General features: G+C 36.1%; 18 protein-coding genes and 1 non-coding gene across 39 annotated transcripts in view; 10 read left to right on the forward strand and 9 right to left on the reverse strand.

Moving 5' to 3' along the window:
* Positions 1 to 956: 956 nt before the first annotated feature.
* LOC138935398 (glycosylated lysosomal membrane protein B) lies at positions 957 to 8493 on the reverse strand. Its single transcript, XM_070299936.1, has 6 exons — positions 8350 to 8493; positions 6475 to 6732; positions 5018 to 5221; positions 4538 to 4768; positions 4134 to 4426; positions 957 to 4000 (listed from the first exon to the last, which is right to left on the reverse strand). The coding sequence occupies exons 1-6, from the start codon at positions 8452 to 8454 to the stop codon at positions 3829 to 3831; spliced, it is 1263 nt and encodes a 420-aa protein (XP_070156037.1). The 5' UTR covers positions 8455 to 8493; the 3' UTR covers positions 957 to 3828.
* A 2300-nt stretch (positions 8494 to 10793) lies between these two features.
* On the forward strand, positions 10794 to 24259 carry LOC138935317 (uncharacterized). Its single transcript, XM_070299768.1, has 7 exons — positions 10794 to 10988; positions 13783 to 14058; positions 17460 to 17551; positions 17733 to 17886; positions 21563 to 21732; positions 22740 to 23253; positions 23739 to 24259. The coding sequence occupies exons 1-7, from the start codon at positions 10794 to 10796 to the stop codon at positions 24066 to 24068; spliced, it is 1731 nt and encodes a 576-aa protein (XP_070155869.1). The 3' UTR covers positions 24069 to 24259.
* Positions 24260 to 24629: 370 nt separating this feature from the next.
* On the reverse strand, positions 24630 to 32810 carry LOC138935764 (CKLF-like MARVEL transmembrane domain-containing protein 4). 5 transcript variants are annotated; one of them, XM_070300597.1, is made up of 5 exons: positions 32705 to 32810; positions 27999 to 28153; positions 27281 to 27454; positions 26609 to 26707; positions 24630 to 26302 (listed from the first exon to the last, which is right to left on the reverse strand). In XM_070300597.1, the coding sequence occupies exons 2-5, from the start codon at positions 28131 to 28133 to the stop codon at positions 26168 to 26170; spliced, it is 543 nt and encodes a 180-aa protein (XP_070156698.1). In that variant the 5' UTR covers positions 28134 to 28153; positions 32705 to 32810; the 3' UTR covers positions 24630 to 26167. The 5 variants fall into 5 exon arrangements, with proteins under 5 accessions (XP_070156698.1, XP_070156696.1, XP_070156697.1 ...); XM_070300595.1 differs by lacking the exon at positions 32705 to 32810 and adding an exon at positions 31939 to 32356; XM_070300596.1 differs by lacking the exon at positions 32705 to 32810 and adding an exon at positions 31490 to 31899.
* On the forward strand, positions 32506 to 35152 carry Fitm (acyl-coenzyme A diphosphatase Fitm). The gene is made up of 2 exons (XM_070300594.1): positions 32506 to 32786; positions 32838 to 35152. Exon 2 carries the CDS (start codon positions 32895 to 32897, stop codon positions 34047 to 34049), a length of 1155 nt encoding a protein of 384 aa, XP_070156695.1. The 5' UTR covers positions 32506 to 32786; positions 32838 to 32894; the 3' UTR covers positions 34050 to 35152.
* On the reverse strand, positions 34428 to 42814 carry LOC138935762 (zinc finger CCCH domain-containing protein 18). Of its 7 annotated transcripts, none has more exons than XM_070300591.1 (8): positions 42472 to 42814; positions 41255 to 41555; positions 39907 to 41053; positions 39243 to 39736; positions 38819 to 39078; positions 38298 to 38681; positions 37052 to 37438; positions 34428 to 36857 (listed from the first exon to the last, which is right to left on the reverse strand). In XM_070300591.1, the coding sequence occupies exons 3-8, from the start codon at positions 41030 to 41032 to the stop codon at positions 36410 to 36412; spliced, it is 3099 nt and encodes a 1032-aa protein (XP_070156692.1). In that variant the 5' UTR covers positions 41033 to 41053; positions 41255 to 41555; positions 42472 to 42814; the 3' UTR covers positions 34428 to 36409. The 7 variants fall into 7 exon arrangements, with proteins under 7 accessions (XP_070156692.1, XP_070156688.1, XP_070156690.1 ...); XM_070300587.1 differs by having other exon boundaries at positions 41255 to 41577; XM_070300589.1 differs by having other exon boundaries at positions 41255 to 41589.
* An 857-nt stretch (positions 42815 to 43671) lies between these two features.
* On the forward strand, positions 43672 to 48199 carry LOC138935581 (uncharacterized). The gene is made up of 3 exons (XM_070300257.1): positions 43672 to 43958; positions 44413 to 45527; positions 45959 to 48199. The coding sequence occupies exons 2-3, from the start codon at positions 44595 to 44597 to the stop codon at positions 47963 to 47965; spliced, it is 2940 nt and encodes a 979-aa protein (XP_070156358.1). The 5' UTR covers positions 43672 to 43958; positions 44413 to 44594; the 3' UTR covers positions 47966 to 48199.
* A 2256-nt stretch (positions 48200 to 50455) lies between these two features.
* Positions 50456 to 51896, forward strand: Rplp2 (ribosomal protein LP2). Its single transcript, XM_070300258.1, has 4 exons — positions 50456 to 50564; positions 51171 to 51343; positions 51446 to 51541; positions 51671 to 51896. The coding sequence occupies exons 2-4, from the start codon at positions 51172 to 51174 to the stop codon at positions 51739 to 51741; spliced, it is 339 nt and encodes a 112-aa protein (XP_070156359.1). The 5' UTR covers positions 50456 to 50564; position 51171; the 3' UTR covers positions 51742 to 51896.
* LOC138935936 (small nucleolar RNA Me28S-Am982) lies at positions 51036 to 51108 on the forward strand. Its single transcript, XR_011447312.1, has one exon. It is a non-coding gene; the product is annotated as a small nucleolar RNA Me28S-Am982 (small nucleolar RNA).
* A 295-nt stretch (positions 51897 to 52191) lies between the features above and the next one.
* Positions 52192 to 61904, forward strand: Chc (clathrin heavy chain). Its single transcript, XM_070300519.1, has 9 exons — positions 52192 to 52680; positions 53772 to 53979; positions 54223 to 57274; positions 57361 to 57658; positions 57746 to 58186; positions 58267 to 58829; positions 58903 to 59125; positions 59216 to 59291; positions 59400 to 61904. Exons 1-9 carry the CDS (start codon positions 52639 to 52641, stop codon positions 59525 to 59527), a joined length of 5031 nt encoding a protein of 1676 aa, XP_070156620.1. The 5' UTR covers positions 52192 to 52638; the 3' UTR covers positions 59528 to 61904.
* Positions 61905 to 62000: 96 nt separating this feature from the next.
* On the reverse strand, positions 62001 to 63792 carry Pop4 (ribonuclease P/MRP subunit POP4). Its single transcript, XM_070300522.1, has 4 exons — positions 63170 to 63792; positions 62944 to 63080; positions 62469 to 62859; positions 62001 to 62292 (listed from the first exon to the last, which is right to left on the reverse strand). The coding sequence occupies exons 1-4, from the start codon at positions 63183 to 63185 to the stop codon at positions 62153 to 62155; spliced, it is 684 nt and encodes a 227-aa protein (XP_070156623.1). The 5' UTR covers positions 63186 to 63792; the 3' UTR covers positions 62001 to 62152.
* Positions 63588 to 65499, forward strand: LOC138935727 (haloacid dehalogenase-like hydrolase domain-containing protein 2). Its single transcript, XM_070300523.1, has 4 exons — positions 63588 to 63710; positions 64321 to 64617; positions 64698 to 64908; positions 64986 to 65499. The coding sequence occupies exons 1-4, from the start codon at positions 63616 to 63618 to the stop codon at positions 65151 to 65153; spliced, it is 771 nt and encodes a 256-aa protein (XP_070156624.1). The 5' UTR covers positions 63588 to 63615; the 3' UTR covers positions 65154 to 65499.
* Positions 65500 to 67755: 2256 nt separating this feature from the next.
* LOC138935724 (WD repeat-containing protein 48) lies at positions 67756 to 71987 on the reverse strand. The gene is made up of 12 exons (XM_070300520.1): positions 71551 to 71987; positions 70882 to 71098; positions 70581 to 70793; positions 70207 to 70502; positions 69919 to 70104; positions 69519 to 69836; positions 69342 to 69444; positions 69099 to 69264; positions 68841 to 69032; positions 68516 to 68762; positions 68325 to 68441; positions 67756 to 68244 (listed from the first exon to the last, which is right to left on the reverse strand). The coding sequence occupies exons 1-11, from the start codon at positions 71596 to 71598 to the stop codon at positions 68379 to 68381; spliced, it is 2049 nt and encodes a 682-aa protein (XP_070156621.1). The 5' UTR covers positions 71599 to 71987; the 3' UTR covers positions 67756 to 68244; positions 68325 to 68378.
* A 754-nt stretch (positions 71988 to 72741) lies between these two features.
* On the forward strand, positions 72742 to 78007 carry Ago (F-box and WD-40 domain protein 7). Its single transcript, XM_070300521.1, has 9 exons — positions 72742 to 73171; positions 73638 to 73894; positions 74256 to 74482; positions 74550 to 74652; positions 74784 to 75299; positions 75416 to 75823; positions 75920 to 76235; positions 76318 to 76472; positions 76995 to 78007. Exons 2-9 carry the CDS (start codon positions 73685 to 73687, stop codon positions 77046 to 77048), a joined length of 1989 nt encoding a protein of 662 aa, XP_070156622.1. The 5' UTR covers positions 72742 to 73171; positions 73638 to 73684; the 3' UTR covers positions 77049 to 78007.
* A 408-nt stretch (positions 78008 to 78415) lies between these two features.
* Positions 78416 to 78832, reverse strand: LOC138935318 (chaperone protein DnaJ). The gene has a single exon (XM_070299769.1). The coding sequence runs from the start codon at positions 78830 to 78832 to the stop codon at positions 78416 to 78418; it is 417 nt and encodes a 138-aa protein (XP_070155870.1).
* Positions 78833 to 79569: 737 nt separating this feature from the next.
* On the reverse strand, positions 79570 to 85388 carry LOC138935524 (ecto-NOX disulfide-thiol exchanger 2). The gene is made up of 10 exons (XM_070300170.1): positions 85173 to 85388; positions 84572 to 84839; positions 83858 to 84444; positions 83556 to 83773; positions 83234 to 83428; positions 82914 to 83097; positions 81481 to 81587; positions 80473 to 80667; positions 80081 to 80390; positions 79570 to 79941 (listed from the first exon to the last, which is right to left on the reverse strand). The coding sequence occupies exons 1-10, from the start codon at positions 85219 to 85221 to the stop codon at positions 79724 to 79726; spliced, it is 2331 nt and encodes a 776-aa protein (XP_070156271.1). The 5' UTR covers positions 85222 to 85388; the 3' UTR covers positions 79570 to 79723.
* A 1033-nt stretch (positions 85389 to 86421) lies between these two features.
* On the forward strand, positions 86422 to 101695 carry LOC138935482 (protein fantom). Of its 4 annotated transcripts, XM_070300097.1 has the most exons (18): positions 86422 to 86614; positions 93787 to 93941; positions 94139 to 94377; positions 94727 to 94836; positions 94916 to 95021; positions 95315 to 95544; positions 95787 to 96171; positions 96253 to 96683; positions 97512 to 97801; positions 97925 to 98133; positions 98213 to 98458; positions 98839 to 99448; positions 99530 to 99650; positions 99809 to 99911; positions 100705 to 100903; positions 100980 to 101127; positions 101331 to 101433; positions 101515 to 101693. In XM_070300097.1, the coding sequence occupies exons 2-18, from the start codon at positions 93866 to 93868 to the stop codon at positions 101581 to 101583; spliced, it is 3675 nt and encodes a 1224-aa protein (XP_070156198.1). In that variant the 5' UTR covers positions 86422 to 86614; positions 93787 to 93865; the 3' UTR covers positions 101584 to 101693. The 4 variants fall into 4 exon arrangements, with proteins under 4 accessions (XP_070156198.1, XP_070156197.1, XP_070156200.1 ...); XM_070300096.1 differs by having other exon boundaries at positions 97512 to 98133; positions 101515 to 101694; XM_070300099.1 differs by lacking the exons at positions 100705 to 100903; positions 100980 to 101127; positions 101331 to 101433; positions 101515 to 101693 and having other exon boundaries at positions 86423 to 86614; positions 97512 to 98133; positions 99814 to 99910.
* On the reverse strand, positions 89852 to 91676 carry Cpa (F-actin-capping protein subunit alpha). Its single transcript, XM_070300288.1, has 3 exons — positions 91432 to 91676; positions 90375 to 90624; positions 89852 to 90301 (listed from the first exon to the last, which is right to left on the reverse strand). Exons 1-3 carry the CDS (start codon positions 91630 to 91632, stop codon positions 89883 to 89885), a joined length of 870 nt encoding a protein of 289 aa, XP_070156389.1. The 5' UTR covers positions 91633 to 91676; the 3' UTR covers positions 89852 to 89882.
* Positions 101696 to 102001: 306 nt separating the features above from the next.
* LOC138935319 (uncharacterized) lies at positions 102002 to 111810 on the reverse strand. Its single transcript, XM_070299770.1, has 5 exons — positions 111707 to 111810; positions 104742 to 105261; positions 102967 to 104281; positions 102384 to 102620; positions 102002 to 102288 (listed from the first exon to the last, which is right to left on the reverse strand). Exons 1-5 carry the CDS (start codon positions 111808 to 111810, stop codon positions 102002 to 102004), a joined length of 2463 nt encoding a protein of 820 aa, XP_070155871.1.
* A 5286-nt stretch (positions 111811 to 117096) lies between these two features.
* Positions 117097 to 141901, forward strand: part of Obsc (Obscurin) — a 36211-nt gene continuing 11406 nt past the window's right edge. The window contains exons 1-21 of one of the 8 annotated variants that reach the window (XM_070300087.1): positions 117097 to 121741; positions 122280 to 122389; positions 123684 to 123839; positions 125833 to 125955; positions 126206 to 126376; positions 127440 to 127521; positions 128393 to 128488; positions 130961 to 131053; positions 132554 to 132718; positions 132920 to 133057; positions 133141 to 133639; positions 134003 to 134260; positions 134824 to 134859; positions 135697 to 135942; positions 136122 to 136263; positions 136589 to 136986; positions 137163 to 138067; positions 138216 to 138795; positions 139679 to 139831; positions 140602 to 140706; positions 141064 to 141867. In XM_070300087.1, coding sequence (XP_070156188.1) covers positions 117131 to 121741; positions 122280 to 122389; positions 123684 to 123839; positions 125833 to 125955; positions 126206 to 126376; positions 127440 to 127521; positions 128393 to 128488; positions 130961 to 131053; positions 132554 to 132718; positions 132920 to 133057; positions 133141 to 133639; positions 134003 to 134260; positions 134824 to 134859; positions 135697 to 135942; positions 136122 to 136263; positions 136589 to 136986; positions 137163 to 138067; positions 138216 to 138795; positions 139679 to 139831; positions 140602 to 140706; positions 141064 to 141867 — 9871 coding nt within the window. In that variant the 5' untranslated portion in view covers positions 117097 to 117130. The remainder of the gene's footprint in view (positions 121742 to 122279; positions 122390 to 123683; positions 123840 to 125832; positions 125956 to 126205; positions 126377 to 127439; positions 127522 to 128392; positions 128489 to 130960; positions 131054 to 132553; positions 132719 to 132919; positions 133058 to 133140; positions 133640 to 134002; positions 134261 to 134823; positions 134860 to 135696; positions 135943 to 136121; positions 136264 to 136588; positions 136987 to 137162; positions 138068 to 138215; positions 138796 to 139678; positions 139832 to 140601; positions 140707 to 141063; positions 141868 to 141901) is intronic. The other 7 variants (XM_070300088.1, XM_070300089.1, XM_070300090.1 and 4 more) reach the window with 7 other exon arrangements.

A 141901-nucleotide genomic window follows, 5' to 3' on the forward strand; every position in this document is an offset into this window, starting at 1 on the left:
TGCTTGTGCTATATTTAAAGTAGCTACGCCCCTGGTTCTACCATGAATGTCAAACAGTCTATCATGTTACATTGTAACCGATATATACGCATCTTATATTTTTAAAATATATTAAATCAAAATTCCTAATAATAGGAATTTTGCGCGAAACAATTGCTACAACGATCGAACGAAATGGAAATGTTGATATATAGCATTTTTATATAAAAATTGCAGTATATAAATGATCTTCTAAATGATCGTCTAAAATACCAGAGTTTATATGCAATTCCTCGCGTATCTCAGCATAATTCTGCATCGCAAATTTCCTCACATCTTTGCGTCGAGAGCCACCTCTCTCTAACTCTATCACGCGTCAAAAAATCAGACATTGTATGTACAATACTTTGAGGCGAGCAACTCGTATGATTTGATTTGAGAAAGTCGGCGAGTCTTCTCAAAACGTGTGGAATATTTTCATATGAAAATATGAATCGAGTTTCTCCCGCATATTATCCTTAACAAATTTGTTTTTTAAACTAGCGCCAGACTATGCGCGTATTCGCGATTCGTTTATAATTCGTAAATAGTGTTGGATGGAAGATTCGTCAAATTCAACCAAACAGATTTCTATGTACGGTTCACGAATCGCGAATTACGAATACGCGCATAATCTGGCGCTAGCTTTACAAATGACGAGAGATACGTGAAACGTAGAAGCGAAAATTAACCGTTTAAATAACTTGAAAACTTTCAGAGAACACCCGGAAAGAATTTTCGACGATTTTTTTCCTGTGTCGTCTGAGTAAAAGACGCACGTAACATTACACGAGTGACACTTACGGTTGAGGAGGTCGAACGCTCTCCAACGTAGATAGTCACCGCTGCGAACGTAAAAGAGAAGCGTGACGTAGCGATATGGAGAGAAGAGAGGCACTGCGACGTCGAGGGGAGAGAGGGGGGGGGCGGGTTCTGGGATACCTCCGCGGGCCTTGCTCGTTCAGCCTCGAGATAAGGGTAGCACAATCGAGCACCGTGCGACAACACACTGACAATGAGATACACTTTTCACATCGACGATGCGGAAGAAGAACGACCGACAGCGATTGGCAGCGATTCTACTCGGATTTCGCGTCGCGCGATGGTCTTTTCCCCTGCATAAATATACAGCACGTATCTGCGTGTGTGTACCGGCCCGTATCTGTTTCTTCCACTTGGAATCCCGCTTTTTTTTCGCCTGCTTCGAACGTCGATGGCAGCTACGCGGTTGTACGAGGCGCCTTTCGCGTTCGGATCTTGGAATCTTTGTCTTTCTGTCTCTTCCTTCCGTTCTCTCTAGTCTCCTTCGCTATCCTCTTCCACCTTCTTCTCCTCCTACGCCTCCTCTTTCGCTATTCTTCACCGCAGCGGCAAGGACCCGCCCCGTGTCGCGCTACACGAAAGTGTAGTGGATAAAGAGAGCGTAAAACTTGCTCTGCGACAACATTATCCGGCCGGTTATCGGTACCTCGGTTGTCTCGTCATTTCGTCTCGCGTCCGTCCTACGGTCCTACTAGCCGCCCGCGCGCCGCAACGAAAATTGATCGCGTTGCGCGCGACGGTCCCTTCCACGGGGACAGGCCCGTCGACGCGTTCGTGTCCGACCGCCGCGTCGCCCGTGTTGACGCGGGGCTACTCTCCTTGCGATCCGATTAAGGGGATACCACTTCGCGCTACCACTTGTCGCCGTTCTCGCGCCCTTAACTGCTTACGAGGGTCCGGCGGATCCTTCTTTTCCACTCCCTTTGTTCTTTCGTCGACTCTCACCGCTGTACGCACATACACACACACACGCGCGCGCGCGCGAGCATACACTCATATACACGCGTACGGTCGGACACAGTCGATCACGCGCGCGCGCGCGCGAACGATCCGTTCTTCTTGTCCCTCTCGCTCCAATCCTCCCTTAACGGCCTCTCTCTCTTTCTCTCTCGAATGCTGTGTCCTCCTTCGCTACCTCTCCCACCTACCACCACCACTCTTTAGCCCACTCCCTCGCTTTCTCGTTCAACCCTCCTTCGCTCTTTTCCCTCCTCGGCGTCCCGACGTCTCTTCCTCGGAGCAACGCGGCCGGCACAAAGGGTCGCTCGTTGGTAAAAGCCAAGCCTAGATCTCTGTTCACGCGCGAGTATCTCTCGTCGACACTCTCGGCGAATCCACCTCTTACGCGTACTTTTTACTTTTCCCTTGAGGTGTTCCTTCTTCCTCGGCGATGCGTCTTCAGGGTACCGCGAAAGCGACTCTCTCCTCGATACCGACTGTCGTGGAACCAACGCGAACCTTACTGCATTGCCACGCGCCAGTCTTTCGCGCAGCGGATTCCGCGGCAACTAGTCACAGGGCGCCCCGTTTTACACTCTCTATATCCCATTCGCGATCCGCTACGGGAGCTACCCCCGCCGCACCGTCGACCGTCCCGTAAAGCCGTCGTCGTTTGTAGCCGACAGCGCGACACAGCCCGATTCGTACGCTGTGGGGCGCGAAACGCGATTTCTCTGTCTCGGGCGAACGCGAGCCTTCGCCTTCGTGGCGAAGCGACGCCAAGTATCACCGAGACGGGGCGAGATCAATGCTCCGTTCAGGGCTTGTAAATGCTTGCGTGGTGCGGTTCCGTAGCACGGGGTGGATCAATGAAAACGTACCCCTCCACCACGGTGTCGTGGATGTGCCGCCGCGCCGCCCCCGCGACAGCAATGGGACCACGGTACCATACCGCGCCATTTTTTACTACCACTGCCTGAAAACATTCGCTCGCACTCTTTCTCTACGATATTCTCCGACCATATCCATGGGTTTCAGTAAACTCGTCCACGAGGATCATTACCGTGTCGCGCCCTGACACACACGTGTCTTTGTCCATCCCTCGCTTTCGAATCCTTTTTCATACGTGACTAGCTTTCCCTTTTCCTGGATTGAAAATACTTGGAGCGTAGAATTCTCTTCTTGAGGTTTTCGCTCTAAGATTCGTAAACGAGACGTCATGTACCTTTTACGTATGATACTAATAAAAAAGTATACATCTACATATATAAGAAAAAATATAAAAATAAAAGATCGTATGAATAAGAGAGCGCGTAAAGTTGTATGTAAATTAAGAGGGAAATGTATACGAGTTTTCATAAATGTTTCGCGTATGGAAATATAAAAACATGCGGATACATGAAATGAAATATATATAGCGAGATATTATCATATTTCATTTTGATGATGATAAAGATAGGGAAGTCATAAAGGGACCACATAAAATGTAGTATTCTTATTGCAAGATATATATTTCATAGATCATGCACGCACGCGCGCGTACACACACATACAAACAAACACACGCACGCACGCGCGCACGCACACACACACACACACACACACACACACACACACACACACACACACACACGGCATTCAATTACAAATTATCTAGAAAAATTCAACATTTTGTTGCACAAATTAATATGCTGTTCTCTCATAGCATATTCAAAGAAATGTGATTGATTCTAACTATGTTCGCATCAAATGTCAACGCGCACGGTATTTATATCTCTCACATACATATTATCCTAAGATATTAAAATAAAAAAGCAACCACATTAATGCCTCGCTCAATGTTAAATAAGTTGTGAGAGAACAGATTATCACTCATGCTTATCACACCGATATCACACATCCAAGATAACAGTTCGTGTAAAAATATACATATATGTGTCGCATATAAATATAGGAATATCTCTTTGCGTAGATAGTGATACATATGAGATATAACGATATAGCTAAATGCGCAACGTACGCAAAAACTATATGGCACGTGCGTCGAGCTCATCGGCTTAAATAAACGTTGCCATGTCGCTTCGGCATTCTACGAATGCAAAGATACAGACCAGTAATGACCATAATGAGCAAAGGTAGGCCGAGGCCAATCGAGATAATCATAATGACTAGAGAAGAGAATCTCTCCTCGGGTGGTGTACCGTAACCGATTATGAAAGTCCTGCAATATAAGATTAAAACGTAATATTTCATCTTTCAAAGAGGTTGTATAAACTCCCTCATTTTTTAGGACTCGCTATAGAATTTTCAAAATAAAAATCGAGAATTGATAAAAAATGCAATTAACAACTCACCATGTCAAATAATTTGTCTTCTTGTAGAAACCGTCCCCTTTCGAACCCAAAGAAATCATTAACTTTTGTAGGAGAATATTCGTCACATTCCTCCCATAATAACAATAGAGCATCGAATTTTCAACAGCGCTCGTATAATTGGATATAATCTTCTTTGGTGGATATTGCATTGTCTCTGTAGAACCGGTTACATCGCGTGATGCGCTATCGTACGACACCGGTCGCCATTGCAAATATGCTCCGCTATTTAATGTGTCCAGTTCTCTGTAGGGTGGCGTTCTGACTTCGACAATCTGAAGAAAATTATAATAAAAAAATAAGCGTTATAATAAAACTTTCAATTATACAAAAAATACGAAAAAGCAATGAATCAATTGAAATGGTAAACGCCTGTAATTCATTACCTCGAATATACCTGGTGTATGCTCGTCATCCAGACTCTTTTTCGGATCAACGAACATTAGTACTTGAGGATCACCACCACCAACCACGAGCAATTCAATAGCGAATCTACTGTTGGAAAACGTTTCGTTGGTCTGCATGTGATCCAGGATGATGTCTATTTGCGTAGAATTCTCCGTGTGCAACATATGAGGCACTGTATTCGAGTGATCGAGAGTGCAAAATCCTCGAAGCTGAAAAACAATGGAAAAAAATATTAGCGCTTTGAAGAAAAGTACAAACATTTATAGCGTTTAAGATAAAGATACAAGCGCTTTGAATTACAAGGAAAAGATAAGGAAATCGGATATTTGTTAGTTCAATCTCAAAATGGGACTTGTTCTCACTTGACTGTTATAATTGAGAAATAGATGACATTTTTTTGCATGCTTTTTGACTACACACTATCAATATTTTCTCTTCAATACTGCAAAATACTTTACCGAAAGCTTTATACTCCCAAATCTGCTGATATGTTTAGCTGTATCGTTATAATTGTTACCCTCCATGTCCAGGTAGATGTAGTCGCTGTCTTGCGTTAAGGACACGCGCTGCCAGTTGAAATGTTCGAGATGCAAAATGTTCGTATTAGCGACGTCGGCAGTGTCAATCAGTGCCGTATCATTTACATCGTTGAATTCGATAATCTGCAACACAATGTAATGCAATTCAGTGTAGCATTATTTAACAATTTATGTATAAACACCATCTCATTACTGATGTAAAAATCGTAATAAGTAGTTACTTAGCGAAATATCGGATTATTCGACAGTGAGCACAATTAAATCTACATAATTATAATCTCTCAGACGCGCGAGACTGCACATTAAAGCCAATAAAATAAACTGAATTAAATCACAATCTCGTTGATATATTGATGTATCGCGATCAAAATTTTCGACAAATGCAGTTGATCGATCGTGCAGAAATTTGTTTGCTTATTGTTATGGACATCCTGCTTTGTACGCGGACATTAATCCCATCAACCGAATAACGCAAAACAATTTTCAATCGTCGATTATGTATTTTGCAATGCGAAGGATTAATCTCGCGCATTCTAAATCTGTTTCATATGCTAATAATACAGAATTAATTCACACTAAATTTTATTAAAAATTTAAATTAATTTAATTTAAATTTATACAGCATTCAAATTTTGTGCTTTGCTACATGAAAACGTTAAAACATATATTTCAACGTAACAAAATCGTACAGAGAGATACGTGTGTGTATTCTCAGAAAGAGATATAGAGAGAGAAGGCACTCGACTTAAGGAGGTTTCTACAAAGTGGAGACATTGAAGTACTAAGGTTTAATTAAGAAACCGCAGATGTACCCTCCGCATTCGGCGAAGGAGACTGCGATGAGTGGATTTATGTCACTCACAAGGATTTATGCTCTAATTTGAGGGAAAAATAAATCATAGTAACAAGTATTGTTAATGTACTATTTTTACATATTCTCATACACATCATGTATGTCTCAGTATAATTAAGTAACAAATTTCTATATTTCTATATTTAATTCGTGCATTCTATCAAACTCTACCAATCACAACTGTCAAAAATTTTGTCAACATATTCATGAACTTTTCTTTTTTGCATATATCTTGTCGCTTATTTAAATTTTATCGAATGGGATCAATGTTTCACACTCACTCAGCTTCTCGGGGAAACTCAGAATTAATTAAACACGTTTTGGCAAAAACAATTATTTCGATTGACGACTTGGCAAAATAAAAAATTATTTTCGCGTTCTTTAATTTCTTCTATTTCCTAATGGATTTTGTAATTTGTCACATTAACGTGACAACGTATTTCGCACACTAGACACATCAACTTACCTGATCGAGTGTGCGATCAATCGTCAGACATCGAGAAGTATTTAGAAAAAGAAATACCTTATTTATTATCACGCCGAATGTGTAGATGGGTACCTCCGAAAAATGTAACGAGTTCTCTCGCCTCGCGAGATAATCTTCCCAGCTGATGTTAAGCGAGGTGGACGGAGGCGTAAGCGCCAGCAATACGGACGGAGTGCCGATGAAATCCCATAAGTAATGCAACGTGTCATTCGGTCCATCGGCACTCAGGTGGAGCGTCGTCCCGTTTCGTTCTCGGCAGATATCGTCGCAATCTGGATTCAGCTTCAATCGTAACTGATACAGAATAAATCGAGCGCTTTATAAATCGATTATAGACGACGCTTAACGGATGGATGACCTAGATCAAAGCCGGATTGCGTGGTCGACGGCCTTGCAACGTTCCTACGAGACCCCCACGGAGCTTACACAATGACCGTATGTAATTTATTACACGATGTTACGATAATCTATGATTGATCCGTTAGACTCTTATTCATGCCCGTGCGAAACAAGAAATAAATTGCATCTTATCTTTCCATTTGGAAACAAAAAAAGTCGAGAAGAGCGTTTGGTGTGAAATTCAGTTACATTTTATCGATAAAATTTTATTTCACAATAAAATAATTATGTATTATTAATTATAATAATTATAGATTATTATTTTTACATATATCACTCGTGCACGTGTGCGAAAGTGACGTATGTGCAAATTTCATTTCTGCTCGTTTTAGAATTTACGAATGATATCTTTCGACGTGTTACACAGACAATGAATATATTTCGCATGCGATAAATTTTCTTATTCCGTTTTCAAGAAAGCCTTAACACGGTTATATCGCGCGTCCCGCGCGCCTTGCGTTGGTCTATATTTATTTATTAATTCACTCTTGGAATCGATATTCAAGTTTATTATAAATTTAAGACGTTAGGCAAGGTGTAGCATCGAAACGAATATCTTAAAACGCAACGAATATTTAAAAAACTTATAAGTATAATTAATAAGAATTTACAGATCAATCTCATTATTTGCAATTAATGAGAAATTAATTATTTCACGCTTTCAATATTTTTCTTTTAATATTATTATTTTGATATTGATGTTTTTTTAATTTTTTGATATTTATATAAAAATATTGATAATGTAATTATCGTATAAGTAATAAATAATCTGTTGCAAAAGTTATGCGAAAGACAAAGTCAATAAACACAAAGAGAAATAAAACATTGGATAAGATTACCAAAACTCCAAACTAAGTCTCATGTATCAAAATATTACGTTACGCGTTTATATATCGAGTTTATGCAGACAGTTTACATTTGCAATGTAAAATTCGTTAAAAACGGAAATCAAACCGAGAATATCGCTTTAATTCGCATTATCATTAATAATTTTAATTTAACGTCCCCATACTTCCTACGCCGCGCATTATAATTTACGATCGACCGTGCCCTTAGATCTCGAGCGATTTAGGTCGCACTTTGTCAGCACTTATCCGATCAGCCATTATGCGAGAGCAGCCAATTTATCAATGAGTCCACCTGTTTATTAATGAACGAAATCATAATAAGCATCTATGCGTGACGATATAGGAACGCACACTCCCTCGAACGATCGAAATCTCGAAGCTACCTTGATCGAAAAAGAGCGTAGAGGTTAATATACGAGTTATTCATAAACAAAGCGGGCCTTTCTCTCGAATCGCTGTCAATAAGACGAGCATACAAAGACCGTACAGAAAACCCAAGGTCTCAAATGCGCTTCGAAAGAGTCCAAAGTCGCGCGATGAATCACGCACACGCGATCATGTTTCTTTGTATTATGTTCGATTGTGTCGCTCGCCGAAGCGACCGATCGTTTTTCGTTTTTCTTTTTTTTTTTTTTACAGCCCAATAAAATAAATTCGTACTCACCGTGCGTCGCATGGAATAACCCAAATCTGCCAGTACGACGACGAGCAACAGGGTAACCGTCAAGGCGCTGGACATACCTGCCGCCGTCGCGTATGACAACGACATCCAAAACACTACACCTCTCGCACGCGTCAACGACGCTACTTCGTGAACATCCGCGAACTGCGCATTGCGCAATCGCGGTGGGGTGGGAACCGAGTAGCGCGCCCTCGCGGAAAGCCAAGGAACTAAGTCGCGAGTTGTCGGAGGTAATCCGTCGCGGATCCACTCGGTCGATACATATCAACGATCGATATTGCAGAGATTTTGTTTATCGTTAATTTTCGACCGCTGCTTTCTGAACTGACGTAATGTATACGCAAAGTTATTTAAATATATAAGCGTAACGTAAATTTAAAACTGAAGTATATATAAACATTAAATAATATATCATAACAGAAAAGAATTTTTTTTTTATTTGGAAATAAATAGGTTGATGACGAATTAATAGAAAAAAACAACGAGATCATTTCTATATTTTCTAAACACACGTGTCACGATCTGCCAATACATTTTATTTAGCCATCGATTGACGACTCTGCGCGATATATGTATATAAATAGATATTAATTGAATTATTGAATAAAATAAAGAAAATAAACATTATTAAAAATAACAAATGAAATATTATCTAACTTTTTTTATACTAGAGATGGATATAAAAGGTATTTATATATATGCTCTCTCCATTATTTCATTTCTTTCATTCTGTCAACCAGCGTTGGATATTTTTACTCTATCAGTTTTCCTCCCTCAAGCTCGCACCTAGTATGCGATGTCGAAAAATTCGCCATACTCAAGAATCGTACTTAACCGCGGTAGCGATACTTGATAAGGTACTCACATCCTATCGCGCGATAGCGATATATATATATATATATATATATATATATATATTGTATATACATGCTCTTGAAAGATTTTAAAACGTCGGTGCATTGTAAATATGTAATATGAGCTGTGCCTCTCGCGCCGAGAGAAGGAAACTCGTACCCCATTGGCCGTCGAATTCCGCCAACGGTGGTGGAGTTACCAAGCCTCGACACAGTATCCTGTATATATGTATATATATATATATATATATTATATATACATATATATAGAGTCTCGTATAATCCTGCTTCATATACGCTTTATATACACGTACCTTCGTCGAAAGGCCTTGAGACGCGTATTAAAATTCATTGTACTCGTGAAAAAAAAAATTTCCCATATCGCCGCCGTAATAAAATCGAAGCGCCTTAGAAGCGTGACCGCTTTGGTGCATCGGAAATCGCGGGTCACATATCGAGAAATTCGCTGGAAAATTTTCGCTATATAAATATTATAGAAATATAAATTCTAAACGCATATACCCAAGGGATTTTTTTACAGTAATATTTGATACTACTTTCGTGGCGGACGAATATTTCCAAACTCACAATCTCATCTGTGTATCGAACTATCCGTAAGTCTGCTGCTACGGTGAAATAACTATCTTGAATAATTAAAATTATAAAAATTTAATCACACACACATATATATATTTTCTTGGTGAACGTTGCGTAGAAAGACTTTTGAAAAGGAACAAAAGAGATGGCGAGTATTGAAGGGAAAACTTGCTTGAAAAATTAATAATAGCGCGAAAAGAGAGTGATGATCTGTATGAAAAGCGTTGTCCAAGATATCGCCGCATTAATTACAAATACTGTTGAACCCATACTTTCGTGTCGATCCATTCGCAAACCGACATCGATCGCTTTCGCTCGGAACACCGGGTACAAGCCGGGAAAGAGAACGTGCAAAAAGAACGTTAAGCGCGCAGACTGCGACCTTGACCGAAGCGGTGTCCGCGCGTGAGGCGAGACGAGGCGAGGCGAGGCGAGGCGAGGCGAATATACGCGCGTCCCGTCTAGAGGGGTTCCATTCCCTCGGCCGGTCTCGAGCCGATTTCCTTTTCGATACGGACGACTTTTTCGATCGCGTAACGTAAAACGCAAACTTATATTATAGCGAGATTGATGATCGTTCGAGTCATTCGCGGACGCGAGAGGTTCTCGCTTCGCGTGAAAATTGATGAGACAAAAACCTGGAATGATTTAATTTTTTTTTTTTTTTAATCACGCAATAAACGCGAAAATTAATTCGTAGCTTGTCATCACGCATATAAATGTCAGATTTACATCGAAGAATAATTAGCGTATAAGTTAACTATAATTTGAAAACTTTCGGAGATATCTTTGCGGGAGAAATTCTATGAGAGAAGGAGACGAAGTGTATCCTGCGTATAACACCTGTGTATATTGCATAGTAAAGCACGTACGTTATTTAGGGAAGCTTAATTACGGGAAGTAATTAATATCGAGGAAGGATATAATTATAAATCGACTCGAAAATAGAAACGATAAGGACCTTGTGCATACTTGATGAATCGTGAGAATAAAAAAATTCCGATTCAGATAGAGGACTTACCAATTACTATTCTCGTAATTACGACTTATCGTTCTGGGGGACGTTCCCATTATAAAGTAAAGTCGCGAAATGAGAAGACGACGAATTCCAAGATTCGTAATCTATCGCGAACCATAAGAGCCAGAATAGCGAGTATACTCAAGGTCAAGGTTTGTCTGGGCACTCCCTTTCGCGTCTATTTTTTTCCTCGACAGTCGCTTAACGACCGCCCCTTTCGAACCGAGTCTGGCTTCCGATTTTTCCGAAATGCACACGAAGAGCGAAGTAAAAGCCGGGTACTCGCGATCACAGGACAATGCTCTTCGGCGGCTTCGCGATACGGCGCTCAAGGTCGTCGCAAGAAGTCGAGATCCTCGGGAGAATAGAACCGTCTCGCGTATACCGGGTGATGGAAAAATAAATTCCACCATCGATATGCGCCTTCTACGATCTTCATTCTGTCATCTGCGCAATCAAGACTTACCGATAAACGTTTCTCCTCGCTTAATTAATCCTCCAAAATATTTGAATAATGAAAATACATCACACACATACGCGTATAAAATCGATAACATCGATATAAATAATTTTATATGACTTCGTGTAAAATTATTGAGACAACTTTTTTTATCCTTTTCATTATTTTCCTCCTGTAAATGAGTTATTGATTTTGTTATTGATGACTAAAGTACAATAAACTGTCTATCTAATTTCTTGACTCGATCGCTTTTATCCTGCAGCTTGTGTATCAAGCGTCGTATTTGTCTTTCGTCCTTGGGCGATATCGTTAAATGCTTTCTCGTATATATATATAAATATAATAAATATTTGCGTCGATTAATTTCAAGCGACAATATAGCACATCCAAAATATAGAAATCGTGAAATATATATTCTGGATAATTTATATGAACGATACAATTTAAAACGCATGCACTATTGTTTAAAATACATGTATAAAATATTATAAAGTTAAAGAAAAGTTAAGAAAGAAAGCTTTACACGAGAAATTTATCACATTAAAAAATTTCTCAATAATTTTAAAATATCTTAATTATTGCAAAAAAAAAAAAAGAAAAACAAAGGTCATAGAAATATTTATATTTTCTCAAAAAAAAAAAAAAAAAAAAAAAAAAGATTCTCACTATAACACTGTATCTCCATAGGAGCAGTCGTAAAAAACGGATATATTCACATTTTGCAATTATTACATGCTCCGATACCTTCGATCGAATAGATTACATTCTAATCGTAATCTGAACCGATCACTAAGAGAGAAAACAAGAACTATATATGTGTTCGCTAAACGTACCTGCTCTTATCAATGGTTATACCAATTACCTCGTAGCTACAGCGGCTAATCTCATTTTGCGATTGGAGACGAAAAAAAGATACCTCTCACTCTTCACCTGGACATATGAAACGATACTCTCGTCCCTTCCAAAAGATCATGTATGCGCGAAACCTGACGCTATACAGATTAATAATTGCCGCCGATGACAAACGGGGGATGGGTGCGCTTATTCTTAGCGCTAAATGCGAACTCGCGCGAGCTGTCGCGAATATATATCGAGGACAACGAGAGCACGCACGCGCGCGCGCACGCACGCACGCACGCACGGATCGGGACGATCGAATTGGAAAGCGAGACCCGCGATAATCGCACCCGGCACGACGACCGAAGGATCCTCGACTGCACTCTCGTATAACTCGCGCCGCCCGTCTCGTCTCGTCGCGTCGCTCGTCGGGACGAACGAAAAACGGACAAAGAGTCTTGTCGCGGGTAGCAAGCCGGTAGAACCGCCGGTTCTTGGCCAATGAGAGGAGGAATCGGCACGATCGCCGGCCGGCTAAGAGGCTCCAAGACCGGCCGCCGAAGCGCCATGCGATCCTTCGCGAAAAGGAGACCGGATGCGCGAATCCTTCCCGCGAAAATGGAGGAGACCGGTGGAAAATCCTTTGCGAAAAGGAGCGAAGAAATAATTTATTTATTTATTTATTTTTTTTTTATCTTTATTAGAGACGCAGAAATTTTCGCGCGAAAAAGGAAGATGGGAGGGGGACAGGATCCCCTTTGCAAAGAATAGCGAGAGTATAAGCTTTCCATGAAAGAAGGAAATTTCGCGAAAGACGCGAAAATTCTTCGCGATAGAGGTACCGGAAAATGATTAAGAATATTCCTTTTTTTATTTATGATTCTTTCGATTCGGATTTAATCGCCCTTTTTTATATAAATAGCAGCATATTTTCAATTTATATTAGCGATTGAGAGATATATAAATATTCTTTCGACTTGAGATATATCAGAAAAGTCTCGAATGTGAAAATTACTCTTGAAGGCATAAAGTACGAAAAGACCGCGGAATGTTGCGATATCGAAAGTGACGGAGACTCGCGATGCCATTCCTGCAAAATTGCAGGACACGCTTCACTGCGTCCCCTTCTATCGCGCGATATACACGACCATAAGAAGGAGACGACAACGTACCCACGACAGGTGCGTCACTGGACGGAGAGTGATTGATGCGATGCGATTCATATGCGGTATTTGTTATTAATTTAGTTTTTTTTTTTTATCCTTTTATAACATATTATCGAGCGCACGTGAAGCGTAATGCGAATGTAAATTTTGCCACACGCCACCTTGAATATTGAAACGTAAGGTGAATGCTAATTGCAAGAGCATTAGCGTGACAACAGTTGTTGAAGTACGAGCGAATTCAATTACACGTAGATAGTTAAAAATATCATAATTAAAAAATTATGAATTGATGAAGGAAAACATATAGTCGCATTCGATCTAAGTCACTTTCTACGCTCGTGAATAAAATCAATAAGAGGGGGTGACTTTAGAGCTTGATTTTTCGGGGGATTAAATTATTTTTTGGCACTAATTTAGATAAGAATCTTTCATAATAAATAGCTTTCTATATAAATGAATGCAAAAGAAAATTTAACATTTTAGTATAATTTCTCTATCGATCGCCTATTTAGTTTTTCCAGAATATCAAGTTTTGAGAAACATTTCACACCCTGGGGAAATCCTGACTCAATCGTCGTCGATCTCTCCCAGGCTACGATACCTACAAGTCGCTATCTGCACGAACTCGATGTCACTCCGAGACCCGGCAAGGGCAACGCATCGGCCGCGGGAAATCGAATCGGCACAGAAAACGATTGCGATGTGACAGATGAGATGAGACGAGACGAGATGAGACGAGACGAGATGAGACGGCAACAGGTGAGACGCGTTACTACACTCGCGAAACCTCGACCGCGACCGCGAACTCCCTCCGCGAGCGGAGGAGCCCTTCGCCGCCGTCTGCGGATGCCGAAGAGCGCGCGCCATGAGAGCTCCAACATTCGCTTCTGCATCCCATTGCCGGCAGGAAGCACAGGCAATTAATCATAAAAGGTATACACGCACACACACACGTGCGAGAGTGCGTTTTTAAAACGCGATTGCCGCGTATCGCTCGCAGTGGTAGCAGTCGACGCCTGTGCGACGTCGACCGCGCGACACGAATGGGGAAGAAAAAAAGAGACCTCGGGGGCGGGAAGGAAGGGGAGAAGAAGAACGCGGAGAACCGGTTCTGCAGGGGTTTCGAGCCTCGACGATCCGTCTGGGCTCGCTCGTCGCCGCTCAGGTTCGGTTTGCTTCCAGCGAGAGAATGCCTGCTCCGGTGCACCACCTATCTACCTATCTATCTACCTACCTACCTACCTGTCTACCTATCTACCTACCTACCTATCTACCCACCTACCTGCTTGTGCCTATATCCGTCTACCAACCTGCCTGCAGTAGAACGAAGGGGACTCTCTGAGGAATTCTTGACTGGGAGATTCTCTGACCGCTTCTCTCGAAGGGGATACAGACGAGACGACGCTTTCGCTCTCGGATACAAGGATGCAGTCGCGTACGAATCCGACGACTTTGGATTTATAGCGTTGTGTTCACGTACGCATATGCTTAGCTTCTGTCTCTGAAATTTAGTTTTATAAATTTAGATATTAATAATAATCGTACAATATTCTTATTTCATTCTCATTTAGATCTTCATTAAGGACGCATGTTTGTCTTGAATTTTTCAATTAAAAAAAAAAAAAAGAGACAAACACATCCGAGACAAAGAAATGACACATCATGATGCATTCATATTCAATCTATATCGCGCCTCGGTAATGTCTCGCAAGCTATATAATCTGAGCGTATACCGCCCTGACATTTTGAAGAATCCCGACGAAGGCTCGACGAGGCGAGTCGCATACTTTTGTGTAGCGCGTGACAACGCGCGAACGAACTTCGATACAAAACGGTTAAATCGGCTAAAAAGTCATCGTGAATAACGAAAAGCACGCGTTTTTCACCAACGATAAAATAAAATCGCTCTCTTCCGTTTCGTCGAATATATCGTAACGTTAACGTCACTTGTATACGCGAATCGGAGCACTCGCGACTTGCCAACGTTCCCTTCCAATTGCATTCCCGCATCGGCAGGATTACCGTCGCGTTACAGCCAAGGATCGGTACATGTGAAGCCGATCGGCTGCTTCGTCGGCCACGGCACTGACCTTGGGCGAACGAGCCTTCCCAGCGGCGCGAGCTGCCTTTAAAAGCAGCCCTCCTCTCGTCGTCATCGGGCGGAGGAGTGCGCAGGGGTGTATTCCTGAAAAAGCTACCACCTAGGTGGCTAAATATGTTTGACGGCTGAAGGAATACTCCTCCCGAGAATGTAAAAAGGATGAAGGAGAAGGACACGCGTTGATGAAGAGCGTAGCTTTTCGCGTTATTTAAATTATTCTCCGATATCTAACGATTACAAGTTCGTGAATTGTAGGATTTGCGATTAAATCTGAATTATTAGCGATTTATTAAACGAGAGCTGTTTGACGATATAAAATAAAGACGAATATTGTTTCTTACAATGTAAAGCAAGAGGGTATCTTTAAAATTATGACGAGAATAAAATAAATAATTCCTTGAAAATTCTATTAATCATTGAATTAAGTAATACATGATTGACGTATAAGCATCATTATAGAATCAGATGTAAGTAAGTAACAAAATTTATAATCCTTATTAAGATATCTCTCTTGTTGCTGATTTGTTCAATTTTATATAATATTGTACATAATATTTTTACTTCTCTTGAAAGTCTTTAGAATTATGTGATTTATATAAATATATAATATAATAATAACAAGAAATAATGGGGGGGAAAAAATAAGAAAAGTACCTAAATATAAGAGTGGAATATCAGCTTGGCATCAGGTGCATCCTAATCCAAGTACACTCCTGCGAAAGAGAAGTATAGGACGAGTTTCCAGCAACTTCCATCCGAGAGAATACGAAGTAACAAAAAGTCCTATGCAAGTTCTCTTTCGCCGGACCATTTCCCTAATGACGATAAATCTTTATGAAGAAATTATTTGAAAAACTTTTACTTATCGAATTAAAATCTATAATATGATCATAGTACATCTCTACTTATTTGTCTTTTTTTTTTTAATTCCATAATTTAGCTTTTTCGTTGTTCAGACAATATAATGACATTAAGTTATTATATTTGTGACATTAAATAAAAAAATAAATTCTAGCAATAATTTCTATCATAATCCCATAATAACAACACAAAAGATTAACATCATAAATAAATCGATACAAAGATTTGCCTATTCTACATAATCTTAATCACAAATGAAGAAAAAAATATGGAAAATATAATAATCTTAAAGTATATAAACAGAATAAAGAGAAAGAGAGGAAATATAATATTATTCAATCATTATAATCTCGTCAATCTCTTTTATAATTGTATACGAATATTTATTACAAACAGAAATCCCCAACTCTGTTTATTGCGAACGATACTGTAATAGCAATTCTCGCGTAGAGACGTAAAATTGACGGGACATAACACATTATGCAATAATTAGACGTTCCAAACAGTATCCACTTTGACATTTACGTGATGCGAATCGAGACAGCCAATCAACAATTTTTTATTACTGATCTATTGCTCACTCCATCACGATCCTTCATCGTTTAAAAATCAGTATAAGATCTCGATGAAATACAACATCCCATACAATTTTCAAACGAGACAAATAAAAATCATAATTAGTCGTTCATACTTAACGCTAAATGGGATATAAAATCGTTTTTCGCAATCATAGACAAGGATTTTTTGATAAACAATCTCACATCATCTCAATTAGCGATTATCATATTTCTACCCATGTCTGTCGCAGGATCTCTCATCAATCTCGAGACTTTTGACTTCAGAGAAAACTCAATAATTCGAACGTATCTCTATAAATCACACAGCAATGAGCAGCGGTTTGCGACAAGATTGATGATTATGCGCACGAGTCATTGTGGGATTTCGATAGTCATTGTCAATCTTTACATCCGTTTGTGATCCTCGAAAGTCTTTAGAAATATCTGTTTCTACTAAGCGCATGCTACTTGATGCTGTCAAAATTATCCGATAATATAATTAAAAATTATCGTGAAATTTCGAAGATCTCAATCTCTAATTTATAAATCTTCTCAATTTACCGTAACACGAGAGAAAAAAAAAAGTATAAATGCAATCGCGCCGATAATAATTACGACAATATGAGCAATCGTTCGCGTAGATCAATCCAAGATCTCGCATCGATCCTTTTCGATCGGATCCACGCGAACAATCCAAGCACAAGGATAGATCTAAAACAAATTCGACGGTCAAGTTCGCAGCACAATCGATAATATAATAAATCACCGCTAAGATTGATTAGCGTGGCATATGATGCCAATCTTGATGATGCCGATGGGGTAAAAAGAGAGAAGCGTTCCTCCTCTGCGTGGAGCACGGCGGAACACAATCCTGACCGATGGAAAGTTGGCTTGTGCATGTGCCGCTGCCATAGGAATTTAAACGGGGATATAAGTATAAGAACGCGGAGACGGGGAATCGTTCGCGGTAGAGTGAGGTACAAACGCGCCACGGCCACCACACCTAGTGCGCCCACAACAGAACCAGGGACAGACGAGGACAACACGGCCATGCGCATCGCGGTGATCGTGAGTACCCTCTAAACCCAGCACGAGTGTTCTCCATCCCTGCGCGCCAACCCTTACTCCGGTTCTGTTACAAGTTACATTGAATTTTGACATTTGTACCATCTACATTTCTCGTAAAAATTAGATACGAATAATCGTTTTAATTCTCTCTCTCTCTCTCTCTGCAGAATAATGTGTGAAAATGTCAAGTGGTTAATGTAAAATAGAAAGAATTTCATGTAAGATATTTGAAATTTCGATCAAGAGTAAAATTATTTATTAATTATTTGACAATTTTAAGTATGAATAAATTGAGGAATTTTTTGAGCATCAGAAATTCACAATTTGCAGGATATATATAAATTTCTTTGTCGATCTCCCTTCAAATTCATTCAACTTTTGCAAAATTTACAGATATCCGATTGTACGTAAAACATTTGATCGCGCGCTTATATGGTATTCTTCTTCGAAAAATAAATTATGGTTATTATAGCAATGAACTATTAATATCTTTCGTGCTCTATTTCTTTCCTATATCTTTAACGTGACGTAACATTAGAGAGTAGGACTTTAAAAATATCTCATTTTAATATCACGTTTCATAAAATATAGCGCTAATATACGCATGCTACCCGCGATATATTATATATATAATTCAATCTTATATAATATATCTATCGAATATTTTAATTACATAACATGCTGATTATAAAATGTGTCGCTTATAAAATTTGTTGACTTTTACTAAACCGCGACAATTATATAACATTTGATAACACAATTTTATAGTTCATTTATTAATTAATTTTTTTGATGTTATACTATTACATTATACACATAAACAACACATATATATAAATATAAATAAATAAATAAATCTGTATACAGTATATAATAAAATAAAAGTTAAAATATCGCGCGCGATCCACCGTGTTAAGACAAAAGAAACATAGTTTAATCATCAGGTCTTTTTTTACGACAATGACCATCTTATCCTTGCAATTTTTTTTATACCCTCACATCATGAAAATACATTCACTTTCTTTTGCACGTAACAGCACGATTCCGCTCGTTACTTTCATTTTTAACCCTCGATCGACACAATGAAATTTCGGCGATGTGTATAAGCGGCAGGTACTAGACTTGCGTGCGATGAATTTAAGCACTTGAACACCTGTACAAGCACACGCATCAAGTACTTAAATGCGCGCAGTCCGGTACTCAGACTCTTCTCTCTCGCGCGTATTTCTTAAGCAAGATAATTTATTTAATGGAGTTGAGGGACTGTTGCAACTTAAATTACACAGAAATAACGCGATTGCGTCTACACACTATACGCGCATCTTCATAAGCTCGCGTCAAATTATGTCTCACATATCCGTCTATTTATGAATACATTCTAACTTGAAGCTTGAATTTTTTGGCATTTTAACTTATTAAGAGATGAAAAAATTGATTTATTAACACAAAACCTAATTTTTTATCCGAGAAATAATTAGGAATTCTTAAGCGATTAAAAGCCATCGCTTTTATCGAACAAGAGATCGCTCGCCTGTATGTAGATCATTACAAAAATCATCGTGTAACCGGTAAATTAGTGAACACGACATCTTGTGCGTGCTGAGGAAGAGAGAAGGTGCCGTCATATTCCACATGCAAACGCGACTCCGATTTCCGATTGTTCTTAAGAACGGAAGGTCGAGACGAGATTTCGTGCACATCCCCCCGTCCCCCGATTAACGTCGAAAATCGACTTAATAATTCACGGCGAACGCGAGTGAAAGCGTTCGCTGTAAGAAAGTTGCGAGCAGATTTTTCGCTGTATCTTGCGCGTGCTTCGACTCGGAGAACCGTAAAAGAAAAGAATTCGTCGACCCCACTCGGTTCTATTCCCAGTTACACCAAACGCGTGCTAGAATTTGTTTAATAAATTATATATAAGTATACTTGATCAATGTAAATTCAAGGCATTCTATATGTCTCTTATATCAATGTATGTTCGTATCCTAATGTACTTTACATACGTGCACATTTATACTTTTTAAATATTTTTTGAGATAACAGCTCAAAGTACTAACAAAATTAAATAGGAAAACTGATAGATAGGAGTCAAGGCGCTTATATTGGTGGGCGAACATATTATTGTTAAATTTTATTAACAAACGTGCATTAAAAATATACGTTTCCTAGTTTTTTTTTTGGTCCATCTTCAGTATAAAAATAAATATGTAAAAATTACATTATGGAATTTTAAAAATTGACATATACGATATTTGTTGTTGCAGTCAAATCTCAAATTACAATTTATAATTAGAAAGAAAGGCACTGAAACTCGTGTGTAAAGTCTATACAAATTAATGAACAACGTTCAAATGCTATCGCCATACTTATATCCATCGATGGTTTATAATATAATCCAAAATTTAACAATAATAAATTTACGCACCGATATCCGCGCCTTGGCTCTTATCTGTCAGTTTTCCCATTTAAATATTTTTTGTATTGTATACTACGCACAAAATTCTATATTGTACTGTGAAATAGATTTAATAATAATACAAGACTAGACATGTATCTATAAATCTTAAAAGAAATTATTTTTGTCGCGACAAAATTAAGTTATTAAATTAAATTAATTAAAATAAGATTTTTTTTTCTTAAGATTAGAGAAGATTAAAAATAAAGAAAAAAATTCTTGAATAAAAAAATATTAATAAATATGTAAATTTCTCTCTCATTATATTATATTTCAAAAAAAAAGAAATGAAAATATTGTAATTTAAGAACTTTTTTTTACCTATCGTATATGTCTATAAACAGCGAATAGTTAAATCCGATCATGTGCTGGAAACATGAAGGAATCGATGAAAGTGAAAGAAGTAATAAATACAATAGTTATTTCAATTTCTACTGCGTTTCTATCGCGATTTTTCTGATCCGTGTGCGTACAAAACGCATCCCTCTCCTTTTCGTATTTCGCGTCGTCGCTTAAATGTCATGTCAATTAAACGATTACGCGTGTATCTATATGCGGGACTGAAAGAATGCCGCGATTTAAGACCCTCAAATCGAATCACTTTCTCTTTTCTCTTGCACGAGACGATTTTGCGTATGTATGCAAGCCGGTGCGGTACTTGTAACGCAAAGCGCGCAAACCGGAATATCGTGTACATGCCGTGCGGAACGAGTTTCGCGTTACACGCGGGCGTGACGAATAGTTTCGTTGCGCTCGTTGCCGTTCATCGATCGGAGAATCAGAATAGAAATTTGTGTAAAGCGCGTAAATAATAATTGTACATTATTATTAGCATTATATACATTATTAACGACGCGCGTAGAGAGAGAGAGAGAGAATTACAAAAAGTATTTCCGAGGAAGTTATCGCGGTAAAAACTTGGAAGGAAATTCCATCGTTATCCTATCGTTAACCGACTTAGTCTTTGGAAAAATCGTAAACTGTAGATTTCACATGATTAGCGCGCGATTTAAAGAGCGCAGCAGAAAGTATAGCCGATTAAATCGTCCATATCGAAAACATATAATTAATCAATACAAGAGCATAAAACGTTAAATGGTGACACGATCGTTCATTGAAAATATATATTTTTTGCAACCGTTCACACAATAATCGTGCTTTATAGTTAATGTTAATAACAGCAATAAAAGCGAAAATAAAATCGTAATTTTTTTGTTCCAGATTCTGGCGTGCGTCGCCGCAGGTTCGGCACAGTTTCAAGAAGGACAAAAAGGGATACCGGTCCCGCTACGAGCGACGCGTTATCAAAAATTACCGCCACCACTTCGGCCAAGTGCTGGACCACCACCTGCTTTCCCCAATCAACGACTTCGCCGACCGATTGCCTTCAGGTAATGCAAATTAATTATCTCATTTAGCTTAGATGGGATGGTTAATCGTATTGGATATTTCGATAGGATTTGAAACTTATTTTTACGTTTGTCGTAATAAATCTATTTTAATAAAATAAATATTTCTATATATTTCTTTGCTTTAACTCTTGTCCCCATTGTTGGAAAATATTTATCTTTCATTTGTTGAAAATTATATCAATGCAGAAAATTTACGTTATTATTGCCTCGATAATATGTCAAAATATTGTAGAATGCGACCTTGTTGGGAAACTGACAATTAGAGAGAGAGCAAACCATAACGAATATAAATAATCGTATACTCTAAAAGTATTTACATAATCCGTCTATTTGAATAGAGTCACGAGCTATTGGAAAGGTTGGAAAACCAGTTTGGGTGGTGTGCGCATATCTAGGAGGTGTAAAATATACCGCTATTAATTATCTAACGGACAACCCAGGTTTGATGCAACGTCCGCGTACTCTTGCACGGAGCAGGAAACGCGAAATTATCGACAAGAATTTGAGAATCGTCCGATTACGCAATTATTGGCATACAAATATATCATTTCAGGGTAGGCTTGCATAATAAAACAAAAAAAAAGTAGGAATACTTGTTCCATGTGAATGAAACTATTATAGTATAACACTACATTTAGTGTTATGGAAAGAGAGAGAGAAATATAAAGAAAATTAAAATAATTTTCATGTTTGCAAAGTTCTACGCGTATTTCGTTTACAATTTTCAATTTTACGATATCTCGCAAAGACGAAAATTGTTTTTGCATTTGTAAAAAGGATAAATTACATATTTAAAAAATGTGATTAATATATAATTTAACAGCACACGTGTGTGTGTGTGTGTGTACGCATATACACACATTTTAGAAATGTCTATACTTCCAATAACTACATGTATACCGGTATACACTCACATACACACACATGTACATAATATATAAAACATATATATCTACCAATTTTTTTGCCAAATGATAAAATTACAGACCTCGTGGCCCTGGGGACGATGCACCCGGTACGTTCCGTCCACTTCGACCGAATTTGCCAGCGGCCGCGCCCCTGTTCGCGCAGCACGTGAGGCCGGTGAACGAGGTGCCCGAGGAGGATGTGTCGCGCGATTCCATCCGCGAGCGCGACGACGAGGATTCTCGCGATCTGAGTCAGGAATCGAACAGCGAGGAAGAGGTGAGCGAGGAGGTGCAACGCGTGACACCTAATCCACCATCGGTACGGCCGCTCGGTGTTTCGGTACCGCTGGTTCCTGGACCGCCAACGTATCGTTCGCCCCAGGTGACGGTCACGCCGACGAGCGTTGTCCGGGGAAGTCTCGCGACGCCACCCCCGCAACCCGTTCAGTATCGTCCGTCGCAGAAACCTACGAAGGCTCCGAGGAAGCAGATCGTCGACGATGTCGCGTTCAGACAACCGATCAAGCCGCCGCCTAAACCGATAAAACCATCCCAGGCTTACGAGATTCGCGGCAAGAAACCGGTAGCGCAGGTAAGGTTGATCAAAACCGATCCGAAACTCGTCCTCGAAAATTGCGTCAGTTCCCGATTTATCAAAACAAGCTTATTACAAAGATGGAATATTAATTTCTGTGTAACATTTTTAAATGTTCATATAAATCTCGATCGCACGAATTATTATATAATACAATCGCTTCCCCCAGTGTACGAAAAAGATTGATGTAAGTTATTTTCTGAAACTGATAAGTGAAAGCCGCAATCATCCGGCGTTATGCTTGTTCTTATCCCAATACATTCGATAATTCATAAAACGCAGTCGAGAGAGAAAACCTGTTTACGCGTTACACAACATCGGTTGAATTTATGCAAAATGATAGTGTGGAAGTGGCTTTAAATGAACCTTATAGATCATACCAAATTCGTAATGTGCTCTGGACCATGAAAGATATCGTGGAGCTCTTTCTTTTTTTTTCTTCGGGAAAGTATATCTAAAATATTCGAATGAATGAATTATAGATCATCAGGCGATATCGACACGACAACGAGGACGGTTCCATCACGTGGGGCTTCGAAAATGACGACGGGTCGTACAAGGAGGAGACAATCGGCGTGGATTGCATAACGAGTGGCAAGTACGGATACATCGATCCGGATGGACTTCGACGCGAATACACGTATGAGACCGGGATCAAGTGCGACGAAGAACAACGAGAGGAGGAGGAGGAGGATAACGGCTTCGTGGATTACCAGGAGAACAAGCTGGTACTTCCGGATGGAAAGACCATCGATCTCTCGTCGATGGGCAAAAAGCAGACACGACGGCCTCAATTTCAGTACAGAAATTAAGGGACGAGATTAACCCGCGTTTCCACGCATATTCGCCATCATCCTCGTCATCCTTAACATATATCGTAACTCACTATGCGATATCATATTCGTGTGTTTTTCTAAGGTTTAATTAGAGTTGATAAATAAGTTAAGATATCGAGACCTTAGCACCAGTTATACGTACTGTAATACATGTAAGATCATGCATTTAGTGTAAACGACACGTTTAATAAATAAGTTAATGTATATATAAACTGAGATATGTTAATAATATATATATTCCATAACATCATTAAAATGAGCGAAAATATATAAAGATTGATGCAATTCTTCACAATTTAACTCGCCACATAATAATATTGACAATGAAGAAGTTGCTTCATCTTTTTTGTTAAAGTTTTTCGATGTCAAAAAAGGAACAGATCTTTATCCTACATCAAATACATTTACGAAGATAACTCGTGCGTATACATATTATATAATCTTATTGACATATTCATAATACTTCACATATACGACAATCATTTGACAAAATTCTTTCTACATTGAAAGGACATTGGTAACGAATCGAATTTCACATTCGGGAAACAACAATCAATAATTTATTTCGTTGAATACACTTACCGATATTGAAGTTTTACTTTGCCGATCGTCTCATTATGCATAGTAATATCCATTAGAGTAAATATTCGCCAGATATCTTCAACTAGACATTGATATTAGTGTATACCGTGAAATGTGTACTTGTATAAATTCAATCTTGAGTAAAGATAACAAAAATAGTAGATATAGTTTATGCGCGAGCCGCAATAGAAAAAGTGCGGCATTCTTCGTAATAAATTATTCTTGTCCTTGGCATAAAGAATCTCGTGAGCGTCATTATATGAGATTACGCGTACCGAGTAACACGATACAATGATCTGATATGATGACAAATGCGGTGAATATGTTCATCGCGAGCTAATAGACTGACTCGACAGTTAAATAACGTATCTATATAAATGTATGTGTGTTCGCGTGTGTGTATGTGTATATGTATATGATCATACTACATTATTCTCTTAATTTTCTTCTCAATACAATATACACGTAACTGCACTTTTTATCCCTCCAGAGACTCGCAAAGCGCAATATCGAACAATCTAAAGAATTTATACGACAGTCTAAGAAGGCTACGCACGACAAGAAAAGAAAAACCGTATTTCGGTATTTCAATTTTTGCATACTCTGTCCTTGTTTGCAACAATCCAAATATATTTTTGATACTCATATTTTATACAAAGATAATATTTCTCTCTCTATTAAATTTATACATTTGTATTTATATATATGTAAATGTTTGTCTAAATTATGGGAAATTGATAAAACCGAAAACTCTTCTTTAATGCAAACGTTATTTTTCAAAAAATAATCGTTAAAGACAAGATTAGCCTGACCAATTGCAAACAAGGACCGAGAGGATTAAAATAGATCTAACAGTCGCCCCAGCATTTAATATCGCGTTCGAGCCTCACTGTACCATAATGCGTGAAGCGTTGCCTCAATTTCAACCATGATTTAAGATATAGTTTCAACAACGTATATGTATGTATATACATATAGATCTGTGTAAGTATGTATGTATGTACATGTACATCGTCGCATAAATAACATCGAATAAAATCGATCGACAGCAAAGATACGGCAAACATTATTATTACAAAATATTAACAATCGTTGTTCGATAGAGGATATTGCATACATGAACGCATCGCCTCTTCGTGTTAGAATATAAGTCAACGATACGCTATAGCGTAGTGTAGATTATTGCCTTGTTACAAATACAAAAAAAATATATAGACGAAAGGAAAGTCAAGTGTACGCGTGCGCGGATATAAATAAACGAATATACGCACGCACGAACACACGCGACGCATACGTGCGATTGAACGGAAAAAGCGTCGAGCCGAGAAAAGCACGCGCCGTGCATGCCGCGTTGAGATTCCGCGCGAGAAAGAAACACGCCGATGTGAAAGAGCTGGCCCCGCATAAAGGTAACGATATGTGTCGATCGATCGATCAGTGTAATCGGTCGAACGGTGGTCCATCTGCTTCGAGACCCCTCCCTCCCTTGTATTTTAATACGCCGGACTGGCGACAGTGGAAACTTGTTTCGGCGTATGCTGACCCTGTGCCAACGCGCCGCTCTTTGCCGCTTTGAACTTCAGCCAAGCATCGTAACCATATGCCACCATCGCGCAAAAACCGAAGAACTGTGGGAAATATAATATCTCAGTATAAGAAAGTCTATATACCATTCTGCAAACAATCAACAAGTATATATCCTAAACAGTATGAAACTTGAAAAATCTACTAAAGTTGCATTCATCCTTAATAATGTCATTTTTTACACAATGATTTATATTTTTCTTTGTTTCGATAAAAAAAAATTGAAATGTTTCTATCGAAATTTTTTCAACATTTACATTATTTATGCGACATATTATAGTAATAATAATAATAAATATATAGTAATATTATAGTAATAATAATAATATATATAAAAAATTCTTATATACCGCTGCAACACCGAAAGCTTCGGTGTAACGCGCATAGTCAGCTGCGAGGGAAGCGGCCAATAAGTAGAAAACTGTCCATGTCGTACAGAATACGAATTCCTAAAAATATTGTGTACGAATTAGACGTATAGATAACATTCTCGACCGATAAGAATAAAGATCGTAAAACTGTGTATTCGAATGTGGCTGAATTTGCGTAATGATACAGACGCGTATTTTGGCGATTCGAGAAAAGAGATGTTACGCGACATTACGAGACGCGCCACGTAATGCTATTTATATATATAATACGCGAATGTGTGCACTTTTAAAAAAGGATAATCAGATTATGAATGATTATTTGATCCAGCACAGACGACGACTGTCCTCATTACATCGCTCATAATCGATCGTTCACCCGTGAATATAAAAGTTTGAATGACACAGATCGATTTTTAGATTCCTGCGTAGAAACTTTCTAATAAGCTTTCACTCCCTGGTTCCCGCGTATCACGAATATTATACACGTGTATCCGCGTCACACGATATTACCGAACGTACGACCCGCTCACCAGCCGCCTACTTATTTTCATTTACATTTATTTTAGGCACATATCTCTCTAAGCGAATAAAATAGAAAATGTTGCGATTAGAAGATATAAATCAGCGGCGTGACAACTATCGGCGACTTACAATCTTAAGCCACGGAATCCTAGAGAACTTCTCGATAATGTGGAACAAGTAGAATACGAGCAGGATCCCCGTGAACCAGAAACCAATCATGGATACGGTATTGAACCATCCCCCCCGGCTGTGGCTGCTCTGACTCGACACCGTTATGCATATAAATCCCAAGAGATTTAGCACCTGAAAGAAGAGCCCAACACGATTATCATTTAGAAAATTTTGTGTTACCCAGCTGTGCCAATACCATGCAGGTATAAAATCTCACGGCTCTTGCAACCGACATGAGATTCAAGACTCCATTGTAGTCTATGACGCAACCAGCTGTTTATACCGTCGTAATCTTAACTAACGATATAAGCGCATGTTTATACGTAATGTGTATATTTAATAGAGCAAACATGCACTTTTCTTTAAATCTTTTATGAATTTCGTAATTTCCAATATAATTTCGACCCGCTGTCATTTATGTGTTTCTAAATGTAAAAAAATTATAGAAATATTTTCTAAAATCTATGGCTATCAAAAAAGATTTATCTCGCGCGTAATCTTTTGTAATATCTTTCAAATTAACCAATGTAATCTTTCAATTTGATAATTAATTTATCAGAATATCGTGTTCAATATTCATATTGAGACACTACCAGTCCAAGAATAATACGAAATATGTATTCTTTTATATAAAAAACACTTCTTTTTCTAAAAAAAGAAATCTCCATAGACTTACCACTTGTACGATTTTTAGAATGCCAGGTAATGTCCTCGCGTATGACGGATCAAACCGTATATTAGGCTGGGTGGTCGTAGTGGAGGTCGTCACGGTGGTCGTGGTAGTGTGTTGCCCCGGGAAGCCTTGATCCATCGTCTCCGGTTACTCTAAAACTGTAACACAACAATGCAGTAGCGTCGCATGTTTGCGTCATTGCTATATAAGTTGCCATCACTTGACTCGATATGCGAGACGACGATGGCAATTCTTTGCAAGGGCGCGTCTAAGTGGACCATTGATCCATACGAATAAAGGGTAGAAAGAGAGATTGATTTTAAATAAATAATACAACAACCCATCAGATGGTAGTATATATGTATGTGTGGAATTGCCATAGATATGCCAAACATGTGTATCCATATGTATATAAACAATGAAGCGTGCTGTTGCATGTTTTCGTAGCATGTATATCTGTATATTCGATTGCGTAAAAAAGCACTTTAGCCTTTTTGAGAGTTGATCGCTTTCATTTACAAATAAATATATTTGACATACTATCTAAAATAATGGATTTTTTTAGATAAATATAAACCAAAAATTGTGAATAATCATCAATAATTAATAAAGAATATTTGATTAAAACTTTGACAATATTTCGATTCTAATCTGAAATTTACTTTAATAATATAACTTGAAAATATTTAATTAAAAAAACTTGAAATTTAAAGAAGAATAAAAAACGAGACAGGATTAAGCTATAATAATAATAATAATTCTTTCTGTCAAAAAATACCAAAAAGATGTGATACAACTGGTCGATAATATGTATTTTCAAGACATGCTTGGAAAACAGCTCTAATATTATTTTCTATCTCACGTAGCACTTTTAATTACATATGCTTAAACAGGTTTGTTTAGAATTGAATGTACGACTTAATATACTCTCGTTGTAATAACAAGCCTTCTTATATGTATATTTCCATCTAATCGATCAAGTAACTTTATTGACTATTAGAGACTATTTCACTCGCTTATACACATATATCGATGACGAATTAACGCTTTCTAGTTATAAGATTTCATTGCTCAGAGAATCTCGACCATGATTTTATTAATTAATCTTTCAAAAGTACAACTTGTCGAGAACATAAGTGAGACAGGAATAAGAGCGAGCAAGATAGAGTGACATTTTATGAAATCAGTTATTTTGACTTTCGGCATCACAGATAAGAGGTTTGAGACACGATAAATGAGGAAAAATAATTCACGATCTTTATCGAAGCAAAGATTATCTTAACCGAAGCAAAGATCGATCGGAGCATTGTGCATACATGTATGCTACAACGTGACAATTATCAATTGCTTCATCGTAAATACGTTCGCCGAGATCATTTTCCATTTAATCTCATATTTCTTTTCCACGTATCAGATTGTATGATATTGTATGAATTTATATCTCTTGTAAATATAATAATATTAATTAAAGAAAATTATTATAATTTTAAATTGTATTAATTACTAGCTATTAAAATTTCGCAGCACGTATTCTATAACTGTGATCGATCGATCTATATCTATAGCTATATAGACACCAGCACGCATGTTCTATACCTGAATAGATATTTGTCGCACTAGCCGCGATTAACGTTTAATTAATATCCTGCGCGATCAATGTTTAATTAATGTCCTCCGGCCGGAAATATGCAGCGCGATTGACATCGAAGGACGCGAAAATAAAAACGCTGCGCGGATCGATTACGAGAGCTATCGTGCAGACATAAAAGGCGTAAACGTCGACGATAACGACGAATGATCGATGCGCGCGCGTCTGGTTCCCCGAAACTCCCAGTTGCGAGATTTCATTGATTTTCAAATTATTTCCGAAAATTATTATCACGACAAAGAGAGAATATAAAACGTAGCGATGTTATACACTTCATTTTTCTTTTTCCGCCGATTTGGGAACGCAGAGATTTTCGTGCAGACCAAATGACAGGAGTAAAACCGTCCCGCTTGATCGCAAGATGCTTCGGTTATGATCCGAAGAGACGGCTTATACAGACCGCGGTGTGTGGATATTATGTCATCAAAGCGCATGCTGCAGGGGAGAATTATTTAATCCCATGGCGTGAGATCATCCCAACTGAAAATAGATAATGACAGTTCACGCGACGCGAGGCGCGGCCGTATACACGTGGTCACTATATCCACCTACTCGACATGATGAGTGAAAATGTGCCTATTTAATATAATGTGCCAAGTATTGCGTCATATAACGATTGCATTATGCCATGTGTATGCGTGTGTATACATATTATTCATATTACATATTCTCATGCAATCTCTATAATACTCTATAATGTCATTATTATTACTTACGATAATCTTTTCTTTTTACGTTAATGATAAATTTCCTGACTTAAAAATTTATCATTAGTGTGAAAAAAAAAAGAAAGATTTTTATGAATAGTTTGACATGTATAAAAAAAGTACAGAGTTAGTCAAAGTTTTTTAAACTCATTGTTAAATACGAGCATTCTGGAAAATTAAATTTAATTAATTTAATTCGCAATATATATCGCCATATTCTTAGCACGACACACTATTAAATATACACTAATCACTTGTAATCCCATTTCAAAATTCATTTCTAGTTATAACTACATGTATTACTGATGTGAATCATTATTTTTTATACATATATTTATGCAAGTAATTTTTCTTTTCACCAACGGAGATATCAATAACAAATATCGCACGCATACACAATGTATCTCAGAGATAATAATTACCGTGAAATATATAATATATGTATATAGAGTTAAATTCCAACGAAAAATATTTGTTCGCTATTCTAGACCAGTCGAGATTTGAGGTATAAATTAAAACCGCGCGATAACATTCACGAGGTTAAATGAAAAAATCTTTTATTTCTGTTAAAAAAATACGTCAACGATCGCATGCAAGTGAACATCGCGAAAAGGAATGCATCGCGTTTACCTAAACGTGCGTGGGTAGAGGAACGTCGAGATTCGCGCGCGCATAATATCGCTATCTCGCCGAGAGAGAGATAGATATGGGAAATGTCAAATTTAACAGAGATTTGCTGTGGAAAATATCACTTGATGGACGCGACGCCATGTCGCGTAGAATCGATTTTCAAGAATTTGGTCGTTCCATTCGTCGAGTATTAATAATTATGGTTAGTTCACGGAAGTATCGATCAATCTTGCGTTTAAGCCCTATAAAGAGAAATATTTCAAGAATTATAACGATGAAATATATATACGGTTATCTCTCTCGAATTAATACAAAATTTTACAATAAAATATAATCCTTGTTGTATCAGCCGTTACACGCCTGTGCGTTGAACATAAACACGAAAGCGACTTAATCGCTTCTAATCAGCTTAATGACAAAATTACAATGTAAACGTAAACAATCAAAGCGCTACAAACAATTCTCATTTACGCAACAATAGACCGATACGCGCGATAACACAGACTTACGCAAGAATGTTTATCGAATTGTTTTGTGCACAATTTTTTTTTTTTTTTTTTGGCGATTATGTTGAAATATACGAGACGTCGTGCGAAAAGGTTTCGCTCATTCACGCGTACTCGCGCGAGTCTACGGAGTCTACGCCCCTCGCTGTTCTCACGCACAAGATGAGAGAGAAAGACGATACGAGTGACGTACACATCGAATTAACACGGTTATCGACTAGATGCGCGTCGCGTCGCGTCAAGGTGGTCGTGTCGATTCGTAAAGAGTCGTGCGAACGAATGTAAACTAGGAGAGCCGAGAACGAAAAAGGCACAATTCGCGTGTGTACGTGTCCTCGCATACATACGTACACACACATACACTATAAGAATAATCTTCCAGGTAGCACGCTTCTACGACGCGAAGACGACCGCGACACGTTGCGAGAATCGAACAACTGTATTGTTATTACCGTTCCACCTGTTACTGCTCTCTGTTCCGCGCGGCGTCCTCGATTGCTTCACCTCCTCCGGATATCGTTGCGCGACGTTACGCCGTCACTTTTTTTTTTTTTTTTCCCTTTTGACGTCTTCTCTTCCAGCAACGCTCGGCTCCCAGCGAAGCGTCGTAAAACTCGATCGATCTATGCACGCGATCGCTCCCGACGTGAGTCCTGCTCCGCGTCCCGGCGTGTCGTGCGTTCCCTCTCTCTCTATCACTCTCTTTCTGTCAAGCTCTTCGTTCTCGTCCTTGAAGCGCACGAAGACGAGAGTCGCGCTCGCGTCGAAACGTACAGAACGAATAGAGATTTGCGCGCGTCTCTCGACGTTACGACAGCAAACGTATATCTACTGAAACTGACCGGAACCCGGAACCCATTGACCGCGTTTCAAAACCGACCGTTGTGAGCTAATCGGCACCCCGCGTCCCGCGCAACTTTGCGCGCCATCTAACGGCGAACTTTGCAAGTTCATGTCGCTGCACGGTCGGTACACGTGCAACGGTCGATAACCATGTCAATTCGGTCGATCGTGCACGACATGATCGAGTAATCATCGTGACAAATCATGGCCACGTAAATGAGCGCGAAACGTCATAGACTTTTACAACATATATCCTATACATGAAGAAAAATTAAAACAGAAACCCGAGGGCAAAGAACATCCATGGCACGCATAGTAATGCGGAGTAAAGAAGAGGGGAGTGGATCAAACAGTGGATGACGAAGCAAATCTTACCTCGAGTCCAACAACTTGAGGCGACGAGCAAGATTTCGGGAGCAGCGCCGTATTGGACATTTTCCAGCATCTCCTAGAACAAGTAATGCGCCTACGCCTAACCTAAAAGATTAATTCAGTGTAATGTCTTTAGGCGACATCGGGGATCGTACGCATCGATAACCTAGGATTCGGGATCCGACGAAGCAGGATGGCGACGGGTAAGCGACGGAGCATCCATACGTCACCTGGAAATGCCGGGACCAGTCGGATGAACTTTCGACCGAGTTTCACTCAGCAGGAGGATCGCGGCGGTACTAGGCCGACCGCGGCGCCGAGCTCCATCGGCCTCATCCTCATTACCATGCTGCTACATATATGCAAGAAGTCACTGCTGTTCGACACTCGGCTCAAAGTGGCGATCTATTGCGGCACGATCTTCGCGGTCTCGCTGATCGCGGACTTCATCGTGATGCCACGTACTTACTTCTCCAGATCCGACAATGCTCTGAATCAGTACTTCGTTAAGTGGGGCTGGGGCTGGTTGCTATCCGTAACCGTACCCTGGGTCGCCTTGACGGCGCACACGTTGGGCTGCGGTCGTAGACCGATCCTGCTGCGACACCTGGCACGTGTTCTTCTCGCCACCGTTGCCTGGCTCGCTTGGACGAAACTGTTCAATTACATCGAAACCAATTACGGCAGGTGTCTGGGTACCCGCGACATTCAGATGCAATCAAAGTCGAGGTGCCTGCAGTCGGGTAAATTCTGGAGCGGTCTCGACATATCCGGCCACACGTTTATCCTGATCTATTCCAGTCTGATCCTCGCCGAGGAAGGTTCCTCCCTGGTGGGATGGGAGGGCATTAAGGATCTGATAATGCGTGAGGACCACACGCGATCCACGCCGTCCGAAACAAGCCGCGGCCCACTGCGTAATCTCTCCGACGGCGATCTCGAGTTCCTGAAGAAGGCGCATCGAGCACTCACACCGTATTTGCGCGGTCTCTTCGTGGTGATGACGCTGCAGCAGCTACTGTGGGACATTATGTTGGTGTCGACGATGCTCTATTATCATATTATGATCGAGAAATTTCTCGGCGGCGTGGCCGCGGTCATTACGTGGTATGTCACATATAAATGGTGGTACAAGCTGCCCAAGATCGGCTTGCCGGCCCCTGGCGATGGTCTCTTCAAGTACAATGAGGTAAAAACGAATCCAGAGCTCAACACCAGGGCGAGACGAAGCACTTTGAACGGTACCAATCAACCAAAGTTCATGGGAATGCCGATCAGAACGATGCAAGAAACCGCCGACTCGAATCCAACAAACAGACAATCGGATCTTGACACGCCGAGAGCATAAGAGAATGTGTCGTTCTTCGCATATGTTTTGAGGGACTCTTGATACTTCAGTGATAGTGCAAAGTGGATTATCTTTTATGCAAGAATTACAAACATTTGAAATACTATCTGGATGATGCTTATAACGTTAAAAATCATACATTACAGTCATATGTTTCGCATAAAATTTTCATTTTTCTCTACTTAAATAATTGAAATATTATACCGATGATGAACACATAGGATGTATATATACGATACTTATGTAAGTATCCAAAGGTTCGATGCTTCTTTTTAAGAATTTAGTACAAAGATCGAATGTAATAAGATACAATTTCATCTAAAAAATTCTACTGGATACAAAAGCACTTATACATACATGTATACATATATTCCTTGCTTTATTTTTCGATACGTAAGTACTTAAATCTTGGATTTCATACGACAAAACGTTCACATGCATTAAAATATCCTCATTGTTGAGATATGATTCAATCAAACTCATTTAAACGGGACGGGCTTATATTAGGTATTTTTAAGTAATTATTTATAATTATAGAATAATATATTTAAATGAGAGCATATGTCCATTTTATCGATGCTTCTGTACGGATTGTTAAAAAAACACATGTTAATTTAATCTGTTTAGAACCAAAGAGAGAGAGAGTTGGAGTCTTTGATAATAGTCTCTTCTGAATTTTGTTTTGTAACTTATATTTAATAAAGTCTGTTGTTAACAAAGCATTTGTTTCTTAAGTTAACAGGCTGCTTGGCATGAAATTAGCATAGTTTATATATCATACTATATGTACGGAAGAAAAGTACAAAATATATATGGTTTCCATTATGAAATCTTCCTTCCTCGCGCGTAGTACAATCGCTTTATTTACGAGAAAGAAAGAGTAGAGATAGATAGTATACTCTTCTATTATTTTTGGAATCATATTCTTCCGTTAATATCGCAGGTCGTTAGTCACTTACATCGAGTTCTTGTCGATGTTTCTCTATTTCATTAAAAGAAAATATATATCTTTATTTCTGGACTTACATTCTGAATTATGTTATCTATAATGTCGCTAATTTTCTTTCTTAAAAAACCTCTATCTCATAACAATGAAACAAAAATGCTATTTTTATTACACCAATTTTATCCTTTGCTGAATTGTGTACTCTTACACTTATTAATGGAAAACGATAGCACTATATCATATTGATTTATAGCACTGTTTTTTCGATTCTAGTAACAAATGGCTGCTTTATGGAAAATTGATTTATTAGCCTTTTCTATGTTCAATATAGAATGCAGTTTTCGATAGTCTCTTGTAATAAAGTGCAACATTCATGAAAGATCTTGCATATGAGTTTATCGCAGACTTCTATATATAGAACATATATTTCTAATATATAAGTCTGTGGAATTCGGAATTGCAAAATAATTCTCACAATTGGCAACATGGGAATCTTCGACAATCTACTTGATAGTTTTAATACTATACTTTTATGTTAGAATAAAGGTGAAATATAGAATAAATATTTATATAGACATGACAATTTATACAACATTCCTCGGTTATCAGATCGTTGCTCGGGATCGGCTGTGTAACTTTATAATCGCTGTATATATCAGATACAGAAATTGTCCATGACAGTTGGCCGCAAATAAGAGTACTACAGGAATGAGAGTGATTGATATTTTATAAAGTCAGCTGGTTCGACTTTCGGTATCAATAAAATGTGAGATTTATCCGTTTACGGAGGAAAAGAAAAAAAAATTTGCTGTTTTGTAACTGAGGCAAAAATAGATCTTGTAATCTGAGAACTCTACAATCGATTGATGTCACTTTGTCGATTTGCCGTTTCAGAAATGTTATAATTTATCACAATTGTGCAACTCTCTTTGTGGGTATATGTATATATCAACGGAATTCAAAATTGACTGATATTTAATATAATAAATTATGCATTATGCGTGTATGTATATGGATCAAGAATCAAAATGTTTTGTATTTATATGGTATGAATCATAAACATAATATAAACTACATGTGTTTTTTTAATTTTATATAAAAATAATCATTTAGTTGTTATTAAAACAAAAATCAGGACGAGACTGTACAGTACTACTTATATGCTTACATGTTTATTTAAGAAAAAAAAACAGAACAAAAGAATTCTAGTGAAAAAATAAAATAAGAATTAAGTTCGATTCAGTATTTTCTAAAAATGGAAACGTGTTTTTGTTTTTGTATACCAACACAATTGAACATACTTTGCATATCTCGTTATTTTATGATGATGATGATGATGATGATGCTAATTACACAATCTATCTAGAAAACGTTTAGTACATACGTATTTAACTGTAGATTCATCGATCGATCTTTAAACCTTTGATCTTTTACGCGCGATCGCGTCTTCTACGGCTTTCAATTGCTTCAACAACTCCTCACGACGCGAGCTAACCTTTTTGGCGGCCTTAGCCGCCGCCGCGGCTACTTGCGCTTTACTGTCGATCAACGGCGGCGACTCGAGAGCTCGTTTTTTACCTGCCATAAGCCCACTACGATCGATCTTTTTTACTGCTGTGGTATTGCTTGCAGGTTTCAACGTGAGTTTAATCTGTTGCTTCGCACCACTCAACTTCAAAGCGTCGATGCCTTTGGAATCTTTACGTGTTATCGGCGGTGTTGAACCTTTCCTTCTACGTGCCTCGCTGGAAGATGATGAGTAACTTGATTCGCTCGAATCGCTGCTGCTTCCACTGCTCTCCGATCCAGAACTACTGCGAAACGATTTAGAATGTGCTTTTTTCTCCCTTCTTTTTCTTTGTCTTCACGACGCATAATAGTTGCGACAGAAATTAAGAAAAAAGGCACACATTATAAAAATAAGTTAATTAATTGAACCAGTTATAATGCTTATTTGTAATCACGTCATTAAATTAAATTTTAATACTTTTATAATGATATTTCAGTATTAAGCTGTATTAAATTTCTAAATTAATAATTAACTACTATTGCTTACCTAGATCTTGAGCGACTTTTAATGATTTTGGCCACGGCAGCCGCAGCCATAGCGGCTTTTTGCTCTCTGGCTTTTTCATGATGACGTTGATGAGATGTGACTGGGCTTGGAGCTGGTGGATTCAATCCGGCCCGTCGATGCAAAGTACCCGTTGTAGGAGAGATAGATCCTTTGGGTGGGCGAGGAGATGGAGCAGGGGGATTCATTAGCATGGCGCCTCTTTGAGGAGCAGTTGCGCTCACAGCAGGAGGATTGGAGGGTGGTGAAGTAATAACAGTACTTTTGCTTTTGCCGGTGGAACGGGTTCTAGCTGGAGGTGATGGTGAACGGGACCTGGATAGGGAGTCGTAAGAACTGTAGCTAGAACGGCTCGAGCTACGGCTAGAACTAAAAAGATTATAATCTTATACATTTTTCTTATACACAGGATATTACGAAAAAGTGGTTTAAAAATTTGTAAACTCATAGTTTGTAAATCAATATCTCCACAGCAATTTTCCATTTTGATGTAAGTTCCCCCCTTCCCTGCATCTGTTAATTACAATATAAAAACAAAAAATTATCAGAAATTATTATATGTAATTTTTCGTCATGTTATTATTTGAATGTCTTCTAAGAGATATTCTATGTATCGTTCTTATATGTCGATACACACTTGATATCATTCTGTATCAAGCGACGCAGTAGTGTCGCGACGCCAAGTAAATAAAATCATATTTTTTCAACACATTTCATATTCTTTAATAAAAAGTCCTTAATTTATTTGCTTATATAGTTACTCTCTAACTATATTAAATTGAAGTAATACAATAAAATAATCCTTCGTTTTTATATCGCCAATTTACTATGAAGATATTGATTATCGAATTTTTGTTTATCATCTTTAATTAAGCATTTTTAATTTAGCGACTATTATAAGCAAATGTTTAAACCACTTTTTTGTTACACCCAGTATGACAAATGTAATGCGCGCGTTTACATACACACATTTATAATAAATAGTTGATGAAAAATATATATGTATGTATGGAATTTTCAATTAATATTTATCATTTACAATTTTCTCCCCCCTTTCTCTATCATCTATCATTTCTTTATAAAAAAATATCATTATGATATGTATTCTCAATAAGTTATTTCTCTTTAATAAATAACGATTTTTGGATAATTTTAGAACTCTCTTTTTTTTCCTTTGATACTAATATTTAGGCACGCATAATCAATCGCAATCAAATACGGATAATACCTCGTTGAAGAATAGGATGAACCCGAAGAGTATGATTGTCGGCGAGATCGACGCGATGACGTATTGCGACGCACGGTGCTCGGAGACTTGCGTCGCATCCACGGATCCGCCCATTCATCGCCTCTGCCTCTTTCGACAGGGGGTGGTTCCTCTTCCCGCCAAGGTTTCGTCGGCGGGATACGTTCTACAATAACCTCCCGTGATGGCCGTTTATGTTTCTTCTCATACTTCTCGTAATAATCTCGCTCTCTGTCGCGCTCACGATCTCGTTCCCTTTCTCGGTCGCGACCGTGCGGTGGTGGAGAAGCTGATGTCGCGCCGCGTGGAATCGCATGATAATCGAGACGATCTCGATACTCGCGAGAATCTTTATAGTGCACTCTCCTAGTAAATGAAAATAAAGGTAAAAATAAGCCGATCGACTAATGATAATTATTGTATGATATAATAATCGCTTTTAAAATAATTTTTTTTTCTTAAAACTTATAATTATACGATTATATTGTTTCTGTATATCTCACCTATAATAATCGGATGACACAGTTGGAGGATAATATCCCTCAGGTTCGTCGACATATCTATCTGGCGTAGGTCTAGATGATGGTACTCTACGTTGTGGTACTTCGCGTTGTGGCCATCTTTCAGCCGGCGGCTCGGGACTAGCCGCTCTCACATAATATCCTGCTTCTCTATCCAGTTCATCCTGTCCTAAACTCAAGTTCATTTTCTTCTCTTCAAAATCCATGTCTGATTCCTTGCGTTTATTCGCTTTACGCATCATCTAAATGATTAGAAAAAATAAAATTTCTTTTAAGAAACTTGATCTTAAGATATTACTATAATTGTTTATAAAAATACTAATTCTCTATCAACAAAAAATTATACATATAAAAAATACTTCGTAGTAATAATTTTATTTTGTAATAATAATTAATAATAACTTACTTCTTTAGCATGGCGCAGACCACGTTCCCAGGCAGATTCAGTTGGCGTTTCTTCCACTTTAGGTGTATGCGCAGGAGCACCATAACCGGGTAATGATCGAATATTCGGTCTATCGATGTGCGGTCTATATTCGTGTGGCGTGGCAGCAGCGTGTGGCGGATATGCCATAGGCCTCACCATATCGAACATAGTGTAATTACCTTTATCCGTTACTCCTGGATGCAAAAATCTACAACTAACTCCCCACGTACACTGTCCCCGATTATAAAAACGACACACGGGTCTCGGTTCAGTCTCTTCCGGTCGTGCATCTTCTCCATCGCTAAGCTCTCCTTCCTCTAATTCAGATTCTTCTTTTTCTCCCTCTTCTCCCTCTTCTTTATCATTCATTTCAGTGGTTTCTTTTGATTTCACTTTGTCCTTGTCTTTATCCTTGTCTCTATCTTTTTCCGTAATTTCTTTAATCTCTTTTGTACCTGGTGCTTCAATTTCACCTATAATTTTATCAATTGCAATGATTATAATTTTAGTGATACATAATGCGATTTTTCTTTAATATAACAATATTTCGCAAACGTAATATAATGTTCAAATATATGTGTGTAATTTTAAAATTAGTAATAAATTGGATTTAAAATTCTTTAAATTTCCATAATGTATTTACCTTCATCACGTTCGTCTTTCCATTGACCATCGGCTTCAAAGTCTAGTTGTTCACTTTCCTCCGTCAAACCAACTGGTGCAGTTTTATCTTCTTTTTCTATATTTTCTTCATTGTTAACAATTTCTTTTTTCACATCCTGTTCTTGAGGCTTATCTATTTCTGTGTTTTGTTCCTCAGTAGATTCCTCAGGACCATCTATGCTTTCAAGATCCGATACATCTGATAAATCCTCGCCATGAGTAATAGGTGTAGGTTTAGATTTAGACATAGTCTCTGGTTCATCCTCAATGTCCCCATCCGAGATTTGTTCGCCGTCCAATTCATTAAATGAACCGTTTTTCTCTTCATCGTCTTCTTCGGGAGAACGAGGACCTGAATGCGCTGGCGAATGTTTATCCGATTCTTGATCATCCATGGGAGACGCTGGACCAGATTTGAAAGACTTTGGTGAACTCCTCGCCGATATCAAGGACTTTACAGAACTGGGACCCGATCTGGGCGATTTTGGTGAACTTTGTCTGGATTCGCTATTTTTGTATGAATATGATTTTAATGAGTTATCAGCGGACCTTTGTGTATCCACTTCGAAATCAGACGCTTTCGATTCGGCATCTTCGAAATGCATAGATTTGGAATCGTTCGGAGGAGAAAGACATGATCCATTGTCCTGTATGGGAGATCGGTATGAGCTACGGTCCGATCGAGGTGACTCGAGAGAATTGTTTCCCGAATGGTGAGATTTTGGTGACTCGTATGGTCGATATGTCGGCGATGCAGGATTGAGATATGTTGGCGACAGGGGTGACGGTGACATTGGCGGTGAAGATTTCGATAAACTATGCAACGATCTTGGAGAAGCTTCTTCACTAGGAGACATTATTCCGGATCGTTGAGATTTCGGTGATAACGGAGTGGATCTCGGCGATTTAGATTCCGCGCCTGATAATGGCGATCCAGGAGGTGACTTTCCCCCGGACGTCATAGAACTCGCCGCAGATTTTCGTCGTTCGGATCCCGAGGAATGATGCGAATAGCGTGACGATGTCACCTCATCCGTGATAGCAAGTCGATTCCTATCTCCGTTGTACCCTTCCGAGGAAGTGCTCTCTGTACCAGAGTCGGACATAGTTGTTGAAACTATTTCAGCCTGTAAAATAATGGAGTTTATTAAAAGACAGCAGACAACTTTAGACAAATGGGAACAGGAATGTTTTGATTAAATCTTTAAATGTAACCCATTCACAAATTTCTCTCTTACTTGATAAGTTAATTGTCTTTTTTTTTAGACGTTTCACCGACCGAATGTGTAGCACTGAAAAATCTGCATCAATAGCATCGCAGGGCTTACCTGTGTCAATCAGAGCCTGTGAAGTATTCGCTCTTGATGGCACAACGCGCGCGATCCATATCGTGTCGAACATACTTTTTATGTCACAACTTTTGACAACTTTTCTTTTATCAAAAACTTTTATACTTTATTACTTATAAACTTTGAGAACTTTGCTTGTCACATATACAATATATACTGTTTTTTTGTCGAATTTTCTTGCGCGGAACTTTTTAGTGTTGATTTAAACTTTCAACTTGAACACAACACAAACTAAGAAAGTACTGATAAATCACGAACCGTTTTTGTACTGCACTAGAAACTATAGCGAACGAACTTTCAACCTGAAAGAATATCTTTTGGGCCTATTTGGGAGAAAGAAAGAGAATAGGAAAGGACTAGGGAGAAATTGAAAAACACAGAAAGAATATGAAGAAAGCTTTAAGTGCAATAATGGCACGTCCCAGTAGCAACATTCTAATTATTGTCTCTGGCAAAATATAATTCAATAAATATTATAGACTATAGATATAAATACTTTATTGCTTTTTTTTTTTTTTTTTTTTAAAGAGTATACTATAAATTGTTTATATAATTATATGTTTCAATACTTTCCTCTTATATTATACTTTAATCAGAATTAAACTTTGCCATGTGCAATTATGATAACATTTTCATGAACATTAATTGCTGATAAAGTATAAAAAAAAGCTCATTCGTGTGCACATGATTGCTATAAAACAATAGAATCTCAACAGTAACGATTGCAGTAATATTTAATTAATAAACAACAGAAAGGAATAATTTGTTACATCAACTGAATATCAAGTAACGTTGAAGTTACGTCAAAGAGACTTTACGTAGCATATTTTGTAAATTCTTATTTTTTTTTATGAAAAGAGGTATAAAACATGCATGAAAGGCGTGTTCGTATCCAGACAATTCATCTTTCTCATTATTATCTCGTTATTCGTGAATGAAACGTGATAGACAAAATAGATATTATCTTCAAAAAGAAAGAAAGAGAGAGAGAGAGAGAGAGAGAGAGAGAGAGAGAGAGAGCATAAAAGAGGTTAGGTAGACGATAACGACGACGACGACGGCGCGTCGATACTGCGATCGAGACTGCGAGATAGGGATAGCTGTGACGTTTTTTTTTCCTCTCTTTTACGATGCATAAATTGCATTTCGGTATCCTGCCCGTGCTGACAATGAGAGTGTCATCGTGGGCCTCTTACCTTGGTCGCGCGTACTATGCCTGTGGGGCCTTAGGAGATTTCGAGACTCCGAGGCTCTCCAAGGCGGCCGGCGTCACCCGCAGAACTAACGTTCACACCAATATGAAACCCGTGTATCTGGACACTTAATCGTTTCCCAGGGGCCCAGGGCGTCGGGCTACACCCATCCGATTATCAGACGTCGTGCGCGACCTGCGATCTGCGATGTTCTCTCTTTATCGCGGGAGGACTTGTCGCTGTCGGTCGCCGAAGATTACCGAAGAGAACAAAGCACAAACGTTGAAAAAGCCGAGGAGAATGCAGAATCCTCGAGTGTCCGAGTCTTTTGGCTGTGGAATTAATTGATACTAGATGGGCGCAGTGTTGTTCTCGGGAGACTCTTTTTCTCGCGCATGCGCAGCATATTGGCAATAATGGACGAGCGTCGAGCGTCTGCGTCTGCGTCTGCACAGAAATCGTAGAAATCTGAATGAGATAGATTCCAGCTTTCTTACGGCTAATAACATGATGAGCGATTCGGTTGAGATAAAATAATAATAACACACACACACACACACACATACACTTCTATTACATAATAAAATAAATGAAATAAATATAATTCTGGGCAACAATATTCTGCGCAGACGCATAACGCTCGACGTTTGAACGCTCCCTGCCATGTAAAGGCGCCTTAACGGTCGGGCAAACTGGCTTGTGAACACTCGACGTTGATTTGTTGGTTCTAAAAGTTAAAACCAATCATGTTCGATTGAGATCGCTGAATGCGTCCAATAATCCAGAAGTGCGTTCGAAAATTTAATTTATAGCGTTTTCGAATGTAGTAGATTTAATCGCTCTGATTAGCGATTAATGACGTCATTGCATCATCTCTGCCAATAAAAGATTTGAATTTATAGTAAAATAGTGATTAATTGATGAAAACCTGTTCATTCAAAAACGCTATTAATTTAATTTAATTGTTTTATAAAAGAAAAGTCCCTATATCCGTCACAAAGCTTTTTTTCTTCCTTGATTTTCATATTATGAAAATTTGTCTTTTGAAATGCGACCAACTTGTCATTAGAAATATGCACCTGCTTTGTTCTGATTGGTCAATCAAAGTCATTCAACATTTGTAACTATGAAACTGATAGGCTTTTATACCGCTTACTCAATTGCGCATGCGTAGAGTTTGTCCTATTCGCTGCTATTCTATCACAGGATGTGCGCAAGGATCGTATAGGATCCTGTAGGAAAAAGCTGATCTGCGTTGCGTACATGGTGATCAGTTTTGTGGTCTCGATTTCTTGTGTTTTCGTAATTGATCGCAAGAGGATTTATTGCGTTGTATAAATTGATATTCAAGTTTCAAAATAAAACGTAATAGTTGTGTGGAACGAGACGAGGACGCTCATTCGAGTGATTTATGAGAATAATTTGTTGACTGGAATTTACTTCTCTGCAGCCATTGATGATGAGTCGATCTTACACATGCGGCCAAAATAGTAAGCAAATATTTTGGCATATGCCGTTTCGCAATATTCTATTTCTCTGCGCGCATTATATTCTGATTTACATTTCTCTCTTTCTTTCTTTTTCCCCTTATCTTTTTTTTAGCTCTATTCATCTCTTTCTTTCAACTTGATGCTATGCGCACACGCACACTCGCAACATGTGCTAATTTATAGATGCAAATTGTATTCTATTAAAATTTTTCAAGCATTATCTATTAGAAATTTTACAGAATAATGAACAAAACGATAGACATATATAACAAATAGTATTGTTGACATATAGAAACATCTTTTAGTTACATAAAAATATATATTGTATTTAAAAATATCTTTTATTATTTTATTATTTTTATTATTAAGTTGTTTAGATTAAATAATTATATATAGACAACAAATATAATTTATGTGCATTGTTTTTTATAAATAATTTTCTTTTTTATTACAGAGAAATCCTTACAAAAAAAGGAATATGTATATACAGTCTTCATAAAAAGATTATCACAATAATCCTCCACATAATATAATTATATATTTATATGTATATATACATATATATGTGTGTCTTTATTATGTTTATGTATGGCATAAATGCATTACGTATACACTGAACCAAAGATATAGATAATCATGTTGGAGAACCAATTATTAGCAAAAACGATGAATAGCGACAATAAAGATAATAATCTGACTCCAGAATCGGAACATAAATTATTTATAAATTTGACTCCATTGGATAATAGTAGATTCTTTTTGAAACAACGATTTAGATCCAGAGTGCTCAGTAAATCAGTTCCACTAAAAAGTACAAGTTTGCTTCGCCATAAAATGAATAGATCCTTAAACTTTGATATTATTAGTCCAAGGAAGGATAATTTATTAAAATATTCAAGTTCATATTTAGACATAGATTCTTTTGATGCAGGCAAATCATTGCGAGACTTATCTAGATCGGCTAAAATAATGAGAGCACTTAGTTTCAATCGTGATTCGTTTTACCACAGAAACATGAATATAAAAAAGTCATTAAATTTTGGTTCATCTCCAAGTCCACAAAAGACCAGCAATTTTGATATGGGTTCTCCTGCTGATTCAATTACTGACACATCGTCATCAATATTAGATAAATCCTTGAGGCTCGATTCAAGTTCAAGTGATTCAGTCGCCAGCAGCATGTTAGTTGCATCTTTAGAGTCAATTGATGAAAATCAGAATCAAACGCCTCAACAAAATCGAAAAATTGCTAAAATGTCGAGCAGTAAAAGGATTAATACAGAAGAAAATGTGAACAGGTCAGGATCATCATCCTGTTCTACATCGTCATTACGAAGCAACCTCAAAGAAAAAATCGACAATATCGTACATATATCACAAACACCTGATTTACAATCCTTCAAACGACAGAATAGATCAAGAGCACTTGGCTGTAATATAGTTGCAAGTACACCCAGGAATTTGTCCCAGGAATTCAATCAGGATGAACATAACAGGTCACATACACCTGACAACATGATGCATTTAATCCCAGAAAGTATGAGTGCTATCAAGAAGAGCCACAAAAAGGTATTATATAGTTTGTGAAATATTGCAGTTTTCTTTCCTCTTTTATTTTTTCGTTTTCAAACTATTTTGTGTAAATATAAATATATATATCGCTACAACTTTGTACATTTAATTATCACTTTGGTAAAATTAGATATATAAATGTAAATATTTTATAATTTCTTCTCAGAAATCGATATATTGAGCAACATTTTATATAACATATAGTTTTATAATTACACATGCATGACGATATGTATTTTTTCATAATTATTATATTGTATATCATGAGCAGCAATAATTGACATGTTGATGAAAATTTGGGAAATATTTTAGAAAATATGGAAAGCAAACTTTTTAAAATTTCATAAATAATCCATATTTCTAGCAATTCTGAGGCATTATATATTTATAACTTTATAACTGATACATTAACATTTCCATTCTAACAGGAGAAGTTATATGGTCATGAAGAACGATCATTTACACAGCAAAAAAATGTTTCTGCCCAAAACAAAGACATATATACAAATTTGGAATCAATAACAATGGATATATCTGAAATTGCTAGCTGTAGTAAGGTTTCCATAAAAGAATCTCAGAAAAAAAATAAAACTATTAAGAAAACACTTATTTATGATTCAGACGATGAACTTTCTGAAACTGGAGTTATCAAGCACAATGCACAGCGAAAAACTTCGTTAAGGAAAAAGAATTTTTTGATGAACAGATTGAACGAAATAGAAGATGATAAAATACAGGACATGGATTCGAGTGATTGTGAGAGATGTGAAAAAAATATACAACATAGAGACAGCACACATCTCACAAATTATGACGATAAAAAAGATCATTCTGCGCAAAATATCTGCGATAAGAATACATGTCAACCATTCTCGCAAAAAGAATTTTCAAGTATTTATAATGTCAATGTAATGGATGAGGACAAAGCAATATCTTCAGAACACAACAATCTTCAGAATTCCACTGTTTCTCAACATTCTAATAGAGCGACTACACCTGAAAATAACATAAATATTAAAGAGCATATATTTACGGAATCGATTAAAAAATCGCATAAGAAGATTAAACATGAAAATAGAAAATCTTCATCAAAAGCCAAGATTCTCTACCAGAAAATAGAAACAGCACAATCTGAAGTATCAGTTGAAAATACTTTTAATGATAATCAATGTAAAGATGTTAAAAATGAAGCAGCTGTTGCAGTTTGCGCCTTAAGCTCGCAGAATGCTGATCGGCCGAGCACACCTGAAAACATAAATTCAAGCAGACTCTTACTATCTGATTTTAAATCAGTTAAAAAGTCACACAAAAAAGACAAGTACAGCAAAAGAGTTTCCGGTCTCGCTAAATGCCATAAATATCACCATGAGTATCGTAAAAAATATGACAATTCATTACAAGATAATAGATATGAAGAAAGAAATACTAGTAAAACTTTATATAGGAATGAATCATTTGAGGCAAATGAATCTCTTGATGTTTCACCCAAAAAGAAGAAAAAGTCGATGAATGTGTCCTTTGAAAACGGAGTACACAAATTATTATATTCTTCCAAATCACCATCTTTGAGATGTAACAATACAAATGATGAATTTAAAATTTATACTCCTACCAGAAAAGTAATGTCAACAAGTCAATTTACAGTTACAAATCGTGTTTGTGCAGACGAAATATCGCAGGAACAAGATAAACCTGCACAAATTACATCAAAAGAAATCGATTGTTTTAGATGTACGACGCCAGTCGCACGTTGTTTGAAAAAACCAAGAGAAAGCGAAGATTTTACATATGCTAACACTAAAAAACTTGAAATTAATACATCTGTTTCGAGTGATGGATCAGCGGATGTTGCAGATCTGAAAGACAAAAATGGTAGATCAACTCCGGTAAATATGTCAACGATAGAATTACTTTGTAATATAGATTCTATTAAAAAATCACATAAGAAAGATAAGCATAGTCGTGGTATATGCAAGAGACCAATTTTGTGGAAGGAAGAATCATATTCCGAAAAAACTAGAAATGTCAATTTTACAAGTATGTTGAAGCAACATACGTCCTTAAAACATATGGATGTCGATAATGATTGTGCTAAAACGGGAACGTGCAGTAATACGCGTGATGAAGAGAAGGAGAAGAGCAAATGCTATGAAGAAATTATTTACAATGATCTTCAACCATCTACAAGCCGAGCAAGAGACTATATTGATGTAAAAACCGTGAAAAAATCAGAACTGAATACAACACCTCCAAATGATTTAAACGCAACGAACTTTGTCAAGTTGTTGCATACGATTTCCATTAAAAAATCGCATAAAAAGGAACGTGACTGTAACGCACAAGCTAAGTACATTTTGATGAACAAGGAACACGAATTGTCTGATGATGGATCAATATTCGACGAAGAGGATAAATTAAATTTTACTGAAAACTAAACACACACAGAGATAGTGATAATGAAATAATGTATATATAAACTAGAATAAGAACAATTAAACTACTATTTTATTTGCGGACAAGAAAGTAAACCATACAAGGAAATTGAACATTATATTTATTTTGAATTCTGTTAGTGCATGTCTGTTTATTTATTTCGATGATATCTTATCGAAATGTTTGTTCTAGTAAACTGAATTATTTTACAGGGAACATTTTGTATACTTAGCACTCTTACATATTTAAAAATGTGTTAAACAACTATAAAATATAGTTGTTTGCTAGTTATCTTAGAATTGTTTGTTCATATACTTGAATCAAGTCAACAAATAATAAATGAACAAATATATTATACCTATGAATATAGTATAACTGAAATAATTAAATATATATATATATATATATATATATATATATATATATATATATATATATATCATACATACATACATTAAAAATGAATTGGTATATCTGGAGTGAAAGATTCAAATTAATTATATAATAAAATATATGCATATATACATACAATATATACATATATGTATACTTCAACTAATGCACTAATAGTATTCGAAATATATATGCTAATGCTGTTTAATTCTCAGCATTATCTATTCAAGGTATAGAATAGACTTAACGTTCTTTCTTAGATTAATATATCTTTCTGACTCTTTCTTCTCTCTCTCTCTCTCTCTTTCTGTATCGTTTTTATGGAATATTTTTACTTATGAATTTTTAAGTCTGTTACAACATACTTGACTTCGATAATATTAGTTTCTGTAGATTTTATATATTGCATTTTTTGTTATATTTTTGTATATAATTTATAAAAAGAAATACTTAAAAAAAACACGCAATTATTTCAATAATATTTGAATGTTACGTGTGCATTTGGGTTCATACCAAGCTTAGAGTATATTAGCTTATGATAGTTACATATATTTAAACAATTACACATTAAACATTAAAAATTATTCATTAAGTATTATGATGGCATTAAACATGAACAGTGGTTAGAATATCTAAATAGTTAGGATATTGATTGATAATCTATATCTTTGTAATATTGTATATAAGATATTAAAACAAATACACAATTTTCTACTTGATTAATATATACAAAAGCTTTCTTTTCTTTATATACATATATATGTGTGTGTGCGTGTGTATAGGAAGGGAGAGAGGTGTGGTATCCAAGATATATATTTTCAAAGATTTTATTATAATTAATCGATCATATTATGAAAAATATCTGAAAAAAGATAACTATGATAAGTTTCTCTCTACTTATGTAAAGTATTATTTTCTTTATATCTTTAGTATTTTTTTTTTTTGTATATAATCTCAACAATAAATTCTCAATACATTGTTTAATGGCTTTTATAGATATAATTATGATATAATTATTATGTTTACCACATCTATAATTATAACTACAGCATATATAGTTAGAATTACAAAATATAATGATATATTTTTACAACAAATGAAACTATATATATAAGATGTTATACAATATTATAACATGTTTGGCCCTTTGAAAATATTTTTATAAAAAAAAGGGAAATGTATATAATATGCAGAGAAATGATCTAGAAGGAGTGAAAAAAAGATATGAGATGCATCAATTGTAGAGTAAACACAAAACAAGAAATGTTTGAAATATAAATGTAACAAGAATCTCAAGAAAATTTGAATAGAAAAAGGTACATTATCTAACGCAAACAAATTAATAAATAAAAAAGAGTGGTATAAAAATCTATAAAATCATCTGAACAAATGGCTACAATTAAGAAATAAAAAGAATCAGTTATAAAACCATTATACAGAGAAGAGATAGGTACACAGAATCTAAAGTTAAAAATTAAAAGACAGAGTGAATGTTTATAGAATAACCCGCTCTACTTAGATTTTGATAAAAATACATTTAATCGATGCCTTTTTGAATAAAAATAAAGATTTGAAAAATAAAAATCGTCGCTCGATAACGTAAAAAAAAAAAAAAAAATTTAATCGTTAAAGATACCATGCACTTTTGAAGGCTGGGAAATCTATCATATTGATGAAATTCTGGCGACAAGCATGCGCAGCAATAAAAAGGTACACAAAATTTGAATAAAAATTGGTACTTCCACACATTTACTATTTATCGTTTATTAAATCCTAATTAAATGATACCGTACCCCACGGGGGTATTTATGTTTTCAGTAGGATTTTCGAACGCACCTTGCATAAGCTGGTACCGGAAGAACAGTATGGAAGACATCTCGAGACCTCTAGAGAAATTAGCGTGACCATAAACGTGTAAAACTTATAGATGGAACAGTGTTACTAAATGGGCGCCATTTTTCGCGCATGCGCGATATAACGGTGAGATAACAAGGAAATTTTCGTTCCTTTCGTCCAATCAGACGTTTCGAATTTGTAATACCAAATAAAATGTATCCTTCCTCACATCTTCGTACTAATTTTTTTCAGTTCCTTGCAGCACTTTGTAGTTAGTTTCTTGCGGTGTTCTTCCGGTGCCAGCTATTAGCTCGCGCACGTTGTATATTGCTCTATTGGCGAAGTCCACGTTTCGTGTCGTAAGACTTAAAGGTACAGTTTTGATATATTCGAATTTATATAAGAAAATAATATTTCTTATTTAGAATTATTCGAACATTGATGAATTGAAATAATTAACGTATTTGCCCGATTGCTTTTTATAATTCGGCGTATCGTTGGATGCCTTCAGTTACGTCGCAACTCAGTCGTCTTAAGGGCGCGTATAAATATATGCAAAGTAATATCTAATCGTTGTTTTCTACTTTTTTTAATATATTTTTCTGAAAAAATGATAAAAACGTTTGATATAAAAAACTCGATTTCTCTCACACACACACACCAAATACAATAGGGGTTATACCGTTTGAATATAAATACATTTTATAGATAATGTGTGTGTCTTTACTATATAAAATACGAAATATATATATCAATTATCACGTTTCGCGCGAATGCTACTTTATATACAAAACCAATATATTATAACACTTGGTAATTTTAGATACACATTTAGAATTTGTTCTTTCATGATGATTTTTTCACCATCTTTCGACTGAATGTTTGTGATGGTATATAATTTGTACTGAGCATAATTAGCATTTAGAATAATTATGTTAAATTAGTTCTATTAGTCTTCTAATAATCTACACTTTGCAGAATGCGTTACGTGGCCGCTTATATGTTGGCTGTTTTGGGAGGCAAAGCCTCGCCAAGCCAAAATGATATTGAAAAGATTTTATCATCGGTCGGAATTGAAACAGATGCTGAAAAACTAAAAAAAGTTATTTCGGAATTGAACGGAAAGAGCATCGATGAATTGATTGCCAAGGGTATGTCGACATATTTTTTGCAACACTATCTTACTATCTACTTAAAAGAATGTATACGCTATTTTTCTACAAGACAAACTAAATATAATCGTGTGATTTTAGGCAGGGAAAAATTGTCGTCCATGCCAGTTGGCGGTGCAGCTGCTGCGGGTGCTGCTGCAGCTCCTGCCGCTGCAGCTCCTGTTGAAGAAAAGAAAGGTACATTTATTTCTGCATTAATTTTAAAAGTCACACCACTATTTGTAGTAATGCAAATAGTAATATTAACATATTTATACTTTATATTTATAATAATATCCCTAATACAAATAATTTTTATTTTAACAGAAGAAAAGAAGCCTGCTAAAGAAGAATCTGAATCTGAAGACGATGACATGGGCTTTGGTCTGTTTGACTAAAAACGTCTTTTTTTTTTTTTTTTTTATCGTCATCAAAAGAAAGCATGCTACATTCTGTGGCAGTGGTATAAATGGTGACAACAAAATATTGTATAAAATGTACAAATTAAACAAAATTAATACTACTGCTGGAGAATAAAGCATATTTTACATTATTTAATTTCTGTGTGTCTGCCCTCTCTCGAGATTATCTTTCGTGTCTCTTAGTTATGAACAGTAATGCGTTAATATTCGTAAAATTTTATACAATGATAACCTTTAGAATACTTAACAGAAAAAAAAAATTATAATTAGAGAGGCAAAGAGAAGGGAATTTCTCTAATCCTATTGTGTATATGGAACATTGTAGTCTCATTCGTAGTGGCGCAGAGGACGAGTAGGGGAAGGGAAGGGGGTGATGCGCGAGATTTACCACTGAATCCAATCGTGTCAAATCGCGCCTGTATTCTTCCGCTAGTGTGGAGGCGCTCGTAGAATTCAACACGATCTCACGCTAATTGTGCAAGAAAGATAGAAAGAATAACGGTATTAATTAACAATTAATCGACGATATATATTTATAGTGTGACTTGTGTGACGCGAGGTGCGGTTAAAACGCGAAGAACCGCCAAGAAATTCTCATACGCGGGAACTATTTCGAGATAGAGGGGCGGCGTTGGCGGCCATGATGGGTGTCAGCGGCGAGTAGCATTCGATCTCCAGTCAGTTGGTTTTGCGCTTTTAATGATTGATACCGAGCATTCGGGGATAAAAGGCGCACGATAATCGGGAATAGGTCGTAAGTAGATTGCAGTCGGGAGGTTTGCGTTGGCCGTACGGCTGATCGATCCGTCGAAGAAGAGAAGCGGCTAAAAAAAAATCTCTCTTGGAGATTTTTTCGAATATATTTCGGCAAAAATGACGCAGCTACTACCCATAAGGTTTCAAGAACACCTTCAGGTACGTCATCTATATTTCCTCGCTAAGGTATTTCTCTCGAGGACGAGGAACGGAGACTCGTCAATCTAACGCGATGCTAGGATCTATATCAGCCTTTTTTTTTTTTTCTTCCTTTCTCGGATACTTTCTCAACGATCGCTTCTCGCGAGACTAACTTTTCCTCGTTTCGAATCGTATATCGACGGCATACTCGTCTGTGTTCTTTTCCAACGGAAGTGCAATTTCTCGCGATTGACGTTACTTTGACAGTCCCGATGACCTCGTACATCTCGCGTATGATTCAATGACATTACTCGGCTCGTTAAATGGCTCGTGCGTTCGCAGCTGCGCTCGTACGGCGAATTTCGTGGCACAGGTTAATCATCCCCGATACACGCTCAATTGACGTGTATCACGGATAAAGCGGACAAATCGAGTTACGTACTTACTTTTCATCAATGAATGACGGGTCCAAGATTATCGTGGATCTATCGTTGGCGCATACGCCCCTTGCTTCCGCTTTTACCGAAACTTAATATTTCTTATCGAATATTCTTTTTTTCCTCCTTTTCCCATCTGTTATTCTACGATTTCCAAATTTTTGTATTAATAGTAATTTTTCTTGTTAAATATAAGAAATAATTTTTTAAGATATAAATCCTGTATGTACTACTTGTAATAAATACTTTATATATATTTTTTGTAGAATTGCATTTAGCAACATATAACTATTGCATTAACATTACGATATTGTTGTTATGAGATTATAAAGTTAACTTTATATTTTACTATAATTTTGTGGTTATATTAGTAATAGTATATTTACGTAATCAGCACAGTACAATATGACTCATTTACTATTAGAGAAAAATATAAGTTGATATACTGTTTCTAATAGACATCTCAATAGCTTTGAGATAGTTATATGTAAAAAAATCATTATTAATAAAATTACTTTGATAATAAAGAGTTCTTTTCCAGAGAATAAACGAAAATTGGCTATACAATTAGTTCACAATATATATCCTTGATTGTGCACAGAAATTATTATAGGAGCTTGAAGAATATGAAAAAAAGAAGCATTATTTATCTGTTATTTCTTATTTTTATAGCTTACAGCTGTGGGAATTAATGCCAGTAATGTCAGCTTTAATACACTTACTATGGAATCTGATAAATTCATTTGTGTTAGAGAAAAGGTTGGTGACACTGCCCAGGTAGTTATTATCGATATGAACGATTCTGCCAATCCTATCAGAAGACCAATATCTGCTGATTCTGCAATTATGAATCCAGCTAGTAAAGTCATCGCTCTAAAAGGTATGTGCACACATAGGAAAAAGCCTTCGGCAATATGAAATAAAACTTGTGAGAGAGAGAGAGAGGAGAGAGAGAGATTAATTTTGCGTTAGTAGTCCAAAAAATAAAATGTATTAATTTGTATGATTTTTCTTTAAAAAAAATGTATTGTAATTTTTTCTATAACAATGAAAATATTAGAAGAATGAAAATATGTAAATAAAACTTATCACAAAAGATAAATATCTGTTTTTGTTTGATTAGCTATGAAGACACTTCAGATTTTCAACATTGAAATGAAGTCAAAAATGAAAGCTCATACAATGACGGAGGATGTAGTCTTTTGGAAATGGATATCACTAAACACATTGGCATTAGTAACAGAAACTGCGGTGTATCACTGGTCCATGGAGGGCGATTCGACGCCGAATAAAATGTTCGAACGTCATTCGTCGTTAAACGGTTGCCAGATTATCAATTACAGAACAGATCCGAAACAAACGTGGCTGTTATTGATCGGTATTTCGGCGCAACATAACAGAGTTGTCGGCGCTATGCAGCTTTACTCCGTGGAACGGAAATGCTCGCAACCGATCGAGGGGCATGCTGCCTCCTTCGCTCAATTCAAGATGGAAGGAAATGCAGAACCCAGCAATCTGTTTTGTTTCGCTGTTAGGACAGTCCAAGGAGCGAAGCTTCATATCATCGAAGTGGGTCAACCGCCCGCCGGTAACCATCCGTTTCCAAAGAAAGCGGTTGATGTATTCTTTCCGCCTGAAGCCGGAAATGATTTCCCCGTCGCTATGCAAGTTAGCTCCAAGTACGATGTCATATATTTAATCACAAAATACGGTTATATACATATGTACGATATCGAGTCGGCGACCTGTATATTTATGAATCGTATCTCGGGAGAGACTATCTTTGTCACTGCCCCGCACGAAGCCTCCGGTGGTATAATAGGAGTAAATCGAAAGGGTCAAGTCTTATCCGTTTCCGTGGACGAAGAGAACATAATCCCATACATCAACGGAGTGTTACAGAATTCGGAATTGGCATTAAGAATGGCCGTGAGAAACAACTTATCAGGAGCCGAGGACTTGTTCGTAAGGAAATTCAATATGCTTTTCCAAAATGGCCAGTACGCGGAGGCAGCAAAAGTTGCAGCTAATGCTCCTAAAGGAATACTTCGAACACCTGCGACTATTCAACGATTTCAACAGGTTCCGACTACTCAAGGCCAAACATCACCTCTTTTACAATATTTCGGTATTCTTTTGGATCAGGGACAGTTGAACAAGTATGAATCGTTGGAACTATGTCGTCCGGTACTAGTTCAGAACCGTAAACAACTGCTGGAGAAGTGGCTGAAGGAAGATAAGCTGGAATGCAGCGAAGAATTGGGGGATCTAGTAAAACAAGCGGATCCTACATTGGCGCTTAGTGTTTACCTGAGAGCCAACGTTCCCAACAAGGTTATACAATGCTTCGCGGAGACCGGCCAATTTCAAAAGATCGTTCTCTACGCCAAGAAGGTCTCGTATACACCCGACTATATATTTCTCTTGCGGAACGTCATGAGGATTAATCCCGATCAAGGTGTAGCATTCGCGCAGATGCTGGTTCAAGACGACGAACCGTTGGCCGATATCAATCAAATTGTCGATATATTTATGGAGCAAAACATGGTGCAGCAGTGTACGGCATTCCTGCTAGACGCACTCAAAAACAATCGACCGAGCGAAGGTGCTTTACAGACCCGTCTCTTAGAGATGAATTTAATGTCCGCTCCGCAAGTCGCTGACGCTATATTAGGCAATCAGATGTTTACCCATTACGATCGAGCTCATGTCGCGCAATTGTGCGAGAAGGCTGGCTTGCTGCAACGCGCACTCGAACATTATACCGATTTATACGACATTAAGAGAGCAGTAGTGCATACACACTTGCTCTCTCCCGATTGGCTCGTAGGTTTCTTCGGGACTTTGTCCGTAGAAGATTCCCTTGAATGCTTGAAAGCCATGATGACAGCCAATATAAGACAGAATTTGCAAATCTGCATACAAATCGCGACCAAGTATCACGAGCAGCTGACAACTAAAGCGCTGATAGATCTGTTCGAAAGCTTCAAGTCTTACGAAGGTTTGTTTTACTTTTTGGGTTCTATTGTAAACTTTAGCCAGGATCAAGAAGTGCACTTCAAGTACATTCAGGCGGCGTGCAAGACCGGTCAAATCAAGGAAGTGGAACGCATATGTCGGGAGAGCAACTGTTACAATCCAGAACGCGTTAAAAATTTCCTGAAGGAAGCGAAATTATCCGATCAACTGCCGTTGATAATCGTATGCGATCGATTCGATTTTGTTCATGATCTCGTTCTCTATCTCTATCGCAATAACTTGCAAAAATATATCGAGATATATGTCCAGAAAGTCAATCCGTCGCGTTTACCCGTGGTCGTGGGCGGTCTGTTGGACGTTGACTGCTCGGAGGATATCATTAAGAACTTGATACTGGTGGTGCGCGGACAATTTTCCACTGACGAATTGGTCGAGGAGGTCGAGAAGAGAAATCGGCTGAAGCTCTTGCTGCCGTGGTTGGAATCTCGCGTTCATGAGGGCTGCGTAGAGCCTGCTACGCACAACGCACTAGCCAAGATTTACATCGACAGTAACAACAATCCTGAAAGATTTCTCAAAGAGAATCAATTTTACGACAGCAGAGTCGTTGGCAAGTATTGCGAGAAACGTGATCCTCATTTGGCTTGCATCGCATATGAGCGCGGTCAATGTGATCGCGAACTGATAAGCGTATGTAACGAGAATAGTCTGTTCAAGAGCGAGGCGAGATACCTAGTGAGACGCAGAGACCCCGATCTCTGGGCGGAAGTGCTTTTAGAGAGCAATCCGTACAAGCGACCATTGATCGATCAAGTTGTTCAGACGGCATTATCCGAGACACAAGATCCCGAAGATATATCGGTTACTGTCAAAGCTTTTATGACTGCTGATCTGCCTAACGAGCTGATCGAACTTCTCGAGAAGATTGTGCTGGACAGCAGTGTTTTCAGCGATCATCGTAACTTGCAGAATCTTCTAATACTAACGGCCATCAAGGCCGATCGTACGCGTGTTATGGAGTATATTAATCGTTTAGATAATTATGACGCTCCGGATATTGCCAATATTGCCATTAACAATGAGCTTTACGAAGAAGCATTTGCTATCTTCAAAAAGTTTGATGTCAACACCTCAGCTATCCAGGTTCTAATTGAGCAGGTCGGCAACTTGGACAGAGCTTATGAATTTGCAGAAAGGTATACGATATATGTGTGTATGCATGTATATATATTCTCTTGGTGTTTATACAATACATATAAACAAACTGTTTTACGCGTTATAGATGCAACGAGTCGCCAGTATGGTCACAACTCGCAAGGGCTCAATTACAGCAGGGTTTGGTCAAGGAAGCAATCGACAGCTTTATTAAAGCAGACGATCCGTCAGCATATGTAGACGTAGTCGAAACCGCGCATCGGACTTCACATTGGGAAGACTTGGTCCGCTATCTTCAAATGGCTCGTAAAAAGGCACGCGAGTCTTTCATCGAGAGCGAACTGATATATGCGTACGCGCGAACTAATAGACTTGCGGATCTCGAGGAATTTATATCTGGCCCAAATCACGCTGATATACAGAAGGTAAAAAAAATCATTTGTATTCGAAAGCAATTGAGCGAAAGCAATTTGAGAGATTTCCGTTGGATCTATTCTTTTTCTTTCTTGTAGATCGGCGATAGATGTTTCGACGATAAGATGTACGATGCCGCAAAGCTCCTCTACAACAACGTATCGAACTTTGCGCGACTGGCAATAACGCTCGTTCATCTGAAGGAATTTCAAGGCGCCGTCGATAGCGCGCGCAAAGCCAACTCGACGCGCACTTGGAAGGAAGTTTGTTTCGCTTGCGTGGATAGCGGTGAATTTCGTTTAGCTCAAATGTGCGGCCTGCACATAGTCGTACACGCGGACGAGCTGGAAGATCTAATCAATTACTATCAAGATCGCGGACACTTTGAGGAACTCATTAATCTTCTCGAGGCTGCTTTAGGACTCGAACGAGCTCATATGGGAATGTTTACCGAACTAGCTATTCTCTATAGTAAATACAAACCTCAACGAATGAGGGAACACTTGGAACTTTTCTGGTCGCGTGTCAATATACCGAAGGTAGGTTTTGTTTTGACCCGATTGCTAATTACTTAAGAGAATCGCTAATTACTTAAGGGAAAATGATTTATTTACTTTAGGTGCTACGTGCGGCGGAACAAGCACATCTGTGGGCCGAGCTGGTATTTTTGTATGATAAATATGAGGAATATGACAACGCGGTTCTCGCGATGATGCAACATCCTACGGAAGCTTGGCGAGAAGGTCATTTCAAAGACGTAATTACTAAAGTCGCAAACGTTGAACTCTACTATAAGGCTATACAGTTCTACGTAGAATATAAACCCCTTCTTCTAAACGATATTCTGCTCGTGCTTGCTCCGCGTATGGATCATACTAGATCAGTGGCGTACTTTACGAGAACCGGTCATTTGCAACTAGTGAAACCGTACTTGAGATCAGTTCAAGCTCTCAACAACAAAGCTATTAATGAAGCGTTGAATGGCTTGTTGATTGATGAAGAGGATTACCAGGGTCTCCGAACGTCGATCGATGCGTTCGATAATTTTGATAATATCGCATTAGCGCAGCAACTCGAGAAACATGAATTGATCGAATTCAGAAGAATCGCCGCATACTTGTACAAGGGAAATAATAGATGGAAGCAGTCTGTAGAACTTTGCAAGAAGGACCGACTCTTCAGGTTGCATGATTATCTGTTGAAGAATATTTGTATACAAATGTATAATCTCTTTTAATCGCTAATTTAATAATAGGGATGCTATGGAATACGCTGCGGAATCTCGGAATGCAGAAGTCGCTGAGGAATTGCTCGAGTGGTTCTTAGAGAGAGGTTCAAAGGACTGCTTTGCAGCATGCCTGTTTCATTGCTACGATTTACTTCATCCAGATGTTATCTTAGAACTCGCTTGGAGACATCGTATTTTACATTTCGCGATGCCGTATCTTATACAAGTTGCACGGGAATATATCACCAAGGTAAACAAAAATATGGTCCAGCTATACATTTAATTCTTTATATCATGCACACTGACATTATTCATATAATATTCAATATATTGGATGTAGGTTGATAAATTAGAAGAGTCGGAAAGTCGACGCGTCGAAGAAACTGATCATCAGGAACATAAGCCTATGATTATGCGTAAGTAATTTCGCAATAATTTCATAAATATTGCGCTTGAAGGGACAATATATTGTTTCCTACATTAACAATATTTTTCTCTGTTGCATATGATTGTCATGACCACAGCGGAACCTCAGCTAATGTTGACTGCAGGGCCTGGAATGATGGCACCCGGCTATGCACCTCAAAACGTATACGGTACACCCGCACAAGTGTACGCGTCCACCGCAGCCTATCAAGGTTACGGTATGTGAAATACATTTAACAGGACAGATCAACAAAGTCTACTTTTCTATAAAGTTTAGGTAGAATGAAATATATTGTTTGGTTAGCTTATTAATATATCGTATCAATAAAGCGCGAATACGAATTATAATATCATTAGAAACATAAAGAAATTGCCACGTTTAGAGATCATGAATACAAATAATGTAACAAATAATAACGAAATATATTATAGAGAGGAGAAGGCTATCACACGCTATCTAAATGTGAATTATTGTTATTTGTGAAAGAGATGTCAAGGAGTAAAACTATCATATTTCATGGTTCAAATTGTTGTTATTTAATCCAGAGAGATCTTGTGAACAATATTGGAACGATCTTGAAAACAATATTATTTTAAAAAAATAAAAGGAAAAGTTACTTTTTTTTCTTTTTTTTTTTTTTTTAAATGTGATACTGATTGTTGCACAGTCGGAGTATAAAAAAGTATACATTATATGTATGTACATTGTGTGTAAGCAGGATATAATTTTTCTCTTTGCTTGCACACATATACGTGCGTCTATGTGCCTTTCTTTTGGCTATTAATGAGAAGCAAGCTTTTTTCGGCGATATCGAATTCTAGATGAAACGAAATCAACTGTAGACTTTTAAATCACGATTTCCATAACTACAATTACACACTGCTTTTTATTCAGTAAAATTTTTTTTTGATTTGTTTCAATATCCTCATCTATATCAAGAAATTTTCAACTTTAAAAGTTAATCTCTCTCTTTTTTTTCTTTTTTTGTCTTGCAAATATGTAATAGCTCATTGTAAGAAATATACATTTTAGAAACATCGTAGCGTGTGGTAAATCATGATAAAAATGAAGAGTGTCCTCGCAAAACTGTAACAAGAGTATCTTTTAGATTGAATAGATCATGTATATCAATATTGTAATGAGACAAGATCCTTCAAAAAATGGAGAAAATCTGTAGACATTTCAGAATATGTTGGCGTTTATAGTACATAAACATCGTTCTAGATCTACTTGTATGTATATTTGCTTAAATAGAGGTACATATTTGCAGTTAATTTAATTTGCATAAACGAACGACACAAAAACGAATAATTATAGATACTGAAATTGATGGTAAGATCTTATTATCTTACTAATGTATTGAAATATATAAAATAGTTTGAATTTTCGTCCGATCTTCGTATGTATCATGCTTTCGATTTTTTGTTATTTGCTATGCAAGTGAAGACAGTTATTATTTAGAGTTGGAGATATATAAAGATATTTAAGAATTGGAACAAAGTATAATATACCCACGAGATCGTCTCTATTACGTCGTACGTATGTTTTAGTAGTATTTTCTACTCGTTTTGATTTCATGTAGTATGTGTGCATAGTATCTTATTTGAAATTATTAATCGTTAATCATTATATAGCTTGTTACAAACTATGCCTAAATTGTGCAAGTATTAAGATAAATTAGATCGCAATACTTCTAGAAAATGACAAAGCCATGTTGTATCTCTGTTATACATTCATGTTTTTTTAAAATATTTATGTTGCGTGTATGAAGTGCTACATTGATGCATCAAGATCAATACATGGCAGAAAACGAAGAAAAACAGATATTAATTTTGTAATACATCTTACCTTTAACATTCCTAAAGTTGCCCCTGCTGCGTAATTTTATATCATCTAGTGATATCGCGTTTATGTTATATCTTAAGATATAATGGTTTATATAATATATAATCTTTATTTTAAAGTACGAAGCGAAAGTTAATTATATTGCCCGACGAAATAGTCGGGTTATTACTAGGTTATTACTTCAAATAAAAATTTATATGTAATAGTAAAAGAGCAGATATATGACGTGTTTTCTTCATCACACTTTATTCATCTCTATTGTTCAAAACTTTCATCTTGCTACTCCACAGTTGATCGTGCTGATCCAGCTGTGTATATATCATAAAAATGTTATGTCGAATAAAGGTCAAAAACCATATGACCTGGTATTATTTCACTCTGATCTAAATTTAGCCAATGAAATTGTAGATCGATTAACAAATATAGTTATTGTACTAATTGAAAATAATTATCACCATATCAGTGTCATATTTGGCTACTGTGGTTCTAAATGCAATATGGGTGAAAAAAAAGACACTTCCAAAATATAAATACATTATTGTTTAGTAGCATATTTCTCCATAGATATATGCAAAGTATACACACACACACACACACACACACACACACACACACACACACACACATATATATATATACACAAACATTATATATAAATATAAAATACTATATTATATAAAATAATGTATAATGTAACATGTAAGTAGTAAATATATCAATTCTGTAATTGTAATATTCTATAATAATAATCTACAGAAGAATAATGAAAGATATGGAAATAAATAATTTTAAAACATCTGCATGAAATTAAGCAAAGTTGAGCAAAAGAATTATTGTCATTAATTATATATATATATAATCTATAGATTAATTTTTATTACATTCTTTCAAGTATTTTGCGAGATAACTTCTTTATGAAAATTCTTGTTAATTTAAATCGTACATCTCTATAAAGGATAATATCATTGAATTTATTAGTATATTATATTATAAACATTTACAACATCACAATTGAACTATTCTTGTATTTTTGTATTTTTTAACTGCTCGTTCTACAGGTCTTATAGAGAGTTGCCGTCCAAATGCTTTTAATATTACACCATTGTCTAAATGAATACGAATTTTCACCACATCTTTTGGTATTGCTGAAAATAAAATTTAGTAAAAAAAAAGTGTTATTGACAATACAGAAAAAAAACTATAAATTTTTAGAGAAAGGAAACTAAGTTTATATCTTAGAATATATATTATATATAGTATGTTTCTACTACAGGAAAATCACATATATCTGCAAATGTATTTGACAACACTTGTCGCTTACTTCGAATAACATTGTCCAGCCCACAAATCCTAAAAGTATTTTTTGTATCTTGTATGATAATCCCTGTAAGTCCTACCAAAGTCGGGCATTTTGATCTATCAATTGAAATTTTAGCACCGTGAAAATCAGCTTTTATCAATTGCTGATTTACATTTTCCCAATTTGGATTATTAGAGTTTTCAGGTATATTAATAAATGATTCAACACCGAGCATTTTTCGCATATAGTTCAACCACAATTGGTTTAAGGGCAAAAGATCAGAATATTTTATTTGATTCTTGTGACTAACTTTGCCCAAATCAAGATGTAATCTTTTCCTAGCTGATAAGAATTTGCCTCTGTGATCTCTTTTTCGCTTACGCTTTACTTTGAACTTATTAAATATAAAGGTCTGAAAATTTACACATGAAAAAATAACACTTCAGTTAATCAATCTGTATAATTGGCTCTTCCGTTCATCTTGTTACAAACATACCTTTCGCATCTCGTCTGAGATAGATTTGCAATCGGATGGTGGCAACAAGTTTTGCAAAAAGTTGACAACATATTGCTCACTGTTTTCACAGATCTTAATGCTATCAGTTAGATTCCTGGGAAGTGGCGTGCACAATTCTGAAAATAATAGTTGATATTTGAATAGGAGAAAAGAGGAATTATGTATTTGTATTGCTAAACATATTATATATTTGATTGATATTTACTCCTTTGTTGCGACATAGTTTTGTCACACGTTCAATTTTAAATAAATTCAATTTGTTTGTGCAATATATCGAGTGTAAACAGCCTGTTTTAGATGATGGGCGGCACATGATGTTTACATCACGATAGATGACGACCTTTTTTGCGCATGTGTAACGTATGGGAGATGAAGGAACAAATCTCGCGCATGCGTTGTAGCCAAAATAGTTTTGTTGTAAGAAATCTAACCTAATGTTACTTTCATCTCTTATATCGCTTTTAATTCTTTATAGCATCAATTAACGATTTTTATGTTTCAAATCCTTTTTTTTATATCAAAAAGTGTCGAATATATTTTTATTAAAATTAAAAATGAGCGAGTTAAATTAAACATTTATCGACAGTTTCACTCTGAAAGAATGTAAAGTGATAAAGGTGTAATATTAGTCGCCGAAAAATCGCGATAATAATGACGAAACAAATTACGACAGTGCTAATAGATCTCAGTGGAACATTACATATCGATAACACAATTATTCCAGGCGCTGTGCAAGCGTTAAATAGGTATATTGTACATATTTTTAATGTCTAATTGGAATGTACATAAGGCCCGTTCCACTTAACGATCGCAACGCTCACGATATCATTTCATCTTTGTTATTCATCGAAACAACAGATAATGCTCGCGAGTATTGTGATCGTCAAGTGGAACGCGCCCATACCGTACATATATGTCGTATCGTATGTATATATGTATATGATATACAACCATGCAAGATATACCGGCAATTTAAACAGCGCAATCTCTGTAAAAATGATCCAATTTTAAGTTTCTCGATAAAAAAATGGAAATTCATTTTCTTTCTCTTTTCTGTACGACTTTGCAAAATTAATTAAATTTTTCTTATACAGAACTAATGATAATAAAAAGTCTGTTTTTAATGACAATGGTTTCTTTGATCATCGTGATGTCTTGTTCAAGAATTGATATATATATATCACATCTTATAATATATTAATAAATTTTTAAACTTTCAACTAATAAATGATTGCTCGTAAAGAAGAATTTCTCGCGAATTAATATTGCAACGGTCATCAAGCAATGTTTCATTGTTTATTTAATATCAAGAAAATTTTAGCCTTTCAGAATCACGAATTTAAACTTGTAATCTAGGCTACGACATGCAAATTTGTCGATTAAGTTCGTCACAAATACTACCAAAGAGTCAAGCAATTGCTTGTATGAGCGTCTGACAAAACTTGGATTCGACTTGCAGAAGGATGAAATCTTTAGTTCTTTATTTGCGGCGAGAAAATTGATTATTTCTCGGCAGTTGAAGCCATTACTGTTAATTGATCCAGCAGCGATGGACGACTTTCAAGATTTAGTAACGGATGATGTACCAAATGCAGTGGTTATTGGCTTAGCGCCAAGTAAATTTAATTATGATGAGTTAAACAAAGCGTTCAGGTATAGTATCACATCTTTATCATTGTCTTACAAATTAAGCACATAAAAATATAATATAAAAACATGACATACAATTTCAGATTGCTTTTGGATGGTGCGTCGCTCATAGCTATTCATGAAGGACGATATTACAAACGTCCTGATGGTTTAGCTTTAGGTCCTGGAGCATTTATCAAAGGTTTAGAATATTCCAGCAATGTGAAAGCGGAAGTTGTTGGTAAACCGACTACAGAATTTTTTAAAGCAGCTTTAGAAGATGTAGACCCAGGACAGGCTATAATGATTGGAGATGTAATATTCCAAATAACATATCCTTTTTTTGTACTTACTTCTAATTTTTTTGTGTTATATTGTAAATTTATGATTAGGATGTGAAAGATGATGTAGCTGGTGCACAGGCAGCTGGAATTAAAGGTATACTAGTACAAACTGGTAAATATAGAACAGGAGATGAAAAGACGATTACTCCAGGACCAACAAAAGTATGTAGTTCTTTTGTACAAGCCGTCGAGAGTATTCTTGATGGAATTGTTTGAATATTTTTGTTTGAGAAAATTATTAAACAAATAGTAATAGTATTCTTTATTCAAATATTGTTGCACAGGTGGACAAATGTAATCTGTTCTGTATATATTAAATTATATACTTTATTTAAATACTGATTTTTTTTATTTTTTATAGTGTACATAGTTTTCAGTGATACCATATTATCATAAAATGAACGATAAATATAAATAGAAATTAATGTCTATTTTTTTGTGATATGGAGCTTTACATATCTCTTTCATTCTACTTATTAATATAATTAATTTCAATAATAATGTATTACAAATCGGATAAATATGAAAAAGTATTTTCAAGGATGATAGAAATATCGTCTCATTACATACATTTGTAGAAAACTGTAGAAAATTTGACTTGTTTGCTGGAAAATTTAATAAGTTTCATGTCAGAATAGTAAAATGTATTTTACAAAGCAATATGACAAACATTCAATATTTTGCAGAGACGATATTAGTTTAATCTTGTTCTAAAAAATTATAAATTTAATATACATATTTCACTAGATAGCCTTATACATCATAAGTAGTACCACTATAGAAACTACATTAATAAAGCAGGTTTACAGAAATAAAGTATTTCCTGTTGAAAAAGTACAATGTGTTACAAGTATCGTTTTCAGTATAAAATTTGGCACCCAATCTTACTACTTTTTTTTACACAAGTTAAAACAAGATGAGAAATTGATATTTTGATTTTTTACTCTATTGACGTTCTAGTGTTAATACTTCAATTTTCTGTGCATAAGTATTATGATATTTTGAATGAAAAAACTAAATCTATATCATCTCTAATAGCATTCAATGAAATTAAAGTTGCATGCTACAAAATAAATAATGGATAAAAATTCATAATGCTAGTGGTAACTTTTCTTATGATTTATATTATATCGTTGATAATGTAATCAAGAAATGATAATGTACTCTCTCTGTCTCTCTCTTTCTTTATGATTGTGTATCTTGTAATTATGGGCTCTTTTTTTTAAATATCAATACAAGTCGTAATCGAAATGCCCTCTGTAACTTATATTCTATCATCAGGCACATCTTGATTACTTCCACATTATGGTAATAAATATGTCTAAAGTAAATGAGCTGTTAAAAAAAATAAATAATGGTTAATTTCGATTCATGCAAGAAATGTATCTATATAGCAACACTAATATGTACAGCATATTTGCAAACAATTATATGATGAACTGAATAATACATTAATTATATTGACAATCTTATTATATATATATATAATAGTCATTGTTGCAATAAATAATTGAAGTAATTTTAAGTCAATGGCGATTTATAGTTCTTATTTTTTTATGACACTATATTGGGATATTTAAGAGAAAACTATATTACATTTTAATTTTCATTTGGTTTCTTTTTAAATTTAATACTAATATAAACAAAAATATAGGTTTACTGTGCACAATTTCTTTCAAAAAAACTCTTCTAAAAATAACAAATCAGACAATCTTATTTATGTAGAATAATACAATAATTTCTGCCAGCTATTCATGTATTCTCTTTAGTCAAGAGAAAGTTTCTTTATCGTAATGTCTTAACAATATCTCTACGCAAGGGAAAAAAAAAAGGAACGATTTCTAACATAAAGTATTAGCAAAGCAGGATTTAATATAAGTTTGATAATAAATAAAATGTTGCATTTATGAAACACATTATCTAGTATCTAGTACCTTAAAAAATGACAATGAGACATTTACATTGATGAGAAGATTTGTGCTTCTATGCACATGCAACTTTAATAAACGATATTATATTTCATAGACCATATTAATAAAAATTAGTACAATTTCTTTTTCGACAATTTAACTGTTTGCAGCAATAGCAAATGTCATTGACTTTGAATTGTTCGCATAATAAGATTTGTTACATTTTTATTTATATGACCTACTATGATTAATGGACATTATTCACAGGCGTGTTCACATATGTACAACTTATAGAGAAATCGAACATGTTAACATAAAAACAACTACATAATTTTTATTCGTTATAAATCTCTTTTCCAAGATCAAATTCTGTTAAATACTATAGTATTCTTCAATATTTATGATATTATCAATGGTATATACTTTGATATTGAATTAATTTTACACATAAAATTTCACTTTTAATGTACATTCAATCCCTAATCTATATTTTATTAACTTTATTAACTTATTTTTTATTTGATCAGAACAGAATTTGACCTTATTACATTGCAGACAAATACATCCTCTTATTTTTTATGCAAACAATAGGAAATATTGAACTTCTCTCTCTAATTTGGCTATTTTAAATATAATTTGATTAATGGTAAATTGACATATCCTCTTTCTTCTCTCTTTATCATATATATATGTATATATATATTTCTCTCTTTTCTTCGCTCTCTAATGTAACAAGGCAGGTGTGGAGTATACATTTTGCATGCATGTAACAAAACATTATACAATTTCTCTCATGCCTTCAATAAATATTCAATACTTTTATTACAATACTAAAACAAGACAATCCTATATATCGATTATGGGAGGAAAGTTTAGCTAAACTAGAATTAATAAAGAAAATTTGAGAAGCATTTGTGAGAGGATCACCTGGATCCTATTAGAGCTAATAAAACCAACAATTCTTTCGGCCATGCGGTCTATCCCCTTTCTTTTTATTTTATTATTACTTTTTGCATTTGTGCTATACGCTTTCTTATTGATACTTCTGATGGGAAGACGATAAATGGCTGACAACAAGCACTTTAAATTCTAGATCCAGGTACAAAAAACATGCTATTCTCAAGCAGATTAATCGAGAGTAATGCTCCATTGTGTGAATTTGGCCGCGGGATGCAAGTGTGTATAAAAGTGAGCAATTTATACATTAATACTTCCACACATTATTGCCTTTGAACTTCACGTATTATATTTTAATACTCCAAATATGCCTCGCTCTCTTTCGCTCCTGCCTCGACTTCGCATGAAACATTTGTTAAATCCAGGTGATCATTTCCTAAGGAAAAAGTGGCACAAGGTACCATATTCTGCAAGTAGCCCACTATGTATTTTCCATTATTCTGAAATTAATCAATTTGTTGCAGTTTTTATTCAGAATTGATAACAAAAAGGGAAATATGCAGAATATGCAATATCTTACCATGGTATAAAACCAGGCACACTGTAAAGACTCGCGATGCAATGTTAATTCTAACTATTTAACAGGTCGATAATGAAGTGTTAAATCTGTCGAACTTTTCCAGATGAAATGTCTAACCTGAAAAGCCATCAAACATATGTAAAACCTTTTTTCAATGCAATAGCAAAAGCTGTTTCGAATTTTATACACACTGTTCTCAAATCCATTGAAGGATCCAAAACCTGATCGTTACATAGCAATTCGACTTTTTCCTCGGCCAGCGAAGAATTATCAGCATTAGAATCTGTATTTGTTCTATCGCCCGCCGGTGATCCACTTGAAACGGTATTTCCACCTCCAGCTACCGAACCTGAATCGCTTCCTGCACCGAGCACTTTATCGTAAACATGCTCCGCCACTTTACGCACTTGTATAAAATCATTTGCAATTAAACGATCCCTTAAAAAAAAAAAATAAACGTAAGATTATTCAATCATGTTAAGATATGATTTTAAGATTTAACAATGTGACACGTACTTCTTCAAACTTTTTACACCTGAAGAAGCATGTGGAAGAAGATAGAAAGGTATTTTAATGAATTGTGGAAGATTCTTGTCCACAACAATATTCACTACCCATGGTGGTACAGTTTCATTCAATAGGACACCTTCGGTTTCTCCCGCAGCATCTCGAACTAATAATCGGTAGATAGTTCTACCTCCCACTTCACTGAAAAGTAAAAAAGAAATATGATAAATTTATTTAATAAAATGTTTTTTAACAGTCTCTGCATACCTGAAAATGACAGGTGTATGACTAGGTACTGAGAAGTATGGATTTCCTCCATTTGTATGTATGGGACCGTTTCCGTCATTGCCATTACCTTCATTCTCGTCGTCAACGTGCAATGGCCTCCACCAATGTTCAAGTAACGCTTGTAACAAAAGGTTTCCATAATTCACTAAAACATGGAAAAAAACATTAAAAACCTCTAAATTTAATATCGCGAATATTATTGATGAATAAACAATTGATCACCTTTCTGATCTACAGCATCATTCTCTGCTAGACCAGTCTCTTTGGCAGAAACCCATGCAGAGAAACAATCATTTTCGTCTTGCCCTAAGTGTATAGTTAACATCTGCAATAATTGAGAATATTTAAGACTTAGATTCAATCCTGAAAAGCAGTTTGATCCAATAAAGAAATACATACTCCTGTTTTGAGATCAACATTAAACCAGTTTGGAACATACACCACTTTATTTCTTTTTTTACACTCTTGATCGAAATCGACTCTGCCTAAATCTTCCACTTTACACGCCTTCAGTACATCATACAATGCAACATTCTCTTCTGTATCTTTTGTTAAAACATGTCTTTTATCATTTAATATGTGATAATGTCTTATGGCAGGACCACCTAATATCTTTTGTGCAGGTTCAGTATTTCTTAAAATGTTGCTCGATACATTACTGGCAGAATCACAATAGTCTCCAAGTCCTAACTCTTGCCAATCTTTTTGACTTATAGACTGAAACATATAACGAAAAATATAATCTTTTTATGCATTTTCTCTTTTTATACAAATTTGTTGCTGTAATATAAAACTTTACCCAATTATTAATAGTTGATTCACTGGTTGCGACCCAAATACTAGATTGATCTGGCGTCATAGCCATTTTGAGTATAGGCGCCTTTTCCTCACAAATAACTGTATATCTCTCTGCATAACTTAATTCTGTCATCACTACTCTCTTATCCCTGCCTCCAGATATTACATGACTGAAATTATCTGTTGCCTAAAATACATTAGATTTTCAATATAATAAAGCATACGATATACATAATATATATTAATTACTTTGCATAATAATTGTATTGAATTTCGTATATATAATTACCAATAATGCCCATACTCCTTCCTTATGAACTCTAAATGTTTGCACGCATCTTTGTTGACCAAGTGACCACAATTTAATAGTGCCATCGGAACTTGCCGACAAGCACTGCGTACCATCCCTATTCAGGACTAATGCTTTAATATTGTCTGTGTGACCACGAAGTTTCATGAGTTTGGTACAAAATCGTGGATCCCATACACGAAGAACTTTCTCTGTGCTGCCACTCACGATAATCGTGCCAGTCTGGTTCATGGCAAGGCTATATATGGAATCTCTGTTTCCACTCAGGGATGATGCTACAATACAGTTTAATATGTTAATTACATGTAAAAGAGACAAAGGGCAGCACTGAATATATGATTGCAAGTACGTACTTGTCACTGTGTTATTACTCGCAGTAAGAGCAGTCAATGTATTGACATCCCATAGAAATATCGACTTATCTAGACCCGCACTAGCAACTTGCTCTCTATCTTTGGCATATGCTAATGCTTTGACATAGTCTTTATGCGTGCGCAGCGTTGACATACAAAAACCTTTATGCGCATTCCATACCTTAACAGTTGTGTCGGAACTTGCAGATATAACTGTGCAGATGTTAATAATTGAAAAATTGGCACGTAAGAGATTAAGAATTTTATAATAATATTGAAGACTTCAGAAGTGTGTACGTACGATTTTTGCCACCGCAACATAGCACTATATCATTGACCCAATCTGTATGATGTTCCATAGATTGAATATATGGTTCTTTCATATTTCTACAATTCCATATCCTTATGATGCTATCTCTACCAGCAGAGTATAGCCTATGTAGAACTGGATCATATTGTAAGGAATTAACACCGGCTCTGTGCTGCTTCTCTACTTCGTCTCTTATAACCATAGAAACCTTTAAGAAAAATCAATTGTGAATTAATATATAGCTCTTTTCTTGTCTTCATAATTTAAATTTTATCATCTGTATTAATGTATATATATCGAGTAAATATAATCATACTTTAATGTATAAACTCCAATTTCTTTACAATATTTGATTCGGATATCTCGAGAGAAATAAAATTAACAAACGTATATGCATTGGATTAAATTCCAAGAAATGAAAAGTGAATTTCACAATAAAGTTACAAGCGCTATTTTATCCCGGAAACTAACGATTATCTTGTTTAGACTCAACGCGTTATCGTATAATCCTACAAATGAACCGTAACAGAGTCCCTCGTTTCCATCCGTCACCGTGGAAACGATTACGATGCCGATTATCCTCGGCACCGATACTCGCCAGAGGATCGTCAAATTCCTCGCCTTATCATCGAGAAGAGAGAATCTGTCGATCTGTCGTACCTGTACTTTCTTACGGGCGCTCTGGCCGCCCGTCTTGTGAGCTGCCATTATGTCCGGGATTGTTTTATCCCGCGGATCACGGCGACCCTGCGTCGGGATCGGGGTGGAAGTGTGTTTCGCGGCGTACGTATGTTATACGATTCAAGCTGCGACGACAGTTCCACGTTGCGCTCGATCGTTACGTTGCACTCGCAGCGTCATTCCGTTAATGGTTCGTTAGCACTGTCGTTGTGCGTGTTGCCGATGCCGATCTCACTGCCGGGATGCACGCGTGCGGCAAACATCGTCGCGCGGCATCCTCGTCGTCGTCGTCGTCGTCGTTGTCGCCGTTGTCGCCGTCGTCGTTACCGTCATGATGCACCGAACTCTGATATTGGAACGCGCAGTTGCTTTTAAAAACTTGTTGAGAGAAAAAGAGAGATGGTCCAAGAGGTAGCGCTATCTCTCTCTTGGTATAGTTCGCAATTCCTCCGCAATTCCTCCGCTATTTTGAATAATTTTATCTTCCTTGAATATTTCCACGCTATACATGTAGAATAACATATATAAAAGTTATATTCGTTTTTTGCTTGTACAATTATCGCTAGAATAATTTCATAATGAATTCTTGTACTAAAATCCTCGCATACCGGATGAGTCTCGTAGCGATAGATATGGTTTTTATACTGATATTATTTATTTAACGCGATCATGCAGTTACAAATAAAATTATTATTATATTTATTTGTTTTTCTGTTTAGCCATTGATTATTTCTGATAGGCTTTGATATATCTTTGATAGCTTTTGATATTTTATACGATAATCTTTTTTCATATCTTGAAAGACAAATTTACTATTTTAAAAAACACCAAAAATGGACATCAGTATGAAAAGGGACTTTTTAGATACGCTAGTTTTCTAGTTACTCCAAAATGAATCGGATATCTGTTTGTGGATAATAATTTGGTATCTAGCTAATATTTATAATAAATCGATACTCGGATAATACCCGAAAAAATCCGATAATACCAAACATGTTAAAATTTCGAAATATGTAAATATATACAGCGGAATTCAATCGCGCGAAAGAACAACCGTGTGAGAATATGGCATGCTTGTGCGCGCATGCGCGCGCGCCGTCTCCATACGTGTACGCATATGTATGTATGTAGCATACGACGTATATGTGTGTGTGTTGCTGTGCACTGCTGTGCGAACGAGAACAAGTGCGAAGGAGTCCGGAGTCGGGAGGTGCGGAGTAAAAACTTTATTGAGCGCTGCCAGGAGGCTGCCCTCGATGGATTCGCGTTTGTTGTGTCGTTTACGTCCGCCATCACCAGTTAACATATCGACACTCGTTTAACGCTCGCGCCGCCACCCCCGTTTACGAGGCCCACAACCCACAACCGCGTTTCGCCCTTCGCGATTCTAACCTAAGATATCGCCCACACACGACGACCGCCGCACGCGAGAGAGAGAGAGAGAGAGAGAGAGAGGGACACGAATGCCATGCTCCTTTGATAGAGACAACACGTCGTCGTCGTCGTCGACACGGACGGACTCTACATCGGCGCGCATCGCCGGAGACGTCGTCGATCGACCGATAAAGGCCCCGACGACCGGGAACGGCGTTCGTTCTAAGTATAGACCCCAGTTTTACAGATATACATACACATACTTGCCCCTCTTGGCCAGTGTCGCAGCTTGTAAATTCGTATCGCGCGGATATGTGGGGTGTGGCTGCCGGTTTGTTGTTCTTTGTTTGCAATATTTTAAGCTTGTACGACGCAGACCATTCAAGAGGTTAGGGTAAATCCTCGTGGCGATAACGATAATTGTCATTCGATGGATTGTAACCTATATCCTAATCGTTATATGTGAATTTATTCCCTTTTTTTTTTCTTTTTCATATTTTTTAACAATTTCACGCAACCTTTCGTGATACAATTGCAGGCAGCAACACGCTGCATTTCGCGCTGTTGAAATTATGATTTATTACACGTTATGTACGAGAAATGTATATCGAACAAAAGTAAATAAACAAATCAATAAAGATTTGTTTGGTATGTCTCAATTATACTCATATATTTAATACTTTTATTTATAGGTGCAGTTACTATACCTATAAACCTAATACTATCGCTGCGTATAGTAATGTCTGTCCCTTCTTCGTCCTCCAACAATATATCTGACAATAATAAACTAGGCGGCGCCAGTCCTAGTCCAATCGAAGGTATCGAGGGAATACCAGGACCTAGTTCCTTGGATCCTATGCATTCAATATTGCCACAAGACGAAGAATCTGAGGATTATGGAGATGACGAAGATGAGGGCGATGAAGAGAGTAGCGAAGGAGAAAGTGAAGTAAGTTAATTATATATATATTTGTTTGTTTATAACATCCCCTTTTTGAAGAATATTAAGATACATAGAGATAACTGTTTCAATTATACCCCAATTAACTTAATTGACTATTAATAGAATTAATAGAATTACCTGCAGCAAAATTTCTAATATATAATTCGTCGTTTCTTTAATTTAATTTTTCTTTCTATGCAATTAAGTTAATTAGAATTTGATGAAAGTATTTCTTAATTTATATGACTAAATGATATAACTTGACTTTTATTTAAAATTTTTTTCAAGTAGATTACAAAACTAAAATACTATTTAATACTAATTAATAATGTTTCAATAATTAATGCTCTATTAATTATATCATTAGATTAGCGACAGTGGATTATTCTGCGATACCGAATGTACGGCCGAAGTTGAGAGCAACAATGGTCAATCACCTGTATCGCAATCTCAAATGGTTGTCCCTGTACAATGTCCAATGTTGCCTACTAACATGTCATCAGATGTTATCCAGCCTCAAAGAAAGCGAAAGAGTGAAACAGATTGTTGTTTACCATGTAAAAAACTTAACCCAGAGGAAAAGTCTCATACTATGTAAGCATTGTATTTTTTATCTTACAACATATTGTTATACATGAATTTTAATATTTCTCTTTCTTAGGACTACAAGAAAATTAGATGATAAAGGTAAACATGTAAGATGTGTCATTCCTACAAAGGATAATCCTCCTCCAGAATTGAGTAGTTGGCTTTTGCAATTTCAGGTATCTGGCTTATGTATTTATAAAGTACTAAAGTAATAATAATAAACCTATATAATATATATTGATAAGACTCTACAAAATGTAAGAGTAAATTTTTCTTAAAAATCAAGTAAAATTGATGCTTGTTACAGAGATGGTCAAACGCGGAGAGAATGTTAGCAATAGACGAATTAATAGATAGATGCGAGCCTACACAGGTGCGCCACATGATGCAGGTGATAGAGCCTCAATTTCAGCGTGATTTTATATCGCTCCTGCCGAAAGAGTTAGCGCTATCGGTGTTGGCATTCCTAGAGCCGAAGGATCTTCTAAGAGCGGCACAGACCTGTCGAAACTGGCGATTCCTAGCCGACGACAATCTACTGTGGAAAGAAAAGTGCAAGGCAGCCGGCATAGAAGACTTGAAGGATCTACCACCGCTGAAACGCAAAAACTGCCGTAATGGCAGTCACTCGTCGCCATGGAAACAGGCTTATATGCGACAACATAATATTAAAATGAACTGGAGAACAAAACCGATCCGTACACCGAAAGTGTTGAAGGGCCATGACGATCATGTTATTACATGTTTACAGTTCTCCGGCAACCGAATAGTTAGTGGTTCCGATGACAATACTCTTAAAGTGTGGTCTGCCGCGACAGGCAAGGTAATTAATTGTAAAAATGAGTACAAATTACGAAAATTCAGATGTTTTGCTAGCGAAAGAAAAAGAAAAAATGAATGTTAAATACCATGCAATATCGTATTTTCTCGATGTTTCAGTGTTTACGGACATTAGTCGGACATACCGGTGGCGTGTGGTCTTCGCAAATGTCCGGCACGATCGTTATCAGTGGTAGTACGGATCGTACTTTAAAAGTATGGAACGCGGAGACTGGCCATTGTATTCATACTTTATATGGTCATACGTCGACGGTGAGATGTATGCATCTGCACGGTAACAAAGTTGTTAGTGGTAGTAGGGACGCGACGCTAAGAGTGTGGCAAGTGGACACGGGGGAGTGCTTGCATGTGCTCGTGGGGCACCTAGCGGCGGTCAGATGTGTGCAATATGACGGGAAATTGGTGGTCAGTGGTGCCTATGACTACATGGTCAAAGTTTGGAATCCAGAGCGCGAGGAGTGCCTTCATACCTTACAAGGACATACTAACCGCGTTTATTCCCTCCAAGTAAGTATACTGTTTTATTTTTTTTTTTTTTTTAATTTTTGTGCTTGTTGCCTCGCCATTGACAAGCCGTTCCTGTTGGCCGTTTTTCTTCGTTAGTTCGACGGTGTGCACGTTGTTAGCGGATCGTTGGACACGAGCATAAGAGTGTGGGAGGTAGAAACTGGTGCTTGTAGACACACTCTGATGGGTCATCAGTCTCTCACCTCGGGGATGGAATTACGCAATAATATTTTAGTATCTGGCAATGCTGATTCTACAGTTAAAGTATGGGACATTGTTAGTGGTCACTGCCTTCAAACTCTCTCCGGTCCGAACAAGCATCAATCAGCGGTTACTTGCCTTCAGTTCAATAGTCATTTTGTGATTACGTCCTCTGACGATGGTACAGTAAAACTCTGGGATGTTAAGACTGGTTTGTATAGTCATTTTGTTTAGAATTTCTTTGATTGGAGTGTGCATCGATCTTGTCGAGAACACAATTCGTGTGTTTACAGGTGAATTCATTAGGAATCTAGTTGCTCTGGATAGCGGGGGTAGCGGCGGAGTCGTGTGGAGAATTCGAGCGAGTGATACGAAACTAGTGTGTGCAGTAGGTAGTCGTAATGGTACCGAAGAGACGAAACTGCTTGTCCTCGATTTCGACGTTGAGGTAAAATAGTGCGCTCCACTACATGGATACAATCGCCCCCTTTGTACGACTTCTGTACATACTTTCAATTAAGTAGTCTAAAAACTAATCTACGCTGTACATGTATTACATAGTGTGATTGTGATAAGACTGTGTACGCATCGTAAAAATCGAGTGAAATTTTTGTGAAATGGGGGAATCGAAGTGAATGAGAGAAAGAGAGAAAGGGGGAGAAAAAGAGAGAGTGAATGAGAGCGAGAGAAAGAGAGATGTAGCGAATGATCTCCAGGTGAATTAAAGTGCCCGTCGAAAAATTATAATTATATCGTTTTGTCGGTACGCGCGCGCGTTGTTGTGGTGTACAAACGTGAAATTTATAAGACTCATAAACTTACGGGAAAGAAAACCGAGGAACTTATCAGTGTACTTCTGAATTTTCGCTGTTATAACGATTCAGTGGAATCATCAATGATGCAAAAGTAGCAAATATCCCTAATTCGAATTTCATTGTAAGTATAACAGGTTTGTTATGTGGGCATTTAGGAGTATTTGTCAACGGTAGCAGACGAATATGATGGGACGACTGAGACGTACTAAAACTACAAGGCAAAATAACATTATATTTGAAGAATCTCATACTTCCTGGAGCACAAACGAGAAAACTATCGACGATAATTTCGACACGATCATTGGGACTATACGGATTTTTTAATGAGAAATTTCAAACGTCTGTCTACATCAAAACATAAGTTTGTATAATTTATTGATCGATTCGCGCGTCAAGCTGATTTTTTTTAGCTTCGATATTTCCTGATCATGTAAGACTTTAGACTTTATTACTTACTTGTATAAACATCATAATCTGGTTAAAAACAAATATTTTTATAAATGTTTACAAGTCGATATTTTCATATTATTGACATTTACTAGAGGAGCATGAGACTCTCAGCAAATGGATTATGAAACAGTTCAAATCAATAATACAATTTTTTTTTACATTTTTATGTCTATCATAGAAACTTCTCTATTTTAAAATAATTGGGATTAAGCTACCCTTTAATCTGAAATTTTCTATTGTCTGCCTCACTCTATGCATGATCATGTAGTGAATGTATAGTAGGGAAATAGCATACGAAGAGAATTTCAATTTACAGAGATAGTTATTCTAGAATAGAGAAGATCTAGAGTAAAAGATTTTCCAACATTGCATGTTTCACTCTGTCATGGTGCAATATACAAAAATAGCACATTTGTTCACGTGCAATACAGATTTACAGAACAGTAAACTAATACAAGCTTGCATAAAGCAGGATAATACACTTTTATTTTTGGTTAAAGATTTTTGTCAACAATGAGTGAACTTAGTAAAGGAAGAATATTTGTATTAGCCAGATCTTTTATATTTTACGCGAATTATATAAAGAGGATTTAAATCATCCTGCATCAATTGACGAATTTTACATGGATTCTACTGAATCATATCATGAATAGCATTATTGGTAATGCAATTTGTGCAAATGCATCTTTATTATTGGACCTAGATTAGACTAGGTGTCGTGTTTATTTGTATATTGCTCAATAGTTTATATTATAAGAATGTGTTACCTGTTGTATCATTTTTTTTATAAGAAATAGAAAAAAAATGTTGCTACATATTTTAGATTGTTTTTTTTTTTAAATTTATTACAGCTGTACACATGTTCTTGTGCTAAGAAACATATTTTGTACAAAATAAATGTTCGATTTTGACTTCTTTCTACATACCTGTGGACATTATCTTATACTATACAAAGACAAATGTAAGAAATACCTTTTAATTCATCATCTTATTTGCTAGTCATGAATATTCGCTCAATTTAATTTGTTCAATCGTTTTATAGAATATAAAAATTTCAAAAAAATGTCTATAGATGTGTCATAATATAACGCCATATTTTTTTACATAAATTTTACATTGACTTACGTTATGTTTCAACAACAATAATAAGCGTACAACCGTCGCACATTACGTGGAGTAAAGTGTTCTTCTCTCGAAGATCATCTCGTTCGATGAAATAACGGTCGCCGCATCTGCAGCGATAAAACAACGTGTCCTCGAACACGGATTCCTCAAAATCGCTCAGCGATAGACGTGCATACACGGGACTGTCTTCTAATTCTTCCCTGTCTTCCAATTCTTCTTGTTTGCAGACCGCATCATATCGTCTTCTCGACTGTGGATGTCCCAATACCTGCCAGGCTTCGGTAACATTGTGAAACTCGTGGCTATCAGTAGCGCCACTTTTATCAGGATGAAACTGCAGCAAGCGACGCCGATAAGCACGCTTGATCTCTTCGTCAGTAGAGTCCTTGCTGCAGCCTAGTATTTCGTAATAATTCATTCGTATCTTCGATTACAAACACCGATGTTTCCAGGAAAATATAATATGCTTTTGTAGTCAACATAACCTTAAGGGGTGATTCACGTTACGTGACCTGCGCCATATTATGTCCAAACAAGGCTACCATACCAATATGAAATCAAATAGACAAAAGACTACCAATAGTACCAATATGAACCAAATATAAATATAAATTGCTCACAGATCGAACATAATCAATAATATGTATGCTGTAAAACTAGAGATCGCGAGGGCAAAGTTTTAGGATTGACGAACATATAGTTTGTAATCTCATTCTTTCTGATGAAAGCTGGTAACCAGAATCAACAAATGTACAATCTCATGCAAAGTTTAAAAGAGATATAGAAAGGACATATATCTTTTCTTTCCCTTTCTTTTTTGGTTTTTGCCACCAAAACATTGTGGGCATAGGAAAACTGCTCAATTTGAAATTTTTAAATATAAAAACGAATAGTAATTACACATAGTAAATCAAATTTAATACAACAAACATTTTAAAAAAGAATTCGTTCTGATATTCTTGTGCTTGAAAATTTTCATACGTATTGCTAGATATATTTTTTACATTAATAACAAGAATAAATTAATTAGGCACTGCCAAATTTCAGCAAAAAGATATAATAAATATATAATCAAGATCCAATATAGTAAATTATGGTGATGCTTGAAATTAATAAGCTTCAAAAATTAAGAATTGATAAAGATACTTTATTAATTCACGACAACATATTCTGTGTTCGTCGTTTCAATACATTTATCACCGATTGCACTCGCGAATCGCATTGCGCATAGTAATGCTAAGAAAGGAACAACGAGACAAATGTTACTTTCGCAATTTTTTACACATTCATCATTCATCTAAATTCTCAATCAATGAGTGCGATAAACATTAAAACCTGAAAACTGCCAGCGTCTTTCCATATTCGCACCGATGCCGAACAATTCCTGTTTAAAGACTTGTGGAAAACGCTGCATTAAAACTTCGACTTCATTAGGCTTAATGCCAGGCTCCATTTTTTGCAGATAAGACCATAGGTAATCCACGCTCGCGCCGAATGGATGGATATGTAAAAATGTCGCTATGAGTCCTATAATACATCATACATCATTAACAAAAATCATAATTAACATTGCAAAGGTGTCGAAAAGCTATTTTTTAAAATCATTTCTAAGTTTTTTCACGTTATTGAAACAATCTTTTTCCATCAAAACTATGGATATATTTACCGATGAGCTTGGCATCTTTTTGAGTGACTTGTATGAAGCTGGATGCAAGAATGTGCTGCTTCGGCGTACGCGGCTCCTCACTTATATCGTCGTCTTTGTCGAGAGTGATAATTTCACTCTCCCTAGGCTCTTCTTTTTTTGTAGCATTCAGCTTGATAGTTAAATCCTTGATCTTCTGGTCGTCCTGTGCTTGCTGCTTACGCGACTGCATCAGTTGCTCCTGCATGCCCTTCAGTGTTTGTTGCAGCATCTTCATTTGCTTTTCCTTCGCCTCTAACTCTGCTTTTGTTTCAGATTTCAAGAGGTCTACCTAGGAAATTTAAATTTAAATTGTATGTAAATCTCTCGCCTTTGAATCACTTTGTTCATGTTCATTGTAATATAATACGCACTTCGTTTTTGTATGCTTCCAGCTGGCATCTGAGACTGTCGTTTTCTTCCTTGAGACTTTGCAATCTCTCGATGTCTTCAGTATTGTCAGACTGATTGCGTGTTTTCTTACGTTGCGGTTCTTCTTCCGAATCCGATACGTCCATTTCACCCTCGCCTTCAATTAGACTATCTTCCAGTTGCACTGCTTTTATTTCCTGTCATTACGAACAGTAAAAATTACAAAGTGCATCGATCTGCGGGCATTGCTTTTTCACACAAATGCATGCAAAGTATGTAGTTTCCTATATCAAACAATGGTATTTAAATATACGTTCCTAACCGTAATTGGTTCTATGATTTGTATATATATAATATACTACTAATCTCTCTCTTTTTTTATGTTACATAATCAATTTCTGTAATTCAGAGTTGAGATACATAAGGCAATATAATTTTTTCTCAGTTTTTATTAAGCATTTCCAGAACTTGTGCCTCTTTGGAATACTGGGCTTACCTGAACTTAAGAAGCAGAGATGTAGCTCTGAAGTACAGAAATAATAGAAGTATTGTATATTGAGTAATACTGTTCGGGAAAATGAGGCGAATCCATGCTGTCTGATAGTCTGTGGTTGCTTTTCTTCGATCCGGAAGTGTTAATCTCGTATTACCTTCTGTTCCATACGCTGTATTCTTAATGTTGTGCGCGTTGTTGACAGGATTTATTTGCTTTTTACTGTCGCGGCATTCCACGATAAAATACCGAATTATAAACGCACGAAGAAAAGCGAGGTGTCTGACCGTTTTCTTTTTCGCAGGCGGAAATTTGAATCTTTCTCACACAATTATCGCACTTACCTGTACATATCTTAGAAATACAATTTGCAAAACGAGCATGTTTGGAGGTATCGTGCAAAACGCGCGTAGGAGCATATTGCGATAGACTCTGAGATTGCTTGAAGTTAGATAGATAAAAGAAGAAAGAAGAAGAGACACGCTACTAGCATTGTGGGAGTGCATTACATACATACCGAAGATTGCTTCTTCCACATTTCAATGTTCTTCCGTTGCGCCTTAGTGAAGTGATCCCAGACCTTCTTGTGGCTGGCCGCGGTAAAGACTCGTTCGATCTGACTGACTGTTGATGACATGGTCGCATGTTTGCATACAAAAAACACAACAAATCCACCGTTGTATACCTTTTGCTTGAAACTCTAAGGTTGGTAGTTTCGTCTATGCTTTCTAGTACTCTCTTTACGCGCTCTCTTGTTATGTTTAAATGTTTTAATTATCGTAACATTCCTCTCGATGAACAAAACAGTATCTCCCACCTTTACTAATGAGCGTATTTTTATACGTATTGTGATACAGCTACGAATAGTCTCACAGAGTCTCATGTAGATTGTGCCGCATTTAATCTAATGTAGTTGTTTCACCAAACATTCCATTCTCATTGTTCGCCTTTCCACCTTACTGCGAATAATGTAACCCCAGAAGACTTGCAATTCCTGGATTTCCGATGTTAAGAATTATTTTGAACAAGTGTCAACATTTTGATCTCTTACTTGTTTAACACAGTATTGTATAATTTATGCATATATGAATTCGAAAAAGAGAATTATACAAAAGTAGATCTTGCAATACAAGATAATTTCTTAACACAACGGATATCCAGCCCATCACCCTTATTTCTTAGCATTATCAAGCATGCAAGTTCAAGTACACTATGGCTTCTATTGAGATAGAATTTGCGATAAACTGCCTTTGCTCGTCAGTTTTGTTGGATCCTAAGTCCGAGAAGATAGGATTTTTCACCCACCTTATCCTCGCCTACTATCCCTGATCCTTCCTACCGAGTCGCCTCCAATCGTGCATTGACCACAAACAGAATTCATATATAACGAACTCGCTATGATACACTTGAGAGATTGTAAAAGTTAGTTACGAGATAGAGAAATACTTTGTTGTATATCAAGAGTCATATAATTTTTCATCAAGCGTATCACTTGATATGCAAAAGCCGTTCTTCGGAATATCATACGCCGAAATCGACAAGCTTAAAATTCGAGATTTGATATTTTGATACCTGATTAGAATTGGTTGCCATACCTTAATGTCATGAATTGTTACTCTTAATTATCACATGACGATGTATAACACATACCTTTGTAAGAAAAATCTCTGCTTATTATCGATACTCGATATATGGCACAAAGATTTTCACAGTATGAAGAACATAGTGATACCGCTGTCATTACTTTTACACTATCACGAACGAGATAATTATGAGGTTTTTGTTGTATTTGCTATATCCAAATAAAGAGGAGAGATGATTTCCTCATTGGGCCTATTTATATGCCAAAGTGAACTTACCAGCCAATGCGGATTTTCTTAGCGCACACGAAATATGTACGATAGTATCGAGCTGTCTTGAAGACAGAAATAAGAAAGTATGTAAACGTACATTGTATGAGAAGTCCTTGCATCCTTCCCTTCATCAACTCCTTGGCCTTCTGTAATTCTTCCTCATATGCAACTTTTTCCGTCAGGAGCCGACGCACGTGAGAGTTCGTCGATTGTATCATCGAGTAAAAGGTATTGGCATTACGCTTGGTGCAATCTCCCCGTTCTAACCACGTTACAACAACCTGCGAAAATCATTTGTGGATTATGGAGAAGTACACCGAGAAATTATTTGTGAATATAATTGCAAATTAAAAAAAAGATTTATTGAAAATTGTTATTATTCACCATTTTTATTGTTATTATTTAATAAATGCTCACTTGTACTGCTTTCATAAACGTGTCATCTTGCTTAATTTTTTCGCAGATATTGGATGCTTCGTGGTCCGTGTAATGCACTACCGGAGGCGGACTTGATGGCGGTCTTTGTCTCTCCTTTTCCACCCTTTCTCTATGACGTTGTTCCCTTTGCAGTTGTCGCTGCCTGCATTCCCATTCATATTGATCATCTCTAGCCTAAAAATCATTATTAACAATTATGCAAGTTAGTAGATAGATAGATAGATAGATAGACTAACAGATAGATCAACATAACATTGGCAATTACACATTAAGAGATAACAATTTTCAATAAATAACAAACCTGTGCAAAATCTACATGCAGTCTACCAGTGTTTGCAGGTTCTCCACTAGATCCTATTCTTACTCTATAACCAGATAAATATATCGCTGCATCGACACTGGCTTCCAATACGAAGCGTATGTGACAGAAATTCTTTTTAGAAAGACGCAAAGTAGTTATTTCCCCACATCGTTCAAATATCTCTTGTATTATAGTTTCGGTAATATTTTCCGGTAAACCTATGTAAAATATTATAGTTATTAGAAAAATCTACGCGATACAAAATAATTGTATTATTATATTCGATGCACAATAATATTTACCTCCGACAAAAATTGTTCTACATCCTGGTGGCCTTTCACGTGTGGTGGGCGGTGGAGCGTTCGGATTCGGCGGAAATAGTACACAACTCTTACAATGTACAATCTCTTTAGTACCTTGAGGCGTTGTGGGTGGCGGCGGTAAGCTCGCGGTCATTATTTGCGCCGCGTCCGTCATTATTTGCTCAGCATTAAGTATTTGAGCGCCTATCATACTGCCATCATGCGACATCATGCTCATACCCATCGGATTGTAGCCGTGCGTGTGACTCATGTGCGGACCAAGTGCCATTTCGCCCATCATGGGTGCCATCGGTCCCATGGGGCCCATGCCCATCATGGGATAACCCACTCCCATTCCCCAGACACCGGCGGATTCCATCTGCGTGCCGATATTCGGCGTATTATTCGTATTCGTCGACGATAAAACTTCGTTGTTGCTCGAGTTGTTGGAGTGATTATTATTATTCTTGGAGGAATTCGTGCTATTTCTTTCCTCGACTCTTCGGTCGTCCCTTCTGTCTCGTTCATTTCTCTCCTCCCTTCTTTCCCGATCTCTATCGCGTCTATCGCTGCGTTCGCTCCTTGACCTTTTGCAAGATAACATATGAATTATAATTAGAGTTACAGATATATTCTGTGAAGCTTGTATAACTTAAAATTATTCTGTTTATCATCTTTTTACATAATAGAATACAGATAAAACTGAGATATTACCTTCTATTGCTATCTCGTGTATCGCGACTATCCCTATTCTCCCGGTCTCTCCTATTATCATTCTTATCGCTTCTTCTGTCGCTACTGTCGTCTGAAGTTTCTCGTACTATCGGCGGCTGATTCTTATTCGTACTAAACTCTAGAGGCGAGTCGTTCATTCCAGGCAGTGGTATGGGTGGCGGTGGCAGCGGTGGGAATCCTTGACCCGCAAGCTCCATAAAGCTTTGCGGTCCTGCTATAGGGCCCAGTGGACCTATTGGTCCCATACCTGTGAATTATGTAACATTAAAACGTACAGAATGTTTTAAATGATCTGATTAATTTAAATTATAAAATTTTGTCTTAAGTTTATTATTGCAACTTCCTAATTTTATATTTACATTATTAAATCACATATATGACACAAGCATATATTTTTTTTATTAATGTTTCTATAATATTTAAATATTCTCATATAAAAAAATTATAGTTATGCTCTAGTTGAGCAACTCTTGGTCAACTCTTTTGACCTTCTACTTTAGGATTAGTGTAAATAGTCGTCGCTATTTTTGTAGAAGACAGATACTAGATTAATGATAGTTAAAGATTTAATCAGCCTCACCCATGGGTGGCATAGCGGTTGCCGGTACCCCGGGAAAATTATAAGCCATTTCTTGTGAGATAATCTCCTAATTCCGTTTAGGAGACAAGATGATAACGGGGATAAACTACAGCGGAGATATTCTGCTCGTTGTCGTCGAAATCACGGAGATGGCGGAGATAGATATACAACAGAGAACAGAGTGGCTATAATCGCATGTAATCATATAGCGCGGTGATAGTACCGATGTATATGACAGATGACACTACCATCGTCTTGCATCATTTGTAATCTGCAATGTCACGTGTTGGCCTATTATGTGCTTACACCGACAAGATACTAGATACTTTATTAAAGATCGCTGGCTCTAGGAAAATTTTCGTGACTACCTAGTGGGCTCACTTTTGAAGATAATTACACGAGTTATTTAAATCATACAATTATTTTATCTCATCCAACTATTTTGTTTTATTATCGAAAATATATTGTCTCAAGAAAAACAAAATAAACATTTTATAGTATTAAATTATATTATTTTATTACCGACTATATAAAGATTTATTTATCTACAGTAGTGCGCAATATAAGTTTTTTTTTCCAGTCACGTCAAATCTCGTAACCATTGGTCTTTAAATGATATCTCGTCGATGGTGTTTATCACGTTTGTTATTATTGTTTTGTTATGTATATGATAAAAAATTTGTTTTTCTCATGAGATGATAATGAAACAGATGATGTAATATGTAATATATACATCGCATATCTGGACTTCTTAACTTAGATGAAAATATGCAGAAATTTTCTTGATTTATTATTCTTTCTTTTGCAGAGTAAAACATAATTTATATATGATACAACACTACACTGTATGTATATATGATATATTTTCAGTCGCTGTTATGCTCAGCTATTTTCTTGCATTTGCCCCTTCTCCGAAAAATAAATCTATATTATGGATCTTCCTTATTTTGATATCTCTCTATTTCGAGATAATAATTTTCTCATAAATCTGAAATTTCTTTCGTGACAAAAATAAATCATAATCTAATGCAAAGAATGTAAAAATTTATCTGGAAATTGTAGAAAAAATCGTGATATTATTTCTAACAAAAAAACGGATATCTATATTAATGAATATCTAATCTAAGAATAGAGATTGAGAGGAAATTCCAGAACAGAAAGGTGGTACTTGTAGTATTTGCTTTATTTCTAGTAGAGAAAGTGTGTACACAAGTGCAGCTAAAAAGAGCAACCACTTGCCATTTGCCACCTGCTATCACGTGCTGTTCCGTTTTGATTGCCATTTTAATAATGGCTGGTATAAACATAGATGGCTGCCTGTCAATAAATGTCAAGTTTCGTTAAGGCGTCTTTGTGATGCTTTGTCGTGCAATTATGTGCCTGTATATTTACTTTTTACATCTTACATTGAGTATAATAATATCTAATACAGTTTGCTCAAGGTACGTTCTTCTATTTCTTCGCAGATCTTTGAATTATGACACGTTTGTTTGTTTACACATCTCACAGTAGTATATTTGTTTATCAAGTAGATCTGAGTACATGAAAACAAGACATAATAATAACGAAAACAAAGATATCTACACATTTTTCATTCTTATCGTGAAATATTAAATAATAATAATGTAATAAATTGTATTAGAAAAGCGTACGTTATACATTAATTAAATTTGTTTAATTTATATTTATATCATAATATATGAATATAATCTATATAAATTTATTAGATTTTAGTCATTATGACAATAGATTAATTTGGGATACAGGCTCTTATAATTATATATATATCGTTTGTTAGAGATAGAGAAATAGAGATACAAAGAAGTTTATGTAAAAGATTCTCTCTAAACTTTCTGAAATTCTTTCTTAAAATTTTTTTTAGTTTCCTACACATTTTTTATTAGTATAGTTTTAGTTTAATATGTATTTTATATTGATAGGAATCCAAATAATATAGTTTAAAAAAATTCAGGCTAAAATTCTTCTAAATTTCTATTCAGCTATACAAGGTAAATTGAATAATCAATTATTTGAAATATGAAAAATGAGACATATATATATATATTTATACAGTGTGGTAATTGGCAACAATTAATAGTGCAAATCATATTTTACATAAAAGAATGATTTTTATACTTAAAAGCTCAAGTATAAAGTGTCATATCACTTTATTTAATCAATCATAACATTCAATAATACATAATTTAACTGATGAATGTATTCTGTGTTTAAATTTTTACATAAGGACATGCGTTTTGTTATGTTACGATACACTCGAATGTAGGTAATACCTAGTTTCCATATCGTAGGCAACTATGTTGTATGGAGTTTTGACAAGATTCGAAACATATCTCAACGCGCTCCATTTTGTAATTTACATACGTAATACAAACAATGAGACTTGAATAGCATATGTGAGATTGTATTTACATGAATAACTTCGTTATTGCGCGCCTTGCATGCTAACAAATAATTTATTGTATTTTATCCATATGTACTCTTGTTTAATTGAATCCTAAGTATCAATGGCAAGAATCTGTTTTCACGTTTTCTTTTTCTCTTTCAAAAATTTTACTGCAGCTGCAGTAAAGATGATGCCTTGAATTACGATGTAACTTACAAAGTACAAATAATATTACACACATGTTTCGAATCCTATTGCATTAAGAGTCAAATGATGGTTGTCGCATTCATTCATCCAAATAACATATGTACATAGTATTCCCTCAAGATCCAATCTTCATTGTCCCCATCCCTATTCCCCCAACATAAAGTGAACAGATTAAGGCTCCAGCAGGCTATAGGCTACATTCTACAATGTACAATGTATTATGTACTTTGTTAGTTTTCGTTTCCGCATACAATGTCTGGCTGTGTAATGTGTAGTAAGCGATAGCACCAAGAGACTTTCCGCTTCTGCTTGTAAATTTGAATGATTCTTTCGCGACGGGGTGACATACTTTAATGCAATGTAGAAACCAAATTGCGCAATGATCAACATTTATTTCATTCAGTAGTTCATATTTAAACTTTGTAACGTATCCATTATATATAATAGACATACTTATTATAAAACAATATACATTTTAACAAAAATGTATATAGACTTATACTTTTATGTGTGAAATATAAAGTTGGATAAAAATAGTAGGCCTTGCCCACCAATATCTGTTAAGAATTATGTTTCCTTGTTTTTCGTACTTTATGTGTATTAAATGTGATAATGAACACTTAACGGTGTGTTCGATACCGGCAAATTATAAATAGACACATCTAATGTCCTTGTATTACGTTTGATATATTATGCGGTTGACATCACCCATGGCCCCAGCATATTGTATCAACAAATAACTTAATGATTGAAGTATATAGTCTTTTTACTCAAATTTTTAAATACACGAGATGTCATCGCGCCATTTTAAGTGATCTAAGTCTTAAGAATTACAAGCAATTTATCTTCTTTTTAAAATGAGAGTCTAAAGAGATATTTCTCTTATACCCGACATGAACTATTAATTTCGCTATTTTAATTGCACATCAGCACATGTAAAAAAACTTGTTTTTTTTTACGTATATCATCTTATATTTATTGTATAGACTTTTCGCTATCCATAATTATGTTCATAAAAACACATTATACAAATTTTAATATTTGATTCAATTCAATAATGAAATGATAGAAACTATTTTGCTTTGAGTCAGGGTGAACTGTCAAGTGACAGATAAATTGTGCTAGAACAGATTGATGTAGTTGTATAGCGTTAAGAGATTATCAATATAATAATAACCTCAGTGAATATATATTATATATAATATTGTATATCAGTTTTTATTATATTTGCAATAAATTCTTATAAGTAAAAACGAATATGTATGTTAAAACAAAAATGAACATTATCAGAGAGATATCACTGATGTTATTATATTTTTGATAAAATTTGTAGGAATTTACAAGTTTTATGTCAAAGTTGAAAAACTGCATCCTCTCTTCCAGCATCTGTTCATTATTTCACAACTATATAATTATAGCTTAAATTTATTTTCGCTATTCGTGTTTCACAAATTTCAAGCTATTCAACACATTGAATTTAATTTCAGTCCGATCACTTAACATAAGAGCAAGGATTCCCATTACCCCATTATAAATAGTAAATATTTCTTTTACTTCGACAGTTATTAATCTTTTTATGTCTATCCGAAGTTAAAGATTATATCTTGCGCTATGCTGCAGAAAGCGAATATCATGGATATAGTTTTAAAAAAAGATCAGAATTAAAGCGAAGAAACATTTATACAAAGGTTCCACTATTGTGAATACTGATTCTATATTTTACATATTTATAGAAATAATACATGTTTATACCAAGCTATTCAATATTATATTACTTTATACCGAATTTGTGTATGTAAAAATTTAGGGAAATTATAATTTCAATTAATTTCTTTTACACAATTAACAATGCCGAAAACGTTAATTTCTTTTTTTTATTGCTTCTTGTAACATACAATATAGAGTCTAAAGGAACCTTGAGTGGTATGCATGAGTCGAAATATCTCTCTAATCAGACGTTACTTAGTATTGTTATAGTTTGCTCCCATGCACATCACACGTCCAGACTTCACTCATGCAGCAAAATGCGCTTTTCTTCTCTTTCTTTTTTTAATTATTTCTTTTAATATTATTATTATTATATATAAAAAAATCTATTTCTATTGACTTTTAAGCTCTTTGCCGATACTATACGACACAATTTTGTTCCAGTCGATTTTCGTTCGCATTACCGGCAGTTGTCTTCGCAGTGCCTTAAAGGTGGTGTCGGACATTGTTTGATAGTTCTCGGAAATTGCCGTTTGATAATCGTTTTCGGATTCTTCGACAAACCGTATCAAATCTTTCGCTGTTTGTTTCTCGTTAGAGATGGGCAGGCTCTCCTTTACTTCTTTGCTACTGACCAATTGTACGTTTCCATCTTCATAGTAATGTACTTGTACTTTCAGACTACCTCGCAATTCGGCATTTCCTGAATTTGGAGTAAAACTTACAGTCCAGACCGAACGCCAACGACCGTTCCAGAAATTTTTAGGTTGAAATTGGTGATCCTCTATGCACGCCGTTAGCGTTACGTTTCCTACATAAAAATTAATGTTATTTCTCGCATATGCAACTTGTTTAGGCAATTATTCGAACAAAATAATAATTACCTCCAAAAGATTTCCCAAAAACGGAGCAGGCGCCATGTCTATAATGACTTTGAGTATAATTCGTTATCTCGTCTTGAAAGGCTGATCTCCACGATTCCGCTATAGGATCTGGTTCATAAGGTTCATAATCTTGCGCCTCCTTCCTCAAGTGATCATATTTGAAACTTTGCTTACTCCGTGCATCGTAAAACCTTTGAGAACCCAAATCATTGTATTCGGTTATAAGAGCTGTATGATCACTTCCCTCTATCTGTATGCGAGGAAAAGAACAGAATTGTAATATTTATTTCAGTTTACATATCTGGTTTTGCTACTCAATGCGCTGAAAGTTTTGCGAGCATTTATGATTTGATATAGAAAATATATAGACAGAATATAATCTTAGTATTCTTATAATATTGTGGAACAAATTATTCACAGCAAAGATAAAAGATATCGCAACATTACTTTCAGACAGGCAATGCTTAACTTTAGCCGAGTTGCAAGATATATCAAAATATACCAAAGTAATATTTCAGTATGAGCAAGAAAAGAAAATAGAAAACAGTTTTTGTTCATATATTAAGAAACATTGCAAACATGCTACTTGTTACAATGGTGTTGTTGCAATTCTCATCACCTTTTGATTAATAGAATTTCTATAATCTAGTATAAAAATATTAGGTCTTCGAACCGGTGAAGTGCGAGAGCTGCAAGGGATACCGATCGCGTATCGGTGCCTCGGGTCAAAGCCAAGGTCACCTGTATAAATCCCGGTAATCCCACTTAACCCATTAACGTAGAGAGAGAGAGAGAGAAAGTAAAGTCACTGCGATCGCGGATTTTAGGAATCGAAACACTTGAGAAAAGGAGGGCGAATGAGCGTAAGTATGCGGTGAGGGCGCGAACTCGCGGATTTCATACTTTGGAAGAAGAAATATCGCGCGTCTGACGATAACGATGACGACGATGATAACGATAATGACGACGACGACGACGACAACGATGACAACGTCGACGACGAGGATGAAGATGACGACGATGACGATGACGATGACGACGACGACGACGACAATACCTTAACAGGCGTGAGCTGGTCCTTGTTGTACTGCGCGAAGGCCCCGGACGCGCCCTCCTTCAACAGGTTGTCGTTGTTGAGCAGAACCCTCACGTCGTTGAACACCTCGTTGAACTCCCCCGGTGGCGAGTGCAATATAAAATCCGAGACTATTCGCACTTTTTCCTGGTCCGGAATCGCCGCATCTCCGTCCGCCGCCATCTTACCTTTCCCACTGGCACGCACACTCCGCCGCCACCACCGCCGATGTCAAAAGCGAGGGTATGGTGCGGTGGTCACGGACAGGTCAGGTTGTGCTAGATCTCTCTTTCCTCTCTCTCTCTCTCTCTCTCTTTCTCCTTGGTTCAGCGTCTCGTGGTGCCACTCGCAGTGGCGCTTTGCAACGCCTCGTATACGTATGTACATACCTGGTGATGCGATGCGACCAACTCATCCTAGCATCTCTCTCTCTTTTTCTCTCTCTTCTTTCTCTCCTCTTTCTCTCCTCTTCCTTTCTCTTTTTTTCTTTTCTTTCTGGGTTCCTTCCTTCCGAAGCATCACCACAGTTTCTATACACGTCGGACTTTTCTTCTTCACGGTCGCGCTGTTTTCCCTTCAAAACGTCCACCTGCTGTATTATGTTATGCATGACGATGATACTTTTTCTTTCGAGAAACTTTTAATGACAGTCAGTATATATAATTGAATGATGTTACGCGTAAAAATTAAGCTACAAAAATTAAAACTGACAGTAAAGTTATTAATATACTTTTTTTTTTACTATTAATAAATAAATAATACTTATTATATTAATAATACTAAATACTTATATATAATAATATTAATAGCATAAATTTTACTTATTTAATACTTATTAATAATATAATATTTTTATAGTATTTATTATATATATAATAGTATTAAATACTATTAATATACTAACCAAGTAATACCTAGCCTGAATAAATTTAATTAAAAATATCGAGTTTTTTTCTTATTAATCTAATCGCTCGTATAGATATATGTTTGCGTACATAATTTTTATTCATTCTTCACTTTTTTTTTAATTTTCTGGATTGATTATTCTTGCATAACACCCTATAATTATGCACTCGGGTTGTTCGGAGAAAGGGTGAGCAAATAATTTTACAGGTCGGTGATGGGAAAACTTCGAATATGTTTAATATTATATATCGCACATTTTTTGTTAAAATGCGATTATATAATCGAGTGCGCATAAAGAATATCATTAAACCGATCACAAAATATTTTCTTATATTATATTAATGAAGATCTTTGAATCTGGAATAGTCTTTAATTTCGTATTTATTTTCCCGAAAATTACATTTTTTTTTCAACGATTTTTCTATTATTTTGTAATATTTTTTCTACGACATTTAATAAAGCTTTATACGGAGAGATGATTCATACAGGGTGGAGATCGAATGAATCACATTATTTGCTTTCGGAAAAGTCCTTTATATTTAGAGATACAAGTGTTTGGTAGAACACAGTTCTGAATAACAACATACGCATGTGTGCAGCGTTTTAATCTCGAATCTGGCAGCCAAAGCGATAACCAGCGATAATTATTGTCACTTGCATGCGCTCTATATAGTTTTTAGCATAATTTTATTAAATATATAGTGCAGAGAATATTATCATTATAATTTTATCGCATATACGTGTAAAGATAACTATTTAATATAATATCTCTATTTAATCAGTTATTTATCTATTTAATATTTCATTAATATTAATATTTATATCTTTTTCTATTAATATTTCGAAGATTGCATACTATTTGCACAAATGCTACTCAGTACAATATTTTTGAAGTCTTGTCGGAAAGAAAGTAGAAAAATTTATACGAATGTTTATTTAAAATAACAAATATTAATAAAAGCATGCTTTTATTTATTAATATTAATTTATCGTTATATGTGTATGTACACTAAGAAATTACGTATCATTTTGAGATATTATCGTTTCGAGAATAATCGAAATAATATAAACCGAAATTAGCGGAGAATTGTAAAGTCAATTACTCGAATTCTTTTATTCGCGAATCATGAATAGATTAAAATCGATAAAATACGTTTAATTATTTTTGTGTGTGCAAATAAATACAATGTGTGGCAAAATAATCATTGTTTTGGTAAGGAAAAGAATTTACAAGAGAGAGAAATAGATATGTGTAATATATAAATATATAATGCTGATTATGAAGAAAGAATGACAATTCATTTGTAAAGAGATTTGTTTTTCTGTCGCATTATTTTTTTTCAAATTATAATTTTTTTTTCTGTTTAGCAATTTATTTATTAACACATTTTATGAATAAATAGCAATATTAATTCTATATTAATTTTTCAGAGTTCGTATGTGCTAATCAACGTTTTAAACATTTATCAGTACTAAGTGATCAGTCTGTATGTCGGAATTCTGATTAAAAATGGCAGACGATCCAGATCGTGACATTTTGCCCGTAAAGGAAGGCTCTATCGCGGACACAATTATTAGTGGGATAGGTTTGTATACGTATACATACATTTTTACGAATTTTTTTATGAGATAGAAATATTTTATATGAAAAAGATTCTAATATATTATATATATTTTATTTTTTATTTTATACGATGTTCTTTTTATAATATCTAATTTTTGTTTTATATTTATCAAATATATGCATAATGTATAAGTATGTATAACATTTAATATATGAAAGATCCTAGGGAACGTCATCTCGTTTGCAAGCTCGATCGCTATCAGTTAGAGGACAAGTATCTACGTTTACTCGATGAGACGAACAATCTAAAGAAATTATCAAATTGCCAAGAAGACAAGATTAAGCGGCTCGGTACAAAGTTAATTAGACTGGCCAGTAATCCAAGATCGTGCGGATTACCGTTAGATATTGTCGACGATAGAAATAAAATGACTGCGCTCGAACTCGAAAACACTAAGGTAGATTCGAAATAATGACAGATCTTCTGTATAGCGATACGATAACAGGATTCTTGTATTTGGAAGAATCTCATTTTGAAATTACATTATATTATTTCTGTATGGTATATTCTAATAAATTTCTTTATATATTATTTGTGTTAGATAGTAGATATTATCATAAATTATATTTTTTAATGAAATTAATATAAATGAAAGATTATGATAAGAAGTAGATCATTTATAAATTTCCTTTAATACTATATAAATGTTTTATAGCGTATTTTTATTTATATAAAATTTTAAAAATTTAATCCTTTTTTTCGCGTTAACAATATATTTTTAATGAATATTCTGTTAAATGTTTTAGTTGAAGGAGAAAATCGCTGTGATGAGAAATCAATTGTTGAGTCACACGATAAATGGTAGATCGTCATCGCGCAATCGTAATCTCGTTAGGCCATCGTCTTCCGGACTCGTGTAAGTACATGCATAATATGAGATATATGCTATGACTCATTGTTGCAGCACAATGAAATACCGAATCGACTTTTTTTAGGACGTGCCGAAGTGAGAATAATCGCACGAGAGTACCATCCTGTCAATGTATCGTTGGAGCAGGGGACGATGATAGCGACATGCGAAATTATATCCTTAAAATCGAGGTAAAACAGCATACGACAACTTGAAATATTTGCACACATTTAATTTTCGTCATATTTCCTCATTTACCTAATTCAGCAATTATGTTTTAAATAAATAAAATAAAATAAATTTATACAGGATATTAGATGAGCGAAAATAGCAAAAAAAAAAAAAAATGTAAAATACTACTCGCATATAAGTTACTTTGCGATTTTATGCCCAGGTGATTAGAGTCTCGCGAATACGTAAAGTTGCTCGTTATTAATGTATTATGCGCCATAATTTCCGCCTAGCGTCCAACCTTTCTTCGTAGAAACTGGAGGCGCAGAAGAAAGATATGGCATGTCGTATAACAGAGTTAGAGAAAGAACTGGCGCTTTCGACTAGTACTCAAAAGGAGAAGATAGCGGAGAATGTGGAATATATACGAGTCTGGCGACAGATGAAGCAACTGAATGATAAACTAATGACGGCCCAAGAGAAAAACGCCGCACTGACCACTGAAATTAACGACTTGAAAAAGACTCTTGAACGAACGACGAGGTATATTCGTTAGTTCTCTCTCAAATATATAATATATTACTAGATTTAATAAATTTTTAATGTATGAAATTGATTAAATATTATACATTTTTTCTCTAGTAAATCATGTTTCTTGTCAAATATAATAATTATTAATAAATTTTAAATGCATATATGTATATTTAAAATTTAAATATAATGAAAATATTTTTTGTTAAAAATATATAGGTTGTTTCCAATTTAAAAATTTATGATTTCTTCAGGAATAATCAGGAGATCGCAGCCGTTCTTACGTTAGAGAGGACGCGCATAGCCGAGATTGACCATCAGATGTTAAAGGCGAAAAGTTCACAACTCACGTTACGCGAGAAAGATGAACAGATACGGGATTTTATGAATGAAATTAAAATATTGCAACAACATAATAATGAGCTTATTGCACTTACTTCGAAATATGGTCAAGTCGAATTCGAGAATATAGAATTAAGAAAAAAGCTTTCTGAAAATACTCAGGACCAACAATCTTTGAAAATAGCATTCAATAATGAGCAGGCTAATATCATAACATTAAAGGCAACAAATGAGCGATTACTCGCGAAACTTCAAGAACTGCAGACAAACATAGATACCTTAACGGTACAAGTAGCGGTTAGTATATCTGTATATATATTTTAGAATTTGTTAGTAAATAGTATACTTGAATGATTTCCAATTTTGTGATATTTATAGTCTTTTCATAAGCAAAACGGAAAGTGCGACGCTGTCAACTCAGAAATGACACTATCATCGGACGTAAAGCAATGCATGAAATGTTGTGAGATGTACGAAAAAATTATGCAGTTGGAGAAACCTGTCAGCAATACGCGAAAAAGTTTGCAATTGACGGATAAATCGGTACAGACAATAATCATCACTGCCAGCATAAAAGAACAAAGTACAATGACGAGAAGTGAGGAGAAAATAAACGAGGAGAAGACATCGTTGCAGTCGTCGTTGAAAGAATGGAAGACGAATCCGGAAGCAAATGGCACAAATGTTTTATCCCGCGAAAAAATATTAAAACTGTTGGATCAGGCGCAGATTAACACACCTCTGGACGCGTCAAGGATGACCCCGAAGGAAGAATATATGGGTATTTTGGACATATCTCAGAGGCACAGGCAAGTCGTACCTCTCGAGAAGCTATTGTTCGGTGATTCTAATTGTTAACAAAGATTTTATCATTTAATATTATCAGATTTTTGTTATTATTTTCTTTAGTGGTAAAATTTCGTTAGTTCATTACAAATGTAAGTATTTATGATAATGTAGCATCGATATTAAAATATTACATGTCTCATATAAGTAATAGAATTATAATAAATAGTATTAGAATATTCATAGGAAAAGATACATAATTATACCTAATACTCTTTAGCTAAATTTAGAAAATTGTAATATATATATATTTTTAAATATATATTTTATAAATTCAAGTACAGGCAAAATATATAGCATTTATTGCTATATATTTTGCAACAGCACAAACATCTAACAAAGAAGATTATTTAAATTGTGTTTGATATTATGTTAGTTAATGTTAGTTGTGTTAGCGTTTATATGTATATGTTATGTGAGTAGATATATTTTTAACTTTTTCTGCTTATTTTCTTGATTTAATAACTATAATTAACATTTTATATTTCGTATTTGTTGTATTGTAGATTATAAGGAAATCAATAATTTGTGTATCGCAGAAAACCTTGTGTGTTCAAAGAGTTATAAAACAGTTTTTTAATATTCTGGAAAAGTATATGGGACTTTATACGTTCATTAATTTATAAATAAATATATAATTATAATAGCGTTTTATATAATATATATACTCTCATTCTGTTACAATTATTTTTTTATGTCACATTATACTGTGTACATTTTTATGTTTTATAATACTATATAAAAAATTGGAATATCATTGTACACGATATCATCATAGGTATTTATTACAGTGATGGAGAAATATCTTCTCGATTACTTCGTGACGAATCAAATCCTGAGAGTTCACAAAAAAGGCTCGCGGAAAATCCGAATCTAGCATTAAATCAAATATTTCTGACTCTGTACGACGTCTTGCAAGAGTACATATCGTTTAGTAATACCGATGAACGAACATTTCCGAGCCATCAAGTTTCTACGATCAAGAATTCGTTAATTGATGCTAACAACAACAATCTTTCTGTAATAACTACTCGTGGTATTAAGCAAAACTGTCTTCGTTCAGATGCAGCGGTAAATTTCGGTAATGATAATCGTATAAGAAATATCGACAAAGATGTATGCATTGACGAATATATTTATGGAACCGAAAAGGCAGGCGATATTGTATCTGCAATAATGATAAAAACTGTTACACGAAATTTAGATTCTGATCGTCGTTGTACGAGCTGTGCTCCTCAACGAAGTGCCGTTGATACCAAAGCTAGCAAGAATTTCACGTGTGAAAAGAAATCTGCAACTGTCTTGATGAAAGATACTGGTTCATCAATGAAAGGTCCGCTTGACGTTGACTTTTTTCCTTTGATTCATGAGAAGTACAGGAAATCGTACCGCGATATCAGTAAAGACTTCTACGTAAGCCAGTGCAAAATGCTTCTTTGGTAAAACGTAAATTTTTTTAATATAGCATAACGCGTCAATGATTTCCGTTTAGGCAGAAAAGACTGTAAAGAAATTGAAGAGATTAAAGACGCCGCACTACTCTAGATGTAATTTAACGTGCAATTTGCGCAAAGCGAAGGATCCGTTGGAAGAGGAGCAGAACTTACCCTGTAGAATCGAATGTCTAAATGACAGTATGAAATTGCCAGTATGTCCGACAGAATGCTTTCCCCTATTAATTACCGATAGGCAAGGTCTCATGGAGATTCATATTTCGCGACTGCAACTTTCTACATCGGTTAGTATCGCGAGTAAAATGATATAAAAATTTGTCAAGAAGTTTTATGTGTAATGTATGTATAACAAATAAAATAATGAAACTGTATTTTATTTTGTATCATCAAAATATTCATGTATTTTAATATCGCGTTGATCATTCTATACTTATCCATTTTTATTAGACATAAAACAATGAAATTATAATACAGCATATAAATTATATATTATTAACTTAAAGACTATAAAACGTTGTGCACGATAAAAAATGTGAAATATTTAAAAAAATACTTTTTATTGAATATATGTATATTCTATATAGATAATAAGAGTCTGTAATTTATATTTTTAAATTGAAAAAAAAAAAAACATTTTATTATATTCGCGTTTTGAAATCATTAGGTCGCGAAAATTCCAGAAGAAGAAGACATATGTAATCTTCATATTTACATAAGCTGGGATATTTGGGGCGAAAAGACTGCTTACACACCGAAAATGAAGTGTCCCAATCTGATCTTCAATTCGTCCTCCGTGTATCGCATAGCGGATCTTTTTTCCTTCTTCAAGAATGTACTGTCGGAGTACCTGGTCTTCCGAGTGAACATTGTTCGTCGAAACGACACCAGCTCCACGCTCGCCCGTGCAAAAGTCTCCATCAAGGATATCCTGGATTATCCGCAGAACAAGTTACATTACGTTGTACCTGTGAATAGTGTCATTTCTTGCTTCTTCGGAGTCAATTTCGGTCAGCTATCGCTCTGGGTCCGATTGAGCTGCAACGTCGACATGGTCGAAGCCTTTAAAAAGCAATGTGGCATAACATCACTGCGAGACGTTTTTCCTGAACCTTTGATAAGAAAGGACATGATTGGCATGCCGGAGAAAAGTTTTGTTCCTTCGGTCGACGAGACGACGGTCGAAGATACACAAGATCCAAAGGATCAAGATCTAAAGGATAGCACGATACACAAAGAGACAAAGGAACTACATATTCGATCGCCCTTAGACATAAGTAATTTCATAATTGCATAATTAAGATTTGTATATTTTTGATTCAAATTTAACTGTGTGTGAGAAACTGCGATTATTAAAGCCGCAGATTATGACACTGAAAATTCGGAAGATGATAATTATTTCAATTCGAATAATGAAGATCTCAATTTTCCCCGCAATGAGAGCAAAAGATCTGAAGAGGATAGAACTGCAACAAGATCGTAAGATCTTTTTTGTTATTTCCTTCTTCTATCTAGAAAGTCTAATCTGCTATTTTTTGCAAGATATGACAAGAGAAAATCTTACAGAAAAATAGCATTTTATACAAATTTATCCTTTTTACACACATTACAAAAGTTATATAAACAATTTTAATTAGTCCAGATTCCCACGCGCTTACGAATAGCAATAATGAGAGACAGAGAAGCAACGATCTGAGGGATTCAGCGAGCATGAAGGAGTTTAGGACTTTAATGGAGAATGTAAGATACGTTACGCAATCTTATGAAAAACTCTCGCGATTGTATGAAAGATAACGAAAACGTTCGATCTGGAAATTATCGAAATTCCGGTCGTATTCAGGACGTTTCGATGCTCGAAGGAAAAGATAGTGTGATCCGCGACTTGGGCGAGATTCTCTCGGAGAAAAACTGGGAGAGGTATAGGCGGAAGAGCCAGCTGATTTCTGCCAGTATAATTAGTAATTAATTACGTCTCCGTACTCACGCATTCATATGCCGATAAAAGTAGCATTTACTCAACTAGTCGTCCAAAAATATTTGCAGGAGATAAGTCGTTAAACGTGGACGTGCAAGATAACCAGCATGACACTAGCGTATGAGATTGTTCCTTAGTTATACTTGCTCAGTTATACTTAAGATGTTTCGCGAGAAGGATGCTAGATTACGAACATAAGCTTTGTGGGATAAAAGCTATCTAGAATACATTTTACCGTCTGGTTATTTAATGAAAATGTAATCTCTAGGATTTATAATTTTTTTAAAATTTAATTTAAAATTGATATTTATTTATTAAATGATTAATATTTATTAAATTTTGCACTGAAATCATTAATACTAATGTCACATTTTTGACGATGTCTTTACATCTTTAACGAACATAGTAACGTTGTACACTAGCACACTTCTAATATAGAAGGGTATATCTAAAACTATAGTGAAAAATATATCGATTTCCAAATATATGTAACATTGTGCGTAACATTGTAATTTAGCGTAATTATTAATTCTGACTTTTTATTTTTACCTTTCTCAGCATCTCGAAAAAGATACGATAACCATAGAAATAGCGAGCATACAGCTTCTGGACGAAAGCTTTGTCATGCAAGATGATGAGATACATTTGCTTTATGTGGAATATTCCTTCCTCGGACATTGTGGCGAAGATATGGAAACCGTTTCCGTGACAAAGCCGAAAACAGCTAGTCAAGAAATATTCTACAATTTTAAAAGAAGTAAATCTATTATTTATATATAAAGACAAATGCTTTTTTAATCACACGAATAAGGGAATGAATATTGTGATTTTAGCATTTCGAATAGACGAAAAGACACATCCTGTAGAGAGAAATAGTTTACGCTCCATGTTGGCCGAATCTACAAGCCCAAATGTCAAATTTATTATTATTAGCGAACCATTACCCGAGGAAACAGATATTAAGGATTGCGAAGAGATTGGGTGAGTGCTGTGATTTATTTGATTTGTAATATTTTTATAGCATTTTGTGTTGTAAAAGCAATACATAAAAATATTCACTCGTCTTTTTTTAATATAATATAAAATATATAATAAAATATAATAAATAATTTTAATCTTACGGTATGCGCAATAAGTTTATATATATATATAATACTTAATATTTGATAATTGATCTTTTCTAGTTATGCAATTTTTAATATAAAACAATACGCATTGGGTGATGGCAGCGGATATGTATCATTGCCAATCAAAGATGATCGAAATAGACAAATTGGTACACTGCAGGTAATATATACAAATGAATCGTCATTTTATTAATCATTGTTAAATATCGATTATTAAGTTTCTAAGTTTATTATATTATAGATCGTTGTGTCGGGTTTTGATGCCATTCAACAATGTTTATCGGATGTTGAAGCAGTTAACAACAATTAATATAGTGTAGCAATGTGGCAAACGAATATTATATAAGCATCTCGATTATTTACATCTAAAGTTCGCGCGCACACACACACACATACGCAAAAGATCAATGTTTATCTGAATTAGTCGAGAAAATTAAATCTCTAATCAAATTTACAAATAAAAATTTATTTTAAATCGTCTACATAATGTGTACGTTCTTAAATTACATTCATAAGATATCGAGCAATATTGATATAATTATTAATGCTCAAGAAAAATACAATATAAAGCTTGCACATTTTTAAGATTACATAAATTATTACTAATATAAAAGGCTTTGCATCTTTTTTTTTTTTAGCAATGTGTTACATTTTTTCTTAATTTGTTATCATTCTATTAATTATTTAAGAAAGTTTCTTTGTTAAATGTATCTAAATTTTTCCTTTCTCTACTTTATTCTGTTGGAAGTTCTGTTATTATTTTGTTGTAACGTGATATTATGTTGTACTGTATTATTCGAGGTCAAGGCTAGTGTTGCGTTCTCTTTGTCGTTTTCCCGAAGCAATCGTACGATCTCTCGGTGTTTTCTTTTCATCTCCGATGATAATTTATTACGGCGAAATATGTCGTTAAAAATATTTGTAGCTATCTGAAAATCCTCACAGTCCCGCGGATTATGAGCGATCGACCAAACCCCAACTATCGTATCGATACCTCGGCATACTCTGCACGCACCTGTGTATCATATCGTAGATCTTTTTTTTAATTCTTTAATTAGTTTTTCTCGCGTATAAAATTATAATTTATTTTCGGCTACGCATCTCGAATACCTGCAAACACTGCCAGAGACTTCGTGCGATTGTCAATGCCGAACAAGGAGAACGGTCCACCCGCCATGAACGGCGCGTATCCGGTCAGATTCCAGGTGAGATCTAGAAAACCCTGGTGAGCGGGCGGAGGCGACAATCTCGCGAGAGTCACGTTTATGGTACAATTAGCGATTTTCATGTCGATCTGTACTCCACCCTGTGTGGTTACCCACGATCCCGATATCTTGCAAGGTAAACCTGAATAGAGTTTAATTCATTTATCAAAAGGTGTGTGTGTGTGTGTGCGTTGAGAATATTTTTCTAATAAATGTTTTATTTTAAATTCTTTAATATTCGGAATAAAATCAGTATGCAAGTTTTTTTTTTGCTTTATAGTTATAACGGTAGAATTATTTATGAGAATTGATTTCTCTTTGAAAAAAGTTTTGAGAATAAATTTAATATTTAGTAAGTACATCGACTGGTTAAATTTTAAATTAAACTTTTCAAGAATGCAGTGTTACTTATACTTTAATATTAAATGTCTTGCTAATTAAGGCTCAATATAGCAAAATCGAGAAAGAGATTCGAATTAAATAATAACCTTCTATTTGCTCGTTCTCAGTCGCTCGATCTGACTTAATCTCCTCCAATTCGTTGACAATCTTTTCTAATATTTGATTCGCGACTTCCTTGGTTTCGTTTAACGAAGAAACATACGCCCGTCGTGTATCTTCCGTTGTCTTCGTCGCAGGTGCAAAATCGCCGTATGTTTCACTGTTCATCAATTCTTCATTCTTGTCATTTTTGTATCGTTCGTGAAAAATTCGAGTAGCCGCTTTCTGTTTCGCTTTGCGAACTTCCTCGGCCAATGCTAGTTTTTGATCGATATTCTTGTATCGATGTGATGTGACATATTTCTCTCGATCGGGAATCAAAATATGCTCTACCGGTCGATTGATGATCGAATGAGAAAGAACCGAAACGTGATTATTGACTTTGTGCGTAGGCTGTCTTGTAGGACCGACGGAATAAATGTATTCATTGAACGCAGACGCGGGCTCAGCACTTTTCTCCGCAACATATACGTTCAGAGTACCGGGAACTTTACGAAGGATGTGCGGTACTACGTTCATCGAAACTCCTGTCGGGCCTCTCGCGTCGGGATAAAGCACCTGCATTTCCTCAGGTTTGCTCGACTCTGATTTGATACTTAAATTAGGATGTAAATGAGGAATGTTCAATCTATTCCGATCCTGTAGCACTTCGCTAGGAATTTGCTCGACTTCGATTTGGTGATCGAAGATGGTATTCGCGTTGGTGGTAAGAATCTGCGCCAGATCGAGATCAGAATTGATAAAAGTATCAGTAGAAGTTTCTATTCCATTGGCAAGCAATACGTTCTTTTTAGAAGATCGATCGATATTCGATATTTGAAACTGATTAAACGTCAGATCTTTTTGAGTTCGTTCGTCGGGAATATAATACAGGCTACCTGAATTGATTTTTTGATCGATTAATATCGGAGAATACGTGGTCATGTAATCGATAGCATTATCTTCTTCTGATCGAGCGATTAGGGAACGACCGCTCTCCCAAGGTTTCAATGAATCGTCATAAATTAAATCGTTATTATAGGAATCTTCGCTTGAGGATTGTCGCTTAAACTGCGAACGATGGTCGAACGGATTGTTGTTGAAGACATAACTGCCATTCGAGATTTGCCTGGCTATTCTATCGTTTCCACTCTCCGTTTCGTCTCGTTTCAATTGCATTTTAATTGCCTCGGGATTATCGTTGCTATAATATTTGGAATGTTCGATTCCTTGATTCTTTTTTCGAGGATTCTTTCGCATTAAGCGTTTTATCATGTTTTCATGTTTTGATGAAATCGTATCGTCGATTTTTCGAAACCGTCGCTCCGAATGCGAAGGGTTCGCGATATTATTTTTTAAGGAATGATAGGCATCATTTTCAGTTATAGAGTTTCGTTGAATATTATTCTTCATTATTGAGTTTTTCGTTTCATCATTTATGATGTTCCGCTCTTTTATGTCAATATGATTAGCAGATGGATTTATTTTTCGTAGCTCCTTCTAAACAACAATGCACGTGATTATTTATAATTAAATCAAGACTTAAATAGAAAAAAGAATGTCTATGTTTAAGATTTATATTTTAAATTTACAATAATTCTTAAACGCTTCAGTCATATTTCTATTCTTCAAAAAATTCACAAATATCTCGAAGAAATAAAATTGTCAGAAATTAAATTTGTAGACTTGTCTCTTCTATGACATAAATATCTTATCGTTAAAAATTTATAATAAAAAATAGATAATAATAATAATACTAATAATATAATGGTATCTTACCTACCTTAATATAATTTTGTCTATGTAACCAAGGCTGATCTTTGCGTTGTCTTATTCCGTGCCTATGTTTACTCCTCGTCCTTTTCCTTTTTCCTTTATGATTCGACAACTTGCTCAGCTTTCCCATATTTACTGTCGGTTTAAACACACTTCCCATCTCTCTTTGATCTACCAGTAGGTCGTTTATCGCTTTAGAATGATTATACCGAGGCTCGCTTAAATTTGCCAACTTTTTGATATTGCGTTGCAATTGCGGCGATCTGAGAGCTTCATTTGCCAATTTCCGCGCTAAGGATTTAGTCTTTTTTCGTTCGGAATCATCAAGCGTAGCTTTCAAACTTATATTTTTGTCGAATTTTTCAGAGGCTCGTTCATCTAAATTCGATCTTTTCATCGCTTCCTTCTTGCATACGATGCTATTCTGTGTGTAAAAAGGATCCTTTTTTGCAGAAGAGATGATTGATCGTTCGGCGTACGCATCATTGCAAATTATTTCGACTAGCAACGGTATAATCATGACGAACCTGTTTGAATCAGAGAAGAAAAGAGCTTTCGTGTATTTATACCATATGACACAATAAAATTATATCGGCGAATACCTGCCGGAGACAGACGGTGCCAAGTGTACCTGTAGCCTTTGCCTGTGTTTTTCGGTATCATTTACAAAAGCATCTGTCACTTTAACGAGAAAATCCCTCTTTTCTCCCGGCTTTTAATTCTAGATTTATGTGTTTTGATCGTAATTCGAGTCTGACGTTTCGCGTTTTATCGGCGAGGAAATGTACGATCCATTTTCATTTTTCTTCTAACCGCATTTGATAGATAAAAATTTGAGATCCTTAATCGAAATGTGAACAATGCTGTTTTCTCGCATCGTCGATCTCGTTTTGTCGCAGATCTCTTCATTAGATTAAAGGTATTTACACACGAAAATATTGTTTATAGTATATTTACACACATTACATATTTATTCGGACTTTTAAAAATTACAACTGAAGAAACTGCAAACGCAAAAAGTTTATCAAATGTAATGATTAAATTTAGATATAATAATTTATGTTAAACTATTATTTCAAATTTATGTTAAACTGTTATTTCAATCTTTTTAATTGTTTTTAATATTTTCGAGAATTATAGCAACGCTTCTTCGCAGAAAAATATTATATTGCACTTGAGTTTTGAGAGTCGCATTATTTTTTGAAGAATAATTAAGCTTTTACGCGATACTAAACGATTAACTCGCAATACCAATGTGTAATAGACTCGATACGCAAATAGATCTCATCGTCATCGCTCCCGATCTAGAAACCGCTCTCTAACGGGACGTCACAGTTGATCAATAGCGGAGAGATTGTAGCCGGTATAACACGGGGCCTGTGTATTGCGCCAGTCGTAGTATCGATTTGGATCCGTAGAGAAATCCCTAGAGAGGCGTAGATATCGATTATTATTAGACGCGGCCGAAACGCGGCCGATTGACCGCGCCACGAATTAGCTTCCCGTAATAATTGTTTTGTAACAATTGTGCATTTTCATTTTTGCCATTGTGTGTGAAATTGAAATAGCCTCCTGAAAATTAAAATGATCTATACAGGCCTAAACGACGGAAAGAAGAGACGGAATTCATAGTCATTTTTTTCTCTTTCTCTTTAAAAATTATTTCTGTAAGAATAAGTTTTGAAAAATAAAGAAATGAAATCTGAAAAATAAAAACTTAATTAAAATGAATTAAAAGATAAGTAATATTGAAGCTAATTCAATGATTGTTTTACAAAATGAAATTCTACGTGTCAAAGATATTATCTCGCACGATTAAAGAAAGAAGATTGGAGTAGCGATTCGGAGCACCGCGTCGAAGACGCCGTCGATGACGACGAGGAGGTAGAGAATAGAAGAAGAAGAAGAAGAATCGGTGCTCGGGCATCGGGACGTGTTGCCGCTGGCATTGGTAGCAGTCTCGAGATAGCCGTCGGCTGGCTTCCTCACCGGCTCGGGCGATTTATTCGGGGATTTCTAGGTGGCCGAAGTGGCGAGCGAGCGACTCGACGACGTCTGGAGACCGATCCGGAGGAAGATCGTCTAATAGTAGAAAATCGAGCGATCGTTTTCCCCTTTCATGCGCTAAGGCCGATATACAATATCCGGGAGAGGGTGGTGGTGAGAGAAAGAGAGAGAAAGAGAGAGCCGGAGGAATCTCGGAAGGATCCCGAAGAGGTCAGTGAACAGTTTTCTCTTCTTTCTCTTCCCCCGAGGGACGCCTTCGTCTTCTTCCCCTGATCGCATTTTCTTCCTCTCTGGCTCTCGTTTCGCTCTTCTTTCTCTCGGCCGTCCCGTGTCAGCTCGACTCGTTGGTGCTATTTTCGCGCGAGTGTGTTGTGCAAGTGATCGAATGCGCATTAAGGTGGCGATTTCGACGTAGAGCTCGATAGATCAGGTCATCTTGTGGTCATCAATCTCACCCTGTCCAATCAACCCTTTCGGTTGGACGCGCATATTCTCCTGTGAGCGTTATGTGTATATGTATATGTTATATGCAAGAGCGAGAGATTTATAAAATTGTTATATTTTACTATGAATCACGCGGACGTCATCGTCATCGATGATCAGTACCAATATTGGTAACTTCCGATGTTGTAGAAATATATCAATTTATATGCTTATTCATGACATTGGAATTATTAAAAACTAATATGTTACTTATATAAACTTCATTAATCCTCAATATTATTCACATTATTTATTTTTGTTTATTCTTATTTTTGCTGTATATAATTTCAATCTCTAAATCCACCGAGACTATAATATGATACTGAATCAACATAATTGTTGGCACATCGCGTTGGCCTATCACTTATTTTGAAGAAGAAGATTATTGGTCATGTAGCAATAGTCGAAATTAAATCGACATAGATAGTTGTGTCGATGTTGACCTAATAATAATTTTATGATGCGTGATCTATTCGTCGAATTTTGTTTAACTGTTCTAGATGACAAATATAAAATGTTGACATTTTGCCATGCGGAAGCGTGATAGAATTTCGCGACAATAGTCTTCTCGAATTCCGTGCCTCCCAAACGGTGAAGACATACTAGACAGATATTTTGCTTGAGCAAAACAGATGCCGATTAATAATGTCGCTAATTAGTATTGTCTGGGATTTGGTGTCGCACCAACAAAACGCCTATTTGCGTGTCCGTTCGAATTTTCGAAATATCACATTTAAATAAATCGTTTTATTAAAAAAACAACTAATGTTTTGCATCAATTTTTTGGATCAAAAGATGACACGGGTTCTATTAAATAAAGATAAATCATTCAAAGTTCGTCGAGAAAAGAAAGTTCCAATATTAACTTCAATATCAAATTATAAACTTTTAGCGACATTTGTAGAATTAATTCATTCTCACTAAATCAACTGCTCGATAGATTATGATTGCAAACTGATTTTTTATTATACAAGCATGTATGTACTATGATTATTTTATGATTATGCAGAGTGGTACGAATATTTGCGAAATATGTTTGGCGTCCAAAGGCGAAACAATGAGGCGGCCAACCGCGATAGTGTATACATATAGCATAAAATTTCTGGCCAAATGAAACTCTGCATTGCTCTAGCCTAGTGCTCAAGGTGCTTCACAAAATAGCTGCACTATTTACCTGGCACGGTTTCCCAGAGTCAAGCATCCCAATGAATCAAACTGTAGGAAGGCCAAGTTTTTAGTTTTATGTAAACAGAGCATATGCATATGCGTCGAGAAATTTATATTAAGATTTTATTTAGTCGAAGATGCGAATAAATGTTAAATTTATTTTTAGAAAGACGATCAAAGGGGTGTAATTAAATATTAATAATATTTTGGAAAAGTCAAATATATATCCACGATTTTTAATTTCTTTAAATACAATGAAAGAATATATTTATATTACATATTTAAAGCAAATCAAGATATGAATGAAAAGCTTCGTTACTAAAAAGAATGTTACTAAAAAGTATTTTTTTATCTTGTCTCAAATTTCTTTTTGCGTCGCTCAATTTAATTACAATGTTAAAAAGATTATATAATTTTTTTAACATGTTAAAAAAGATTTATTAGATAGAATAAGACAAAAAAGCTCATTTACTGTTTTCGAAAGTAATCTATTTATCTTTCATCTTTAATCAAACCACTGCCGGTAATAACAGTCTAAATTACTAATCTTTGATCGCGACCTGCATTTGAAGTCTTGTCTTCTTATGATGGGGCCATGTGTTTTGGCCATGTGAAATAGCGAATATATCAACCATCAACACGGTGAACTAGTATATTTTCATTAACGAAAACATTTCGGAGATCGCGGATTAACGCAAGGTTCTCCATTGCCTCCGTTGTGTCATCGATCGTAATCATAATAATGAATAAATTAAAAAATTATAAAAAATGATAATTTTGGCGACATTATAAATATGCATAGGAATTCACGATAAATGCAAACTGTGTGACAATGAGCGTAGTGCAATACAAGATTTTTGTAGTTGCGACTGAAATTCTCTCAATGTTATGATTGGACGCGCGTCGCGGTTTTCCTCAGAGATAAATCATATCATTCGCATCTCGGTCCCGCGATCCGGCAAGATTCCGGTGATTCGAAAATCGAATGGCGGAAGTGACCCCGATTAGCGGCGAAACACAAGAAAATGCGGTCAACACCGCGACGAGCCGACGGAGTCAGCCAATCGCGGTGAGCGACTGTCGGAAATAGATCTCGATTCTCGAAACTAAAAGGTTGATCCACTGATGCTTACTTTATTCATACTACGCGTTACGCATGACTTATCGTGCCTGTTAGATAATGAATTACGGTAACCAACGACAGGATCAAGGTCTGTCATAGTGGCCGCTTTTCTCCGAGGAATCTTTCATTTTCCTTATACAATAGATATATATACATAATGTCTTTAACTATAATTTTAACGACAGATTCTTCAATCAATTTGGAGTAAATCGTGTCTCAATTAAAATATTAGTCTTTCAGAAATAAATGATTAAAAGAGAAAACCTGCATCGCTCCGTTTTAAATATTTATATCTTTTATTTCGTGTCATGTTATGGTATAGATTTTTATCAAGATAAATTGAAATACTGATAGCTATTTGTTTGATATAAGCAAAGCGTTTTGTCTATAAAACGCACATATAGTTGACATTTAGTTGGCAACTAATTCGTGAGTTTTATTAGATATTTCCTCATCGAATTTGAACAGATATCTGGTAGAGCGATGGATGATAACTTTGTAAGATTCCATGGATAAATTCATCAAGTCTCTCTTTGATGTAGATAAGTTACCTGCTGCCCAAGAAAGAGGGAACTGAGAGTTGCGCTTTATTTTTACTGACGATGAGCCTCACATTTGATACTTGAATTTGTAACTTCATTATAATCATTGCTCGCGAGTATCGCGATGATTAGGATCTTTTTGCATATATAAAATGAGATAATTTTATTTTTGTACGCTTTATTTTATTTTTTCGTTTATATCTTTTTCCATATTATTTATACTTTTGGCATTAGGAATGTGCTTTCCCATATGACATTTGGGAATAAATGTGCAGTTTGATATGAGATTGATTCATTCTTGGCATAACATATCTATATATATAAAACATTTATCATTTAATAGTTATTGGAACAATGATGTATATTTGTTATGTCACATCTGTAAATATCTCATTATATTATATATTAAGAATACAGCAAAATCGATTCTTCGACAAAGAAATCAATTTCCTTTAACTTTATTCTTACTTGTTTCAGACTAATAATGTAACATTGAAAACACAACGATATGGCATTCAATTCGCGAGCGAGTACTACATCCAAAAGAAAGAAAGGTATTTTATTTTGTTTTTAGGAAGGGAATCTTGTTAATTAAAAATGCTTCTTAGCTTTAATTATTATGTGCTTAACAAATTTTACATGCAAGCATATGTGGTTGCATTAAAAAAATAAATAAAATTTAGTACATCTAAGTGTCGACAGCTTAGAACTGCAACGTTAAAATTTAAATAAAGTAAAATTAAGAATTGTGATAAGGCCGCAAGCATTATAAAAGGAACGCAGAACATAAATGCCAATAGCTTGATTTTTCGTTGCCTTGAGTATTAACTTCCGTCAATTTATTTAATTACAAAGGAATATTAATATTTTTTTATTTTTTTTATCATTTGTTCTTTTTTTATACAGAATTTTCGTTGGAGTTATCCCGTACCATTACCGATGGGACGACGATTCAACGAGAAGTAACCGAAAGTGTTGTACACTTAAGGAGCACGGTGAGTTTTAATTTCGAATAGAAAGAACTTTCAGCTCTGCGTTTTATTATACCTTCTTTATTTTAAATAAATATATTTTAGAAATATATTTTATAGAAAATATAAAAGATTATGTAAAATCAAAATTTTTATAACATTATTATAGCGAGCGTGTTTTATACAGGTAGATTTTGTTTGTGCGTATGTGTGTGGAGCACATTTCATTAAGCAATAGTATGCACAAACATGTTTTATGGCGACCTTCTTTAATTATTAATTAATCGTAAATTAAATTAAAAAAAAAATGATGCGCCACAAAAGATAATAGATAAAAGAAATATATATTAATTATATGAGCAATGATCGTCAACAATAATCACAGTTTTTAGAGAAAATTATTGTCATAGACATAGATAATAATTAGTTTTCAAATACAATTTGGAACTAGAAATAATTCTTTTCCACAAATTGTACCAGTCAAAAATTTATATATAAGAACACGTACTTGAAGCTTTCTTCAACTACAAGCGTTCCATTTAGCGCGCACGTGTGATGCGTCCTTGACAACAAGCATCTTTTTTGACACGTTGTGTCGCTTCGGTGGAAAAATTTGGGAACCACTGTAATCGAGGGGAAACTGGGGAGACGGGGTACATGACAGAAGTAGATGGAATACCTGGTTCGTTGCCAGCAGCCGAAGTCTACACACCGCCATTTCGAGCACTCCCGCGATACACGAGCTTTCGTCTTCGCGCGATGTCTTTCTCTTTTTGTTCTCATCGCTTAGCTTGTGTGCGTGCGCGATCTTTTTAACCTGTTCTCTTCATCGCGTGATGCATGCGAGGGATGTGTTCTGTCGGCGCATTTCATGTTTCTCGGAATAACGCTTCGTTCTCGCGATGCCGTACATCGCGGCTGCTCCTGGACATCTCGTCCTTCAGATCTAATGGGCACCATTTAATTAATCGTCCGACACCCGTTCAGGGAACATCGCGTGTAATTAGAGAAGGATTCTGATCTTAATCTGTCGTCTACGTCTAGAGCGATATAGGACGTAATAAGGAGTCGCAATTATTTGAATGACAGATAATTGGATAAACAAAACAATTTGTGAGACGCAACTTTGTACATCGTTGAGAAAGAGAAGATTGAGAACAAATGGCACATTACATTGAATACCAGATAATTTAGCTGAATTATTTTTAAATTAGTTTTTGAATTTAATAATTAATTTTCTAATAAATATTAATTAATTAATTGAGAAAAATTAAGCGAAACAAGTTTCAAACTTTTAATTGTCTCGAAGATACTTGATATTTACTCGAATTTTTCAATTATCATTTTTTCAGCAAAATGTGAAGAAGATAAGATATGACAGATATCTTAGCTTTATTTATTCCAGAAGATAATTATTAAAATTTATTTAAATGTTCCTATATATATATACATATTTATTCCATTTTTAAAAACTGCAAAATTGTGAAAAAGAGAACATATTTTGTATTGTTTCAAGCCTTCTTTATCGGATCGTTTTATAAATGGTATGATACAGAAAATGATACTTATAATTATTATCATTAATCATATATTTTGTTATCACTTTGATGAAATGTGCTTACGGATAAAATAGAAGTGAGGAATAGAATTCATTTCTATTTGTTCACACATACATCTATTATTTGATAAAGCTTTTTATAATATATGCATCTATTATAATTTCTATCTTACCCTATCACTTTGATAAAATATTTATGCAGATGAGGGATGAGCTATTTTTAATGCGGACCGGGGACAAAGTCCGGGGGGTTTATTCGATGGGTGCGATTGCCCGGCGCGTTGGTGGTTGGTTTTTATTCCCGGTCTATTTTTGTCCACTTTCGCACCACGTAGCTTCAACAACAACCAGATGCGTTTATCGGTCGTCAGTATGTTATTACGAGCGATCGCGAATTTCGCCTGCGAAATGCACGCGTCTGGCGCCTCGCTGAATCTTCCGAAATCTTTGTCCCGAGGGAAAAGAGAACGCAAGATTATAAAATACGCGATTAATATGATTTTTTTTACAATTAATCATTTACTTTTGCAATTATATAGCTCAATCCTCTTATATATATATATCTTTAAATATTTTTATTTTACAATTATTTAATATTGTTGATGGAGAAAGGTTGATACAATTATTATATTTATTTAAATTTTGCGTAGATGAATGATCACATTCTTTTGTGTCGGGATTAAGCTTTTCGACTTTCCAATTGAGATTGGCATCGTCCGCATATATCACGATATAAAGCGCTCTATTATAAATCAATATCGGTCTTGTACCATCAGCTGCATCATCGTTCACTTGGCAGGCTACTCATTGCAAGGAGCTAACAGTCATCGTAAATCACAGCGAATGACTGCGGAACAAAATGTTGACGTTCGCTTCGGTCCGTTAAAGTCGCGCGCGGAAAATTGCACGCTTTGCAACCGCATTCTTAGATGCCGGTTCTTGCGCTGTTAGATTTTTCATCCCGTCCGCCAGCGAATTGGCACCGAATGGATATTTAAGTTTAAACGTCCCGTATCGCTCATTCCCATCGTTTTTCATTGCGAGGTATTATCGCACCTATCTCGCCCAACATTGCCAACAATGCAAGTCTGGGCACTTGCTTATGATGGACTTAACCATCCGGGGCAGACTGTCTCTTAATCTTTTTAAATCATCATCGTGTCAGGAATCTTGCGATTTATTCTCCGAAATTGGTGCTCGGTACTTTAAATTCAATCTCTGTTCCGATTATGATACCAACATCAGCTCTTATTTTATCAAGGATTATCAAATACAGTGATTTTATAATAATTTAAAAGTTATATCATTAATTGAGATATAACACAAAGTTTTGAATTATATTTTTTTTTTTAAATAAAAGAAAAAATATTCTCCAAGTTATTAGTCGTAAAGTGTTCAAGAGTTTTTTTTTTTTTTTAAGTAATAACATTATAAAAGTATTACATATTATACAAGAGAAATTTTCTTATATTTTTATAGCACAATTATTTGTATAAATCTTTATTTGTTTTATATATATATATATATAAATCTTTATCCAAAATCTTTATTTATTTATATAGATTTTGTTTGATAAATATTGTATGCTTTATTAATATTCGATATTTGTGATTTATCTAATATCTAAAACTATCGATACATTAATAAATTTAAACATTCCTAGCTGACCGTACGTTTCTGTCTGATTCACTTTTATGAGAATAGCAAAGTTGTTACTTTTGCACGAAATACTTTATTGTATGATTTAAACGGTGATAAATATTTTGTGATGTCCGAATAATATACGTGCTCGACTATTTCGACTTCATGATGAAATATATGATCCAACCAGGAATATACGAATAAATAATCGCATGTCATAAACTAGCCAAAAGTAGTGCATTCGTCTTGTTTTTAATTTATTATGTAATTTCGCATTGCAGATAGATACGTCGAGCGCCATTAATTATGCGATTTGATATGCATCGCACAGTTAATCGAAATGTCTTTGCTCAATCAGTGTGCCAAGTTGTTTATTTCTCGTGAAATTATTTAATGCTATGTAAAATTAATATCAATTGTCTCTGAAAGAATAAAATTTATTCTCATATGCCTGTTAAAATTATGATAATTTTTTTTTAGTTTTTTAAAGATGCGACCAAAATTAAAAAACTACTATTAAACAGTGCATAATTATTTAGATATAATACAAATTGAGAAAGCTATTTTTTTTTAACTGAGAAAAATTTATAGAAGATAGAAAAGAGAATACTACTTTATAGTATTATTAACAATAACATTAGCATTGACTACTAATCAGACTAGTAAATTATTTATTGTTCTTAATGAGCAATTATTAATTATGAAAATATAGTATTTTCTTTCTTTCTTAGGAAAACCATTAAAATATTACTATCAAAATTAATTATTGATTTTACAAAAAAAAATTACATTATTATATTATATGTATTTTATATATATATATATGTGTATATTATTTATTATATATATATATATATGTGTGTGTATCTTATTTATTTTAATTTGCTATTTAAAAAAATGCAATAAGTGCTAGAATTATTATTTGCGATTGAACATGTTCTTTATTGTTAGTTGCCATTGAGATTCTACATTGGGAAACCCCGTAAGCGATACGAAAAACTCCCTCGGTCGAACTCTCGAACGTCGAAAATGCGGTGTGTGCACCATACACGATTTGACGAGGACCCGGGTCCGTATACTCCGTTCTAAAGATGTATTGGAGAAGTGTAAGAAGGGTAGGCTATTTCTGGTCGTGGGAGCCGAGAGAGACTCGCTGTGCAAACCGCTCTTAGCCACTTCGTACGCCGAGAGTAGTCTCGCTTTCGCCGCGTATCGCCGATACACTTTCCTCGGGAGAGCGCATCTCGCGAAAAGTCGAACCATGTAATCGATAATAATGATTAAAACTGTTTAATCGGCAATTTGTACAAACGAATTTAACGGTGAACCGACGAAATGATCGAACGGAAATAACGGGGAACGGGCACATCCGATCGGACTGGAACGAAAATCGAATGACATCACGCGGTTGATTCCGATAACGAGAATAAACGTTTGTCTAACAGAAAACAATTTTTTATTTCTAACAGAAAAACAGAATAAGTCAGAAATTGCCTCAGAAATCAATATATGGAAAGAAATTAAAAAAAAAAAAATATATATTGAAGAATTTTCATACACACACATTGCACGAGATTGGTTGCTGTCAAAAAATTATGTGCGACAGTATAATTGTGTGCACGATATTAATGAATATCGGTGAAAGTGAGAAATTACAAGACTACAATTTGTAACATGTAATAATATACAAAAATTTTTTTTAGTTTATAAATATTATAAGAGCGCAAAATTAGTGTCAGTCTACAGTTGATGAGTGTGCGGAATATTAAGCAATCGGGAAGTAAAATGTCAAATGGTTAAATACGACAGCTTTACGAAGAGAACAAATAATTTTGAACACGTATAACTTTGACAATAAAACGAATTTTTCGTTGCAATGAAGAAAATAAGTTTTCGTTACTTTATTATAATGAAATTAACTGATAATAAGAAATCATATTGAAAAAATTTGTTACAATTAAGAATTATAAAGAAAATGCATTGTGATAGATATGTCAGTAAAATAAATCATTTTTTTTAAAGCAATAAAAAATGCACATAATAAAATAAGATACATATTCAAATGATATATAAAAGAGCTAAATTTTTTTATTACTACTAAGTTTTATTATTAATAATCTTTACAAATATAAAAAATAAGTAATCAAGTTCCACCGATAATTTAATAAGTATAATGAGAAGTTAAATGGTGCACTGTGTGTGTTCTGAATTAAATATTTTGTTTAGAAAAGGAAAGAAGATCGTATGCATGAGAAATTGTACTCATCAAGACACGTGCAACATAAATGAATCGACGAAAGACGTCGAGACGAAACTCGATCGGGGCACGGCGGGGGCGAGACGGCGATGCGCGTGAATGATCGAATGCGCGAATTCGCGATTCCCATTGTCGAGATGCCAAGTTTCGAGCTAATGTTCATTTATTCATCTCGCCGGCCAACGGTTTTATTGACAATGCGAGCGTAAACGATACAATTGGACATTAATCCTGAAGTAGAAAACGACATAGATCAATCTTTGTTCTGTGGTAATCGTTTAAAACGCAAGCTTTCGCAGTGTGTTTTTAAGATCAATGATCCATCCAATTCATGAGGGAATTCGTATTCAGATAAATCTAGACTACCTAAAATCTCAGAATATCTGTACATATCATCGCATTTACTCGCGATCTCAATCAACTTTCGCTTTAATTGAAGATTATAAAGACCGATCGAGGGATCCAAAATCCTCAATGTAAAAAAAATTGAAGTATCTACGCAATCTCACAAAATTTTGACGTACTCAACACGGTGAAGAATAATCTGTAATCTATCGCTATAATCGATTTTGAAGACAAAAGCGACAAGACTTGTATCCATGACTTTATCAAGATCGGATGTCGAATGATTATTTCGGAGGTGGATAATGTCCTTCTGCAGGATCACAGGTAAGAGCCGGGGTCTTCCCAGGCCAAATTATTTCCCACTGTTACCGCCGATAAGTCCAGCGGATGCGAAGCGATTTTGCCGCATTACTGGCAAGTCTTATGGCCTGCCGACTCATCATTACATTCCGGTGTTGCTGGGCCCGCACGCTCACGATAAATCGAAATGCAAGATCACGACGAACGCTTCGGGCTTTGGACCGCATCATTACACCGCCGGTCTGATCGTCGGCGAAAAGAAGAGGCACGTAGTGCTCAAGGACTACCGCTACATCTTCCCGATTTTAGAGGGCGAGGGCGAGCAACAGCGCGTTTTGCGAGAACTCCTGAATGCGAAACAAACTCCTATCGAGGAGGAGGAGAAGTTCGTGTACACGGTAGAGGAACGAAGATGCAGTCTCGTGTTCCCGGCAAAGTTAGAAGCTGCTGTTAGGGATGGAGACGTCAAGGACGTCATGCTCTCGCGGGACTGCGACACTGTTTTGCTGAGGCTGAAGCAGGGCAAGAATGTGTCCGTGGATTTCAAGAACCTGGAAGATTTTGAAAATCTTTACGACGGGTTGGGACCGGGAGAGGAAGTGTTGAAGGAGCGAGAAAGGCTGGAGGCTGAGGCTAGAAAGCGAAAGAGAAAGAAGCAGAACGCGCTGAATTATGCGAGGAGAATTTTCGAGGAAAAGGAGAAGGCAGCCGACGAGGAAGAGCTCCGGCGTACCAAGCAACTCAAGTTAAGGAGTATCAAAGAGGAGATTAAAATGGAGACGATGGCGGAAGACTGGAGGCACGTGGATGTGGAGCAGGCGAGACTACGGTCTTCTGACGTCTTGAACATTTCGAACGCCCTCAAGGATGTAGCGAAACCGATCTCCAATGTATTAGACTGGAATTTTTTTCAAAATAACACGATTAAATCAGCCGGCGTGCCGATAATCGAAAATATGCCAGTTCCTGTAAACGCCGAGCCGCAAATTTTAGACCGGGAACCAATCCTATACACCAGCCCCTTGTTCGAGTCCGTAGGAGGTTTTGAGGCAATCGCGATTGCAAAACCTCTGACACCTTTGATTGCGAAAACGGAAATAACGCTGCAAAGCGCTATTCGGAGTATCTCGCAAAATGATCTTGAAGAGAGCGCGAACATAACGGAAAAGCTTCTTCAAGCCGAAGAACCAACGTTGGAATGTCTGCCTCGGATGGAGGAAATCCCCGAACTGGTACGGAATCTGCCTACTGGCAAGAAAACTACAATGCACAATGTCAAAGGGCTCAGATTGGATATCAAGTCGGCGGAAAGATTTGTCACGGGTCAAACGGTACAGACACCGTCAGGCGTCATTTTCGTGCCCGGCCAAACTTTGCAAACGCCTCAAGGTCTTACCTTTGTGCCTGGACTTACCCTCAATACGCCCGACGGGCCTCTTCTAGTTCCTGGACAAATCATTACTGTCGAAGATTCAGACGGGGCGAAAACGCCGGTATTTGTCGCCGGGCAGACTTTGACGACAGAGCGGGGCGAATGTTTCGTTCAAGGTCAGACGTTTCATACGAGCGAGGGCATTAAGTTCGTCGAAGGTCAGACCATTCTGACAGAGGAAGGCCCGAAATTCGTGGCTGGTCAAATAACAATGGACGGAACTTTTATCGCGGGACAAACCGTCGTCACCCCGGATGGAGACCGATTCATGGCAGGTCAAACCGTTACGGATTATCGTAGCGAATCGGTTTTCGTACCAGGACAGAACGTGCGTATTAACGACAAATATGAGTTTGTACCTGGTCAATGCGTCGAATCGCCGAACGGCGAACCTAGATTTGTTCCTGGACAAACACTGCTGACAAATAAAGGTCTGCGATTTGTTCCTGGTCAATATGTCACCACGAAATCAGATGAGAAACATTTTGTACCGGGCATCGCCAAGGACACAGAAAATACATCGACATTCGTGCCAGGAATGATGCTGGATACTCTGAAAGGTCAGAAGTTCGTTGAAGGACAGGTGCTGAAAACTCCAGAAAACATAATTTTCTGTCCAGGACGAACTATCGTCACTGGAAAAAGTTTCGAGTTCGTCGCGGCGAACAAATTCGACGAAGTAATCTTTCAAGATGTCGGTCCCGTCGGCATACCGGTGGACTCAAGAACCACAAATGCGCTATCGATTCTCCAACAGCGCGAGATTTTCGGTTACATGGTGCAAACGGAAAGAGGTATCGAGTTTTTCCCGGAAAACGTGAAGAAGTTGCCAGAGGGCAGGAAAATTGTGCCAGGTCAATTAGTTAGCGGCGACAAGGACGGGCCACGTTTCGTGCCGGGTGTCATGACTGAGGATGGCTTCTTACCGGGTCAGGTAGTTACGACAGAGAAAGGGGATGAGTTTGTGCCGGGCCAAGTGATCGACACTAGCAGCGGACCAAAGTTCGTGCCTGGTCAAATAGCAGAAACCCGGACAGGGCCTAAGTTTGTGCCCGGTCAAACGGTGAATACGGCGGATGGACCACGTTTCGTGCCGGGTCAGATCGTCGATACCAAAGTCGGACCAACGTTTATCCCTGGTCAAGTGATTTATACTGAAGAGGAAGGATCCAGATTTGTGCCCGGACAAGTGGTAGATACGCCGGATGGACCCAGATTCGTACCAGGTCGTGTAGTGGAAGCGGGCGAGATGGGTGTGACCTTTGTACCAGGTCAAATCGTTCAGACGGAAGAAGGTCCTTGTTTCGTCGCCCCCGATCTTATTGATACGCCCGAAGGCGAGCTGGAATTTTCCGTGCAGGGCTTTGAGGTCACACCTGAGGAGCTGCAATTATTGCGACCGCAGCATTTGAATTATAATCCACACTTTCGTCATCGCGGCGAGACCAGTATAGACGCTAAAATGCTACGCGAGCTATCCGAAGCAGGATTGTCTGTAGGACGGAAAGTCGCGACGAGCTTGCCGTCGGTAGATGTAAATGTAAATCCAAAGGCAGTGGAGCAGGCCCTCGCCGTAGCGAAGACAAAATTAAGTTTACAAGGTGGCACGGCAGTGAAAATGGCACAAATCGTATCAATGGTCGCACAACTGGCAAAAAATATAGTTTTGCAACAACAACAACGAGATTCAAATCCCGCAAATGCAGCAGTGCTGACCAATGGTGTCTATTCACCTGCTGTTAAAGAAGAAAAAGAAAGTGGAACAAACGGCGACAACAGCATCAAACTTCTTCAGGATGCGATAAGAGCGGCAATCACAGCAGCTGTCTTAATATTATCAAACGACCAACAGATAGATAATAACAACTCTCAAGATTTCGTTTATTCTTTCGTTAGCGAGTCTTTCAATGTGCTATTGCGTCGAAACAATCGAGACGTCGATCGTTTAGTCGACGAAGTTCTAAAAATTCTCTTGATTCCACAGAATCGTAGTTCTCTTTGCCAGGATGTGCTATCGGAACTATTAATCGCTAAGAATAGTAAAGTTGATATACTCAAATCGGCTATGAGTTCCGGTCAGTCTTTGCAACAGGACACCGTGATGAAGAAGCTGTCAATGGTTCTTGAAGAAGAACATAGCACGGACCTGATCGGACCGGCCTTTCGAACCGTCTCGAGGAACGATCCCGAACTCGTTTCGCTCGTTCTAGAGAATGTATCGCGACACGTGGCGGACGTGGTAACGGAGAAAGAAGCCACAGAGACGGTTTACAAAGCGATCGTCCAGGCCGTCCGAGAATCGAGCGAGATTCGCGTGAAGGAGCTATTGAACGCCGAACATGGATCGGACGTGCGCGAGATGTTGCTGCAAGCGGTAGGCTTGGCGCGGGCCCTGGGAATGTCCGACACGGCTAGTAGCCTACTGGCTGTGATCAGTGACGAGAAATCCACCCAGATGCTGGCAAACGATCGGGTTACCATGGACGTCCTGAAGAGACTGGCCATCATGAGGAGACTCGCGGAGGAACGGCCGCCTTTTATGAACGCTCTCGGACAGTTGTGTAGTGATCCCGAACTGGCTAGAACGGACCCGCGGCTGCGAACTCTCGTAAGAGAAAGCGCCGCGCTGATGATTGTACCTGAAGAGGCCCCATTGCTATCCTCGGTCGACGTTCCGACCGCGTTGTTGCATGCCGACAACAGTCTGGCAATGGAAGAGTTTCTGCTAAAAAGAAGTCATAAACCATCATCCATCTTTATGATTCTAAAACAGGGTATGCAGGCGGTCGTGCCCCGGGAAGCCTCCCGGTCGGTGCTGACCGGCGAGGTCGCCTATACTGTTCTCGACGAGAACGGTATACATCACTTCGAACCGTTGCACGTGTTTTCGGCGCTCAGATTGAATCGCCCGACTGCCCACCGATTCTCCATGTATTGCTGCCCGATGGCAAAGGAAGTAGATACAGACGGTGAGGTGATATCAGCCACGTTCACCGGCACGACCTCGATCGCTAGCAGCTTGGACAGTTCTGCAAACGGTAGCTCTCATAAGCAGGAGAACAATGGCATCGCGACCTTGTCTAGGTCCGAACAATCTGTCGCTCTTCTCTCGATCAGTAGGGAGAACACGCCGAGCCTAAAAAGGCTGAAAGACGTTCGGCAGAAGGATAGCCTCGAGCGGGTAAAGTATAAGAAGAATGGAGAACGCAGTGATCACATTTCTTCATATTTACAAATCCTTCATTGAAATTATTATATTTTACATAAATTAATAATTTATAATTACAGAAATAAATTAATAGATTAATAATCTATAATAAATTAAATAAAATGGAATATATAAGTATGTATATTCTATATCGAGAAGCGTAATAATATCACGATGTTAATGATATCAAGTATCGGTTATTTACGATTTAAAAGTAGTAAAAATAAAAAGACAGAAATAATTCTATGTGTATCACAGAGAAATGTCGGCTTTTTAAATAATGATTTGTTGAATCCAGTTTCTTGTGATATTTAAGATTTCCGCCGACTAATTCCGTCAGCAATGAATGGTTACAAAACCTGTCTGAATTTTGGTTGGCACAATTTACCCGTATTCTACGATTCATAAAATAGATGCATAAATTAAAGAGCTTTATTTTAAAGTGCGCCTAAAAAAATGTCACGTATTACTGTTTGTTCTTCTATTTATGCTACTGTATTTTTGTTCACAGGGATCCTCGGAAAATTACGTCGTTGTGAAGGACTACGTGGGGGACATCGACGGATTCACTGTGCACGTCGGCGACATCGTCGAGGCCATCGAGCATGACGATTCAGCGAAGTAAGCAATTTTTAGTTCAAGGATATATCAACAATTTAAAAAGAAGAAGAATGATGACAGTGCTTCTCGAGATGTGTATTGTCAACGCGCTGCCTTTACATCGTCGCGCGTACACGTGGGTGGCAGCCGCGCGTTCCGCGCGATGTATAAAATCCATCGCATGATTAAAAATAGCTCACGCGATTCACCCGCACACACGTGCACGCGTACGCATCGCATTCAGCGCGCGTCGATGCACCGGATAATGATTGTCCAGGCTGTTTATTACCGATATCTTCGAGATCTCGGCTCTCAAACGCGGAAGCGATAGAGCCGAGTGATTGATCGAACGTATTTATAGCTAACAGGTGCGTCTCGCCATTAAATCTGATGCTGGCTCAACGTCGTCGCGAGAGCGTGCGCAAATAACGTTAAGTCCTGAACGCGGCCACTGTTTGTGCATGATAAACCGCGGTCGCACCTATTTCGCGCTGCGGTTTCTCGGGGTGAAGACCTTAACTATGGTCAGGTCAATCCGGATGTCAAACTGTATGGCGCGAGGATCATTGCCCTGGTAGCTGCAAGACTGCTTCTTCGGCTTCTGTTTAAACATCCGCTTGAGGTTATTTCTATACCGTATGGTGGTTGCATTAGCATTCGGTGTGTCACATCTAGTGTGTTGCGTGGAATTGATAAAAACAGACGGAGAATTTGCGTGAAATTTACGACGGCATAAAGATATCGCGGTTACGTAAGAAAGTTGGCGTCCGCGAACACGTACACACGCTCACTCACACGTGTGAATAATCCTCGAATGTCCGTGGATGAGAGTCTCGTGCTACTGCTAAATCGTATAGGATTTAAGGAATAAAGTAACGTATAACAGTGGAGAAACGCCTTGCACAACCGTATACTGTGAAGACTATGGCTTGCTGTTAGATGTCGCAAAATTAGCACAGCACATGGCTTTCAAAGCTATATCCGTGAAATTAACAAGATGGAACAGTATGCTGCGAAACGTTACACATATAATTTGCGAACGGCACTCTCATGCTATCACAACGCTTGCAAAACGTCAGCACTGCTTCAATCGCTTTGCACGTTCTAGAACCATTCGTTGCGATGTAATTGGCTCTGATAACACTGATGTCAAATAACAAATAAATAAGAAATTCTAAAAAATGCAGTATCATAATGCATACGCTATATAATATTAATTAATGTAACGTCAAAACGCATGTCTTTTTTTCTACAAATTTTTTTTTCGTCGCGCGAGCCGACGAACCTCTACAGAGGATACTTCGCGTTGTTGTAGGAAAGCGAGGGTGGACCCCGATCTGGAGGTCGAGGTCGGCGATATCCTGGACAATTCGGCCGCAAAGCACAAGCTGTCAATCCGTCCACGTCGAAATCACGCGGATCCGCGTGCTCGAAACAGCTCGAGTGTCGAATCGAACTCGAGCCTTCAAAGGTAAAGTGTCGAGATCCGAAATAATGATGTGTATTTTTCATTTTTTTTTACCTCGGAAAACATCCGAGACGATGAGGGACGATTATAAAGTCCGGCGTTCGCTAATTTTACAGTCAAAAGCGTAATTTTTTTTTTTTTTTGCCGTATGACGTTTCATCGCGCTTTCGTAACAAAGTCTGTCCGACTTAAAATAGAATAACGAAGGCTGTGACATTAACTTCTGTGACTCTCGGCAGCACGTCATCGTCAACTTTCTGTCGCTATAGGATAACGATTTGTCGTCATCGCCAAAACATCGTTGACGTCTTTCATCTCGTATGTGTAATGACGATACTTTAACTTTGACAAGAAATACGTATCGATTTTCGAGGAACGAATGCACATTTATTTCGATGAGACTACGAATAACTTGATCGAAATATCAGAGTTTATTAATTATATGAAAAAAAAAAAAAAAAAAATCTGTCGATAAATTCAAATATATTATATTAGTAAAAGCAAAACTGAAAAAGAAGAAAGGAGATAAATAAAAAGAAAAAAGGATCTGCAATCCTTTTGAACAAACGCATGATTCATCGTTCTCAAAAGCTATCATCTAAATTTATATTTGAAGTTTAGCGAAATACATCAAATGTACCGCATATGTTGCGTAAACGACGAAGTAACAAAAGAGGAGTGGCCACAACGAGGACGTTCTTCCTAGATCTAATGTACGAGAATTATAATGAGCCTCGTGTCAAAGCGTATATTTTCAGCGAAAGTATCTGTAGTATAAATAAAATTTAATGTACAGAGATAAATATATATTATTGAACTATTTACGGAGAATGATTCATATAAATTTCTCTTCGCTGTTATATCAGATTTGTTGGCGTGTTTAGAATTGTTCGGAGATACAGAATAGTTAAGCGAATCTCAGTGATAATTCCCGGCACATCGGTTTGTGATCGTTTAAATAACGATAGATGAGACAAAAATGGTCCACGGTTACGTTAGTATCATTGAGCGCAAATTTGGACTTAAACGCGATTCCGAAATAAATTTAACATCGTTGAATTATGACGACGCTAATGAAGATTAAGCATTTATACACATCCAAGGCAATAATATCTCGCGCGGGATCTTTGCGTGATTGGCAGTTGGCCAGAGTGTCAGTAAAACTGATAGTGCATAAGTTATTACCAAGAAAGAATCTTCGAATGCCGGGAGGACGCCCGTGTTAATGGAGCCTCTGAAAATTCGCGTTAGAAATTTTTAACCATATGCTCGCGATGATTATTGAACGAAAATATTCCTCAATTTCTATAACTACAAATCATTATCATTAATTGGTATCGTTTATTGGATTGGCGAAAGGAAGAATAAGTTGCATTTCTGCAGCAATATAAAAGCAAAATTTATTTTTAATTGTCCAACGTGTTTTATTTCAATTTTTATATTTATAATGCTCTTGTCTTAGACGATACACGTGATTATTCGGGAAAATGTAAATGTTGCATGATAAAGCTTGTCACGTATAGCAATTCGGACATAATCGCCAGCAAATTTTGCGTTCTGTGAATGGACGATGACTTCGATGACAAGATGGCACGCAGCCTTAGTCATTTCGCGTAAATATAGCTACGCGACTCCTACGCACTCAAACGTCTTCTATCTACATATATCACCTCTTTCGATAGCATCCGATCGAATTTAATCCAATTGTTAGATGAGTCCAAGCTGATTCAAAAATAATGGCAAAATTTGTACGTGGATATTTCAAGGAGAAGATATATTTTTAATAAGTTTTTAAATGAAATGTGACCGTATAGAGATTATCAGAGATTAATAATGTGTAACTCTGAATAAAAAATTTATGTAATTCTATAATATTTTTTATTAAATTCTTATAATCTCTAAAAAAAAACACACAAATATCTAGCAAAAATATTTCTTTTATATATTATAATATCTCTTTCTATGATACATATCTAATAGAATTTATTATTTTTAGGGTACACGTTCGTGCATCCGATGGAAGGCAGGGATGGCTACCCATGTCCATTTTAATGCAAACAGCGCTCAGCGAAGAAAGTTCAACAATGAGTCGACCAGAAGATTCTCATTATCGGCGAGAGTATGTATTTATATTGATTTAATTCGGAATTTCTTAAGCCTATGCTTAACATTTTTAGCTTTCTAATTACGCGATCTTTTAACTTCACTTTTTTAATTTTTATCTTTAAATTATTCTATCGCGTTTATTTAATTATATTTTATTTTATATTGCAAGTTTATGGAAATTACAATTTCTTTAACACTTTTAATTATGCTATAACGTTATATGTGATACATTTAATAGACGTATATCTTTCGTCCATTTACAGAGCCGTTGTGAAAGAGTTAATCGAGACGGAAGAAGAATTCGGTAGGGATCTTCAGCTTGTCGTTGAACGTTACCTGAAGCCTCTCGACAATCCTGATGTCCCGCGGAGCGTACGAGACAACAAAGAAATTATTTTCACTAATCTCAAACAAATAGCCGATTTTCATAACACGTATGTATTTATAGCGTACACGTGATAGTAAAATAAAACGACGCACTGCGATACTGTTACACAAGCATTCGTGAATACATTTGATAATATTGTATAAAGTCGGACACCTTATACGCCTTTTTCCACTAGTTTTTATTTGATTTATCAGTGAAGGAGTTAAAAACACTAGATATAAAACAGAGTTTATTATAACGTGTAAATAATAATTGCAAGCTGATAAGATAAAACTTTATTAAATAATATATCTTTTTTTTTTTCAAAGAATTTATTATAGTTACATATTATTATTCATTTAAAAGTTGTATAAATAAGTACATAAGTACAATACTGAACATTGGAGAAATATATACACATAGAAACACACCGAAACAAACTCTATTTATCTTTGGCGTTATAATTAGTTTATCATTTAAATTGGTAAAGATTGTCACACAATCACACTACATACGCATACTATGTACGCTGCACACACGATTTTTTTAGCGGATTACGATGTATAGCGTAAGTTTACATATCGAAACGTATTTTGTGTGGTAGTGTGCTTCTTCGTAAATGTATCCCAAAAAATTAATCTATATCTAAACTATTGCTTTTTAAAAGATTAATTATAGTGCCCTATTTAAATGTTAAATATGACTTTGTAACGTATCAAATTTTATAAAGTTGTATAAGCCTGAGATAAACGTAATGTTTGTCTAACTGTCACGAAAGAAAATTACCATTATATTATCATATATCAATGTACGTTACTAGATAAATTAATTTTGTATTGACTACGTTACTAATTAGATCGACATTAATCTGTTAGCGTCCGTTAATGTTGATCTTGCTGTTTCACTCTGAGAGTTAAATCAGATTCTAATTTCTTCGTAAAGACCCATATAAGAGCCGTTTCCCCGTATATCAGTAAATAATACTGATAACCAAAATATCACATTATTTTTCTCTCCGTGTCGCATTTAAGTGAGATGTGTCGCACTTTAGAAATGACGCAGACTTCCATTCCATAGCATGTTAGGCGTGGTGTGATTTTGGCATGATAATTAATTCCGGCCTTACTTAGATCGTTCGGCAGGGTGTTGATCGAGGGTGTCAAGTATTATGCGGATCAACCACGTATGCTCGGCAGAACTTTCCTAAGACTGGTAAGTTTCAATTTATATCGCCAGAATATATAATCTTTATTCTTAAAATAATATTTTACTATTTTTCACATTAATTATGATTATATTGTATAACTTAATAATTTTATATGTAAACAGCTTTGGTAATGATATATATATATATATGCAAACAATCGCTCTTTCTTCTTAAAATTATGTATTTTTAAATTTAATTCACTACTCGTATAAATGTTAGATTAAGAAAAGTTATTGTTTGTAAATAAAAAAATGAAAAAAGATATAATAATAAAATTATTAAAGTAATTATCTTAATCATAATTAACAAATTAACTTTGTTTAAAATGTCAATAATGTATATATACATTATGTTACAGATATATCAAAGAAAATTTTTCACCAATTTTGGATTTTTACTAAATTTACACATAAAATTATTTTTATCATATGACAAATATTAATTTTGTATAATGATAATAGCAAAAACGTGATAATATATTCGAGTTAATAAAATCATCTGCTTTAATAAAAGCAGTGTTTATTTTTCTGCCGAATTGTTACTGCTGCATTATTACTATGATATTTATGGGTAATGATGAGATACATCTCGTTTATAAAAAGAACGTGGGAATGAATACAGAAAGATAGCGAGATTTTTCAATGAGATTTTCATTTTATTCGATCATCTCAGTAAAAAATGTCTGATATCTCTATCTTCGTGCGAAAATAAAAACAAATAAAGTGGTGCAAAACATTTCTTTGATATGCGTCGAACTATAACTCTTGTGAAAATATACGAAGTATAAGATGAGGATTTTTACGACTAAACCTCAAGATTATATAGTTAATGTTTGAATAGAAACACCGATTGCAATAAGATATTATTCTATTCCAGGAGAGAGATTTTGACAAACACGTGGCGTACTGCAGGGACGAACCAGCTGCTCAAGAATTTCTTCAGACAAACAACGAAGTACGCGAATACTTCGAGGTAGGCTTTTTGTTTTATTGTTATTTATTATATTATATAATTGCAAAAATTAAGAAAGTATATTTAAGATTTTACAATAATTCTTTTTATATTTATATTATTTTTTTATAAATTTTTTTATTATCTAATAAGACTGTTGTCACTTCTAATTAAGGATTAATTACGAAGTTTAAATCAAAAACGAACTTAGACATGAGATGCAGTTTCAAGTCAAATTGAATTAATATTTATATTAAGATAAAATGGGACGATAATATCGAACTTAAATGCGAATATAACAAGTTGGCATTAACGATGTAAATATCAAGACTGTATCGTGGTAAACTAATACTATAATGTTCCAAAAATATTCAGATACTCATTTGCACTCAGATGCAAAATCATAATTATGACATGCCAATTGAGCGAATACACGTAAACAAAGATGCAATATGTATAGATGATGATCATAATTCTATTTGTAAACCGACGATAAAAATTAATTTATAAATATCAAATATTGGATATAATAGAACAAATATATAAGAAGAGATATAAAAATTAAATTATTATTCAAAATTTAGATCTAAATACAATACAGTATTAAATATACACTGTATATTAAAAGACAAATTTAAATATAGTAATAATTTTCTTTGATATACAGATAGTATATCTTAAAAAATGGTTATTTTATAAATCGCCGACAACATTTATTTTATCGTTTGCTTTTAATAGGTATCATAAGTGACCTAAGATCGTGAAATAAATAAAACTTTGTAATTTGTAAAACTTAATGCGACGATGCATGATGCGAATTGCCTACGTGATTCCATGTTCAATCGCCGCGGCGGTATGGATTGGAGAAAATGATGTAATTATATAACGGACAGGGATATGCGGGCGTGTGTCCAGCCCTCAAAATAGCTGAGTTTATTCTTAACGAACGGAACATCTTTCGTTCGTCTTGCTTACAGTTGATAGTATCGAAATGCATGCTATATGCTGGGAGAAACGCGTTTTTATCAAAGTTCAGGATACAATAGATAAATATTGTAACATAACATATTATATAGTGCTGCGATATCACAGAAAGGAATATTTTATATGAAACACATTTTTTTTTTTTTTTTTTTTTTTTGTTACAGAATCATAAATATCTCTTTAAAAATTTATTATATATTAATTATTTCCAATGCAGTGTAACGTCTCATAATTTTCTTTTCAGACATATCTTATTTATTGGACAAAGAGATTTTAGAATTAAGGAAGTGCTTTTAAAGTTTTTTTTTTTTTTTTTTAGATATTAACCAATTTGAGAAAAAATTAAGTTTTAGCGAAATTATGTATAAAATACTTCCTTGAATCTTTTGTAATGCGAATTAATGTACAAAAAAATTGTAGATTCTGAATAGATTATCTTTTATCCACGGATTTTTTGCATTCTGCAAATTTATTTTTTAAAGGGATAGGGAGAAAAATATTTCCCGATTAACGTATAGAAGATAATGGAAAGACGATCGAAAGAAACCGGGATCCGGAGCTTAACCGGAGGCTATCGACGATCCACGCGATCTTTTTGTTGTTTTCGCGCGTGGTCAGTCGCACACACGAAACCATCCGGCGTCTAAGTATAGCCGTTGCCGTATCGGTCCTCCGAGTGTGTTGCGAGAGATTCCTCCTCAGTACCGCGAACCACTGACCACCAAACACCGTACATGCGATCGGCTGCCGATCGGGACTCCTGACGGACGCAGTCCGTTCGTGACCATCAATTCGACGAAATCCTCCGATCGATAGGTAGGATCTCGAGGTGTTTCCTCCAAGGTGCGCGTCTAATAGAAAAGCGTTTTCCGTTCTCCAAACGTCGTCCTGCTACCAAAATCGCGAGGCGTCGCTATACGTCAATCGCGCGCGTCAGCCTCACATCCCCGATGACAACACGCTCGCGCGCATATGTGGGGGTGACACACGCATCCGTATATTGCACGCAAAATCCAGTCACACGTCCAAAAATACAGTTGTTCTAGGCAGAACTCTCTAGTGTTGCTGCCGGTATCGAATTACGTTCGTTGTGGCGCGAATCGTCGTCGAAATACCTCGATCTTGCTTAATTCGAGAACACGTTGCGGTCGTCGTTTCTGCTACACGTTTCTCCTTACGAGTGTCTAATTGCTCTAATTGCGAATCGTGGCTTTTCGAATATATATACGAAGGATATACGGTGGCGTTAGCGTGTACGTGTCTGCGACAGAGTTTCAAGTTTGAACCATTGCATTAAATTTATATTTAAGGAAAGATTGTAAGCAAAATATCGTATTAGTTTCAGTTCTGCATCGCGCAAATCTGGACAGACATATTTCCCCCAAAAAATTAAAAATTTGAATTTTCATGTATATATATAATTTATTATATATTTTTTCCTCAGCGTTTGTATATAATATTAAAAATATGGACATTTAATTATTTGTGCCATCGCTTCGTTTCTTGCAGGAGTTGAGCCAGACTCTGGGCGACGACAAAAGTATATCGGAACATTTAAAGCTCCCGATACAACGCATAAACGACTACCAGCTCCTGCTAAAGGTATGCTGCATACTTTGCTTTTGTTTTATTTTTAAATTGTATTAAAAATTTGTCTCATTGTCGGTATCTTGTTATCGTTCGCGATAATAGAAATATATCAATTTAACATAAAAAATAATGTATTATAGACATATAAATTTATGGACTTTGGGAAACATCTGAAATTAATAATATAGCTAATATACGTTATAGCTATTTAGATGTAGCACACTTGATACTTTTTTTAGTCGATGAAATCAGTATAATAAGACAAGCAGACAGTCGAGTATATGTAAATGGATTTACAGCGCGACCTATATTTCTACATAAATTTTATTGCGTTGGACGGAAATAGCGCGGCGCTAAAGAGCTTTCCATTTTGCCTTGAAATCGTGTCTCCTCGGCATATAATTGCCATCCATTCAGTCGAAATATTTATAACAGATCAACGAAAACACGAATAATCCGCATCATTAAATCATTTGACGTAAACGAAAAAAAGAATCACAGTAACCATCATTTCCCAGTAATGTTTGTCCTAAAAATACAAATTTGATTCGTCAGAAATTCCTATCTACATTTAATTTTTAGACTATAAATCGAAGAGTTCTAAAGTTAACTAATTACACAGATATTAGATCTTTCATGTACTTGCCTATTGTAATATATACCTGCTCTTTTGAGCCAAGATAGATTAATTGTGTTAGCATGCGGGCCAATTGCCCGGGAAAAGAGACGAGAATAAGGCAACAAAATTTACATTGAAACAAGAAATGAGGAAGAATGTTCGGTAATTGATGATTCTTGACCTATACAGTGATTGTTGATTCATATTGCTGCTACAGGCCGCCGATGTAACAAATGCAAGTTTTAAAATACACACGGTAAACGTTAGCATCGTAGCTAGAAGTTTAAAATAATGTCGCACTTAATTATTACCTCGTTGGCATTAACAAGTTTATTAAATTTGTAGAACGAGTAAACAGTGATATAATTTTCTCGAAAATAAATTCTTCTTGGATTTTCGCGATGGAAAATTCTTTCGTGATATTTTAATACAAGATGTCTTCTTTTAATTCGGTCTCACAGATTTGCAAATGCGCGTTAGGATGGGATCGCGCATTTGTCGAGGAATGTAAAGTTGCTTTCGATAAATCTGGACACTTCGTATAAAAACGACGCTATAGAGAACACTTCGCGTTTGTGTGTACGAACGCGTAGGCGTTGCACCGATTTAGCAAGCTAAAAGTGCGTCGTCGCAACAGTTTATCCTCCGAGAGCTACGGTTTTAATTTATGGAAAAATTCGGCGCAAACACGAGAGAGACGGATGCAATCGTGAAACATTACGACAGTTAATAAACGCGTGTCCAAATACACAAGATACATAAGTATACGAGTTAATTCGGTCCAAGGATGAGAGCCGAACCGAGACGAATTTTATTTCGATCGATTCCGATCGTAAATATAAATTTGATGCGTAGAAATAAATCGATTGATGAATTGGGCGTATTGTTCGCAGGAGCTGGTGAAGTATTCGACCCGATTAGGCGAAAACTGCGACGATCTACAAAAGGCCCTGGAATTGATGCTAGGAATCCCTCATAGGGCAACCGATAATAAATTTATAAGCAATATTGAAGGATATAAAGGGAACATTCATAAACTTGGTAGATTACTCACGCATGTAGGTACATTTGCGGTAAAATATCGCAAATAAAATAAAAGAATTAAAAATATCTGAAGGAGACTTTTTTATTATATTTCGTTTTCTCAAACATATTTTTAATTATCTCTTTTATAATCAAAATATGTATATATTGATAAAGAAAATTTCAGCGATTATAATTAATTGAATTGAATGAAAACTATATTTATATATTTTCAGGAATGGTACACAGTTATTGACAAGGAAGGAAAAAGCAAAGAGAGATACTTGTTCCTATTTAAAGCGCGAATTCTCGTTTGCAAAGTGAGACGGATCTCGGAAGATAGATCAGTTTTCGTTTTAAAGGATATTATTCGAGTAAGAGAGTATTGATCGTATCACAATCACATCGCGATTAACATGTACAGAGCAACGCAATAAATTCAATCATTTTATTTTAGTTACCGGAAGTAGAGGTAAAGGATCATCCCGGTGACATCCGATCTTTCGAACTACACAATCCGGCTATTCCCAATTATCCCATCACTTTAGTAGCTCACAAGGATCCCGTGAAAGCTTGCTGGCTCAAGGAGATCCGCCAATACGCCAGCGATCTGATCGCTCTCGCCGAACACGCAGCGGACGATCTTCAAGTGACCGAGGAAGTATCGGAAGCTAAGGAAGAACTCAAGAGTGACGAAAAATCAGTACCGGTCAAAGTTGAACCACAACAGACGAATCCGAGATCACTTAAAGTCCAAGTGAAGGAAGAAACTAAGGCAAATCCGGGTCCACCAAAGGTAGACCCGATCAAGGACTCTACTAAGGTTGTGGAGAAGAGAAAGGACTCTGCGACTGACATATCGGAAGCGAAGAAGACCAAGGTCGAGGAAGGGCAAGCAGACATGTCTCGAAGATACTCCGCTAGTCGATATAGCGCTTCCTCGAAAGTCGTGGAAGGTAAGCTCGTTGATTAAATCACTAAAACATTCCCTCGCAATTCGGTGTCGCATGTTCGTTAAAATTAGCGACGTGGATCGATGTTGCATCGCTACGTAGTTGCTTATTTTGCCGTGCAATATAGCAAGTATTACATATTTCTCTGTGCTCAATTTAAGACTATAAGGAGTAACTCGAAGAATAAGATAGATTCTTATCAATTTTTCTTAAATCGTGAAAAAAAAATTTTTAATATTGGCAATGATTGTTTTATTTCACTCGATTACGATGTTTAGAAATGAAAAATAATTTCAAACTCTTTAATCCGAATCTTGCAAACGCATTGTGTGTCAAGTAGTAAGATAGTTTTCAATTATAATGTAGAATACTCGTCGATATCGAGTAGTCGTAATGGCGTATCCACATACACGGAAGCGGCGGCCTCCGCCGTCGAAACGAGAATGTCTTCCGCAATGCAAGGGATGGGCCAGATATCGGAAACCGCGACTTCGTACGAGACTACAATCGCCGATGATGCGGCAACGAATTCCATTGTCGAAAAGAGAACAGCCCAAGTCACCCTCGGCACCGATGCTGGCAAACCAGTGTTTATCAAGACGATAGAGGGATGCAGCGTGGAACGTAAGTATACGATGTCGAAACTTTATTCATATCAGATACATGTCGTATGTATACTAATACCGAATGTATTATATCAAAAGTTATAAAGGCTGTATAAAAAAAGCGGTTAAATAAAGATACTGTTTAATTTACTTTTCGAATTATGAGCAAAGTAGGAGCATTAAAAAAAAAAATAACGTTCTCAATTAACTTTTTATTAAAAAATATAAAAAATGAAATAATAAATGAATTTATATAATATGATAAAGTATGACATATTTTTCATTTTTGCAAGATATGTACATTAAGACTCTTTGTATTTGTGAATAATCCTTATTCTAATCATATTTGATTTATGCGATATAAATATATAGGATTATTTAAATGATTTCTACATGCATAATTGTATTAGATAATCTAGCCGATTATGGCAGGGAAATTCTTCCAACGAATTTTACTCTTATATTATGTTTAATTCAATTTTTAGACATTTGGCGTTATATTTTCTACAAATAATTGCAAGAAACAGATACATATATATATTCAATTATCACAAGACATAAGATACATTTTTACTGTTTTAGCGATGCGACCAAAAAAGGCATTGATACACGCTATAGGTAAAGTGACGTACTTTGCTTAGTTTACTCATCAGCGTTTACTATTCTCTGCATTTCTACTATATGTCTCTTTAAAACATTTCACATTTCTCCTTTAGCCAGCTGAATCAATTATGCTTTTTAGACGTAATACTACGTTATGCTGGTTAAACACGCTTCGCCGCTAAATGTTCGCTATATATTACAATATCTACAATAAGTATTTATATTTCTACATTGACAAGTTATTCTGACGCCGACCTCATATACAATCGCATTCTGACATGTTTTATATCATTATTGAAAATTTGTATTATTCTATGGATTAGTATTTACGTCATAGTTTAAACTTACAATTACGAAGTAATTTTAACATGCTTTATGAAGTGCTTCTTTAATCATTTCTCTCAGATAATAAAACATCGAGGCATTCCATTACAAATATAATATTTATTATTTTTGCTCTCAATGTCTTAGAGCAAACAAAATTTTTTTGTCATTAAATCCAGACATCAATAACATCTCCCATAATGTATTTTATACCCTTTCATGAATCACACATTATTACATTATTTCAATCATACTCGATATATATAACCAGATAATAGGTGGATGGTATGTCATCTAGCTGAACAGATATATTGATAATTAGATACATTCTGGAATGCCATTATATATTTTTCCCTATTGAAAGAAATCGCGTTTAAAATATAAGACGTTATTCGCATATTATAAATATTTTAGACACCAAACAGTTGTATCTATTCTGATGACGGATTCGCTTCTCACATTTTCATACTCTTCTCGGAACTTCCCGACTTGTCATTGCTTCGCGTTGATTCGAGTGGTCTTTTACAGCTGGAGAAGTTGCCACTTTCGAATGCACAATGTTAACCACCGACTCGACCACCAGAATGCAATGGCTGAAAGATAACAAACCGATGGAGGATAAATTGGCCGATCGCGTCAACACTACGATGTCCGACACTACGTGCAAGCTCGAGATCCAGAATGTTCATGAATCAGATTCCGGCATATATATTGCACGTGCTTTGAATGCGAACGGCGAGGCCACGTGCACCGCTCAATTAGTGGTTCAACAATGTAAGTTATAATCCTTATAACAAAAAGAGTTCGAAAAAAAGAAACCTAAAGTCCGTCTGTAAAATTAGAATATCTTTTAGATTTTTCTGTGAAGTTCCTTAAATGTTTATGTTGAAATAAATGTAAAAAATGTCCGGCGGAATAATCTTTTTTTTTGTTTCTAATGTAAAATATCGCAGTGAGTCCGGAAGAAAAAAAGGCAAGGGCCGAAGCAAACGCGCCTATATTTTTGGTGCGTCTGAAGGACACCGAGCTTCTCGAGAATACCTATCTACGCTTCATGATCAAGGTCAAGGGTGACCCCAATCCAGAAATAAAGTTGTAAGTTTAGATTTAATTAGATAAAGAGCTAAAATTGATATATATTAAAAAATTAGAAAGTAACAAAAAATATTTTTATATTAAAAAAAAAGTTACAACATTTATAAATTATTTCATAATTTATTCACATTACATAACATCGAAGGAAAGTTTCGTTATGGAATAATTTCTTTTAGCTATATTATATACAAATTCAGAAAATGTCCGGTATATAAAAGAACATCCAAAAAATAAGGATACATCTAAAATATTTTTCAATATTTTGTATTATTTCAAAAAGTTAACTTGTCTCGAAAAAAAATTGATAAATATATATTTTTTTTAGCTTCAAAGACGGTGTCTTGATCGACGCAAAGTACAAACGCGTGAAAATCATACGGGACAATGCGGAGAAGGGATTTTATGAACTGGTGATTGCCGACGTTCAGAAACAAGATGCTGGAAAATATTCGTGCACAGCTATGAATCGTTATGGCGAAGCTACATGCGAGGCAGTGGTGACGGTGACAGATGAAAAACCGCTGTTCCAGGGACTTCCTGAGGGTCTTCTCGAGCTCGGAACCGAACCGCGATTTATTTGGTCGCGCGACGGAGAAGCGTTTGATCCTGAGGAGAGATTTAAGGTTCTCTTCAAAGATAACGAGGACACTCTGGCACTAGTGTTCCAGCATGTAAAACCCGAGGACGCCGGTCTTTATACATGTGTGGCCCAGACTAGTACAGGTAAACTACAACTATTATTTAAAGATATTGCAGTGATTTAAATTTTTTAATAAACTTTATCCATTTTTTTCTATTGTGCATGAATAATTTGGAAAAAGAATAATTTAAAATTTCTTGAAAATTGAATTATTTATCAAGATATACATATTAACTTATGATAATTCTCGAATATGCAGGTAATATTAGCTGCAGCGCGGAATTAACGGTGCAGGGTGCCGTGAATCAATTGCTAAAGGATCCTGAAAAGCCAAAATTGCAAACGGAATCGAAGCAGTCGGAAGTGAACGTCGGTGGTTCCGCGATGTTAGATTTGCAAGTGAAGGGTTACCCTAAGCCTGATATCAAGTGGACCAAGGATGGTCAGGAGATCGTGGCCGGCGGTAGGATCAAGTACCTCTGGGAGGATGAGGAGTCCCTCTCGCTGGTGATTAAACAAGTCACCGCTAAAGACGCTGGCGTTTATACCATCACGGCGAAGAATGACCTTGGTGAGGACAACACGCAGATTGAGCTGATCGTCAAGTCCGCGCCAAAGATCACGAAAAAGCAATCCGATATGATGATTCTCATTGAGGAGACGGGTACGATGACTGTACAAGTAGAAGCCACCCCGGTGCCGGAAGTTACATGGTACAAGGATGGCCAGCTGATCGAGGAGAGCGATCGTATCAAGATTGTCAAGGAGAACGGTGACGCGTACAAGCTGGTGATCAAGAATGCAAAACTAACCGACGCGGGCTCGTACTCGATCGTCGCGAGAAACGAGATCAATCAAACGACCGAGATCTGGAAAGTCGGTATCAAATGTCCGCCGAAGATCAAGAAGGGACTCGGCGAGCCGCGGGTGCTCAATGAGGGAGACACGTTGAATCTCTTGATCGAGGTGGACTCGGACGGCGAGTCGACGGTGAACTGGTACAAGGACGGGCAGCTCTTAACCGCGAGCGATCGCGTGAAGATGACGAAAAATGGAAATAATTATATACTTACAGTTAGTGGTGCGAAGGTGGAAGACGCGGCAGTTTACAAAGCCGAAGTGGTGAACAAGCATGGAACCATTTCGGACGAGACGAGAGTCAGAGTATGTAGTTTAATTCTTTCGCTTAAACTTAATTAATTTAAAAATTATCTTTTATATTCTATACAAGAAAAAATTTTTTAAAATTAACTGAAGAATAATTAAATTATTATAATTATTTAATTCAAATGTCCATGAAAAATTTTCGCAGGTACGTGGTATACCACGATTCAAGACGAAACTGTGCGATATTAGTGCGAACGAGGGCGAGCTGAACATCGAGTTCGTGGTGGAGATCGAGGGTTTCCCGAAGCCAAGTGTGCACTGGTTCCTGGGCGATGTCGAAATCACGGAAAAGCGCACAGAGTACACTCGCGTGGAGGAAGGCGACAATTACAAGCTTATCATCAAGGAGGTGAAAACCGAGCTAAAAGGCCATTATACTTGCAAGGTGCAGAACGAGTACGGCGAGAATTCGAGCAGCTCCAACTTGACGGTAAACACCCGACCAAAGCTTCTGAAGAAACTGGCAGATCAAAGATTGAAGGAGGGCGAGACGCTCACATTGACGTTAGAAGTATCCGGTACGCCGGATCCGGAAATCAAGTGGTACAAGGACGGGGAAGAGGTGACGGCGGACGCCAGAATTAAGATAACCAGAGATAGTCAGCGGAAGGAAAGCTACGATTTGACAGTGACACTGCTGAAGGGCAGCGATGGAGGCTTGTACGAAGTGCGGGCTGAAAACGAGCTGGGTTACGTTACTAGCAAGAGCAAGGTCATCGTGCTGAGTAAGTATCTGCGTGTTGTCTTCTTCAATCTTAACCCTAGAACTCGACTCTGTCTGACGCGAGCTAAGTTCGATTATAAAATTATGATAATAATGCACAAGTTATCTGGTAAAACAATAATAAAGTAATATAATATTAATAAATAATTAAACAATATATATAATTGTAACATATACACTTAAAAGAATTAAATTGCGGAAATTGAATCGCAATTATGAAGTGGTTCCATAATTTTATAAATATTTATTTTTGGATAAAGTCGCATATTTGACAACACACAGTCGAGTTCTGGAGTTGAATACTCGGAGATAATTTTGCCAAAGTTGAGGAAATCTCACAAGGGTGGCTGAAATCGTGATATTTGGTCAGAACGGGAATGGTCAGCAATAAACAAGCGTATATTTCTAGTTTTTGAGAAACCGCAGCGATAAAAATCGTCATACAATATTTCGACAACGTTTAGTAAGTACTGAATGCAGAAACGAAACAAATCCCTTTTTATTTTCTATATCCCGGTGTGACATTCTGGGAATTTTTTGACGGCCTTTAATGACGAGGTTCAAAAAATCGAAGTCTTTTTCTCATAGTTTTTCTAATTGTAAAAGACCTGTGTGTGTAAAAAAAAAAAGATTCTCTCCTGATTTCTTTAAACGAAAGGGAAGAGTAACACTCTTTCGACGCGTCACATTATCGACGTTGACGCAGAACGTATTTTCTGTTTTTTGTTTTCTCTCTTATCGGTCCATTTTTACGTTTGTATTGCTTTGGAATTCTTCAGATTTTTTTCAAAACTTTCTCGTGTTACCTCTAAATGTCTTAAGTGCTGATATATCGCATCTTGAAGCATGTCACGATAAAGACTCGAAAGAATGTACTTCCGTAGCTAAAACGGAAGATGAGAAGGTCGATGAAAAGATAGAGCCTCCAAAAGAGAAAGCCGAGAAGATGACGGTGGAAGAAACGCGAGCGAAAAAATTAGTGAAAGAAGAGTTGCCGCAGCAAACAACTTTGCGCGTCGAAGAATCGGAAATGGAAGGTAAATTATGCGTGTCAATTTGAGTAGCTAGTTAAATTAAAGTACGTGAGAATGAAATAGAGTTTCGATTTTGCTTCGCGTTAAGAACGCGTAACGAGTCATAATGACAATTAATACACCAATCCACTATTTGTATGTCGTATGCTTCAACAAAGATTTGATCATAAGTTACTTTTATTCTAAGATCAATTTTGTTTTTTAACAATTTGCCAAAAAATATTGTACATACTAGAGACAAACTATTATTTTGCAACATTTATATCTAAAAAAAATTATTATTTTTTTTTTATATCTTATAAAACTAAAGAAAACATCATTATACAACTCAAGAAAACATCTTTTTTTTTTTAGGAGAAATGATTATTTTCCGTATTTTTTTCGCGCCGAATTTTAAAATTTTTAAAAATTGACGATTTTCTCGCAAATGTTTGCAAAATATTTAAAATTATGACAGAGCAATTTCAAGACCGCAATCGTTTCAGCGTTAAAGAAATCGCCGAAAATAATTATCTTCTTCCTTATATTTTTTAAATTATATAATTAAAGACCAATGTTGTATTGTTTTGTTATTGCTTTGTATAATCGTCTAAAGTCTAAGGATTTGTTTAATGCACAAAGATTCTAAAAAGTTAGGCAAATTTGTGTGTCGCATCGTGTATCATAACTTATCGCATATTACACAACTTATTGTTAACAATATTGGCAAGGTATTTGATTAAGAATCGTTTGGCGGTAGTTTTGTAGCGAGACAATATCTGTGATAAATTTAGGTCGCGTCAAACTGGAGAAACAAAACATCCAAGTAATTCAAGGGGACAATGAAACAATCACGATTTCTGTGGCTTCTACAACATCACACGAAGCTATACTCACAGGTAATCTCATCACGTTAGTAAAATTACATCATCATTCATCATTCAGCCAACATAAAAGTCCAAAAGACGTCTTTTAGAATGTTTTTTAGACGGTTCTGTTGTCTGGATACTTTATAACTAATGATTAAACAAACAAACACAGGGTACACGAAAACGCAATGTGTTCCTCATTTCGTTTAAACATGCTCAAAGATCATTTTGCTTTAAAATTATTCTCGTTTAATTTTATTATAATAAATTCAAGCGATAAATGCGTGATTTGTAAAAAAAAAAAATTATTTTTAAGCATACGGGAGAAATACGCGCGATTATATGCGAACGGTAATAGTCGAAGGTATCAGGTCAGGCCATTCACAGGTCCCGATGAAAGTCATACGATCAGCAAGATGACGGCGACCAAGGTCGAGTGTCGGGAATTCGGTGTAGAATCGGGACCACGTGTTGAAGAAATTGCTTCTTACGCTTACACCGTGCAAGAGGAGAACTCGACATCACAAAACGGCGCGTTGATCGAAGAATTTTCGGAGACCGAGGAGAAAAAATCAAACTTGGGTTTCAATCGTGGGGTCACGATTGTCTCCGTTTCCGACGACGAATCAACCTTAAAAGCGCTGTCGCGAGACGTCAGCACGGAAGACGTGCAATCGGCCGATCAGTTTCCGGACGATCAGAGAACCACAAGCGGCATCGTCGACGAATTTTTCTTTAACGGAACGCCGGAAGATGAGAGAACCTTGGAGGACATTAGATTGCATAGAATCTCTAGAATCGCGGAGACTATCGTCGAAGAACGGTCATCCGAGGAACTGTCATTGAAAGCGCTGTCGAATCAAACTCTACGACGGGAAAGTCTAGAGGTGAAGGAGATAAACTTATCCGCCCAGAGTCCGACGATCAGCGACTCGAGACCGGCGAAGAGAATCGCGGAGACAACTCTGGATCGAACAAATTCCATCGTTGAATCGTCAAAGGAGACTGCAATGTCCGAGAAAACAAAAATCTCAACATTGTTGTGCGAAACGCCGTCGAGCTCTCAAAAAGGGAAGCTCGACGATGACGACGAAGAAATCGACGAGGAGATGAAGAATCTTCTAGCTCGTGTTAAGCGACAACGTAGCGTGCTAGACGAGATCCTCGATAAAGAGTCTGGCAGAGAGTCAGGTATGACCGCGCGGGATTCTATCAACACACGCAA

Source organism: Polyergus mexicanus, unplaced genomic scaffold (genome assembly GCF_030449975.1).
Source record: "Polyergus mexicanus isolate NDT 795.1 unplaced genomic scaffold, iyPolMexi1.0 SCAF_8, whole genome shotgun sequence".
Lineage (NCBI taxonomy): Eukaryota > Metazoa > Arthropoda > Insecta > Hymenoptera > Formicidae > Polyergus > Polyergus mexicanus.

Coding starts and splice junctions, on each gene's coding strand:
- LOC138935398 (XM_070299936.1), bottom strand. CDS start 8,454: ATGTCGTTGTCATACGCGACGGCGGCAGGTATGTCCAGCGCCTTGACG. Junction 6,733..8,349: donor GTTATTCCATGCGACGCACG/GTGAGTACGAAT, acceptor ATTCTGTATCAG/TTACGATTGAAGCTGAATCC. Junction 4,769..5,017: donor TTGGGAGTATAAAGCTTTCG/GTAAAGTATTTT, acceptor ATTGTTTTTCAG/CTTCGAGGATTTTGCACTCT.
- LOC138935317 (XM_070299768.1), top strand. CDS start 10,794: ATGAATCGTGAGAATAAAAAAATTCCGATTCAGATAGAGGACTTACCA. Junction 17,887..21,562: donor CCATGCGCATCGCGGTGATC/GTGAGTACCCTC, acceptor TTTTTGTTCCAG/ATTCTGGCGTGCGTCGCCGC. Junction 23,254..23,738: donor GCAAGAAACCGGTAGCGCAG/GTAAGGTTGATC, acceptor AATGAATTATAG/ATCATCAGGCGATATCGACA.
- LOC138935764 (XM_070300597.1), bottom strand. CDS start 28,133: ATGGATCAAGGCTTCCCGGGGCAACACACTACCACGACCACCGTGACG. Junction 27,455..27,998: donor TTCTAAAAATCGTACAAGTG/GTAAGTCTATGG, acceptor CTCTTCTTTCAG/GTGCTAAATCTCTTGGGATT. Junction 26,303..26,608: donor AAGCTTTCGGTGTTGCAGCG/GTATATAAGAAT, acceptor TATTTCCCACAG/TTCTTCGGTTTTTGCGCGAT.
- Fitm (XM_070300594.1), top strand. CDS start 32,895: ATGGCGACGGGTAAGCGACGGAGCATCCATACGTCACCTGGAAATGCC.
- LOC138935762 (XM_070300586.1), bottom strand. CDS start 41,032: ATGTCCGACTCTGGTACAGAGAGCACTTCCTCGGAAGGGTACAACGGA. Junction 39,737..39,906: donor GAAAGACGAACGTGATGAAG/GTAAATACATTA, acceptor ATAAAATTATAG/GTGAAATTGAAGCACCAGGT. Junction 36,858..37,051: donor AAAAGTCGCTCAAGATCTAG/GTAAGCAATAGT, acceptor TGCGTCGTGAAG/ACAAAGAAAAAGAAGGGAGA.
- LOC138935581 (XM_070300257.1), top strand. CDS start 44,595: ATGTTGGAGAACCAATTATTAGCAAAAACGATGAATAGCGACAATAAA. Junction 45,528..45,958: donor TCAAGAAGAGCCACAAAAAG/GTATTATATAGT, acceptor CCATTCTAACAG/GAGAAGTTATATGGTCATGA.
- Rplp2 (XM_070300258.1), top strand. CDS start 51,172: ATGCGTTACGTGGCCGCTTATATGTTGGCTGTTTTGGGAGGCAAAGCC. Junction 51,344..51,445: donor CGATGAATTGATTGCCAAGG/GTATGTCGACAT, acceptor GTGTGATTTTAG/GCAGGGAAAAATTGTCGTCC. Junction 51,542..51,670: donor TCCTGTTGAAGAAAAGAAAG/GTACATTTATTT, acceptor TTATTTTAACAG/AAGAAAAGAAGCCTGCTAAA.
- Chc (XM_070300519.1), top strand. CDS start 52,639: ATGACGCAGCTACTACCCATAAGGTTTCAAGAACACCTTCAG. Junction 57,275..57,360: donor GCTTATGAATTTGCAGAAAG/GTATACGATATA, acceptor TACGCGTTATAG/ATGCAACGAGTCGCCAGTAT. Junction 57,659..57,745: donor ATCACGCTGATATACAGAAG/GTAAAAAAAATC, acceptor TCTTTCTTGTAG/ATCGGCGATAGATGTTTCGA.
- Pop4 (XM_070300522.1), bottom strand. Junction 62,860..62,943: donor TCTCAGACGAGATGCGAAAG/GTATGTTTGTAA, acceptor GTAAATTTTCAG/ACCTTTATATTTAATAAGTT. Junction 62,293..62,468: donor GCTGGACAATGTTATTCGAA/GTAAGCGACAAG, acceptor TTTTATTTTCAG/CAATACCAAAAGATGTGGTG.
- LOC138935727 (XM_070300523.1), top strand. CDS start 63,616: ATGACGAAACAAATTACGACAGTGCTAATAGATCTCAGTGGAACATTA. Junction 64,618..64,697: donor GAGTTAAACAAAGCGTTCAG/GTATAGTATCAC, acceptor ATACAATTTCAG/ATTGCTTTTGGATGGTGCGT. Junction 64,909..64,985: donor AGGCTATAATGATTGGAGAT/GTAATATTCCAA, acceptor ATTTATGATTAG/GATGTGAAAGATGATGTAGC.
- LOC138935724 (XM_070300520.1), bottom strand. CDS start 71,598: ATGGCAGCTCACAAGACGGGCGGCCAGAGCGCCCGTAAGAAAGTACAG. Junction 70,794..70,881: donor ATGTTGCGGTGGCAAAAATC/GTACGTACACAC, acceptor ACATCTGCACAG/TTATATCTGCAAGTTCCGAC. Junction 69,265..69,341: donor TGATGCTGTAGATCAGAAAG/GTGATCAATTGT, acceptor TCCATGTTTTAG/TGAATTATGGAAACCTTTTG.
- Ago (XM_070300521.1), top strand. CDS start 73,685: ATGTCTGTCCCTTCTTCGTCCTCCAACAATATATCTGACAATAATAAA. Junction 74,483..74,549: donor GAGGAAAAGTCTCATACTAT/GTAAGCATTGTA, acceptor TCTCTTTCTTAG/GACTACAAGAAAATTAGATG. Junction 76,236..76,317: donor ACTCTGGGATGTTAAGACTG/GTTTGTATAGTC, acceptor GTGTGTTTACAG/GTGAATTCATTAGGAATCTA.
- LOC138935318 (XM_070299769.1), bottom strand. CDS start 78,832: ATGAATTATTACGAAATACTAGGCTGCAGCAAGGACTCTACTGACGAA.
- LOC138935524 (XM_070300170.1), bottom strand. CDS start 85,221: ATGGCTTATAATTTTCCCGGGGTACCGGCAACCGCTATGCCACCCATG. Junction 84,445..84,571: donor ACACGAGATAGCAATAGAAG/GTAATATCTCAG, acceptor ATCTTGCAAAAG/GTCAAGGAGCGAACGCAGCG. Junction 79,942..80,080: donor AAAAGATGCCAAGCTCATCG/GTAAATATATCC, acceptor GATGTATTATAG/GACTCATAGCGACATTTTTA.
- Cpa (XM_070300288.1), bottom strand. CDS start 91,632: ATGGCGGCGGACGGAGATGCGGCGATTCCGGACCAGGAAAAAGTGCGA. Junction 90,625..91,431: donor ACCAGCTCACGCCTGTTAAG/GTATTGTCGTCG, acceptor CCTCGCATACAG/ATAGAGGGAAGTGATCATAC. Junction 90,302..90,374: donor TTTTGGGAAATCTTTTGGAG/GTAATTATTATT, acceptor ATTTTTATGTAG/GAAACGTAACGCTAACGGCG.
- LOC138935482 (XM_070300096.1), top strand. CDS start 93,866: ATGGCAGACGATCCAGATCGTGACATTTTGCCCGTAAAGGAAGGCTCT. Junction 98,134..98,212: donor ATATCAGTAAAGACTTCTAC/GTAAGCCAGTGC, acceptor ATTTCCGTTTAG/GCAGAAAAGACTGTAAAGAA. Junction 99,912..100,704: donor TTAGGACTTTAATGGAGAAT/GTAAGATACGTT, acceptor TACCTTTCTCAG/CATCTCGAAAAAGATACGAT.
- LOC138935319 (XM_070299770.1), bottom strand. CDS start 111,810: ATGAGAACAAAAAGAGAAAGACATCGCGCGAAGACGAAAGCTCGTGTA. Junction 105,262..111,706: donor GGCTGCTGGCAACGAACCAG/GTATTCCATCTA, acceptor TGATTCAAACAG/GTTCGTCATGATTATACCGT. Junction 102,289..102,383: donor GTCTCTGGCAGTGTTTGCAG/GTATTCGAGATG, acceptor TATGATACACAG/GTGCGTGCAGAGTATGCCGA.